The sequence below is a fragment of the Camelina sativa genome, chromosome 19 (assembly GCF_030686135.1).
Source record: "Camelina sativa cultivar CO46 ecotype springtype chromosome 19, ASM3068613v1".
Lineage (NCBI taxonomy): Eukaryota > Viridiplantae > Streptophyta > Magnoliopsida > Brassicales > Brassicaceae > Camelina > Camelina sativa.
The window spans coordinates 20,839,377-20,983,555 of record NC_141898.1 but is presented as its reverse complement, the minus strand read 5'-3'; positions in this window follow the sequence as shown (position 1 = coordinate 20,983,555).

Here is a 144,179-nt window from a genome sequence, read left to right as displayed (position 1 = left end):
AGTTTGGGTTGAATTTGGAGTGTTTAGACACTACTTATACCCATTTTGTACCGAAACAGGCTAAAACCGAGAAAACATTGATTCTAAGCAGTAAACAGCTTTGTTACTGTTTCTATGGTCATAATGTGTGACAATCCAAAGCATTTGACTAATTGTAAGAGTTCAGGATGAATTTAGAGTGTTTAGACACCACTTAAACTCGTTTTATCCCGAAACAGGCTTAAACCGAGAAAACAGGCTAAAACCGAGAGAAAACATTGATTCGAAGCAGTAAACAGCTATGTTACGCTTAGGGAAAAAATATGTAACAATCCAACATTTGACTAATGATAAGTGTTCGGGTTGAATTTGGAGTGTTTAGACACTACGTATACCCATTTTGTCCCGAAACAGGCTAAAACCGAGAAAACATTGATTCTAAGCAGTAAACAGCTTTGTTACTGTTTCTAGGGTCGGAATGTGTGACAATCCAATGCATTTGACTAATTGTAAGAGTTCGGGATGAATTTTGAGTATTTAGACACCACTTAAACTCGTTTTATCCCGAAACAGGCTTAAACCAAAAAAACAGGCTAAAATCGAGAGAAAACATTGATTCGAAGCAGTAAACAGCTATGTTACTCTTTCTAGGGAAAAAATATGTAACAATCCAACATTTGACTAATTATAAGAGTTCGGGTTGAATTTGGAGTGTTTAGACACTACATATACCCATTTTGTCCCGAAACAGACTAAAACCGAGAAAACATTGATTCTAAGCAGTAAACAGCTTTGTTACTGTTTCTATGGTCTTAATGTGTGAAAATCCAATGCATTTGACTAATTGTAAGAGTTAGGGATGAATTTGGAGTATTTAGACAACACTTAAACCAGTTTTATCCCAAAACATGCTTAAACAGAGAAAACAGGCTAAAACCGAGACAAAACATTGATTGGAAACAGTAAACAGATATGTTACTCTATCTAGGGTCAAAATATGTAACAATCCAATGCATTTGACTAATTATAAGAGTTCGGGTTGAATTTGGAGTGTTTAGACACCATTTATACCCATTTTGTCCCGAAACAGGCTTAAACCGAGAAAACAGGCTAAAACCGAGAGAAAACATTGATTCGAAGCAGTAAACAGCTATTTTAATCTTTCTAGGGACAAAATATGTAACAATCCAACATTTGACTAATTATAAGAGTTCGGGTTGAATTTGGAGTGTTTAGCCACCTTTTATACCCATTTTGTCCCGAAACAGGCTTAAACCGAGAAAACATTGATTCGAAGCAGTAAACAGCCTTGTTACTGTTTCTAGGGTAAGAATGTGAGAAAATCCAATGCATTTGACTAATTGTAAGAGTTCAGGATGAATTTGGAGTGTTTAGACACCACTTAAACTCGTTTTATCCCGAAACAGGCTTAAACCGAGAAAACAGGCTACAACCGAGAGAAACCATTGATTCGAAGCAGTAAACAGATATGTTACTCTTTCTAGAGAAAAAATATGTAACAATCCAACATTTGACTAATTATAAGAGTTCGGGTTGTATTTGGAGTGTTTAGACACTACATATACCCATTTTGTCCCGAAACAGGCTAAAACCGAGAAAACATTGATTCTAAGCAGTAAACAGCTTTGTTACTGTTTCTAGGGTCGGAATGTGTGAAAATCCAGTGCATTTGACTAATTGTAAGAGTTCGGGATGAATTTTGAGTATTTAGACGCCACTTAAACTCGTTTTATCCCGAAACAGGCTTAAACCGAGAAAACAGGCTAAAACCGAGAGAAAACATTGATTCGAAGCAGTAAACAGCTATGTTACTCTTAGGGAAAAAATATGTAACAATCCAACATTTGACTAATGATAAGAGTTCGGGTTGAATTTGGAGTGTTTAGACACTACTTATACCCATTTTGTACCGAAACAGGCTAAAACCGAGAAAACATTGATTCTAAGCAGTAAACAGCTTTGTTACTGTTTCTATGGTCATAATGTGTGACAATTTAAAGCATTTGACTAATTGTAAGAGTTCAGGATGAATTCAGAGTGTTTAAACACCACTTAAACTCGTTTTATCCCGAAACAAGCTTAAACCGAGAAAACAGGCTAAAACCGAGAGAAAACATTGATTCGAAGTAGTAAACAGCTATGTTACGCTTAGGAAAAAAATATGTAACAATCCAACATTTGACTAATGATAAGTGTTCGGGTTGAATTTGGAGTGTTTAGACACTACGTATACCCATTTTGTCCCGAAACAGGCTAAAACCGAGAAAACATTGATTCTAAGCAGTAAACAGCTTTGTTACTGTTTCTAGGGTCGGAATGTGTAAAAATCCAATGCATTTGACTAATTGTAAGAGTTCGGGATGAATTTTGAGTGTTTAGACACCACTTAAACTAGTTTATCCCGAAACAGGCTTAAACCGAGAAAACACGCTAAAACCGAGAGAAAACATTGATTCGAAGCAGTAAACAGCTATGTTACTCTTAGGGAAAAAATATGTAACAATCCAACATTTGACTAATGATAAGAGTTCGGGTTGAATTTGGAGTGTTTAGACACTACTTATACCCATTTTGTACCGAAACAGGCTAAAACCGAGAAAACATTGATTCTAAGCAGTAAACAGCTTTGTTACTGTTTCTATGGTCATAATGTGTGACAATTTAAAGCATTTGACTAATTGTAAGAGTTCAGGATGAATTCAGAGTGTTTAAACACCACTTAAACTCGTTTTATCCCGAAACAAGCTTAAACCGAGAAAACAGGCTAAAACCGAGAGAAAACATTGATTCGAAGTAGTAAACAGCTATGTTACGCTTAGGAAAAAAATATGTAACAATCCAACATTTGACTAATGATAAGTGTTCGGGTTGAATTTGGAGTGTTTAGACACTACGTATACCCATTTTGTCCCGAAACAGGCTAAAACCGAGAAAACATTGATTCTAAGCAGTAAACAGCTTTGTTACTGTTTCTAGGGTCGGAATGTGTAAAAATCCAATGCATTTGACTAATTGTAAGAGTTCGGGATGAATTTTGAGTATTTAGACACCACTTAAACCAGTTTTATCCCAAAACATGCTTAAACAGAGAAAACAGGCTAAAACCGAGACAAAACATTGATTGGAAACAGTAAACAGATATGTTACTCTTTCTAGGGTCAAAATATGTAACAATCCAATGCATTTGACTAATTATAAGAGTTCGGGTTGAATTTGGAGTGTTTAGACACCATTTATACCCATTTTGTCCCGAAACAGGCTTAAACCGAGAAAAAAGGCTAAAACCGAGAGAAAACATTGATTCGAAGTAGTAAACAGCTATTTTAATCTTTCTAGGGACAAAATATGTAACAATCAAACATTTGACTAATTATAAGAGTTTGGGTTGAATTTGGAGTGTTTAAACACTACGTATACCCATTTTGTCCCGAAACACGCTAAAACCGAGAAAACATTGATTCTAAGCAGTAAACAGCTTTGTTACTGTTTCTAGGGTCATAATGTCTGAAAATCCAATGTATTTGACTAATTGTAAGAGTTCGGGATGAATTTTGAGTGTTTAGACACCACTTAAACTAGTTTATCCCGAAACAAGCTTAAACCGAGAAAACAGGCTAAAACCGAGAGAAACCATTGATTCGAAGCAGTAAACAGCTATGTTACTCTTTCTAGAGAAAAAATATGTAACAATCCAACATTTGACTAATTATAAGAGGTCGGGTTGAATTTGGAGTGTTTAGACACTACTTATACCCATTTTGTACCGAAACAGGCTAAAACCGAGAAAACATTGATTCTTAGCAGTAAACAGCTTTGTTACTGTTTCTATGGTCATAATGTCTGACAATCCAATGCATTTGACTAATTGTAAGAGTTCAGGATGAATTTAGAGTGTTTAGACACCACTTAAACTCGTTTTATCCCGAAACAGGCTTAAACCGAGAAAACAGGCTAAAACCGAGAGAAAACATTGATTCGAAGCAGTAAACAGCTATGTTACTCTTTCTAGGGACAAAATATCTAACAATCCAACATTTGACTAATTATAAGAGTTCGGGTTGAATTTGGAGTGTTTAGACACTACATATACCCATTTTGTCCCGATACAGGCTAAAACCAAGAAAACATTGATTCTAAGCAGTAAACAGCTTTGTTACTGTTTCTAGGGTCGGAATGTGTGAAAATCCAATGCATTTGACTAATTGTAAGAGTTCGGGATGAATTTTGAGTATTTAGACACCACTTAAACTCGTTTTATCCCGAAACAGGCTTAAACCGAGAAAACAGGCTAAAACCGAGAGAAAACATTGATTCGAAGCAGTAAACAGCTATGTTACTCTTAGGGAAAAAATATGTAACAATCCAACATTTGACTAATGATAAGAGTTCGGGTTGAATTTGGAGTGTTTAGACACTACTTATACCCATTTTGTACCGAAACAGGCTAAAACCGAGAAAACATTGATTCTAAGCAGTAAACAGCTTTGTTACTGTTTCTATGGTCATAATGTGTGACAATTTAAAGCATTTGACTAATTGTAAGAGTTCAGGATGAATTCAGAGTGTTTAAACACCACTTAAACTCGTTTTATCCCGAAACAAGCTTAAACCGAGAAAACAGGCTAAAACCGAGAGAAAACATTGATTCGAAGTAGTAAACAGCTATGTTACGCTTAGGAAAAAAATATGTAACAATCCAACATTTGACTAATGATAAGTGTTCGGGTTGAATTTGGAGTGTTTAGACACTACGTATACCCATTTTGTCCCGAAACAGGCTAAAACCGAGAAAACATTGATTCTAAGCAGTAAACAGCTTTGTTACTGTTTCTAGGGTCGGAATGTGTAAAAATCCAATGCATTTGACTAATTGTAAGAGTTCGGGATGAATTTTGAGTATTTAGACACCACTTAAACCAGTTTTATCCCAAAACATGCTTAAACAGAGAAAACAGGCTAAAACCGAGACAAAACATTGATTGGAAACAGTAAACAGATATGTTACTCTTTCTAGGGTCAAAATATGTAACAATCCAATGCATTTGACTAATTATAAGAGTTCGGGTTGAATTTGGAGTGTTTAGACACCATTTATACCCATTTTGTCCCGAAACAGGCTTAAACCGAGAAAAAAGGCTAAAACCGAGAGAAAACATTGATTCGAAGTAGTAAACAGCTATTTTAATCTTTCTAGGGACAAAATATGTAACAATCCAACATTTGACTAATTATAAGAGTTTGGGTTGAATTTGGAGTGTTTAAACACTACGTATACCCATTTTGTCCCGAAACACGCTAAAACCGAGAAAACATTGATTCTAAGCAGTAAACAGCTTTGTTACTGTTTCTAGGGTCATAATGTCTGAAAATCCAATGTATTTGACTAATTGTAAGAGTTCGGGATGAATTTTGAGTGTTTAGACACCACTTAAACTAGTTTATCCCGAAACAAGCTTAAACCGAGAAAACAGGCTAAAACCGAGAGAAACCATTGATTCGAAGCAGTAAACAGCTATGTTACTCTTTCTAGAGAAAAAATATGTAACAATCCAACATTTGACTAATTATAAGAGGTCGGGTTGAATTTGGAGTGTTTAGACACTACTTATACCCATTTTGTACCGAAACAGGCTAAAACCGAGAAAACATTGATTCTTAGCAGTAAACAGCTTTGTTACTGTTTCTATGGTCATAATGTGTGACAATCCAATGCATTTGACTAATTGTAAGAGTTCAGGATGAATTTAGAGTGTTTAGACACCACTTAAACTCGTTTTATCCCGAAACAGGCTTAAACCGAGAAAACAGGCTAAAACCGAGAGAAAACATTGATTCGAAGCAGTAAACAGCTATGTTACTCTTTCTAGGGACAAAATATCTAACAATCCAACATTTGACTAATTATAAGAGTTCGGGTTGAATTTGGAGTGTTTAGACACTACATATACCCATTTTGTCCCGATACAGGCTAAAACCAAGAAAACATTGATTCTAAGCAGTAAACAGCTTTGTTACTGTTTCTAGGGTCGGAATGTGTGAAAATCCAATGCATTTGACTAATTGTAAGAGTTCGGGATGAATTTTGAGTATTTAGACACCACTTAAACTCGTTTTATCCCGAAACAGGCTTAAACCGAAAAAACAGGCTAAAACCGAGAGAAAACATTGATTCGAAACAGTAAACAGCTATGTTACTCTTTCTAGGGAAAAAATATGTAACAATCCAACATTTGACTAATTATAAGAGTTCAGGTTGAATTTGGAGTGTTTAGACACTACATATACCCATTTTGTCCCGAAACAGGCTAAAACCGAGAAAACATTGATTCGAAGCAGTAAACAGCCTTGTTACTGTTTCTAGGGTAAGAATGTGAGAAAATCCAAAGCATTTGACTAATTGTAAGAGTTCGGGATGAATTTTGAGTGTTTAGACACCACTTAAACTCGTTTTATCCCGAAACAGGCTAAAACCGAGAAAACAGGCTAAAACCGAGAGAAACCATTGATTCGAAGCAGTAAACAGCTATGTTACTCTTTCTAGAGAAAAAATATGTAACAATCCAACATTTGACTAACTATAAGAGTTCGGGTTGAATTTGGAGTGTTTAGACACTACTTATACCCATTTTGTACCGAAACAGGCTAAAACCGAGAAAACATTGATTCTTAGCAGTAAACAGCTTTGTTACTGTTTATATGGTCATAATGTGTGACAATCCAATGCATTTGACTAATTGTAAGAGTTCAGGATGAATTTAGAGTGTTTAGACACCACTTAAACTCGTTTTATCCCGAAACAGGCTTAAACCGAGAAAACAGGCTAAAACCAAGAGAAAACATTGATTCGAAGCAGTAAACAGCTATGTTACTCTTTCTAGGGACAAAATATGTAACAATCCAACATTTGACTAATTATAAGAGTTCGGGTTGAATTTGGAGTGTTTAGACACTACATATACCCATTTTGTCCCGAAACAGGCTAAAACCAAAAAAACATTGATTCTAAGCAGTAAACAGCTTTGTTACTGTTTCTAGGGTCGGAATGTGTGAAAATCCAATGCATTTGACTAATTGTAAGAGTTCGGGATGAATTTTGAGTATTTAGACACCACTTAAACTCGTTTTATCCCGAAACAGGCTTAAACCGAAAAAACAGGCTAAAACCGAGAGAAAACATTGATTCGAAACAGTAAACAGCTATGTTACTCTTTCTAGGGAAAAAATATGTAACAATCCAACATTTGACTAATTATAAGAGTTCGGGTTGAATTTGGAGTGTTTAGCCACCATTTATACCCATTTTGTCCCGAAACAGGCTTAAACCGAGAAAACATTGATTCGAAGCAGTAAACAGCCTTGTTACTGTTTCTAGGGTAAGAATGTGAGAAAATCCAAAGCATTTGACTAATTGTAAGAGTTCGGGATGAATTTTGAGTGTTTAGACACCACTTAAACTCGTTTTATCCCGAAACAGGCTTAAACCGAGAAAACAGGCTAAAACCGAGAGAAACCATTGATTCGAAGCAGTAAACAGCTATGTTACTCTTTCTAGAGAAAAAATATGTAACAATCCAACATTTGACTAACTATAAGAGTTCGGGTTGAATTTGGAGTGTTTAGACACTACTTATACCCATTTTGTACCGAAACAGGCTAAAACCGAGAAAACATTGATTCTTAGCAGTAAACAGCTTTGTTACTGTTTATATGGTCATAATGTGTGAAAATCCAATGCATTTGACTAATTGTAAGAGTTAGGGATGAATTTGGAGTGTATAGACAACACTTAAACCAGTTTTATCCCAAAACATGCTTAAACAGAGAAAACAGGCTAAAACCGAGACAAAACATTGATTGGAAACAGTAAACAGATTTGTTACTCTTTCTAGGATCAAAATATGTAACAATTCAATGCATTGACTAATTATAAGAGTTCGGGTTGAATTTGGAGTGTTTAGACACCATTTATACCCATTTTATCCCAAAACATGCTTACACAGAGAAAACAGGCTAAAACCGAGACAAAACATTGATTGGAAACAGTAAACAGATATGTTACTCTTTCTAGGGTCAAAATATGTAACAATCCAATGCATTTGACTAATTATAAGAGTTCGGGTTGAATTTGGAGTGTTTAGACACCATTTATACCTATTTTGTCCCGAAACAGGCTTAAACCGAAAAAACAGGCTAAAACCGAGAGAAAACATTGATTCGAAACAGTAAACAGCTATGTTACTCTTTCTAGAGAAAAAATATGTAACAATCCAACATTTGACTAATTATAAGAGTTCGGGTTGAATTTGGAGTGTTTAGCCACCATTTATACCCATTTTGTCCCGAAACAGGCTTAAACCGAGAAAACATTGATTCGAAGCAGTAAACAGCCTTGTTACTGTTTCTAGGGTAAGAATGTGAGAAAATCCAAAGCATTTGACTAATTGTAAGAGTTCGGGATGAATTTTGAGTGTTTAGACACCACTTAAACTCGTTTTATCCCGAAACAGGCTTAAACCGAGAAAACAGGCTAAAACCGAGAGAAACCATTGATTCGAAGCAGTAAACAGCTATGTTACTCTTTCTTGAGAAAAAATATGTAACAATCCAACATTTGACTAATTATAAGAGTTCGGGTTGAATTTGGAGTGTTTAGACACTACTTATACCCATTTTGTACCGAAACAGGCTAAAACCGAGAAAACATTGATTCTTAGCAGTAAACAGCTTTGTTACTGTTTATATGGTCATAATGTGTGACAATCCAATGCATTTGACTAATTGTAAGAGTTCAGGATGAATTTAGAGTGTTTAGACACCACTTAAACTCGTTTTATCCCGAAACAGGCTTAAACCGAGAAAACAGGCTAAAACCAAGAGAAAACATTGATTCGAAGCAGTAAACAGCTATGTTACTCTTTCTAGGGACAAAATATGTAACAATCCAACATTTGACTAATTATAAGAGTTCGGGTTGAATTTGGAGTGTTTAGACACTACATATACCCATTTTGTCCCGAAACAGGCTAAAACCAAAAAAACATTGATTCTAAGCAGTAAACAGCTTTGTTACTGTTTCTAGGGTCGGAATGTGTGAAAATCCAATGCATTTGACTAATTGTAAGAGTTCGGGATGAATTTTGAGTATTTAGACACCACTTAAACTCGTTTTATCCCGAAACAGGCTTAAACCGAAAAAACAGGCTAAAACCGAGAGAAAACATTGATTCGAAACAGTAAACAGCTATGTTACTCTTTCTAGGGAAAAAATATGTAACAATCCAACATTTGACTAATTATAAGAGTTCGGGTTGAATTTGGAGTGTTTAGCCACCATTTATACCCATTTTGTCCCGAAACAGGCTTAAACCGAGAAAACATTGATTCGAAGCAGTAAACAGCCTTGTTACTGTTTCTAGGGTAAGAATGTGAGAAAATCCAAAGCATTTGACTAATTGTAAGAGTTCGGGATGAATTTTGAGTGTTTAGACACCACTTAAACTCGTTTTATCCCGAAACAGGCTTAAACCGAGAAAACAGGCTAAAACCGAGAGAAACCATTGATTCGAAGCAGTAAACAGCTATGTTACTCTTTCTAGAGAAAAAATATGTAACAATCCAACATTTGACTAACTATAAGAGTTCGGGTTGAATTTGGAGTGTTTAGACACTACTTATACCCATTTTGTACCGAAACAGGCTAAAACCGAGAAAACATTGATTCTTAGCAGTAAACAGCTTTGTTACTGTTTATATGGTCATAATGTGTGACAATCCAATGCATTTGACTAATTGTAAGAGTTCAGGATGAATTTAGAGTGTTTAGACACCACTTAAACTCGTTTTATCCCGAAACAGGCTTAAACCGAGAAAACAGGCTAAAACCAAGAGAAAACATTGATTCGAAGCAGTAAACAGCTATGTTACTCTTTCTAGGGACAAAATATGTAACAATCCAACATTTGACTAATTATAAGAGTTCGGGTTGAATTTGGAGTGTTTAGACACTACATATACCCATTTTGTCCCGAAACAGGCTAAAACCAAGAAAACATTGATTCTAAGCAGTAAACAGCTTTGTTACTGTTTCTAGGGTCGGAATGTGTGAAAATCCAATGCATTTGACTAATTGTAAGAGTTCGGGATGAATTTTGAGTATTTAGACACCACTTAAACTCGTTTTATCCCGAAACAGGCTTAAACCGAAAAAACAGGCTAAAACCGAGAGAAAACATTGATTCGAAACAGTAAACAGCTATGTTACTCTTTCTAGGGAAAAAATATGTAACAATCCAACATTTGACTAATTATAAGAGTTCAGGTTGAATTTGGAGTGTTTAGACACTACATATACCCATTTTGTCCCGAAACAGGCTAAAACCGAGAAAACATTGATTCTAAGCAGTAAACAGCTTTGTTACTGTTTCTATGGTCATAATGTGTGAAAATCCAATGCATTTGACTAATTGTAAGAGTTAGGGATGAATTTGGAGTGTTTAGACAACACTTAAACCAGTTTTATCCCAAAACATGCTTAAACAGAGAAAACAGGCTAAAACCGAGACAAAACATTGATTGGAAACAGTAAACAGATATGTTACTCTTTCTAGGGTCAAAATATGTAACAATCCAATGCATTTGACTAATTATAAGAGTTCGGGTTGAATTTGGAGTGTTTAGACACCATTTATACCCATTTTGTCCCGAAACAGGCTTAAACCGAGAAAAAAGGCTAAAACCGAGAGAAAACATTGATTCGAAGTAGTAAACAGCTATTTTAATCTTTCTAGGGACAAAATACGTAACAATCCAACATTTGACTAATTATAAGAGTTTGGGTTGAATTTGGAGTGTTTAAACACTACGTATACCCATTTTGTCCCGAAACATGCTAAAACCGAGAAAACATTGATTCTAAGCAGTAAACAGCTTTGTTACTGTTTCTAGGGTCATAATGTCTGAAAATCCAATGTATTTGACTAATTGTAAGAGTTCGGGATGAATTTTGAGTGTTTAGACACCACTTAAACTAGTTTATCCCGAAACAAGCTTAAACCGAGAAAACAGGCTAAAACCGAGAGAAACCATTGATTCGAAGCAGTAAACAGCTATGTTACTCTTTCTAGAGAAAAAATATGTAACAATCCAACATTTGACTAATTATAAGAGTTCGGGTTGAATTTGGAGTGTTTAGACACTACATATACCCATTTTGTCCCGAAACAGGCTAAAACCGAGAAAACATTGATTCTAAGCAGTAAACAGCTTTGTTACTGTTTCTATGGTCATAATGTGTGAAAATCCAATGCATTTGACTAATTGTAAGAGTTAGGGATGAATTTCGAGTGTATAGACAACACGTAAACCAGTTTTATCCCAAAACATGCTTAAACAGAGAAAACAGGCTAAAACCGAGATAAAACATTGATTGGAAACAGTAAACAGATTTGTTACTCTTTCTAGGATCAAAATATGTAACAATCCAATGCATTTGACTAATTATAAGAGTTCGGGTTGAATTTGGAGTGTTTAGACACCATTTATACCCATTTTGTCCCGAAACAGGCTTAAACCGAGAAAACAGGCTAAAACCGAGAGAAAACATTGATTCGAAGCAGTAAACAGCCATTTTAATCTTTGTAGGGACAAAATATGTAACAATCCAACATTTGACTAATTATAAGAGTTCGGGTTGAATTTGGAGTGTTTAGCCACCATTTATACCCATTTTGTCCCGAAACAGGCTTAAACCGAGAAAACATTGATTCGAAGCAGTAGACAGCCTTGTTACTGTTTCTAGGGTAAGAATGTGAGAAAATCCAAAGCATTTGACTAATTGTAAGAGTTCGGGATGAATTTTGAGTGTTTAGACACCACTTAAACTCGTTTTATCCCGAAACAGGCTTAAACCGAGAAAACAGGCTAAAACCGAGAGAAACCATTGATTCGAAGCAGTAAACAGCTATGTTACTCTTTCTAGAGAAAAAATATGTAACAATCCAACATTTGACTAATTATAAGAGTTCGGGTTGAATTTGGAGTGTTTAGACACTACATATACCCATTTTGTCCCGAAACAGGCTAAAACCGAGAAAACATTGATTCTAAGCAGTAAACAGCTTTGTTACTGTTTCTATGGTCATAATGTGTGAAAATCCAATGCATTTGACTAATTGTAAGAGTTAGGGATGAATTTCGAGTGTATAGACAACACGTAAACCAGTTTTATCCCAAAACATGCTTAAACAGAGAAAACAGGCTAAAACCGAGACAAAACATTGATTGGAAACAGTAAACAGATTTGTTACTCTTTCTAGGATCAAAATATGTAACAATCCAATGCATTTGACTAATTATAAGAGTTCGGGTTGAATTTGGAGTGTTTAGACACCATTTATACCCATTTTGTCCCGAAACAGGCTTAAACCGAGAAAACAGGCTAAAACCGAGAGAAAACATTGATTCGAAGCAGTAAACAGCCATTTTAATCTTTCTAGGGACAAAATATGTAACAATCCAACATTTGACTAATTATAAGAGTTCGGGTTGAATTTGGAGTGTTTAGCCACCATTTATACCCATTTTGTCCCGAAACAGGCTTAAACCGAGAAAACATTGATTCGAAGCAGTAGACAGCCTTGTTACTGTTTCTAGGGTAAGAATGTGAGAAAATCCAAAGCATTTGACTAATTGTAAGAGTTCGGGATGAATTTTGAGTGTTTAGACACCACTTAAACTCGTTTTATCCCGAAACAGGCTTAAACCGAGAAAACAGGCTAAAACCGAGAGAAACCATTGATTCGAAGCAGTAAACAGCTATGTTACTCTTTCTAGAGAAAAAATATGTAACAATCCAACATTTGACTAATTATAAGAGTTCGGGTTGAATTTGGAGTGTTTAGACACTACATATACCCATTTTGTCCCGAAACAAGCTAAAACCGAGAAAACATTGATTCTAAGCAGTAAACACCTTTGTTATTGTTTCTAGGGTCAGAATGTGTGAAAATCCAATGTATTTGACTAATTGTAAGACTTCGGGATGAATTTTGAGTGTTTAGACACCACTTAAACTAGTTTATCCCAAAACAAGCTTAAACCGAGAAAACAGGCTAAAACCGAGTGAAAACATTGATTCGAAGCAGTAAACAGCTATGTTACTCTTTCTAGGGACAAAATATGTAACAATCCAACATTTGACTAATTATAAGAGTTCGGGTTGAATTTGGAGTGTTTAGACACTAAATATACCTATTTTGTCCCGAAACAGGCTAAAACCGAGAAAACATTGATTCTAAGCAGTAAACAGCTTTGTTACTGTTTCTATGGTCAGAATGTGTGACAATCCAATGCATTTGACTAATTGTAAGAGTTCGGGATGAATTTTGAGTATTTAAACACCACTTAAACTCGTTTTATCCCGAAACAAGCTTAAACCGAGAAAACAGGCTAAAACCGAGAGAAAACATTGATTCGAAGCAGTAAACAGCTATGTTACTCTTAGGGAAAAAATATGTAACAATCCAACATTTGACTAATTATAAGAGTTCGGGTTGAATTTGGAGTGTTTAGACACTACTTATACCCTTTTTGTACCGAAACAAGCTAAAACCGAGAAAACATTGATTCTAAGCAGTAAACAGCTTTGTTACTGTTTCTATGGTCATAATGTGTGACAATCCAATGCATTTGACTAATTGTAAGAGTTCAGGATGAATTTAGAGTGTTTAGACACCACTTAAACTCGTTTTATCCCGAAACAGGCTTAAACCGAGAAAACAGGCTAAAACCGAGAGAAAACATTGATTCGAAGCAGTAAACAGCTATGTTACGCTTAGGGAAAAAATATGTAACAATCCAACATTTGACTAATTATAAGAGTTCGGGTTGAATTTGGAGTGTTTAGACACTACTTATACCCATTTTGTACCGAAACAGGCTAAAACCGAGAAAACATTGATTCTAAGCAGTAAACAGCTTTGTTTCTGTTTCTATGGTCATAATGTGTGACAATCCAATGCATTTGACTAATTGTAAGAGTTCGGGATGAATGTGGAGTGTTTAGACAAGACTTAAACCAGTTTTATCCCAAAACATGCTTAAACAGAGAAAACAGACTAAAACCGAGACAAAACATTGATTGGAAACAGTAAACAGATATGTTACTCTTTCTAGGGTCAAAATATGTAAAAATCCAATGCATTTGACTCATTATAAGAGTTCGGATTGAATTGGGAGTGTTTAGACATCATTTATACCCATTTTGTCCCGAAACAGGCTTAAACCGAGAAAACAGGCTAAAACCGAGAGAAAACATTGATTCGAAGCAGTAAACAGCTATGTTACTCTTTCTAGGGACAAAATATGTAACAATCCAACATTTGACTAATTATAAGAGTTCGGGTTGAATTTGGAGTGTTTAGACACTACATATACCCATTTTGTCCCGAAACAGGGTAAAACCGAGAAAACATTGATTCTAAGCAGTAAACAGCTTTGTTACTGTTTCTATGGTCATAATGTGTGAAAATCCAATGCATTTGACTAATTGTAAGAGTTAGGGATGAATTTGGAGTGTTTAGACAACACTTAAACCAGTTTTATCCCAAAACATGCTTAAACAGAGAAAACAGGCTAAAACCGAGACAAAACATTGATTGGAAACAGTAAACAGATTTGTTACTCTTTCTAGGGTCAAAATATGTAACAATCCAATGCATTTGACTAATTATAAGAGTTCGGGTTGAATTTGGAGTGTTTAGACACCATTTATACCCATTTTGTCCCGAAACAGGCTTAAACCGAGAAAACAGGCTAAAACCGAGAGAAAACATTGATTCGAAGCAGTAAACAGCCATTTTAATCTTTCTAAGGACAAAATATGTAACAATCCAACATTTGACTAATTATAAGAGTTCGGGTTGAATTTGGAGTGTTTAGCCACCATTTATACCCATTTTGTCCCGAAACAGGCTTAAACCGAGAAAACATTGATTCGAAGCAGTAAACAGCCTTGTTACTGTTTCTAGGGTAAGAATGTGAGAAAATCCAAAGCATTTGACTAATTGTAAGAGTTCGGGATGAATTTGGAGTGTTTAGACACCCCTTAAACTCGTTTTATCCCAAAACAGGCTTAAACCGAGAAAACAGGCTAAAACCGAGAGAAACCATTGATTCGAAGCAGTAAACAGCTATGTTACTCTTTCTAGAGAAAAAATATGTAACAATCCAACTTTTGACTAATTATAAGAGTTCAGGTTGAATTTGGAGTGTTTAGACACTACATATACCCATTTTGTCCCGAAACAGGCTAAAACCGAGAAAACATTGATTCTAAGCAGTAAACAGCTTTGTTACTGTTTTTAGGGTCAGAATGTGTGAAAATCCAATGTATTTGACTAATTGTAAGACTTCAGGATGAATTTTGAGTGTTTAGACACCACTTAAACTAGTTTATCCCGAAACAAGCTTAAACCGAGAAAACAGGCTAAAACCGAGAGAAAACATTGATTCGAAGCAGTAAACAGCTATGTTACTCTTTCTAGGGACAAAATATGTAACAATCCAACATTTGACTAATTATAAGAGTTCGGGTTGAATTTGGAGTGTTTAGACACCACTTTACCCATTTTGTCCCGAAACAGGCTAAAACTGAGAAAACGTTGATTCTAAGCAGTAAACAGCTTTGTTACTGTTTCTATGGTCAGAATGTGTGACAATCCAATGCATTTGACTAATTGTAAGAGTTCGGGATGAATTTTGAGTATTTAAACACCACTTAAACTCGTTTTATCCCGAAACAAGCTTAAACCGAGAAAACAGGCTAAAACCGAGAGAAAACATTGATTCGAAGCAGTAAACAGCTATGTTACTCTTAGGGAAAAAATATGTAACAATCCAACATTTGACTAATTATAAGAGTTCGGGTTGAATTTGGAGTGTTTAGACACTACTTATACCCATTTTGTACCGAAACAGGCTAAAACCGAGAAAACATTGATTCTAAGCAGTAAACAGCTTTGTTACTGTTTCTATGGTCATAATGTGTGATAATCCAATGCATTTGACTAATTGTAAGAGTTCAGGATGAATTTAGAGTGTTTAGACCCCACTTAAACTCGTTTTATCCCGAAACAAGCTTAAACCGAGAAAACAGGCTAAAACCAAGAGAAAACATTGATTCGAAGCAGTAAACAGCTATGTTACTCTTAGGGAAAAAATATGTAACAATCCAACATTTGACTAATTATAAGAGTTCGGGTTGAATTTGGAGTGTTTAGACACTACTTATACCCATTTTGTACCGAAACAGGCTAAAACCGAGAAAACATTGATTCTAAGCAGTAAACAGCTTTGTTACTGTTTCTATGGTCATAATGTGTGACAATCCAATGCATTTGACTAATTGTAAGAGTTCAGGATGAATTTAGAGTGTTTAGACCCCAGTTAAACTCGTTTTATCCCGAAACAGGCTAAAACCGAGAGAAAACATTGATTCGAAGCAGTAAACAGCTATGTTACTCTTTCTAGGGACAAAATATGTAACAATCCAACATTTGACTAATTATAAGAGTTCGGGTTGAATTTGGAGTGTTTAGACACTACATATACCCATTTTGTCCCGAAACAGGGTAAAACCGAGAAAACATTGATTCTAAGCAGTAAACAGCTTTGTTACTGTTTCTATGGTCATAATGTGTGAAAATCTAATGCATTTGACTAATTGTAAGAGTTAGGGATGAATTTGGAGTGTTTAGACAACACTTAAACCAGTTTTATCCCAAAACATGCTTAAACAGAGAAAACAGGCTAAAACCGAGACAAAACATTGATTGGAAACAGTAAACAGATATGTTACTCTTTCTAGGATCAAAATATGTAACAATCCAATGCATTTGACTAATTATAAGAGTTCGGGTTGAATTTGGAGTGTTTAGACACCATTTATACCCATTTTGTCCCGAAACAGGCTTAAACCGAGAAAACAGGCTAAAACCGAGAGAAAACATTGATTCGAAGCAGTAAACAGCCATTTTAATCTTTCTAAGGACAAAATATGTAACAATCCAACATTTGACTAATTATAAGAGTTCGGGTTGAATTTGGAGTGTTTAGCCACCATTTATACCCATTTTGTCCCGAAACAGGCTTAAACCGAGAAAACATTGATTCGAAGCAGTAAACAGCCTTGTTAATGTTTCTAGGGTAAGAATGTGAGAAAATCCAAAGCATTTGACTAATTGTAAGAGTTCGGGATGAATTTTGAGTGTTTAGACACCCCTTAAACTCGTTTTATCCCAAAACAGGCCTAAACCGAGAAAACAGGCTAAAACCGAGAGAAACCATTGATTTGAAGCAGTAAACAGCTATGTTACTCTTTCTAGAGAAAAAATATGTAACAATCCAACTTTTGACTAATTATAAGAGTTCAGGTTGAATTTGGAGTGTTTAGACACTACATATACCCATTTTGTCCCGAAACAGGCTAAAACCGAGAAAACATTGATTCTAAGCAGTAAACAGCTTTGTTACTGTTTCTAGGGTCAGAATGTGTGAAAATCCAATGTATTTGACTAATTGTAAGACTTCAGGATGAATTTTGAGTGTTTAGACACCACTTAAACTAGTTTATCCCGAAACAAGCTTAAACCGAGAAAACAGGCTAAAACCGAGAGAAAACATTGATTCGAAGCAGTAAACAGCTATGTTACTCTTTCTAGGGACAAAATATGTAACAATCCAACATTTGACTAATTATAAGAGTTCGGGTTGAATTTGGAGTGTTTAGACACCACTTTACCCATTTTGTCCCGAAACAGGCTAAAACTGAGAAAACGTTGATTCTAAGCAGTAAACAGCTTTGTTACTGTTTCTATGGTCAGAATGTGTGACAATCCAATGCATTTGACTAATTGTAAGAGTTCGGGATGAATTTTGAGTATTTAAACACCACTTAAACTCGTTTTATCCCGAAACAAGCTTAAACCGAGAAAACAGGCTAAAACCGAGAGAAAACATTGATTCGAAGCAGTAAACAGCTATGTTACTCTTAGGGAAAAAATATGTAACAATCCAACATTTGACTAATTATAATAGTTCGGGTTGAATTTGGAGTGTTTAGACACTACTTATACCCATTTTGTACCGAAACAGGCTAAAACCGAGAAAACATTGATTCTAAGCAGTAAACAGCTTTGTTACTGTTTCTATGGTCATAATGTGTGACAATCCAATGCATTTGACTAATTGTAAGAGTTCAGGATGAATTTAGAGTGTTTAGACCCCAATTAAACTCGTTTTATCCCGAAACAGGCTAAAACCGAGAGAAAACACTGATTCGAAGCAGTAAACAGCTATGTTACGCTTAGGGAAAAAATATGTAACAATCCAACATTTGACTAATTATAAGAGTTCGGGTTGAATTTGGAGTGTTTAGACACTACTTATACCCATTTTGTACCGAAACAGGCTAAAACCAAGAAAACATTGATTCTAAGCAGTAAACAGCTTTGTTACTGTTTCTATGGTCATAATGTGTGACAATCCAATGCATTTGACTAATTGTAAGAGTTCGGGATGAATTTGGAGTGTTTAGACAACACTTAAACCAGTTTTATCCCAAAACATGCTTAAACAGAGAAAACAGACTAAAACCGAGACAAAACATTGATTGGAAACAGTAAACAGATATGTTACTCTTTCTAGGGTCAAAATATGTAACAATCCAATGCATTTGACTAATTATAAGAGTTCGGGTTGAATTTGGAGTGTTTAGACACCATTTATACCCATTTTGTCCCGAAACAGGCTTAAACCGAGAAAACAGGCTAAAACCGAGAGAAAACATTGATTCGAAGCAGTAAACAGCTATGTTACTCTTTCTAGGGACAAAATATGTAACAATCCAACATTTGACTAATTATAAGAGTTCGGGTTGAATTTGGAGTGTTTAGACACTACTTATACCATTTTGTCCTGAAACAGGCTAAAACCGAGAAAACATTGATTCTAAGCAGTAAACAGCTTTGTTACTGTTTCTATGGTCAGAATGTGTGACAATCCAATGCATTTGACTAATTGTAAGAGTTCAGGATGAATTTGGAGTGTTTAGACAACACTTAAACCCGTTTTAACCCAAAACATGCTTAAATCGAGAAAACAAGCTAAAACCGAGAGAAAACATTGATTTGAAGCAGTAAACAGCTATGTTACTCTTTCTAGGGAAAAAATATGTAACAATCCAACATTTGATTTATTATAAGAGTTCGGGTTGAATTTGGTGTGTTTAGACACTACGTATACCCATTTTGTCCCGAAACAGGCTAAAACCGAGAAAACATTGATTCTAAGAAGTAAACAGCTTTGTTACTCTTTCTAGGGTCAAAATATGTAACAATCCAATGCATTTGACTAATTATAAGAGTTCGGATTGAATTTGGAGTGTTTAGACACCATTTATACCCATTTTATCCCGAAACAGGCTTAAACCGAGAGAAAACATTGATTCGAAGCAGTAAACAGCTATGTTACGCTTAGGGAAAAAATATGTAACAATCCAACATTTGACTAATTATAAGAGTTCGGGTTGAATTTGGAGTGTTTAGACACTACTTATACCCATTTTGTACCGAAACAGGCTAAAACCGAGAAAACATTGATTCTAAGCAGTAAACAGCTTTGTTACATTTTCTATGGTCATAATGTGTGACAATCCAATGCATTTGACTAATTGTAAGAGTTCGGGATGAATTTGGAGTGTTTAGACAACACTTAAACCAGTTTTATCCCAAAACATGCTTAAACAGAGAAAACAGACTAAAACCGAGACAAAACATTGATTGGAAACAGTAAACAGATATGTTACTCTTTCTAGGGTCAAAATATGTAACAATCCAATGCATTTGACTAATTATAAGAGTTCGGGTTGAATTTGGAGTGTTTAGACACCATTTATACCCATTTTGTCCCAAAACAGGCTTAAACCGAGAAAACAGGCTAAAACCGAGAGAAAACATTGATTCGAAGCAGTAAACAGCTATGTTACTCTTTCTAGGGACAAAATATGTAACAATCCAACATTTGACTAATTATAAGAGTTCGGGTTGATTTTGGAGTGTTTAGACACTAATTATACCCATTTTGTACCGAAACAGGCTAAAACCGAGAAAACATTGATTCGAAGCAGTAAACAGCTTTGTTACTGTTGCTATGGTCATAATGTGTGACAATCCAATGCATTTGACTAATTGTAAGAGTTCGGGATGAATTTGGAGTGTTTAGACACCACTTAAACTCGTTTTATCCCGAAACAGGCTTAAACCGAGAAAACAGTCTAAAACCGAGAGAAAACATTGATTCGAAGCAGTAAACAGCTATGTTACTCTTAGGGAAAAAATATGTAACAATCCAACATTTGACTAATTATAAGAGTTCGGGTTGAATTTGGAGTGTTTAGACACTACTTATACCCATTTTGTACCGAAACAGGCTAAAACCGAGAAAACATTGATTCTAAGCAGTAAACAGCTTTGTTACTGTTTCTATGGTCATAATGTGTGACAATCCAAAGCATTTGACTAATTGTAAGAGTTCAGGATGAATTTAGAGTGTTTAGACACCACTTAAACTCGTTTTATCCTGAAACAGGCTTAAACCGAGAAAACAGGCTAAAACCAAGAGAAAACATTGATTCGAAGCAGTAAACAGCTATGTTACGCTTAGGGAAAAAATATGTAACAATCCAACATTTGACTAATTATAAGAGTTCGGGTTGAATTTGGAGTGTTTAGACACTACTTATACCCATTTTGTACCGAAACAGGCTAAAACCGAGAAAACATTGATTCTAAGCAGTAAACAGCTTTGTTACTGTTTCTATGGTCATAATGTGTGACAATCCAATGCATTTGACTAATTGTAAGAGTTCGGGATGAATTTGGAGTGTTTAGACAACACTTAAACCAGTTTTATCCCAAAACATGCTTAAACAGAGAAAACAGACTAAAACCGAGACAAAACATTGATTGGAAACAGTAAACAGATATGTTACTCTTTCTAGGGTCAAAATATGTAACAATCCAATGCATTTGACTAATTATAAGAGTTCGGGTTGAATTTGGAGTGTTTAGACACCATTTATACCCATTTTGTCCCGAAACAGGCTTAAACCGAGAAAACAGGCTAAAACCGAGAGAAAACATTGATTCAAAACAGTAAACAGCTATGTTACTCTTTCTAGGGACAAAATATGTAACAATCCAACATTTGACTAATTTTAAGAGTTCGGGTTGAATTTGGAGTGTTTAGACACTACTTATACCATTTTGTCCTGAAACAGGCTAAAACCGAGAAAACATTGATTCGAAGCAGTAAACAGCTATGTTACTCTTTCTAGGGACAAAATATGTAACAATCCAACATTTGACTAATTATAAGAGTTCGGGTTGAATTTGGAGTGTTTAGACACTACTTATACCATTTTGTCCTGAAACAGGCTAAAACCGAGAAAACATTGATTCTAAGCAGTAAACAGCTTTGTTACTGTTTCTATGGTCAGAATGTGTGACAATCCAATGCATTTGACTAATTGTAAGAGTTCAGGATGAATTTGGAGTGTTTAGACAACACTTAAACCCGTTTTAACCCAAAACATGCTTAAATCGAGAAAACAAGCTAAAACCGAGAGAAAACATTGATTTGAAGCAGTAAACAGCTATGTTACTCTTTCTAGGGAAAAAATATGTAACAATCCAACATTTGATTTATTATAAGAGTTCGGGTTGAATTTGGTGTGTTTAGACACTACGTATACCCATTTTGTCCCGAAACAGGCTAAAACCGAGAAAACATTGATTCTAAGAAGTAAACAGCTTTGTTACTCTTTCTAGGGTCAAAATATGTAACAATCCAATGCATTTGACTAATTATAAGAGTTCGGATTGAATTTGGAGTGTTTAGACACCATTTATACCCATTTTATCCCGAAACAGGCTTAAACCGAGAGAAAACATTGATTCGAAGCAGTAAACAGCTATGTTACGCTTAGGGAAAAAATATGTAACAATCCAACATTTGACTAATTATAAGAGTTCGGGTTGAATTTGGAGTGTTTAGACACTACTTATACCCATTTTGTACCGAAACAGGCTAAAACCGAGAAAACATTGATTCTAAGCAGTAAACAGCTTTGTTACTGTTTCTATGGTCATAATGTGTGACAATCCAATGCATTTGACTAATTGTAAGAGTTCGGGATGAATTTGGAGTGTTTAGACAACACTTAAACCAGTTTTATCCCAAAACATGCTTAAACAGAGAAAACAGACTAAAACCGAGACAAAACATTGATTGGAAACAGTAAACAGATATGTTACTCTTTCTAGGGTCAAAATATGTAACAATCCAATGCATTTGACTAATTATAAGAGTTCGGGTTGAATTTGGAGTGTTTAGACACCATTTATACCCATTTTGTCCCAAAACAGGCTTAAACCGAGAAAACAGGCTAAAACCGAGAGAAAACATTGATTCGAAGCAGTAAACAGCTATGTTACTCTTTCTAGGGACAAAATATGTAACAATCCAACATTTGACTAATTATAAGAGTTCGGGTTGATTTTGGAGTGTTTAGACACTAATTATACCCATTTTGTACTGAAACAGGCTAAAACCGAGAAAACATTGATTCGAAGCAGTAAACAGCTTTGTTACTGTTGCTATGGTCATAATGTGTGACAATCCAATGCATTTGACTAATTGTAAGAGTTCGGGATGAATTTGGAGTGTTTAGACACCACTTAAACTCGTTTTATCCCGAAACAGGCTTAAACCGAGAAAACAGTCTAAAACCGAGAGAAAACATTGATTCGAAGCAGTAAACAGCTATGTTACTCTTAGGGAAAAAATATGTAACAATCCAACATTTGACTAATTATAAGAGTTCGGGTTGAATTTGGAGTGTTTAGACACTACTTATACCCATTTTGTACCGAAACAGGCTAAAACCGAGAAAACATTGATTCTAAGCAGTAAACAGCTTTGTTACTGTTTCTATGGTCATAATGTGTGACAATCCAAAGCATTTGACTAATTGTAAGAGTTCAGGATGAATTTAGAGTGTTTAGACACCACTTAAACTCGTTTTATCCTGAAACAGGCTTAAACCGAGAAAACAGGCTAAAACCAAGAGAAAACATTGATTCGAAGCAGTAAACAGCTATGTTACGCTTAGGGAAAAAATATGTAACAATCCAACATTTGACTAATTATAAGAGTTCGGGTTGAATTTGGAGTGTTTAGACACTACTTATACCCATTTTGTACCGAAACAGGCTAAAACCGAGAAAACATTGATTCTAAGCAGTAAACAGCTTTGTTACTGTTTCTATGGTCATAATGTGTGACAATCCAATGCATTTGACTAATTGTAAGAGTTCGGGATGAATTTGGAGTGTTTAGACAACACTTAAACCAATTTTATCCCAAAACATGCTTAAACAGAGAAAACAGACTAAAACCGAGACAAAAAATTGATTGGAAACAGTAAACAGATATGTTACTCTTTCTAGGGTCAAAATATGTAACAATCCAATGCATTTGACTAATTATAAGAGTTCGGATTGAATTTGGAGTGTTTAGACACCATTTATACCCATTTTGTCCCGAAACAGGCTTAAACCGAGAAAACAGGCTAAAACCGAGAGAAAACATTGATTCAAAACAGTAAACAGCTATGTTACTCTTTCTAGGGACAAAATATGTAACAATCCAACATTTGACTAATTTTAAGAGTTCGGGTTGAATTTGGAGTGTTTAGACACTACTTATACCATTTTGTCCTGAAACAGGCTAAAACCGAGAAAACATTGATTCTAAGCAGTAAACAGCTATGTTACTCTTTCTAGGGACAAAATATGTAACAATCCAACATTTGACTAATTTTAAGAGTTCGGGTTGAATTTGGAGTGTTTAGACACTACTTATACCATTTTGTCCTGAAAGAGGCTAAAACCGAGAAAACATTGATTCTAAGCAGTAAACAGCTTTGTTACTGTTTCTAGGGTCAGAATGTCTGAAAATCCAATATATTTGACTAATTGTAAGAGTTCGGTATGGATTTAGAGTGTTTAGACACCACTTAAACTGGTTTATCCCGAAACAGGCTTAAACTGAGAAAACAGGCTAAAACCGAGAAAACAGGCTAAAACCGAGAGAAAACATTGATTCGAAGCAGTAAACAGCTATGTTACGCTTAGGGAAAAAATATGTAACAATCCAACATTTGACTAATTATAAGAGTTCGGGTTGAATTTGGAGTGTTTAGACACTACTTATACCCATTTTGTACCGAAACAGGCTAAAACCGAGAAAACATTGATTCTAAGCAGTAAACAGCTTTGTTACTGTTTCTATGGTGATAATGTGTGACAATCCAAAGCATTTGACTAATTGTAAGAGTTCAGGATGAATTTAGAGTGTTTATACACCACTTAAACTCGTTTTATCCCGAAACAGGCTTAAACTGAGAAAACAGGCTAAAACCGAGAGAAAACATTGATTCGAAGCAGTAAACAGCTATGTTACGCTTAGGGAAAAAATATGTAACAATCCAACATTTAACTAATTATAAGAGTTCGGGTTGAATTTGGAGTGTTTAGACACTACTTATACCCATTTTGTACCGAAACAGGCTAAAACCGAGAAAACATTGATTCTAAGCAGTAAACAGCTTTGTTACTGTTTCTATGGTCATAATGTGTGACAATCCAATGCATTTGACTAATTGTAAGAGTTCGGGATGAATTTGGAGTGTTTAGACAACACTTAAACCAATTTTATCCCAAAACATGCTTAAACAGAGAAAACAGACTAAAACCGAGACAAAACATTGATTGGAAACAGTAAACAGATATGTTACTCTTTCTAGGGTCAAAATATTTAATAATCCAATGCATTTGACTAATTATAAGAGTTCGGATTGAATTTGGAGTGTTTAGACACCATTTATACCCATTTTGTCCCGAAACAGGCTTAAACCGAGAAAACAGGCTAAAACCGAGAGAAAACATTGATTCGAAGCAGTAAACAGCTATGTTACTCTTTCTAGGGACAAAATATGTAACAATCCAACATTTGACTAATTTTAAGAGTTCGGGTTGAATTTGGAGTGTTTAGACACTACTTATACCATTTTGTCCTGAAACAGGCTAAAACCGAGAAAACATTGATTCTAAGCAGTAAACAGCTTTGTTACTGTTTCTAGGGTCAGAATGTCTGAAAATCCAATGTATTTGACTAATTGTAAGAGTTCGGGATGGATTTAGAGTGTTTAGACACCACTTAAACTGGTTTATCCCGAAAGAGGCTTAAACTGAGAAAACAGGCTAAAACCGAGAAAATAGGCTAAAACCGAGAGAAAACATTGATTCGAAGCAGTAAACAGCTATGTTACGCTTAGGGAAAAAATATGTAACAATCCAACATTTGACTAATTATAAGAGTTCGGGTTGAATTTGGAGTGTTTAGACACTACTTATACCCATTTTGTACCGAAACAGGCTAAAACCGAGAAAACATTGATTCTAAGCAGTAAACAGCTTTGTTACTGTTTCTATGGTCATAATGTGTGACAATCCAATGCATTTGACTAATTGTAAGAGTTCGGGATGAATTTGGAGTGTTTAGACACCACTTAAACTCGTTTTATCCCGAAACAGGCTTAAACCGAGAAAACAGGCTAAAACCGAGAGAAAACATTGATTCGAAGCAGTAAACAGCTATGTTACGCTTAGGGAAAAAATATGTAACAATCCAACATTTGACTAATTATAAGAGTTCGGGTTGAATTTGGAGTGTTTAGACACTACTTATACCCATTTTGTACCGAAACAGGCTAAAACCGAGAAAACATTGATTCTAAGCAGTAAACAGCTTTGTTACTGTTTCTATGGTCATAATGTGTGACAATCCAATGCATTTGACTAATTGTAAGAGTTCGGGATGAATTTGGAGTGTTTAGACAACACTTAAACCAGTTTTATCCCAAAACATGCTTAAACAGAGAAAACAGACTAAAACCGAGACAAAACATTGATTGGAAACAGTAAACAGATATGTTACTCTTTCTAGGGTCAAAATATGTAACAATCCAATGCATTTGACTAATTATAAGAGTTCGGGTTGAATTTGGAGTGTTTAGACACCATTTATACCCATTTTGTCCCAAAACAGGCTTAAACCGAGAAAACAGGCTAAAACCGAGAGAAAACATTGATTCGAAGCAGTAAACAGCTATGTTACTCTTTCTAGGGACAAAATATGTAACAATCCAACATTTGACTAATTATAAGAGTTCGGGTTGAATTTGGAGTGTTTAGACACTAATTATACCCATTTTGTACCGAAACAGGCTAAAACCGAGAAAACATTGATTCTAAGCAGTAAACAGCTTTGTTACTGTTTCTATGGTCATAATGTGTGACAATCCAATGCATTTGACTAATTGTAAGAGTTCGGGATGAATTTGGAGTGTTTAGACACCACTTAAACTCGTTTTATCCCGAAACAGGCTTAAACCGAGAAAACAGGCTAAAACCGAGAGAAAACATTGATTCGAAGCAGTAAACAGCTATGTTACGCTTAGGGAAAAAATATGTAACAATCCAACATTTGACTAATTATAAGAGTTCGGGTTGAATTTGGAGTGTTTAGACACTACTTATACCCATTTTGTACCGAAACAGGCTAAAACCGAGAAAACATTGATTCTAAGCAGTAAACAGCTTTGTTACTGTTTCTATGGTCATAATGTGTGACAATCCAATGCATTTGACTAATTGTAAGAGTTCGGGATGAATTTGGAGTGTTTAGACAACACTTAAACCAGTTTTATCCCAAAACATGCTTAAACAGAGAAAACAGACTAAAACCGAGACAAAACATTGATTGGAAACAGTAAACAGATATGTTACTCTTTCTAGGGTCAAAATATGTAACAATCCAATGCATTTGACTAATTATAAGAGTTCGGATTGAATTTGGAGTGTTTAGACACCATTTATACCCATTTTGTCCCGAAACAGGCTTAAACCGAGAAAACAGGCTAAAACCGAGAGAAAACATTGATTCAAAACAGTAAACAGCTATGTTACTCTTTCTAGGGACAAAATATGTAACAATCCAACATTTGACTAATTTTAAGAGTTCGGGTTGAATTTGGAGTGTTTAGACACTACTTATACCATTTTGTCCTGAAACAGGCTAAAACCGAGAAAACATTGATTCTAAGCAGTAAACAGCTATGTTACTCTTTCTAGGGACAAAATATGTAACAATCCAACATTTGACTAATTTTAAGAGTTCGGGTTGAATTTGGAGTGTTTAGACACTACTTATACCATTTTGTCCTGAAAGAGGCTAAAACCGAGAAAACATTGATTCTAAGCAGTAAACAGCTTTGTTACTGTTTCTAGGGTCAGAATGTCTGAAAATCCAATGTATTTGACTAATTGTAAGAGTTCGGTATGGATTTAGAGTGTTTAGACACCACTTAAACTGGTTTATCCCGAAACAGGCTTAAACTGAGAAAACAGGCTAAAACCGAGAAAACAGGCTAAAACCGAGAGAAAACATTGATTCGAAGCAGTAAACAGCTATGTTACGCTTAGGGAAAAAATATGTAACAATCCAACATTTGACTAATTATAAGAGTTCGGGTTGAATTTGGAGTGTTTAGACACTACTTATACCCATTTTGTACCGAAACAGGCTAAAACCGAGAAAACATTGATTCTAAGCAGTAAACAGCTTTGTTACTGTTTCTATGGTGATAATGTGTGACAATCCAAAGCATTTGACTAATTGTAAGAGTTCAGGATGAATTTAGAGTGTTTATACACCACTTAAACTCGTTTTATCCCGAAACAGGCTTAAACTGAGAAAACAGGCTAAAACCGAGAGAAAACATTGATTCGAAGCAGTAAACAGCTATGTTACGCTTAGGGAAAAAATATGTAACAATCCAACATTTAACTAATTATAAGAGTTCGGGTTGAATTTGGAGTGTTTAGACACTACTTATACCCATTTTGTACCGAAACAGGCTAAAACCGAGAAAACATTGATTCTAAGCAGTAAACAGCTTTGTTACTGTTTCTATGGTCATAATGTGTGACAATCCAATGCATTTGACTAATTGTAAGAGTTCGGGATGAATTTGGAGTGTTTAGACAACACTTAAACCAATTTTATCCCAAAACATGCTTAAACAGAGAAAACAGACTAAAACCGAGACAAAACATTGATTGGAAACAGTAAACAGATATGTTACTCTTTCTAGGGTCAAAATATGTAATAATCCAATGCATTTGACTAATTATAAGAGTTCGGATTGAATTTGGAGTGTTTAGACACCATTTATACCCATTTTGTCCCGAAACAGGCTTAAACCGAGAAAACAGGCTAAAACCGAGAGAAAACATTGATTCGAAGCAGTAAACAGCTATGTTACTCTTTCTAGGGACAAAATATGTAACAATCCAACATTTGACTAATTTTAAGAGTTCGGGTTGAATTTGGAGTGTTTAGACACTACTTATACCATTTTGTCCTGAAACAGGCTAAAACCGAGAAAACATTGATTCTAAGCAGTAAACAGCTTTGTTACTGTTTCTAGGGTCAGAATGTCTGAAAATCCAATGTATTTGACTAATTGTAAGAGTTCGGGATGGATTTAGAGTGTTTAGACACCACTTAAACTGGTTTATCCCGAAAGAGGCTTAAACTGAGAAAACAGGCTAAAACCGAGAAAATAGGCTAAAACCGAGAGAAAACATTGATTCGAAGCAGTAAACAGCTATGTTACGCTTAGGGAAAAAATATGTAACAATCCAACATTTGACTAATTATAAGAGTTCGGGTTGAATTTGGAGTGTTTAGACACTACTTATACCCATTTTGTACCGAAACAGGCTAAAACCGAGAAAACATTGATTCTAAGCAGTAAACAGCTTTGTTACTGTTTCTATGGTCATAATGTGTGACAATCCAATGCATTTGACTAATTGTAAGAGTTCGGGATGAATTTGGAGTGTTTAGACACCACTTAAACTCGTTTTATCCCGAAACAGGCTTAAACCGAGAAAACAGGCTAAAACCGAGAGAAAACATTGATTCGAAGCAGTAAACAGCTATGTTACGCTTAGGGAAAAAATATGTAACAATCCAACATTTGACTAATTATAAGAGTTCGGGTTGAATTTGGAGTGTTTAGACACTACTTATACCCATTTTGTACCGAAACAGGCTAAAACCGAGAAAACATTGATTCTAAGCAGTAAACAGCTTTGTTACTGTTTCTATGGTCATAATGTGTGACAATCCAATGCATTTGACTAATTGTAAGAGTTCGGGATGAATTTGGAGTGTTTAGACAACACTTAAACCAGTTTTATCCCAAAACATGCTTAAACAGAGAAAACAGACTAAAACCGAGACAAAACATTGATTGGAAACAGTAAACAGATATGTTACTCTTTCTAGGGTCAAAATATGTAACAATCCAATGCATTTGACTAATTATAAGAGTTCGGGTTGAATTTGGAGTGTTTAGACACCATTTATACCCATTTTGTCCCAAAACAGGCTTAAACCGAGAAAACAGGCTAAAACCGAGAGAAAACATTGATTCGAAGCAGTAAACAGCTATGTTACTCTTTCTAGGGACAAAATATGTAACAATCCAACATTTGACTAATTATAAGAGTTCGGGTTGAATTTGGAGTGTTTAGACACTAATTATACCCATTTTGTACCGAAACAGGCTAAAACCGAGAAAACATTGATTCTAAGCAGTAAACAGCTTTGTTACTGTTTCTATGGTCATAATGTGTGACAATCCAATGCATTTGACTAATTGTAAGAGTTCGGGATGAATTTGGAGTGTTTAGACACCACTTAAACTCGTTTTATCCCGAAACAGGCTTAAACCGAGAAAACAGGCTAAAACCGAGAGAAAACATTGATTCGAAGCAGTAAACAGCTATGTTACGCTTAGGGAAAAAATATGTAACAATCCAACATTTGACTAATTATAAGAGTTCGGGTTGAATTTGGAGTGTTTAGACACTACTTATACCCATTTTGTACCGAAACAGGCTAAAACCGAGAAAACATTGATTCTAAGCAGTAAACAGCTTTGTTACTGTTTCTATGGTCATAATGTGTGACAATCCAATGCATTTGACTAATTGTAAGAGTTCGGGATGAATTTGGAGTGTTTAGACAACACTTAAACCAGTTTTATCCCAAAACATGCTTAAACAGAGAAAACAGACTAAAACCGAGACAAAACATTGATTGGAAACAGTAAACAGATATGTTACTCTTTCTAGGGTCAAAATATGTAACAATCCAATGCATTTGACTAATTATAAGGGTTCGGGTTGAATTTGGAGTGTTTAGACACCATTTATACCCATTTTGTCCCAAAACAGGCTTAAACCGAGAAAACAGGCTAAAACCGAGAGAAAACATTGATTCGAAGCAGTAAACAGCTATGTTACTCTTTCTAGGGACAAAATATGTAACAATCCAACATTTGACTAATTATAAGAGTTCGGGTTGAATTTGGAGTGTTTAGACACTAATTATACCCATTTTGTACCGAAACAGGCTAAAACCGAGAAAACATTGATTCTAAGCAGTAAACAGCTTTGTTACTGTTTCTATGGTCATAATGTGTGACAATCCAATGCATTTGACTAATTGCAAGAGTTCGGGATGAATTTGGAGTGTTTAGACACCACTTAAACTCGTTTTATCCCGAAACAGGCTTAAACCGAGAAAACAGGCTAAAACCGAGAGAAAACATTGATTCGAAGCAGTAAACAGCTATGTTACTCTTAGGGAAAAAATATGTAACAATCCAACATTTGACTAATTATAAGAAATCGGGTTGAATTTGGAGTGTTTAGACACTACTTATACCCATTTTGTACCGAAACAGGCTAAAACCGAGAAAACATTGATTCTAAGCAGTAAACAGCTTTGTTACTGTTTCTATGGTCATAATGTGTGACAATCCAAAGCATTTGACTAATTGTAAGAGTTCAGGATGAATTTAGAGTGTTTAGACACCACTTAAACTCGTTTTATCCCGAAACAGGCTTAAACCGAGAAAACAGGCTAAAACCGAGAGAAAACATTGATTCGAAGCAGTAAAAAGCTATGTTACGCTTAGGGAAAAAATATGTAACAATCCAACATTTGACTAATGATAAGAGTTCAGGTTGAATTTGGAGTGTTTAGACACTACTTATACCCATTTTGTACCGAAACAGGCTAAAACCGAGAAAACATTGATTCTAAGCAGTAAACAGCTTTGTTACTGTTTCTATGGTCATAATGTGTGACAATCCAATGCATTTGACTAATTGTAAGAGTTCGGGATGAATTTGGAGTGTTTAGACAACACTTAAACCAGTTTTATCCCAAAACATGCTTAAACAGAGAAAACAGACTAAAACCGAGACAAAACATTGATTGGAAACAGTAAACAGATATGTTACTCTTTCTAGGGTCAAAATATGTAACAATCCAATGCATTTGACTAATTATAAGAGTTCGGATTGAATTTGGAGTGTTTAGACACCATTTATACCCATTTTGTCCCGAAACAGGCTTAAACCGAGAAAACAGGCTAAAACCGAGAGAAAACATTGATTCGAAGCAGTAAACAGCTATGTTACTCTTTCTAGGGACAAAATATGTAACAATCCAACATTTGACTAATTATAAGAGTACGGGTTGAATTTGGAGTGTTTAGACACTACATATACCCATTTTGTCCCGAAACAGGATAAAACCGATAAAACATTGATTTTATGCAGTAAATAGCTTTGTTACTGTTTCAATGGTCAGAATGTGTGACAATCCAATGCATTTAACTAATTGTAAGAGTTCAGGATGAATTTGGAGTGTTTAGACAACACTTAAACCAGTTTTATCCCAAAACATGCTTAAACAGAGAAAACAGACTAAAACCGAGACAAAACATTGATTGGAAACAGTAAACAGATATGTTACTCTTTCTAGGGTCAAAATATGTAACAATCCAATGCATTTGACTAATTATAAGAGTTCGGATTGAATTTGGAGTATTTAGACACCATTTATACCCATTTTGTCCCGAAACAGGCTTAAACCGAGAAAACAGGCTAAAACCGAGAGAAAACATTGATTCGAAGCAGTAAACAGCTATGTTACTCTTTCTAGGGACAAAATATGTAACAATCCAACATTTGACTAATTTTAAGAGTTCGGGTTGAATTTGGAGTGTTTAGACACTACATATACCCATTTTGTCCCGAAATAGGATAAAACCGATAAAACATTGATTTTATGCAGTAAATAGCTTTGTTACTGTTTCTATGGTCAGAATGTGTGACAATCCAATGCATTTGACTAATTGTAAGAGTTCAGGATGAATTTGGAGTGTTTAGACAACACTTAAACCAGTTTTATCCCAAAACATGCTTAAACAGAGAAAACAGACTAAAACCGAGACAAAACATTGATTGGAAACAGTAAACAGATATGTTACTCTTTCTAGGGTCAAAATATGTAACAATCCAATGCATTTGACTAATTATAAGAGTTCGGATTGAATTTGGAGTATTTAGACACCATTTATACCCATTTTGTCCCGAAACAGGCTTAAACCGAGAAAACAGGCTAAAACCGAGAGAAAACATTGATTCGAAGCAGTAAACAGCTATGTTACTCTTTCTAGGGACAAAATATGTAACAATCCAACATTTGACTAATTTTAAGAGTTCGGGTTGAATTTGGAGTGTTTAGACACTACTTATACCATTTTGTCCTGAAACAGGCTAAAACCGAGAAAACATTGATTCTAAGCAGTAAACAGCTTTGTTACTGTTTCTAGGGTCAGAATGTCTGAAAATCCAATGTATTTGACTAATTGTAAGAGTTCGGGATGGATTTAGAGTGTTTAGACACCACTTAAACTGGTTTATCCCGAAACAGGCTTAAACTGAGAAAACAGGCTAAAACCGAGAAAACAGGCTAAAACCGAGAGAAAACATTGATTCGAAGCAGTAAACAGCTATGTTACGCTTAGGGAAAAAATATGTAACAATCCAACATTTGACTAATTATAAGAGTTCGGGTTGAATTTGGAGTGTTTAGACACTACTTATACCCATTTTGTACCGAAACAAGCTAAAACCGAGAAAACATTGATTCTAAGCAGTAAACAGCTTTGTTACTGTTTCTATGGTCAAAATGTGTGACAATCCAATGCATTTGACTAATTGTAAGAGTTCGGGATGAATTTGGAGTGTTTAGACACCACTTAAACTCGTTTTATCCCGAAACAGGCTTAAACCGAGAAAACAGGCTAAAACCGAGAGAAAACATTGATTCGAAGCAGTAAACAGCTATGTTACGCTTAGGGAAAAAATATGTAACAATCCAACATTTGACTAATTATAAGAGTTCGGGTTGAATTTGGAGTGTTTAGACACTACTTATACCCATTTTGTACCGAAACAGGCTAAAACCGAGAAAACATTGATTCTAAGCAGTAAACAGCTTTGTTACTGTTTCTATGGTCATAATGTGTGATAATCCAATGCATTTGACTAATTGTAAGAGTTCGGGATGAATTTGGAGTGTTTAGACAACACTTAAACCAGTTTTATCCCAAAACATGCTTAAACAGAGAAAACAGACTAAAACCGAGACAAAACATTGATTGGAAACAGTAAACAGATATGTTACTCTTTCTAGGGTCAAAATATGTAACAATCCAATGCATTTGACTAATGATAAGAGTTCGGGTTGAATTTGGAGTGTTTAGACACCATTTATACCCATTTTGTCCCAAAACAGGCTTAAACCGAGAAAACAGGCTAAAACCGAGAGAAAACATTGATTCGAAGCAGTAAACAGCTATGTTACTCTTTCTAGGGACAAAATATGTAACAATCCAACATTTGACTAATTATAAGAGTTCGGGTTGAATTTGGAGTGTTTAGACACTAATTATACCCATTTTGTACCGAAACAGGCTTAAATCGAGAAAACAGGCTAAAACCGAGAGAAAACATTGATTCGAAGCAGTAAACAGCTATGTTACTCTTAGGGAAAAAATATGTAACAATCCAACATTTGACTAATTATAAGAGTTCGGGTTGAATTTGGAGTGTTTAGACACTACTTATACCCATTTTGTACCGAAACAGGCTAAAACCGAGAAAACATTGATTCTAAGCAGTAAACAGCTTTGTTACTGTTTCTATGGTCATAATGTGTGACAATCCAAAGCATTTGACTAATTGTAAGAGTTCAGGATGAATTTAGAGTGTTTAGACACCACTTAAACTCGTTTTATCCCGAAACAGGCTTAAACCGAGAAAACAGGCTAAAACCGAGAGAAAACATTTATTCGAAGCAGTAAAAAGCTATGTTACGCTTAGGGAAAAAATATGTAACAATCCAACATTTGACTAATGATAAGAGTTCAGGTTGAATTTGGAGTGTTTAGACACTACTTATACCCATTTTGTACCGAAACAGGCTAAAACCGAGAAAACATTGATTCTAAGCAGTAAACAGCTTTGTTACTGTTTCTATGGTCATAATGTGTGACAATCCAATGCATTTGACTAATTGTAAGAGTTCGGGATGAATTTGGAGTGTTTAGACAACACTTAAACCAGTTTTATCCCAAAACATGCTTAAACAGAGAAAACAGACTAAAACCGACACAAAACATTGATTGGAAACAGTAAACAGATATGTTACTCTTTCTAGGGTCAAAATATGTAACAATCCAATGCATTTGACTAATTATAAGAGTTCGGATTGAGTTTGGAGTATTTAGACACCATTTATACCCATTTTGTCCCGAAACAGGCTTAAACCGAGAAAACAGGCTAAAACCGAGAGAAAACATTGATTCGAAGCAGTAAACAGCTATGTTACTCTTTCTAGGGACAAAATATGTAACAATCCAACATTTGACTAATTTTAAGAGTTCGGGTTGAATTTGGAGTGTTTAGACACTACTTATACCATTTTGTCCTGAAACAGGCTAAAACCGAGAAAACATTGATTCTAAGCAGTAAACAGCTTTGTTACTGTTTCTAGGGTCAGAATGTCTGAAAATCCAATGTATTTGACTAATTGTAAGAGTTCGGGATGGATTTAGAGTGTTTAGACACCACTTAAACTGGTTTATCCCGAAACAGGCTTAAACTGAGAAAACAGGCTAAAACCGAGAAAACAGGCTAAAACCGAGAGAAAACATTGATTCGAAGCAGTAAACAGCTATGTTACGCTTAGGGAAAAAATATGTAACAATCCAACATTTGACTAATTATAAGAGTTCGGGTTGAATTTGGAGTGTTTAGACACTACTTATACCCATTTTGTACCGAAACAAGCTAAAACCGAGAAAACATTGATTCTAAGCAGTAAACAGCTTTGTTACTGTTTCTATGGTCATAATGTGTGACAATCCAATGCATTTGACTAATTGTAAGAGTTCGGGATGAATTTGGAGTGTTTAGACACCACTTAAACTCGTTTTATCCCGAAACAGGCTTAAACCGAGAAAACAGGCTAAAACCGAGAGAAAACATTGATTCGAAGCAGTAAACAGCTATGTTACGCTTAGGGAAAAAATATGTAACAATCCAACATTTGACTAATTATAAGAGTTCGGGTTGAATTTGGAGTGTTTAGACACTACTTATACCCATTTTGTACCGAAACAGGCTAAAACCGAGAAAACATTGATTCTAAGCAGTAAACAGCTTTGTTACTGTTTCTATGGTCATAATGTGTGATAATCCAATGCATTTGACTAATTGTAAGAGTTCGGGATGAATTTGGAGTGTTTAGACAACACTTAAACCAGTTTTATCCCAAAACATGCTTAAACAGAGAAAACAGACTAAAACCGAGACAAAACATTGATTGGAAACAGTAAACAGATATGTTACTCTTTCTAGGGTCAAAATATGTAACAATCCAATGCATTTGACTAATGATAAGAGTTCGGGTTGAATTTGGAGTGTTTAGACACCATTTATACCCATTTTGTCCCAAAACAGGCTTAAACCGAGAAAACAGGCTAAAACCGAGAGAAAACATTGATTCGAAGCAGTAAACAGCTATGTTACTCTTTCTAGGGACAAAATATGTAACAATCCAACATTTGACTAATTATAAGAGTTCGGGTTGAATTTGGAGTGTTTAGACACTAATTATACCCATTTTGTACCGAAACAGGCTTAAACCGAGAAAACAGGCTAAAACCGAGAGAAAACATTGATTCGAAGCAGTAAACAGCTATGTTACTCTTAGGGAAAAAATATGTAACAATCCAACATTTGACTAATTATAAGAGTTCGGGTTGAATTTGGAGTGTTTAGACACTACTTATACCCATTTTGTACCGAAACAGGCTAAAACCGAGAAAACATTGATTCTAAGCAGTAAACAGCTTTGTTACTGTTTCTATGGTCATAATGTGTGACAATCCAAAGCATTTGACTAATTGTAAGAGTTCAGGATGAATTTAGAGTGTTTAGACACCACTTAAACTCGTTTTATCCCGAAACAGGCTTAAACCGAGAAAACAGGCTAAAACCGAGAGAAAACATTTATTCGAAGCAGTAAAAAGCTATGTTACGCTTAGGGAAAAAATATGTAACAATCCAACATTTGACTAATGATAAGAGTTCAGGTTGAATTTGGAGTGTTTAGACACTACTTATACCCATTTTGTACCGAAACAGGCTAAAACCGAGAAAACATTGATTCTAAGCAGTAAACAGCTTTGTTACTGTTTCTATGGTCATAATGTGTGACAATCCAATGCATTTGACTAATTGTAAGAGTTCGGGATGAATTTGGAGTGTTTAGACAACACTTAAACCAGTTTTATCCCAAAACATGCTTAAACAGAGAAAACAGACTAAAACCGACACAAAACATTGATTGGAAACAGTAAACAGATATGTTACTCTTTCTAGGGTCAAAATATGTAACAATCCAATGCATTTGACTAATTATAAGAGTTCGGATTGAATTTGGAGTGTTTAGACACCATTTATACCCATTTTGTCCCGAAACAGGCTTAAACCGAGAAAACATGCTATAACCGAGAGAAAACATTGATTCGAAGCAGTAAACAGCTATGTTACTCTTTCTAGGGACAAAATATGTAACAATCGAACATTTGACTAATTATAAGAGTACGGGTTGAATTTGGAGTGTTTAGACACTACATATACCCATTTTGTCCCGAAACAGGATAAAACCGATAAAACATTGATTTTATGCAGTAAATAGCTTTGTTACTGTTTCTATGGTCAGAATGTGTGACAATCCAATGCATTTGACTAATTGTAAGAGTTCAGGATGAATTTGGAGTGTTTAGACAACACTTAAACCCGTTCTATCCCAAAACATGCTTAAACCGAGAAAACAGGCTAAAACCGAGAGAAAACATTGATTCGAAGCAGTAAACAGCTATGTTACTCTTTCTAGGGAAAAAATATGTAACAATCCAACATTTGACTAATTATAAGAGTTCGTGTTGAATTTGGAGTGTTTAGACACTACATATACCCATTTTGTCCCGAAAAAGGCTAAAACCGAGAAAACATTGATTCTAAGCAGTAAACCGCTTTCTTACTGTTTCTATGGTTGGAATGTGTGAAAATCCAATGCATTTGACTAATTGTAAGAGTTCGGGATAAATTTTGAGTGTTTATACACCATTTAAACTCGTTTTATCCCGAAACAGGCTTAAACCGAGAAAACAGGCTAAAACCGAGAGAAAACATTGATTCGAAGCAGTAAACAGCTATGTTACGCTTAGGGAAAAAATATGTAACAATCCAACATTTGACTAATTATAAGAGTTCGGGTTGAATTTGGAGTGTTTAGACACTACTTATACCCATTTTGTACCGAAACAGGCTAAAACCGAGAAAACATTGATTCTAAGCAGTAAACAGCTTTGTTACTGTTTCTATGGTCATAATGTGTGACAATCCAATGCATTTGACTAATTGTAAGAGTTCGGGATGAATTTGGAGTGTTTAGACAACACTTAAACCAGTTTTATCCCAAAACATGCTTAAACAGAGAAAACAGACTAAAACCGAGACAAAACATTGATTGGAAACAGTAAACAGATATGTTACTCTTTCTAGGGTCAAAATATGTAACAATCCAATGCATTTGACTAATTATAAGAGTTCGGGTTGAATTCGGAGTGTTTAGACACCATTTATACCCATTTTGTCTCGAGACAGGCTTAAACCGAGAAAACAGGCTAAAACCGAGAGAAAACATTGATTCGAAGCAGTAAACAGCTATGTTACTCTTTCTAGGGACAAAATATGTAACAATCCAACATTTGACTAATTATAAGAGTTCGGGTTAAATTTGGAGTGTTTAGACACTACTTATACCCATTTTGTACCGAAACAGGCTAAAACCGAGAAAACATTGATTCTAAGCAGTAAACAGCTTTGTTACTGTTTCTATGGTCATAATGTGTGACAATCCAATGCATTTGACTAATTGTAAGAGTTCGGGATGAATTTGGAGTGTTTAGACACCACTTAAACTCGTTTTATCCCGAAACAGGCTTAAACCGAGAAAACAGGCTAAAACCGAGAGAAAACATTGATTCGAAGCAGTAAACAGCTATGTTACTCTTAGGGAAAAAATATGTAACAATCCAACATTTGACTAATTATAAGAGTTCGGGTTGAATTTGGAGTGTTTAGACACTACTTATACCCATTTTGTACCGAAACAGGCTAAAACCGAGAAAACATTGATTCTAAGCAGTAAACAGCTTTGTTACTGTTTCTATGGTCATAATGTGTGACAATCCAAAGCATTTGACTAATTGTAAGAGTTCAGGATGAATTTAGAGTGTTTAGACACCACTTAAACTCGTTTTATCCCGAAACAGGCTTAAACCGAGAAAACAGGCTAAAACCGAGAGAAAACATTGATTCGAAGCAGTAAACAGCTATGTTACGCTTAGGGAAAAAATATGTAACAATCCAACATTTGACTAATTATAAGAGTTCGGGTTGAATTTGGAGTGTTTAGACACTACTTATACCCATTTTGTACCGAAACAGGCTAAAACCGAGAAAACATTGATTCTAAGCAGTAAACAACTTTGTTACTGTTTCTATGGTCATAATGTGTGACAATCCAATGCATTTGACTAATTGTAAGAGTTCGGGATGAATTTGGAGTGTTTAGACAACACTTAAACCAATTTTATCCCAAAACATGCTTAAACAGAGAAAACAGACTAAAACCGAGACAAAACATTGATTGGAAACAGTAAACAGATATGTTACTCTTTCTAGGGTCAAAATATGTAACAATCCAATGCATTTGACTAATTATAAGAGTTCGGATTGAATTTGGAGTGTTTAGACACCATTTATACCCATTTTGTCCCGAAACAGGCTTAAACCGAGAAAACAGGCTAAAACCGAGAGAAAACATTGATTCGAAGCAGTAAACAGCTATGTTACTCTTTCTAGGGACAAAATATGTAACAATCCAACATTTGACTAATTTTAAGAGTTCGGGTTGAATTTGGAGTGTTTAGACACTACTTATACCATTTTGTCCTGAAACAGGCTAAAACCGAGAAAACATTGATTCTAAGCAGTAAACAGCTTTGTTACTGTTTCTAGGGTCAGAATGTCTGAAAATCCAATGTATTTGACTAATTGTAAGAGTTCGGGATGGATTTAGAGTGTTTAGACACCACTTAAACTGGTTTATCCCGAAACAGGCTTAAACTGAGAAAACAGGCTAAAACCGAGAAAACAGGCTAAAACCGAGAGAAAACATTGATTCGAAGCAGTAAACAGCTATGTTACGCTTAGGGAAAAAATATGTAACAATCCAACATTTGACTAATTATAAGAGTTCGGGTTGAATTTGGAGTGTTTAGACACTACTTATACCCATTTTGTACCGAAACAGGCTAAAACCAAGAAAACATTGATTCTAAGCAGTAAACAGCTTTGTTACTGTTTCTATGGTCATAATGTGTGACAATCCAATGCATTTGACTAATTGTAAGAGTTCGGGATGAATTTGGAGTGTTTAGACACCACTTAAACTCGTTTTATCCCGAAACAGGCTTAAACCGAGAAAACAGGCTAAAACCGAGAGAAAACATTGATTCGAAGCAGTAAACAGCTATGTTACTCTTAGGGAAAAAATATGTAACAATCCAACATTTGACTAATTATAAGAGTTCGGGTTGAATTTGGAGTGTTTAGACACTACTTATACCCATTTTGTACCGAAACAGGCTAAAACCGAGAAAACATTGATTCTAAGCAGTAAACAGCTTTGTTACTGTTTCTATGGTCATAATGTGTGACAATCCAAAGCATTTGACTAATTGTAAGAGTTCAGGATGAATTTAGAGTGTTTAGACACCACTTAAACTCGTTTTATCCCGAAACAGGCTTAAACCGAGAAAACAGGCTAAAACCGAGAGAAAACATTGATTCGAAGCAGTAAACAGCTATGTTACGCTTAGGGAAAAAATATGTAACAATCCAACATTTGACTAATTATAAGAGTTCGGGTTGAATTTGGAGTGTTTAGACACTACTTATACCCATTTTGTACCGAAACAGGCTAAAACCGAGAAAACATTGATTCTAAGCAGTAAACAACTTTGTTACTGTTTCTATGGTCATAATGTGTGACAATCCAATGCATTTGACTAATTGTAAGAGTTCGGGATGAATTTGGAGTGTTTAGACAACACTTAAACCAATTTTATCCCAAAACATGCTTAAACAGAGAAAACAGACTAAAACCGAGACAAAACATTGATTGGAAACAGTAAACAGATATGTTACTCTTTCTAGGGTCAAAATATGTAACAATCCAATGCATTTGACTAATTATAAGAGTTCGGATTGAATTTGGAGTGTTTAGACACCATTTATACCCATTTTGTCCCGAAACAGGCTTAAACCGAGAAAACAGGCTAAAACCGAGAGAAAACATTGATTCGAAGCAGTAAACAGCTATGTTACTCTTTATAGGGACAAAATATGTAACAATCCAACATTTGACTAATTTTAAGAGTTCGGGTTGAATTTGGAGTGTTTAGACACTACTTATACCATTTTGTCCTGAAACAGGCTAAAACCGAGAAAACATTGATTCTAAGCAGTAAACAGCTTTGTTACTGTTTCTAGGGTCAGAATGTCTGAAAATCCAATGTATTTGACTAATTGTAAGAGTTCGGGATGGATTTAGAGTGTTTAGACACCACTTAAACTGGTTTATCCCGAAACAGGCTTAAACTGAGAAAACAGGCTAAAACCGAGAAAACAGGCTAAAACCGAGAGAAAACATTGATTCGAAGCAGTAAACAGCTATGTTACGCTTAGGGAAAAAATATGTAACAATCCAACATTTGACTAATTATAAGAGTTCGGGTTGAATTTGGAGTGTTTAGACACTACTTATACCCATTTTGTACCGAAACAGGCTAAAACCAAGAAAACATTGATTCTAAGCAGTAAACAGCTTTGTTACTGTTTCTATGGTCATAATGTGTGACAATCCAATGCATTTGACTAATTGTAAGAGTTCGGGATGAATTTGGAGTGTTTAGACACCACTTAAACTCGTTTTATCCCGAAACAGGCTTAAACCGAGAAAACAGGCTAAAACCGAGAGAAAACATTGATTCGAAGCAGTAAACAGCTAGGTTACTCTAAGGGAAAAAATATGTAACAATCCAACATTTGACTAATTATAAGAGTTCGGGTTGAATTTGGAGTGTTTAGACACTACTTATACCCATTTTGTACCGAAACAGGCTAAAACCGAGAAAACATTGATTCTAAGCAGTAAACAGCTTTGTTACTGTTTCTATGGTCATAATGTGTGACAATCCAATGCATTTGACTAATTGTAAGAGTTCGGGCTGAATTTGGAGTGTTTAGACACCACTTAAACTCGTTTTATCCCGAAACAGGCTTAAACCGAGAAAACAGGCTAAAACCGAGAGAAAACATTGATTCGAAGCAGTAAACAGCTATGTTACTCTAAGGGAAAAAATATGTAACAATCCAACATTTGACTAATTATAAGAGTTCGGGTTGAATTTGGAGTGTTTAGACACTACTTATACCCATTTTGTACCGAAACAGGCTAAAACCGAGAAAACATTGATTCTAAGCAGTAAACAGCTTTGTTACTGTTTCTATGGTCATAATGTGTGACAATCCAATGCATTTGACTAATTGTAAGAGTTCGGGATGAATTTGGAGTGTTTAGACAACACTTAAACCAATTTTATCCCAAAACATGCTTAAACAGAGAAAACAGACTAAAACCGAGACAAAACATTGATTGGAAACAGTAAACAGATATGTTACTCTTTCTAGGGTCAAAATATGTAACAATCCAATGCATTTGACTAATTATAAGAGTTCGGATTGAATTTGGAGTGTTTAGACACCATTTATACCCATTTTGTCCCGAAACAGGCTTAAACCGAGAAAACAGGCTAAAACCGAGAGAAAACATTGATTCGAAGCAGTAAACAGCTATGTTACTCTTTCTAGGGACAAAATATGTAACAATCCAACATTTGACTAATTTTAAGAGTTCGGGTTGAATTTGGACTGTTTAGACACTACTTATACCATTTTGTCATGAAACAGGCTAAAACCGAGAAAACATTGATTCTAAGCAGTAAACAGCTATGTTACTCTTTCTAGGGACAAAATATGTAACAATCCAACATTTGACTAATTTTAAGAGTTCGGGTTGAATTTGGAGTGTTTAGACACTACTTATACCATTTTGTCCTGAAACTGGCTAAAACCGAGAAAACATTGATTCTAAGCAGTACACAGCTTTGTTACTGTTTCTAGGGTCAGAATGTCTGAAAATCCAATGTATTTGACTAATTGTAAGAGTTCGGGATGGATTTAGAGTGTTTAGACACCACTTAAACTGGTTTATCCCGAAACAGGCTTAAACTGAGAAAAAAGGCTAAAACCGAGAAAACAGGCTAAAACCGAGAGAAAACATTGATTCGAAGCAGTAAACAGCTATGTTACGCTTAGGGAAAAAATATGTAACAATCCAACATTTGACTAATTATAAGAGTTCGGGTTGAATTTGGAGTGTTTAGACACTACTTATACCCATTTTGTACCGAAACAGGCTAAAACCGAGAAAACATTGATTCTAAGCAGTAAACAGCTTTGTTACTGTTTCTATGGTCATAATGTGTGACAATCCAATGCATTTGACTAATTGTAAGAGTTCGGGATGAATTTGGAGTGTTTAGACAACACTTAAACCAGTTTTATCCCAAAACATGCTTAAACAGAGAAAACAGACTAAAACCGAGACAAAACATTGATTGGAAACAGTAAACTGATATGTTACTCTTTCTAGGGTCAAAATATGTAACAATCCAATGCATTTGACTAATTATAAGAGTTCGGATTGAATTTGGAGTGTTTAGACACCATTTATACCCATTTTGTCCCGAAACAGGCTTAAACCGAGAAAACAGGCTAAAACCGAGAGAAAACATTGATTGGAAGCAGTAAACAGCTATGTTACTCTTTCTAGGGACAAAATATGTAACAATCCAACATTTGACTAATTATAAGAGTTCGGGTTGAATTTGGAGTGTTTAGACACTACTTATACCATTTTGTCCTGAAACAGGCTAAAACCGAGAAAACATTGATTCTAAGCAGTAAACAGCTTTGTTACTGTTTCTAGGGTCAGAATGTCTGAAAATCCAATGTATTTGACTAATTGTAAGAGTTCGGGATGGATTTAGAGTGTTTAGACTCCACTTAAACTGGTTTATCCCGAAACAGGCTTAAACCGAGAAAACAGGCTAAAACCGAGAAAACAGGCTTAAACCGAGAAAACAGGCTCAAACCGAGAGAAAACATTGATTCGAAGCAGTAAACAGCTATGCTACTCTTTCTAGGGAAAAAATACGTAACAATCCAACATTTGACTAATTATAAGAGTTCGGGTTGAATTTGGAGTGTTTAGACACTACATATACCCATTTTGTCCCGAAACAGGATAAAACCGATAAAACATTGATTTTAAGCAGTAAATAGCTTTGTTACTGTTTCTATAGTCAGAATGTGTGACAATCCAATGCATTTGACTAATTGTAAGAGTTCAGGATGAATTTGGAGTGTTTAGACAACACTTAAACCCGTTTTATCCTAAAACATGCTTAAACCTAGAAAACAGGCTAAAACCGAGAGAAAACATTGATTCGAAGCAGTAAACAGCTATGTTACTCTTTCTAGAGAAAAAATATGTAACAATCCAACATTTGACTAATTATAAGACTTCGTGTTGAATTTGGAGTGTTTAGACACTACATATACCCATTTTGTCCCGAAAAAGGCTAAAACCGAGAAAACATTGATTCTAAGCAGTAAACAGCTTTGTTACTATTTCTAGGGTCGGAATGTGTGAAAATCCAATGCATTTGACTAATTGTAAGAGTTCGGGATGAATTTTGAGTATTTAGACACCACTTAAACTCGTTTTATCCCGAAACAGGCTTAAACCGAGAAAACAGGCTAAAACCGAGAGAAAACATTGATTCGAAGCAGTAAACAGCTATGTTACTCTTTCTAGGGAAAAATATGTAACAATCCAACATTTGACTAATTATAAGAGTTCGGGTTGAATTTGGAGTGTTTAGACACTACAAATACCCATTTTGTCCCGAAACAGGCTAAAACCGAGAAAACATTGATTCTAAGCAGTAAACAGCGTTGTTACTGTTTCTATGGTCATAATGTGTGAAAATCCAATGCATTTGACTAATTGTAAGAGTTCAGGATGAATTTAGAGTGTTTAGACACCACTTAAACTCGTTTTATCCCGAAACAGGCTTAAACCGAGAAAACAGGCTAAAACCGAGAGAAAACATTGATTCGAAGCAGTAAACAGCTATGTTACGCTTAGGGAAAAAATATGTAACAATCCAACATTTGACTAATTATAAGAGTTCGGGTTGAATTTGGAGTGTTTAGACACTACTTATACCCATTTTGTACCGAAACAGGCTAAAACCGAGAAAACATTGATTCAAAGCAGTAAACAGCTTTGTTACTGTTTCTATGGTCATAATGTGTGACAATCCAATGCATTTGACTAATTGTAAGAGTTCGGGATGAATTTGGAGTGTTTAGACAACACTTAAACTCGTTTTATCCCAAAACATGCTTAAACAGAGAAAACAAACTAAACCCGAGACAAAACATTGATTGGAAACAGTAAACAGCTATGTTACTCTTTCTAGGGTCAAAATATGTAACAATCCAATGCATTTGACTAATTATAAGAGTTCGGGTTGAATTTGGAGTGTTTAGACACCATTTATACCCATTTTGTCCCGAAACCGGCTTAAACCGAGAAAACAGGCTAAAACCGAGAGAAAACATTGATTCGAAGCAGTAAACAGCTATGTTACTCTTTCTAGGGACAAAATATGTAACAATCCAACATTTGACTAATTATAAGAGTTCGGGTTGAATTTGGAGTGTTTAGACACTACTTATACCATTTTGTCCTGAAACAGGCTAAAACCGAGAAAACATTGATTCTAAGCAGTAAACAGCTTTGTTACTGTTTCAAGGGTCAGAATGTCTGAAAATACAATGTATTTGACTAACTGTAAGAGTTCAGGATGGATTTAGAGTGTTTAGACACCACTTAAACTGGTTCATCCCGAAACAGGCTTAAACCGAGAAAACAGGCTAAAACCGAGAGAAAACATTGATTCGTAGCAGTAAACAGCTATGCTACGCTTTCTAGGGAAAAAATATGTAACAATCCAACATTTGACTAATTATAAGAGTTCGGGTTGAATTTGGAGTGTTTAGACACTACATATACCCATTTTGTCCCGAAACAGGATAAAACCGATAAAACATTGATTCTAAGCAGTAAATAGCTTTGTTACTGTTTCTATGGTCAGAATGTGTGACAATCCAATGCATTTGACTAATTGTAAGAGTTCAGGATGAATTTGGAGTGTTTAGACAACACTTAAACCCGTTTTATCCCAAAACATGCTTAAACCGAGAAAACAGGCTAAGACCGAGAGAAAACATTGATTCGAAGCAGTAAACAGCTATGTTACTCTTTCTAGGGAAAAAATACGTAACAATCCAACATTTGACTAATTATAAGAGTTCGTGTTGAATTTGGAGTGTTTAGACACTACATATACCCATTTTGTCCCGAAACAGGCTAAAACCGAGAAAACATTGATTCTAAGCAGTAAACAGCTTTTTTACTGTTTCTAGGGTCGGAATGTGTGAAAATCCAATGCATTTGACTAATTGTAAGAGTTCGGGATGAATTTTGAGTATTTAGACACCACTTAAACTCGTTTTATCCCGAAACAGGCCTAAGCCGAGAAAACAGGCTAAAACCTAGAGAAAACATTGATTCGAAGCAGTAAACAGCTATGTTACTCTTTCTAGGGAAAAAATATGTAACAATCCAACATTTGACTAATTATAAGAGTTCGGGTTGAATTTGGAGTGTTTAGACACTACATATACCCATTTTGTCCCGAAACAGGATAAAACCGATAAAACATTGATTCTAAGTAGTAAATAGCTTTGTGACTGTTTCTATGGTCAGAATGTGTGACAATCCAATGCATTTGACTAATTATAAGAGTTCGGGATGAATTTGGAGTGTTTAGACAACACTTAAACCAGTTTTATCCCAAAACATGCTTAAACAGAGAAAACAGGCTAAAACCGAGACAAAACATTGATTGGAAACAGTAAACAGATATGTTACTCTTTCTAGGGTCAAAATATGTAACAATCCAATGCATTTGACTAATTATAAGAGTTCGGGTTGAATTTGGAGTGTTTAGACACCATTTATACCCATTTTGTCCCGAAACAGGCTTAAACCGAGAAAACAGGCTAAAACCGAGAGAAAACATTGATTCGAAGCAGTAAACAGCTATGTTACTCTTTCTAGGGACAAAATATGTAACAATCCAACATTTGACTAATTATAAGAGTTCGGGTTGAATTTGGAGTGTGTAGACACTACTTATACCATTTTGTCCTGAAATAGGCTAAAACCGAGAAAACATTGATTCTAAGCAGTAAACAGCTTTGTTACTGTTTCAAGGGTCAGAATGTCTGAAAATACAATGTATTTGACTAATTGTAAGAGTTCGGGATGGATTTAGAGTGTTTAGACACCACTTAAACTGGTTCATCCCGAAACAGGCTTAAACCGAGAAAACAGGCTAAAACCGAGAGAAAACATTGATTCGTAGCAGTAAACAGCTATGCTACTCTTTCTAGGGAAAAAATATGTAACAATCCAACATTTGACTAATTATAAGAGTTCGGGTTGAATTTGGAGTGTTTAGACACTACATATACCCATTTTGTCCCGAAACAGGATAAAACCGATAAAACATTGATTCTAAGCAGTAAATAGCTTTGTGACTGTTTCTATGGTCAGAATGTGTGACAATCCAATGCATTTGACTAATTGTAAGAGTTCAGGATGAATTTGGAGTGTTTAGACAACACTTCAACCCGTTTTATCCCAAAACATGCTTAAACCGAGAAAACATGCTAAAACCGAGAGAAAACATTGATTCGAAGCAGTAAACAGCTATGTTACTCTTTCTAGGGAAAAAATACGTAACAATCCAACATTTGACTAATTATAAGAGTTCGTGTTGAATTTGGAGTGTTTAGACACTACATATACCCATTTTGTCCCGAAACAGGCTAAAACCGAAAAAACATTGATTCTAAGCAGTAAACAGCTTTGTTACTGTTTCTAGGGTCGGAATATGTGAAAATCCAATGCATTTGACTAATTGTAAGAGTTCGGGATGAATTTTGAGTATTTAGACACCACTTAAACTCGTTTTATCCCGAAACAGGCTTAAACCGAGAAAACAGGCTAAAACCGAGAGAAAACATTGATTCGAAGCAGTAAACAGCTATGTTACTCTTTCTAGGGAAAAAATATGTAACAATCCAACATTTGACTAATTATAAGAGTTCGGGTTGAATTTGGAGTGTTTAGACACTACATATACCCATTTTGTCCGGAAACAGGCTAAGACCGAGAAAACATTGATTCTAAGCAGTAAACAGCTTTGTTACTGTTTCTATGGTCATAATGTGTGACAATCCAATGCATTTGACTAATTGTAAGAGTTCGGGATGAATTTGGAGTGTTTAGACAACACTTAAACCAGTTTTATCCCAAAACATGCTTAAACAGAGAAAACAGGCTAAAACCGAGACAAAACATTGATTGGAAACAGTAAACAGATATGTTACTCTTTCTAGGGTCAAAATATGTAACAATCCAATGCATTTGACTAATTATAAGAGTTCGGGTTGAATTTGGAGTGTTTAGACACCATTTATACCCATTTTGTCCCGAAACAGGCTTAAACCGAGAAAACAGGCTAAAACCGAGAGAAAACATTGATTCGAAGCAGTAAACAGCTATGTTACTCTTTCTAGGGACAAAATATGTAACAATCCAACATTTGACTAATTATAAGAGTTCGGGTTGAATTTGGAGTGTTTAGACACTACTTATACCATTTTGTCCTGAAACAGGCTAAAACCGAGAAAACATTGATTCTAAGCAGTAAACAGCTTTGTTACTGTTTCAAGGGTCAGAATGTCTGAAAATACAATGTATTTGACTAATTGTAAGAGTTCGGGATGGATTTAGAGTGTTTAGACACCACTTAAACTGGTTTATCCCGAAACAGGCATAAACCGAGAAAACAGGCTAAAACCGAGAGAAAACATTAATTCGTAGCAGTAAACAGCTATGCTACTCTTTCTAGGGAAAAAATATGTAACAATCCAACATTTGACTAATTATAAGAGTTCGGGTTGAATTTGGAGTGTTTAGACACTACATATACCCATTTTGTCCCGAAACAGGATAAAACCGATAAAACATTGATTCTAAGCAGTAAATAGCTTTGTTACTGTTTCTATGGTCAGAATGTGTGACAATCCAATGCATTTGACTAATTGTAAGAGTTCAGGATGAATTTGGAGTGTTTAGACAACACTTAAACCCGTTTTATCCCAAAACATGCTTAAACCGAGAAAACAGGCTAAGACCGAGAGAAAACATTGATTCGAAGCAGTAAACAGCTATGTTACTCTTTCTAGGGAAAAAATACGTAACAATCCAACATTTGACTAATTATAAGAGTTCGTGTTGAATTTGGAGTGTTTAGACACTACATATACCCATTTTGTCCCGAAACAGGCTAAAACCGAGAAAACATTGATTCTAAGCAGTAAACAGCTTTTTTACTGTTTCTAGGGTCGGAATGTGTGAAAATCCAATGCATTTGACTAATTGTAAGAGTTCGGGATGAATTTTGAGTATTTAGACACCACTTAAACTCGTTTTATCCCGAAACAGGCCTAAGCCGAGAAAACAGGCTAAAACCTAGAGAAAACATTGATTCGAAGCAGTAAACAGCTATGTTACTCTTTCTAGGGAAAAAATATGTAACAATCCAACATTTGACTAATTATAAGAGTTCGGGTTGAATTTGGAGTGTTTAGACACTACATATACCCATTTTGTCCCGAAACAGGATAAAACCGATAAAACATTGATTCTAAGTAGTAAATAGCTTTGTGACTGTTTCTATGGTCAGAATGTGTGACAATCCAATGCATTTGACTAATTATAAGAGTTCGGGATGAATTTGGAGTGTTTAGACAACACTTAAACCAGTTTTATCCCAAAACATGCTTAAACAGAGAAAACAGGCTAAAACCGAGACAAAACATTGATTGGAAACAGTAAACAGATATGTTACTCTTTCTAGGGTCAAAATATGTAACAATCCAATGCATTTGACTAATTATAAGAGTTCGGGTTGAATTTGGAGTGTTTAGACACCATTTATACCCATTTTGTCCCGAAACAGGCTTAAACCGAGAAAACAGGCTAAAACCGAGAGAAAACATTGATTCGAAGCAGTAAACAGCTATGTTACTCTTTCTAGGGACAAAATATGTAACAATCCAACATTTGACTAATTATAAGAGTTCGGATTGAATTTGGAGTGTTTAGACACTACTTATACCATTTTGTCCTGAAACAGGCTAAAACCGAGAAAACATTGATTCTAAGCAGTAAACAGCTTTGTTACTGTTTCAAGGGTCAGAATGTCTGAAAATACAATGTATTTGACTAATTGTAAGAGTTCGGGATGGATTTAGAGTGTTTAGACACCACTTAAACTGGTTTATCCCGAAACAGGCTTAAACCGAGAAAACAGGCTAAAACCGAGAGAAAACATTAATTCGTAGCAGTAAACAGCTATGCTACTCTTTCTAAGGAAAAAATATGTAACAATCCAACATTTGACTAATTATAAGAGTTCGGGTTGAATTTGGAGTGTTTAGACACTACATATACCCATTTTGTCCCGAAACAGATAAAACCGATAAAACATTGATTCTAAGCAGTAAATAGCTTTGTTACTGTTTCTATGGTCAGAATGTGTGACAATCCAATGCATTTGACTAATTGTAAGAGTTCAGGATGAATTTGGAGTGTTTAGACAACACGTAAACCCGTTTTATCCCAAAACATGCTTAAACCGAGAAAACAGGCTAAGACCGAGAGAAAACATTGATTCGAAGCAGTAAACAGCTATGTTACTCTTTCTAGGGAAAAAATACGTAACAATCCAACATTTGACTAATTATAAGAGTTCGTGTTGAATTTGGAGTGTTTAGACACTACATATACCCATTTTGTCCCGAAACAGGCTAAAACCGAGAAAACATTGATTCTAAGCAGTAAACAGCTTTGTTACTGTTTATAGGGTCGGAATGTGTGAAAATCCAATGCATTTGACTAATTGTAAGAGTTCGGGATGAATTTTGAGTATTTAGACACCACTTAAACTCGTTTTATCCCGAAACAGGCTTAAACCGAGAAAACAGGCTAAAACCGAGAGAAAACATTGATTCGAAGCAGTAAACAGCTATGTTACTCTTTCTAGGGAAAAAATATGTAACAATCCAACATTTGACTAATTATAAGAGTTCGGGTTGAATTTGGAGTGTTTAGACACTACATATACCCATTTTGTCCCGAAACAGGCTAAGACCGAGAAAACATTGATTCTAAGCAGTAAACAGCTTTGTTACTGTTTCTATGGTCATAATGTGTGAAAATCGAATGCATTTGTTTAATTGTAAGAGTTCGGGATGAATTTGGAGTGTTTAGACACCACTTAAACTAGTTTATCCCGAAACAAGCCTAAACCGAGAAAACAGGCTAAAACCGAGAGAAAACATTGATTCGAAGCAGTAAACAGCTATGTTACTCTTTCTAGGGAAAAAATATGTAACAATCCAATGCATTTGACTAATTATAAGAGTTCGGGTTGAATTTGGAGTGTTCAGACACCATTTATACCCATTTTGTCCCGAAACAGGCTTAAACCTAGAAAACAGGCTAAAACCGAGAGAAAACATTGATTCGAAGCAGTAAACAGCTATTTTAATCTTTCTAGGGACAAAATATGTAACAATCCAACATTTGACTAATTATAAGAGTTCGGGTTGAATTTGGAGTGTTTAGCCACCATTTATACCCATTTTGTCCCGAAACAGGCTTAAACCGAGAAAACATTGATTCGAAGCAGTAAAAAGCCTTGTTACTGTTTCTAGGGTAATAATGTGAGAAAATCCAAAGCATTTGACTAATTGTAAGAGTTCGGGATGAATTTTGAGTGTTTAGACAACACTTAAACCAGTTTTATCCCAAAACATGCTTAAACAGAGAAAACAGGCTAAAACCGAGACAAAACATTGATTGGAAACAGTAAACAGATATGTTACTCTTTCTAGGGTCAAAATATGTAACAATCCAATGCATTTGACTAATTATAAGAGTTCGGGTTGAATTTGGAGTGTTTAGACACCATTTATACCCATTTTGTCCCGAAACAGGCTTAAACCGAGAAAACAGGCTAAAACCGAGAGAAAACATTAATTCGAAGCAGTAAACAGCTATTTTAATCTTTCTACGGACAAAATATGTAACAATCCAACATTTGACTAATTATAAGAGTTCGGGTTGAATTTGGAGTGTTTAGCCACCATTTATACCCATTTTGTCCCGAAACAGGCTTAAACCGAGAAAACATTGATTCGAAGCAGTAAAAAGCCTTGTTACTGTTTCTAGGGTAATAATGTGAGAAAATCCAAAGCATTTGACTAATTGTAAGAGTTTGGGATGAATTTTGAGTGTTTAGACACCACTTAAACTCGTTTTATCCCGAAGGAGGCTTAAACCAAGAAAACAGGCTAAAACCGCGAGAAACCAATGATTCGAAGCAGTAAACAGCTATGTTACTCTTTCTAGAGAAACAATATGTAACAATCCAACATTTGACTAATTATAAGAGTTCGGGTTGAATTTGGAGTGTTTAGACACTACATATACCCATTTTGTCCCGAAACAGGCTAAAACCGAGAAAACATTGATTCTAAGCAGTAAACAGCTTTGTTACTGTTTATAGGGTCGGAATGTGTGAAAATCCAATGCATTTGACTAATTGTAAGAGTTCGGGATGAATTTTGAGTATTTAGACACCACTTAAACTCGTTTTATCCCGAAACAGGCTTAAACCGAGAAAACAGGCTAAAACCGAGAGAAAACATTGATTCGAAGCAGTAAACAGCTATGTTACTCTTTCTAGGGAAAAAATATGTAACAATCCAACATTTGACTAATTATAAGAGTTCGGGTTGAATTTGGAGTGTTTAGACACTACATATACCCATTTTGTCCCGAAACAGGCTAAGACCGAGAAAACATTGATTCTAAGCAGTAAACAGCTTTGTTACTGTTTCTATGGTCATAATGTGTGAAAATCGAATGCATTTGTTTAATTGTAAGAGTTCGGGATGAATTTTGAGTGTTTAGACACCACTTAAACTAGTTTATCCCGAAACAAGCCTAAACCGAGAAAACAGGCTAAAACCGAGAGAAAACATTGATTCGAAGCAGTAAACAGCTATGTTACTCTTTCTAGGGAAAAAATATGTAACAATCCAATGCATTTGACTAATTATAAGAGTTCGGGTTGAATTTGGAGTGTTTAGACACCATTTATACCCATTTTGTCCCGAAACAGGCTTAAACCTAGAAAACAGGCTAAAACCGAGAGAAAACATTGATTCGAAGCAGTAAACAGCTATTTTAATCTTTCTAGGGACAAAATATGTAACAATCCAACATTTGACTAATTATAAGAGTTCGGGTTGAATTTGGAGTGTTTAGCCACCATTTATACCAATTTTGTCCCGAAACAGGCTTAAACCGAGAAAACATTGATTCGAAGCAGTAAAAAGCCTTGTTACTGTTTCTAGGGTAATAATGTGAGAAAATCCAAAGCATTTGACTAATTGTAAGAGTTCGGGATGAATTTTGAGTGTTTAGACAACACTTAAACCAGTTTTATCCCAAAACATGCTTAAACAGAGAAAACAGGCTAAAACCGAGACAAAACATTGATTGGAAACAGTAAACAGATATGTTACTCTTTCTAGGGTCAAAATATGTAACAATCCAATGCATTTGACTAATTATAAGAGTTCGGGTTGAATTTGGAGTGTTTAGACACCATTTATACCCATTTTGTCCCGAAACAGGCTTAAACCGAGAAAACAGGCTAAAACCGAGAGAAAACATTAATTCGAAGCAGTAAACAGCTATTTTAATCTTTCTACGGACAAAATATGTAACAATCCAACATTTGACTAATTATAAGAGTTCGGGTTGAATTTGGAGTGTTTAGCCACCATTTATACCCATTTTGTCCCGAAACAGGCTTAAACCGAGAAAACATTGATTCGAAGCAGTAAAAAGCCTTGTTACTGTTTCTAGGGTAATAATGTGAGAAAATCCAAAGCATTTGACTAATTGTAAGAGTTTGGGATGAATTTTGAGTGTTTAGACACCACTTAAACTCGTTTTATCCCGAAGGAGGCTTAAACCAAGAAAACAGGCTAAAACCGCGAGAAACCAATGATTCGAAGCAGTAAACAGCTATGTTACTCTTTCTAGAGAAAAAATATGTAACAATCCAACATTTGACTAATTATAAGAGTTCGGGTTGGATTTGGAGTGTTTAGACACTACATATACCCATTTTGTCCCGAAACAGGCTAAAACCGAGAAAACATTGATTCTAAGCAGTAAACAGCTTTATTACTGTTTCTATGGTCATAATGTGTGAAAATCCAAAGCATTTGACTAATTGTAAGAGTTCGGGATGAATTTTGAGTGTTTAGACACCACTTAAACTCGTTTTATCCCGAAACAGGCTTAAACCAAGAAAACAGGCTAAAACCGAGAGAAACCATTGATTCGAAGCAGTAAACAGCTATGTTACTCTTTCTAGGGTCAAAATATGTAACAATCCAATGCATTTGAGTAATTATAAGAGTTCGGGTTGAATTTGGAGTGTTTAGACACCATTGTTACCCATTTTGTCTCGAAACAGGCTAAAACCGAGAAAATGTTGATTCTAAGCAGAGTAAACAGCCTTGTTACTGTTTCTAGGGTAACAATGTGTGAAAGTCCAAAGCATTTGACTAATTGTAAGAGTTCGGGATGAATTTTGAGTGTTTACACACCACTTAAACTCGTTTTATCCCGAAACAGGCTTAAACCGAGAAAACAGGCTAAAACCGAGAGAAAACATTGATTCGAAGCAGTAAACAGCTATGTTACTCTTTCTAGGGACAAAATATGTAACAATCCAACATTTGTCTAATTATAAAAGTTCTGGTTGAATTTGGAGTGTTTAGACACTACTTATACCCATTTTGTCCCGAAATAGGCTAAAACCGAGAAAACATTGATTCTAAACAGTAAACAGCTTTGTTATTGTTTCTATGGTCAGAATGTCTGAAAATCCATTGCATTTCACTAATTGTAAGAGTTCAGGATGAATTTGGAGTGTTTAGACAACACTTAAACCAGTTTTATCCCAAAACATGCTTAAACAGAGAAAACAGACTAAACCCGAGACAAAACATTGATTGGAAACAGTAAACAGATATGATACTCTTTCTAGGGTCAAAAAATGTAACAATCCAATGCATTTGACTAATTATAAGAGTCCGGGTTGAATTTGGAGTGTTTAGACACTATTTATACCCATTTTGTCCTGAAACAGGCTTAAACCGAGAAAACAGGCTAAAACCGAGAGAAAACATTGATTCGAAGCAGTAAACAGCTATGTTACTCTTTCTAGGGACAAAATATGTAACAATCCAACATTTGACTAATTATAAGAGTTCGGGTTGAATTTGGAGTGTTTAGACACTACTTATACCATTTTGTCCTAGAACAGGCTAAAACCGAGAAAACATTGATTCTAAGCAGTAAACAGCTTTGTTACTGTTTCAAGGGTCAGAATGTCTGAAAATACAATGTATTTGACTAATTGTAAGAGTTCGGGATGGATTTAGAGTGTTTAGACACCACTTAAACTGGTTTATCCCGAAACAGGCTTAAACCGAGAAAACAGGCTAAAACCGAGAGAAAACATTGATTCGTAGCAGTAAACAGCTATGCTACTCTTTCTAGGGAAAAAATATGTAACAATCACCAATTTGACTAATAATAAGAGTTCGGGTTGAATTTGGAGTGTTTAGACACTACATGTACCCATTTTGTCCCGAAACAGGATAAAACCGATAAAACATTGATTCTAAGCAGTAAATAGCTTTGTTACTGTTTCTATGGTCAGAATGTGTGACAATCCAATGCATTTGACTAATTGTAAGAGTTCAGGATGAATTTGGAGTGTTTAGACAACACTTAAACCCGTTTTATCCCAAAACATGCTTAAACCGAGAAAACAGGCTAAAACCGAGAGAAAACATTGATTCGAAGCAGTAAACAGCTATGTTACTCTTTCTAGGGAAAAAATATGTAACAATCCAACATTTGACTAATTATAAGAGTTGGGGTTGAATTTGGAGTGTTTAGACACTACATATACCCATTTTGTCCCGAAACAGGCTAAAACCGAGAAAACATTGATTCTAAGCAGTAAACAGCTTTGTTACTGTTTCTATGGTCATAATGTGTCAAAATCCAAAGCATTTGACTAATTGGAAGAGTTCGGGATGAATTTTGAGTGTTTAGACACCACTTAAACTCGTTTTATCCCGAAACAGGCTTAAACCAAGAAAAAAGGCTAAAACCGAAAGAAACCATTGATTCGAAGCAGTAAACAGCTATGTTACTCTTTCTAGGGTCAAAATATGTAACAATCCAATGCATTTGAGTAATTATAAGAGTTCGGGTTGAATTTGGAGTGTTTAGACACCATTGTTATCCATTTTGTCTCGAAACAGGCTAAAACCGAGAAAACATTGATTCTAAGCAGTAAACAGCTTTGTTACTGTTTCTAGGGTCAGAATGTGTGAAAATCCAATGTATTTGACTAATTGTAAGAGTTCGGGATGAATTTTGAGTGTTTAGACACCACTTAAACTAGTTTATCCCGAAACAGGCTTAAACCGAGAAAACAGGCTAAAACCAAGAGAAAACATTGATTCGAAGCAGTAAACAGCTATGTTACTCTTTCTAGGGACAAAATATGTAACAATCCAACATTTGACTAATTATAAGAGTTCGGGTTGAATATGGAGTGTTTAGACACTACTTATACCCATTTTGTCCCGAAACAGGCTAAAACCGAGAAAACATTGATTCTAAACAGTAAACAGCTTTGTTATTGTTTCTATGGTCAGAATGTGTGAAAATCCAATGCATTTGACTAATTGTAAGAGTTCAGGATGAATTTGGAGTGTTTAGACAACACTTAAACCCGTTTTATCCCAAAACATGCTTAAACCGAGAAAACAGGCTAAAACCAAGAGAAAACATTGTTTGGAAGCAGTAAACAGATTTGTTACTCTTTCTAGGGTCAAAATATGTAACAATCCAATGCATTTGACTAATTATAAGAGTTCGGGTTGAATTTGGAGTGTTTAGACACTACTTAGACCCATTTTGTCCCGAAACAGGCTAAAACCGAGAAAACTTTGATTCTAAGCAGTAAACAGATTTGTTACTGTTTCTAGGGTCAGAATGTGTGAAAATCCAATGCATTTGACTAATTATAAGAGTTCGGGTTGAATTTTGAGTGTTTAGACACCACTTAAACTCGTTTTATCCCGAAACAGGCTTAAACCGAGAAAACAGGCTAAAACCGAGAGAAACCATTGATTCGAAGCAGTAAACAGCTATGTTACTCTATCTAGAGAAAAAATATGTAGCAATCCAACATTTGACTAATTATAAGAGTTCGGGTTGAATTTGGAGTGTTTACACACTACATATACCCATTTTGTCCCGAAACAGGCTAAAACCGAGAAAACATTGATTCTAAACAGTAAACAGCTTTGTTATTGTTTCTATGGTCAGAATGTGTGAAAATCCAATGCATTTGACTAATTGTAAGAGTTCAGGATGAATTTGGAGTGTTTAGACAACACTTAAACCCGTTTTATCCCAAAACATGCTTAAACCCAGAAAACAGGCTAAAACCGAGAGAAAACATTGATTGGAAGCAGTAAAAAGATTTGTTACTCTTTCTAGGGTCAAAATATGTAACAATCCAATGCATTTGACTAATTATAAGAGTTCGGGTTGAATTTGGAGTGTTTAAATACTACTTATACCCATTTTGTCCTGAAACAGGCTAAAACCGAGAAAACTTTGATTCTAAGCAGTAAACAGATTTGTTACTGTTTCTAGGGTCAGAATGTGTGAAAATCCAATGCATTTGACTAATTGTAAGAGTTCGGGAAGAATTTTGAGTGTTTAGACACCACTTAAACTCGTTTTATCCCGAAACAGGCTTAAACCGAGAAAACAGGCTAAAACCGAGAGAAACCACTGATTCGAAGCAGTAAACAGCTATGTTACTCTTTCTAGAGAAAAAATATGTAACAATCCAATATTTGACTAATTATAAGAGTTCGGGTTGAATTTGGAGTGTTTAGACACTACATATACCCATTTTGTCCCGAAACAGGCTAAAGCCGAGAAAACAGTGATTCTAAGCTTTGTTACTGTTTCTAGGGTCAGAATGTGTGAAAATCCAATGTATTTGACTAATTGTAAGAGTTCGGGATGAATTTTGAGTGTTTAGACACCACTTAAACTAGTTTATCCCGAAACAAGCTTATACCGAGAAAACAGGCTAAAACCGAGAGAAAACATTGATTCGAAGCAGTAAACAGCTATGTTACTCTTTGTAGGGAAAAAATATGTAACAATCCAACATTTGACTAATTATAAGAGTTCGGGTTGAATTTGGAGTGTTTAGACACTACTTATACCCATTTTGTCCCGAAACAGGCTAAAACCAAGAAAACTTTGATTCTAAGCAGTAAACAGCTTTGTTACTGTTTCTATAGTCAGAATGTGTTACAATCCAATGCATTTGACTAATTGTAAGAGTTCAGGATGAATTTGGAGTGTTTAGACAACACTTAAACCCGTTTTATCCCAAAACATGCTTAAACCGAGAAAACGGGCTAAAACCGAGAGAAAACATTGATTGGAAGCAGTAAACAGATATGTTACTCTTTCTAGGGTAAAAATATGTAACAATCCAATGCATTTGACTAATTATAAGAGTTCGGGTTGAATTTGGAGTGTTTAGACACCATTGTTACCCATTTTGTCTCGAAACAGGCTATAACCGAGAAAATGTTGATTCTAAGCAGAGTAAACAGCCTTGTTACTGTTTCTAGGGTAACAATATGTGAAAATCCTAAGCATTTGACTAATTGTAAGAGTTCGGGATGAATTTTGAGTGTTTACACACCAGTTAAACTCGTTTTATCCTGAAACAGGCTTAAACCGAGAAAACAGGCTAAAACCGAGAGAAACCATTGATTCGAAGCAGTAAACAGCTATGTTACTCTTTCTAGAGAAAAAATATGTAACAATCCAACATTTGACTAATTATAAGAGTTCGGGTTGAATTTGGAGTGTTTATACACTACATATACCCATTTTGTCCCGAAACAGGCTAAAACCGAGAAAACATTGATTCTAAGCAGTAAACAGCTTTGTTACTGTTTCTAGGGTCAGAATGTGTGAAAATCCAATGTATTTGACTAATTGTAAGAGTTCGGGATGAATTTTGAGTGTTTAGACACCACTTAAACTCGTTTTATCCCGAAACAGGCTTAAACCAAGAAAAAAGGCTAAAACCGAAAGAAACCATTGATTCGAAGCAGTAAACAGCTATGTTACTCTTTCTAGGGTCAAAATATGTAACAATCCAATGCATTTGAGTAATTATAAGAGTTCGGGTTGAATTTGGAGTGTTTAGACACCATTGTTATCCATTTTGTCTCGAAACAGGCTAAAACCGAGAAAACATTGATTCTAAGCAGTAAACAGCTTTGTTACTGTTTCTAGGGTCAGAATGTGTGAAAATCCAATGTATTTGACTAATTGTAAGAGTTCGGGATGAATTTTGAGTGTTTAGACACCACTTAAACTAGTTTATCCCGAAACAGGCTTAAACCGAGAAAACAGGCTAAAACCAAGAGAAAACATTGATTCGAAGCAGTAAACAGCTATGTTACTCTTTCTAGGGACAAAATATGTAACAATCCAACATTTGACTAATTATAAGAGTTCGGGTTGAATATGGAGTGTTTAGACACTACTTATACCCATTTTGTCCCGAAACAGGCTAAAACCGAGAAAACATTGATTCTAAACAGTAAACAGCTTTGTTATTGTTTCTATGGTCAGAATGTGTGAAAATCCAATGCATTTGACTAATTGTAAGAGTTCAGGATGAATTTGGAGTGTTTAGACAACACTTAAACCCGTTTTATCCCAAAACATGCTTAAACCGAGAAAACAGGCTAAAACCAAGAGAAAACATTGTTTGGAAGCAGTAAACAGATTTGTTACTCTTTCTAGGGTCAAAATATGTAACAATCCAATGCATTTGACTAATTATAAGAGTTCGGGTTGAATTTGGAGTGTTTAGACACTACTTAGACCCATTTTGTCCCGAAACAGGCTAAAACCGAGAAAACTTTGATTCTAAGCAGTAAACAGATTTGTTACTGTTTCTAGGGTCAGAATGTGTGAAAATCCAATGCATTTGACTAATTATAAGAGTTCGGGTTGAATTTTGAGTGTTTAGACACCACTTAAACTCGTTTTATCCCGAAACAGGCTTAAACCGAGAAAACAGGCTAAAACCGAGAGAAACCATTGATTCGAAGCAGTAAACAGCTATGTTACTCTATCTAGAGAAAAAATATGTAGCAATCCAACATTTGACTAATTATAAGAGTTCGGGTTGAATTTGGAGTGTTTACACACTACATATACCCATTTTGTCCCGAAACAGGCTAAAACCGAGAAAACATTGATTCTAAACAGTAAACAGCTTTGTTATTGTTTCTATGGTCAGAATGTGTGAAAATCCAATGCATTTGACTAATTGTAAGAGTTCAGGATGAATTTGGAGTGTTTAGACAACACTTAAACCCGTTTTATCCCAAAACATGCTTAAACCGAGAAAACAGGCTAAAACCGAGAGAAAACATTGATTGGAAGCAGTAAAAAGATTTGTTACTCTTTCTAGGGTCAAAATATGTAACAATCCAATGCATTTGACTAATTATAAGAGTTCGGGTTGAATTTGGAGTGTTTAAATACTACTTATACCCATTTTGTCCTGAAACAGGCTAAAACCGAGAAAACTTTGATTCTAAGCAGTAAACAGATTTGTTACTGTTTCTAGGGTCAGAATGTGTGAAAATCCAATGCATTTGACTAATTGTAAGAGTTCGGGAAGAATTTTGAGTGTTTAGACACCACTTAAACTCGTTTTATCCCGAAACAGGCTTAAACCGAGAAAACAGGCTAAAACCGAGAGAAACCACTGATTCGAAGCAGTAAACAGCTATGTTACTCTTTCTAGAGAAAAAATATGTAACAATCCAATATTTGACTAATTATAAGAGTTCGGGTTGAATTTGGAGTGTTTAGACACTACATATACCCATTTTGTCCCGAAACAGGCTAAAGCCGAGAAAACAGTGATTCTAAGCTTTGTTACTGTTTCTAGGGTCAGAATGTGTGAAAATCCAATGTATTTGACTAATTGTAAGAGTTCGGGATGAATTTTGAGTGTTTAGACACCACTTAAACTAGTTTATCCCGAAACAAGCTTATACCGAGAAAACAGGCTAAAACCGAGAGAAAACATTGATTCGAAGCAGTAAACAGCTATGTTACTCTTTGTAGGGAAAAAATATGTAACAATCCAACATTTGACTAATTATAAGAGTTCGGGTTGAATTTGGAGTGTTTAGACACTACTTATACCCATTTTGTCCCGAAACAGGCTAAAACCAAGAAAACTTTGATTCTAAGCAGTAAACAGCTTTGTTACTGTTTCTATGGTCAGAATGTGTTACAATCCAATGCATTTGACTAATTGTAAGAGTTCAGGATGAATTTGGAGTGTTTAGACAACACTTAAACCCGTTTTATCCCAAAACATGCTTAAACCGAGAAAACAGGCTAAAACCGAGAGAAAACATTGATTGGAAGCAGTAAACAGATATGTTACTCTTTCTAGGGTCAAAATATGTAACAATCCAATGCATTTGACTAATTATAAGAGTTCGGGTTGAATTTGGAGTGTTTAGACACCATTGTTACCCATTTTGTCTCGAAACAGGCTATAACCGAGAAAATGTTGATTCTAAGCAGAGTAAACAGCCTTGTTACTGTTTCTAGGGTAACAATATGTGAAAATCCTAAGCATTTGACTAATTGTAAGAGTTCGGGATGAATTTTGAGTGTTTACACACCAGTTAAACTCGTTTTATCCTGAAACAGGCTTAAACCGAGAAAACAGGCTAAAACCGAGAGAAACCATTGATTCGAAGCAGTAAACAGCTATGTTACTCTTTCTAGAGAAAAAATATGTAACAATCCAACATTTGACTAATTATAAGAGTTCGGGTTGAATTTGGAGTGTTTATACACTACATATACCCATTTTGTCCCGAAACAGGCTAAAACCGAGAAAACATTGATTCTAAGCAGTAAACAGCTTTGTTACTGTTTCTAGGGTCAGAGTGTGTGAAAATCCAATGCATTTGACTAATTGTAAGAGTTCGGGATGAATTTGGAGTGTTTAGACAACACTTAAACCAGTTTTATCCCAAAACATGCTTAAACAGAGAAATCAGGCTAAAACCGAGACAAAACATTGATTGGAAACAGTAAACAGATATGTTACTCTTTCTAGGGTCAAAATATGTAACAATCCAATGCATTTGACTAATTATAAGAGTTCGGGTTGAATTTGGCGTGTTTAGACACCATTTATACCCATTTTGTCCCGAAACAGGCTTAAACCGAGAAAACAGGCTAAAACCGAGAGAAAACATTGATTCGAAGCAGTAAACAGCTATGTTACTCTTTGTAGGGAAAAAATATGTAACAATCCAACATTTGACTAATTATAAGAGTTCGGGTTGAATTTGGAGTGTTTAGACACTACTTATACCCATTTTGTCCCGAAACAGGCTAAAACCAAGAAAACTTTGATTCTAAGCAGTAAACAGCTTTGTTACTGTTTCTATGGTCAGAATGTGTTACAATCCAATGCATTTGACTAATTGTAAGAGTTCAGGATGAATTTGGAGTGTTTAGACAACACTTAAACCCGTTTTATCCCAAAACATGCTTAAACCGAGAAAACGGGCTAAAACCGAGAGAAAACATTGATTGGAAGCAGTAAACAGATATGTTACTCTTTCTAGGGTAAAAATATGTAACAATCCAATGCATTTGACTAATTATAAGAGTTCGGGTTGAATTTGGAGTGTTTAGACACCATTGTTACCCATTTTGTCTCGAAACAGGCTATAACCGAGAAAATGTTGATTCTAAGCAGAGTAAACAGCCTTGTTACTGTTTCTAGGGTAACAATATGTGAAAATCCTAAGCATTTGACTAATTGTAAGAGTTCGGGATGAATTTTGAGTGTTTACACACCAGTTAAACTCGTTTTATCCTGAAACAGGCTTAAACCGAGAAAACAGGCTAAAACCGAGAGAAACCATTGATTCGAAGCAGTAAACAGCTATGTTACTCTTTCTAGAGAAAAAATATGTAACAATCCAACATTTGACTAATTATAAGAGTTCGGGTTGAATTTGGAGTGTTTATACACTACATATACCCATTTTGTCCCGAAACAGGCTAAAACCGAGAAAACATTGATTCTAAGCAGTAAACAGCTTTGTTACTGTTTCTAGGGTCAGAATGTGTGAAAATCCAATGTATTTGACTAATTGTAAGAGTTCGGGATGAATTTTGAGTGTTTAGACACCACTTAAACTCGTTTTATCCCGAAACAGGCTTAAACCAAGAAAAAAGGCTAAAACCGAAAGAAACCATTGATTCGAAGCAGTAAACAGCTATGTTACTCTTTCGAGGGTCAAAATATGTAACAATCCAATGCATTTGAGTAATTATAAGAGTTCGGGTTGAATTTGGAGTGTTTAGACACCATTGTTATCCATTTTGTCTCGAAACAGGCTAAAACCGAGAAAACATTGATTCTAAGCAGTAAACAGCTTTGTTACTGTTTCTAGGGTCAGAATGTGTGACAATCCAATGTATTTGACTAATTGTAAGAGTTCGGGATGAATTTTGAGTGTTTAGACACCACTTAAACCCGTTTTATCCCGAAACAGGCTTAAACCGAGAAAACAGGCTAAAACCAAGAGAAAACATTGATTCGAAGCAGTAAACAGCTATGTTACTCTTTCTAGGGACAAAATATGTAACAATCCAACATTTGACTAATTATAAGAGTTCGGGTTGAATTTGGAGTGTTTAGACACCATTGTTACCCATTTTGTCTCGAAACAGGCTATAACCGAGAAAATGTTGATTCTAAGCAGAGTAAACAGCCTTGTTACTGTTTCTAGGGTAACAATATGTGAAAATCCTAAGCATTTGACTAATTGTAAGAGTTCGGGATGAATTTTGAGTGTTTACACACCAGTTAAACTCGTTTTATCCTGAAACAGGCTTAAACCGAGAAAACAGGCTAAAACCGAGAGAAACCATTGATTCGAAGCAGTAAACAGCTATGTTACTCTTTCTAGAGAAAAAATATGTAACAATCCAACATTTGACTAATTATAAGAGTTCGGGTTGAATATGGAGTGTTTAGACACTACTTATACCCATTTTGTCCCGAAACAGGCTAAAACCGAGAAAACATTGATTCTAAACAGTAAACAGCTTTGTTATTGTTTCTATGGTTAGAATGTGTGAAAATCCAATGCATTTGACTAATTGTAAGAGTTCAGGATGAATTTGGAGTGTTTAGACAACACTTAAACCCGTTTTATCCCAAAACATGCTTAAACCGAGAAAACAGGCTAAAACCAAGAGAAAACATTGTTTGGAAGCAGTAAACAGATTTGTTACTCTTTCTAGGGTCAAAATATGTAACAATCCAATGCATTTGACTAATTATAAGAGTTCGGGTTGAATTTGGAGTGTTTAGACACTACTTAGACCCATTTTGTCCCGAAACAGGCTAAAACCGAGAAAACTTTGATTCTAAGCAGTAAACAGATTTGTTACTGTTTCTAGGGTCAGAATGTGTGAAAATCCAATGCATTTGACTAATTATAAGAGTTCGGGTTGAATTTTGAGTGTTTAGACACCACTTAAACTCGTTTTATCCCGAAACAGGCTTAAACCGAGAAAACAGGCTAAAACCGAGAGAAACCATTGATTCGAAGCAGTAAACAGCTATGTTACTCTTTCGAGGGTCAAAATATGTAACAATCCAATGCATTTGAGTAATTATAAGAGTTCGGGTTGAATTTGGAGTGTTTAGACACCATTGTTATCCATTTTGTCTCGAAACAGGCTAAAACCGAGAAAACATTGATTCTAAGCAGTAAACAGCTTTGTTACTGTTTCTAGGGTCAGAATGTGTGAAAATCCAATGTATTTGACTAATTGTAAGAGTTCGGGATGAATTTTGAGTGTTTAGACACCACTTAAACTAGTTTATCCCGAAACAGGCTTAAACCGAGAAAACAGGCTAAAACCAAGAGAAAACATTGATTCGAAGCAGTAAACAGCTATGTTACTCTTTCTAGGGACAAAATATGTAACAATCCAACATTTGACTAATTATAAGAGTTCGGGTTGAATATGGAGTGTTTAGACACTACTTATACCCATTTTGTCCCGAAACAGGCTAAAACCGAGAAAACATTGATTCTAAACAGTAAACAGCTTTGTTATTGTTTCTATGGTTAGAATGTGTGAAAATCCAATGCATTTGACTAATTGTAAGAGTTCAGGATGAATTTGGAGTGTTTAGACAACACTTAAACCCGTTTTATCCCAAAACATGCTTAAACCGAGAAAACAGGCTAAAACCAAGAGAAAACATTGTTTGGAAGCAGTAAACAGATTTGTTACTCTTTCTAGGGTCAAAATATGTAACAATCCAATGCATTTGACTAATTATAAGAGTTCGGGTTGAATTTGGAGTGTTTAGACACTACTTAGACCCATTTTGTCCCGAAACAGGCTAAAACCGAGAAAACTTTGATTCTAAGCAGTAAACAGATTTGTTACTGTTTCTAGGGTCAGAATGTGTGAAAATCCAATGCATTTGACTAATTATAAGAGTTCGGGTTGAATTTTGAGTGTTTAGACACCACTTAAACTCGTTTTATCCCGAAACAGGCTTAAACCGAGAAAACAGGCTAAAACCGAGAGAAACCATTGATTCGAAGCAGTAAACAGCTATGTTACTCTATCTAGAGAAAAAATATGTAGCAATCCAACATTTGACTAATTATAAGAGTTCGGGTTGAATTTGGAGTGTTTACACACTACATATACCCATTTTGTCCCGAAACAGGCTAAAACCGAGAAAACATTGATTCTAAACAGTAAACAGCTTTGTTATTGTTTCTATGGTCAGAATGTGTGAAAATCCAATGCATTTGACTAATTGTAAGAGTTCAGGATGAATTTGGAGTGTTTAGACAACACTTAAACCCGTTTTATCCCAAAACATGCTTAAACCGAGAAAACAGGCTAAAACCGAGAGAAAACATTGATTGGAAGCAGTAAAAAGATTTGTTACTCTTTCTAGGGTCAAAATATGTAACAATCCAATGCATTTGACTAATTATAAGAGTTCGGGTTGAATTTGGAGTGTTTAAATACTACTTATACCCATTTTGTCCTGAAACAGGCTAAAACCGAGAAAACTTTGATTCTAAGCAGTAAACAGATTTGTTACTGTTTCTAGGGTCAGAATGTGTGAAAATCCAATGCATTTGACTAATTGTAAGAGTTCGGGAAGAATTTTGAGTGTTTAGACACCACTTAAACTCGTTTTATCCCGAAACAGGCTTAAACCGAGAAAACAGGCTAAAACCGAGAGAAACCACTGATTCGAAGCAGTAAACAGCTATGTTACTCTTTCTAGAGAAAAAATATGTAACAATCCAATATTTGACTAATTATAAGAGTTCGGGTTGAATTTGGAGTGTTTAGACACTACATATACCCATTTTGTCCCGAAACAGGCTAAAGCCGAGAAAACAGTGATTCTAAGCTTTGTTACTGTTTCTAGGGTCAGAATGTGTGAAAATCCAATGTATTTGACTAATTGTAAGAGTTCGGGATGAATTTTGAGTGTTTAGACACCACTTAAACTAGTTTATCCCGAAACAAGCTTATACCGAGAAAACAGGCTAAAACCGAGAGAAAACATTGATTCGAAGCAGTAAACAGCTATGTTACTCTTTGTAGGGAAAAAATATGTAACAATCCAACATTTGACTAATTATAAGAGTTCGGGTTGAATTTGGAGTGTTTAGACACTACTTATACCCATTTTGTCCCGAAACAGGCTAAAACCAAGAAAACTTTGATTCTAAGCAGTAAACAGCTTTGTTACTGTTTCTATGGTCAGAATGTGTTACAATCCAATGCATTTGACTAATTGTAAGAGTTCAGGATGAATTTGGAGTGTTTAGACAACACTTAAACCCGTTTTATCCCAAAACATGCTTAAACCGAGAAAACAGGCTAAAACCGAGAGAAAACATTGATTGGAAGCAGTAAACAGATATGTTACTCTTTCTAGGGTCAAAATATGTAACAATCCAATGCATTTGACTAATTATAAGAGTTCGGGTTGAATTTGGAGTGTTTAGACACCATTGTTACCCATTTTGTCTCGAAACAGGCTATAACCGAGAAAATGTTGATTCTAAGCAGAGTAAACAGCCTTGTTACTGTTTCTAGGGTAACAATATGTGAAAATCCTAAGCATTTGACTAATTGTAAGAGTTCGGGATGAATTTTGAGTGTTTACACACCAGTTAAACTCGTTTTATCCTGAAACAGGCTTAAACCGAGAAAACAGGCTAAAACCGAGAGAAACCATTGATTCGAAGCAGTAAACAGCTATGTTACTCTTTCTAGAGAAAAAATATGTAACAATCCAACATTTGACTAATTATAAGAGTTCGGGTTGAATTTGGAGTGTTTATACACTACATATACCCATTTTGTCCCGAAACAGGCTAAAACCGAGAAAACATTGATTCTAAGCAGTAAACAGCTTTGTTACTGTTTCTAGGGTCAGAATGTGTGAAAATCCAATGTATTTGACTAATTGTAAGAGTTCGGGATGAATTTTGAGTGTTTAGACACCACTTAAACTAGTTTATCCCGAAACAGGCTTAAACCGAGAAAACAGGCTAAAACCGAGAGAAAACATTGATTCGAAGCAGTAAACAGCTATGTTACTCTTTCTAGGGACAAAATATGTAACAATCCAACATTTGTCTAGTTATAAGAGTTCGGGTTGAATTTGGAGTGTTTAGACACTACATATACCCATTTTGTCCCGAAACAGGCTAAAACCGAGAAAACATTGATTCTAAACAGTAAACAGCTTTGTTATTGTTTCTATGGTCAGAATGTGTGAAAATCCAATCCATTTGACTAATTGTAAGAGTTCAGGATGAATTTGGAGTGTTTAGACAACACTTAAACCCGTTTTATCCCAAAACATGCTTAAACCGAGAAAACAGGCTAAAACCGAGAGAAAACATTGATTGGAAGCAGTAAACAGATATGTTACTCTTTCTAGGGTCAAAATATGTAACAATCCAATGCATTTGACTAATTATAAGAGTTCGGGTTGAATTTGGAGTGTTTAGCCACCATTTATACCCATTTTGTCCTGAAACAGGCTTAAACCAAGAAAACATTGATTCGAACAGTAAACAGCCTTTTACTGTTTCTAGGGTAAGAATGTGAGAAAATCCAAAGCATTTGACTAATTGTAAGAGTTCAGGATGAATTTTGAGTGTTTAGACACCACTTAAACTCGTTTTATCCCGAAACAGGCTTAAACCGAGAAAACAGGCTAAAACCGAGAGAAAACATTGATTCGAAGCAGTAAACAGCTATGTTACGCTTAGGAAAAACATATGTAACAATCCAACATTTGACTAATTGTAAGAGTTCGGGTTGAATTTGGAGTGTTTAGACACTACATATACCCATTTTGTCCCGAAACAGGCTAAAACCGAGAAAACATTGATTCTAAGCCGTAAACAGCTTTGTTACTGTTTCTATGGTCATAATGTTTGATAATCCAATGCATTTGACTAATGGTAAGAGTTCGGGATGAATTTGGAGTGTTTAGACAACATTTAAACCAGTTTTATCCACAAACATGCTTAAACAGAGAAAACACGCTAAAACCGAGACAAAACGTTGATTGGAAACAGTAAACAGATATGTTACTCTTTCTAGGGTCAAAATATGTAACAATCCAATGCATTTGACTAAATATAAGAGTTCGGGTTGAATTTGGAGTGTTTAGACACCATTTATACCCATTTTGTCCCGAAACAGGCTTAAACCGAGAGAACAGGCTAAAACCGAGAGAAAATATTGATTCGAAGCAGTAAACAGCTATTTTAATTTTTCTAGGGACAACATATGTAACAATCCAACATTTGACTAATTATAAGAGTTCGGGTTGAAATTGGAGTGTTTAGCCACCATTTATACACATTTTGTCCCGAAACAGGCTTAAACCAAGAAAACATTGATTCGAAGCAGTAAACAGCCTTGTTACTGTTTCTAGGGTAAGAATGTGAGAAAATCCAAAGCATTTGACTAATTGTAAGAGTTCGGGATGAATTTTGAGTGTATAGACACCACTTAAACTAGTTTATCCCGAAACAAGCTTAAACCGAGAAAACAGGCTAAAACCGAGAGAAAACATTGATTCGAAGCAGTAAACAGCTATGTTACTCTTTCTAGGGACAAAATATGTAACAATCCAACATTTGACTAATTATAAGAGTTCGGGTTGAATTTGGAGTGTTTAGACACTACTTATACCCATTTTGTTCCGAAACAGGCTAAAACCGAGAAAACATTGATTCTAAGCAGTAAACAGCTTTGTTACTGTTTCTATGGTCAGAATGTGTGACAATCCAATGCATTTGACTAATAGTAAGAGTTCGGGATGAATTTGGAGTGTTTAGACAACATTTAAACCCGTTTTATCCCAAAACATGCTTAAACCGAGAAAACAGGCTAAAACCGAGAGAAAACATTGATTGGAAGCAGTAAACAGATATGTTACTCTTTCTAGGGTAAAAATATGTAACAATCCAATGCATTTGACTAATTATAAGAGTTCGGGTTGAATTTGGAGTGTTTAGCCACCATTTATACCCATTTTGTCCTGAAACAGGCTTAAACCGAGAAAACATTGATTCGAAGCAGTAAACAGCCTTGTTACTGTTTCTAGGGTAAGAATGTGAGAAAATCCAAAGCATTTGACTAATTGTAAGAGTTCGGGATGAATTTTGAGTGTTTAGACACCACTTAAACTCGTTTTATCCCGAAACAGGCTTAAACCGAGAAAACAGGCTAAAACCGAGAAAACAGGCTAAAACCGAGAGAAAACATTGATTCGAAGCAGTAAACAGCTATGTTACGCTTAGGAAAAACATATGTAACAATCCAACATTTGACTAATTGTAAGAGTTCGGGTTGAATTTGGAGTGTTTAGACACTACTTATATCCATTTTGTACCGAAACCGGCTAAAACCGAAAAAACATTGATTCTAAGCAGTAAACAGCTTTGTTACTGTTTCTATGGTCATAATGTGTGACAATCCAATGCATTTGACTAATTGTAAGAGTTCGGGATGAATTTAGAGTGTTTAGACAACACTTAAACCAGTTTTATCCCAAAACATGCTTAAACAGAGAAATCAGGCTAAAACCGAGACAAAACATTGATTGGAAACAGTAAACAGATATGTTACTCTTTCTAGGGTCAAAATATGTAACAATCCAATGCATTTGACTAATTATAAGAGTTCGGGTTGAATTTGGCGTGTTTAGACACCATTTATACCCATATTGTCCCGAAACGGGCTTAAACCGAGAAAACAGGCTAAAACCGAGAGAAAACATTGATTCGAAGCAGTAAACAGCTATTTTAGTCTTTCTAGGGACAAAATATGTAACAATCCAACATTTGACTAATTATAAGAGTTCGGGTTGAATTTGGAGTGTTTAGACACTACTTATACCCATTTTGTACCGAAACAGGCTAAAACCGAGAAAACATTGATTCTAAGCAGTAAACAGCTTTGTTACTGTTTCTATGGTCATAATGTGTGACAATCCAATGCATTTGACTAATTGTAAGAGTTCGGGATGAATTTGGAGTGTTTAGACAACACTTAAACCAGTTTTATCCCAAAACATGCTTAAACAGAGAAATCAGGCTAAAACCGAGACAAAACATTGATTGGAAACAGTAAACAGATATGTTACTCTTTCTAGGGTCAAAATATGTAACAATCCAATGCATTTGACTAATTATAAGAGTTCGGGTTGAATTTGGCGTGTTTAGACACCATTTATACCTATTTTGTCCCGAAACAGGCTTAAACCGAGAAAACAGGCTAAAACCGAGAGAAAACATTGATTCGAAGCAGTAAACAGCTATTTTAATCTTTCTAGGGACGAAATATGTAACAATCCAACATTTGACTAATTATAAGAGTTCGGGTTGAATTTGGAGTGTTTTGACACTACTTATACCCATTTTGTCCCGAAACAGGCTAAAACAGAGAAAACATTGATTCTAAGCAGTAAACAGCTTTTTTACTGTTTCTATGGTCAGAATGTGTGACAATCCAATGCTTTTGACTAATTGTAAGAGTTCAGGATGAATTTGGAGTGTTTAGACAACACTTAAACCCGTTTTATCCCAAAACATGCTTAAACCGAGAAAACAGGCTAAAACCGAGAGAAAACATTGATTGGAAGCAGTAAACAGATATGTTACTCTTTCTAGGGTAAAAATATGTAACAATCCAATGCATTTGACTAATTATAAGAGTTCGGGTTGAATTTGGAGTGTTTAGCCACCATTTATACCCATTTTGTCCCGAAACAGGCTTAAACCGAGAAAACATTTATTCGAAGGAGTAAACACCCTTGTTACTGTTTCTAGGGCAAGAATGTGAGAAAATCCAAAGCATTTGACTAATTGTAAGAGTTCGAGATGAATTTTGAGTGTTTAGACACCACTTAAACTCGTTTTATCCCGAAACAGGCTTAAACCAAAAAAACAGGCTAAAACCGAGAGAAAACATTGATTCGAAGCAGTAAACAGCTATGTTACGCTTAGGGAAAACATATGTAACAATACAACATTTGACTAATTATAAGAGTTCGGGTTGAATTTGGAGTGTTTAGACACTACTTATACCCATTTTGTACCGAAACCGGCTAAAACCGAAAAAACATTGATTCTAAGCAGTAAACAGCTTTGTTACTGTTTCTATGGTCATAATGTGTGACAATCCAATGCATTTGACTAATTGTAAGAGTTCGGGATGAATTTGGAGTGTTTAGACAACACTTAAACCAGTTTTATCCCAAAACATGCTTAAACAGAGAAATCAGGCTAAAACCGAGACAAAACATTGATTGGAAACAGTAAACAGATATGTTACTCTTTCTAGGGTCAAAATATGTAACAATACAATGCATTTGACTAATTATAAGAGTTCGGGTTGAATTTGGCGTGTTTAGACACCATTTATACCCATTTTGTCCCGAAACAGGCTTAAACCGAGAAAACAGGCTAAAACCGAGAGAAAACATTGATTCGAAGCAGTAAACAGCTATTTTAATCTTTCTAGGGACAAAATATGTAACAATCCAACATTTGACTAATTATAAGAGTTCGGGTTGAATTTGGAGTGTTTAGACACTACTTATACCCATTTTGTCCCGAAACAGGCTAAAACCGAGAAAACATTGATTCTAAGCAGTAAACAGCTTTTTTACTGTTTCTATGGTCAGATTGTGTGACAATCCAATGCTTTTGACTAATTGTAAGAGTTCAGGATGAATTTGGAGTGTTTAGACAACACTTAAACCCGTTTTATCCCAAAACATGCTTAAACCGAGAAAACAAGCTAAAACCGAGAGAAAACATTGATTGGAAGCAGTAAACAGATATGTTACTCTTTCTAGGGTAAAAATATGTAACAATCCAATGCATTTGACTAATTATAAGAGTTCGGGTTGAATTTGGAGTGTTTAGCCACCATTAATACCCATTTTGTCCCGAAACAGGCTTAAACCGAGAAAACATTGATTTGAAGCAGTAAACAGCCTTGTTACTGTTTCTAGGGTAAGAATGTGAGAAAATCCAAAGCATTTGACTAATTGTAAGAGTTCGGGATGAATTTTGAGTGTTTAGACACCACTTAAACTCGTTTTATCCCGAAACAGGCTTAAACCGAAAAAACAGGCTAAAACCGAGAGAAAACATTGATTCGAAGCAGTAAACAGCTATGTTACGCTTAGGGAAAACATATGTAACAATCCAACATTTGACTAATTATAAGAGTTCGGGTTGAATTTGGAGTGTTTAGACACTACTTATGCCCATTTTGTACCGAAACAGGCTAAAACCGAGAAAACATTGATTCTAAGCAGTAAACAGCTTTGTTACTGTTTCTATGGTCATAATGTGTGACAATCCAATGCATTTGACTAATTGTAAGAGTTCGGGATGAATTTGGAGTGTTTAGACAACACTTAAACCAGTTTTATCCCAAAACATGCTTAAACAGAGAAATCAGGCTAAAACCGAGACAAAACATTGATTGGAAACAGTAAACAGATATGTTACTCTTTCTAGGGTCAAAATATGTAACAATCCAATGCATTTGACTAATTATAAGAGTTCGGGTTGAATTTGGCGTGTTTAGACACCATTTATACCCATTTTGTCCCGAAACAGGCTTAAACCGAGAAAACAGGCTAAAACCGAGAGAAAACATTGATTCGAAGCAGTAAACAGCTATTTTAATCTTTCTAGGGACAAAATATGTAACAATCCAACATTTGACTAATTATAAGAGTTCGGGTTGAATTTGGAGTGTTTAGACACTACTTATACCCATTTTGTCCCGAAACAGGCTAAAACCGAGAAAACATTGATTCTAAGCAGTAAACAGCTTTTTTACTGTTTCTATGGTCAGAATGTGTGACAATCCAATGCTTTTGACTAATTGTAAGAGTTCAGGATGAATTTGAAGTGTTTAGACAACACTTAAACCCGTTTTATCCCAAAAGATGCTTAAACCGAGAAAACAGGCTAAAACCGAGAGAAAACATTGATTGGAAGCAGTAAACAGATATGTTACTCTTTCTAGGGTAAAAATATGTAACAATCCAATGCATTTGACTAATTATAAGAGTTCGGGTTGAATTTGGAGTGTTTAGCCACCATTGATACCCATTTTGTCCCGAAACAGGCTTAAACCGAGAAAACATTTATTCGAAGCAGTAAACAGCCTTGTTACTGTTTTTAGGGTAAGAATGTGAGAAAATCCAAAGCATTTGACTAATTGTAAGAGTTCGGGATGAATTTTGAGTGTTTAGACACCACTTAAACTCGTTTTATCCCGAAACTGTCTTAAACCGAAAAAACAGGCTAAAACGGAGAGAAAACATTGATTCGAAGCAGTAAACAGCTATGTTACGCTTAGGGAAAACATATGTAACAATCCAACATTTGACTAATTATAAGAGTTCGGGTTGAATTTGGAGTGTTTAGACACTACTTATACCCATTTTGTACCGAAACAGGCTAAAACCGAGAAAACATTGATTCTAAGCAGTAAAGAGCTTTGTTACTGTTTCTATGGTCATAATGTGTGACAATCCAATGCATTTGACTAATTGTAAGAGTTCGGGATGAATTTGGAGTGTTTAGACAACACTTAAACCAGTTTTATCCCAAAACATGCTTAAACAGAGAAATCAGGCTAAAACCGAGACAAAACATTGATTGGAAACAGTAAACAGATATGTTACTCTTTCTAGGGTCAAAATATGTAACAATCCAATGCATTTGACTAATTATAAGAGTTCGGGTTGAATTTGGCGTGTTTAGACACCATTTATACCCATTTTGTCCCGAAACAGGCTTAAACCGAGAAAACAGGCTAAAACCGAGAGAAAACATTGATTCGAAGCAGTAAACAGCTATTTTAATCTTTCTAGGGACAAAATATGTAACAATCCAACATTTGACTAATTATAAGAGTTCGGGTTGAATTTGGAGTGTTTAGACACTACTTATACCCATTTTGTCCCGAAACAGGCTAAAACCGAGAAAACATTGATTCTAAGCAGTAAACAGCTTTTTTACTGTTTCTATGGTCAGAATGTGTGATAATCCAATGCTTTTGACTAATTGTAAGAGTTCAGGATGAATTTGGATGTTTAGACAACACTTAAACCCGTTTTATCCCAAAACATGCTTAAACCGAGAAAACAGGCTAAAACCGAGAGAAAACATTGATTGGAAGCAGTAAACAGATATGTTACTCTTTCTAGGGTAAAAATATGTAACAATCCAATGCATTTGACTAATTATAAGAGTTCGGGTTGAATTTGGAGTGTTTAGCCACCATTTATACCCATTTTGTCCCGAAACAGGCTTAAACCGAGAAAACATTTATTCGAAGCAGTAAACAGCCTTGTTACTGTTTCTAGGGTAAGAATGTGAGAAAATCCAAAGCATTTGACTAATTGTAAGAGTTCGGGATGAATTTTGAGTGTTTAGACACCACTTAAACTCGTTTTATCCCGAAACAGTCTTAAACCGAAAAAACAGGCTAAAACCGAGAGAAAAAATTGATTCGAAGCAGTAAACAGCTATGTTACGCTTAGGGAAAACATATGTAACAATCCAACATTTGACTAATTATAAGAGTTCGGGTTGAATTTGGAGTGTTTAGACACTACTTATACCCATTTTGTACCGAAACAGGCTAAAACCGAGAAAACATTGATTCTAAGCAGTAAACAGCTTTGTTACTGTTTCTATGGTCATAATGTGTGACAATCCAATGCATTTGACTAATTGTAAGAGTTCGGGATGAATTTGGAGTGTTTAGACAACACTTAAACCAGTTTTATCCCAAAACATGCTTAAACAGAGAAATCAGGCTAAAACCGAGACAAAACATTGATTGGAAACAGTAAACAGATATGTTACTCTTTCTAGGGTCAAAATATGTAACAATCCAATGCATTTGACTAATTATAAGAGTTCGGGTTGAACTTGGCGTGTTTAGACACCATTTATACCCATTTTGTCCCGAAACAGGCTTAAACCGAGAAAACAGGCTAAAACCGAGAGAAAACATTGATTCGAAGCAGTAAATAGCTATTTTAATCTTTCTAGGGACAAAATATGTAACAATCCAACATTTGACTAATTATAAGAGTTCGGGTTGAATTTGGAGTGTTTAGACACTACTTATACCCATTTTGTCCCGAAACAGGCTAAAACCGAGAAAACATTGATTCTAAGCAGTAAACAGCTTTTTTACTGTTCTATGGTCAGAATGTGTGATAATCCAATGCTTTTGACTAATTGTAAGAGTTCAGGATGAATTTGGATGTTTAGACAACACTTAAACCCGTTTTATCCCAAAACATGCTTAAACCGAGAAAACAGGCTAAAACCGAGAGAAAACATTGATTGGAAGCAGTAAACAGATATGTTACTCTTTCTAGGGTAAAAATATGTAACAATCCAATGCATTTGACTAATTATAAGAGTTCGGGTTGAATTTGGAGTGTTTAGCCACCATTTATACCCATTTTGTCCCGAAACAGGCTTAAACCGAGAAAACATTTATTCGAAGCAGTAAACAGCCTTGTTACTGTTTCTAGGGTAAGAATGTGAGAAAATCCAAAGCATTTGACTAATTGTAAGAGTTCGGGATGAATTTTGAGTGTTTAGACACCACTTAAACTCGTTTTATCCCGAAACAGGCTTAAACCGAAAAAACAGGCTAAAACCGAGAGAAAACATTGATTCGAAGCAGTAAACAGCTATGTTACGCTTAGGGAAAACATATGTAACAATCCAACATTTGACTAATTATAAGAGTTCGGGTTGAATTTGGAGTGTTTAGACACTACTTATACCCATTTTGTACCGAAACAGGCTAAAACCGAGAAAACATTGATTCTAAGCAGTAAACAGCTTTGTTACTGTTTCTATGGTCATAATGTGTGACAATCCAATGCATTTGACTAATTGTAAGAGTTCGGGATGAATTTGGAGTGTTTAGACAACACTTAAACCAGTTTTATCCCAAAACATGCTTAAACAGAGAAATCAGGCTAAAACCGAGACAAAACATTGATTGGAAACAGTAAACAGATATGTTACTCTTTCTAGGGTCAAAATATGTAACAATCCAATGCATTTGACTAATTATAAGAGTTCGGGTTGAATTTGGCGTGTTTAGACACCATTTATACCCATTTTGTCCCGAAATAGGCTTAAACCGAGAAAACAGGCTAAAACCGAGAGAAAACATTGATTCGAAGCAGTAAATAGCTATTTTAATCTTTCTAGGGACAAAATATGTAACAATCCAACATTTGACTAATTATAAGAGTTCGGGTTGAATTTGGAGTGTTTAGACACTACTTATACCCATTTTGTCCCGAAACAGGCTAAAACCGAGAAAACATTGATTCTAAGCAGTAAACAGCTTTTTTACTGTTCTATGGTCAGAATGTGTGATAATCCAATGCTTTTGACTAATTGTAAGAGTTCAGGATGAATTTGGATGTTTAGACAACACTTAAACCCGTTTTATCCCAAAACATGCTTAAACCGAGAAAACAGGCTAAAACCGAGAGAAAACATTGATTGGAAGCAGTAAACAGATATGTTACTCTTTCTAGGGTAAAAATATGTAACAATCCAATGCATTTGACTAATTATAAGAGTTCGGGTTGAATTTGGAGTGTTTAGCCACCATTTATACCCATTTTGTCCCGAAACAGGCTTAAACCGAGAAAACATTTATTCGAAGCAGTAAACAGCCTTGTTACTGTTTCTAGGGTAAGAATGTGAGAAAATCCAAAACATTTGACTAATTGTAAGAGTTCGGGATGAATTTTGAGTGTTTAGACACCACTTAAACTCGTTTTATCCCGAAACAGGCTTAAACCGAAAAAACAGGCTAAAACCGAGAGAAAACATTGATTCGAAGCAGTAAACAGCTATGTTACGCTTAGGGAAAACATATGTAACAATCCAACATTTGACTAATTATAAGAGTTCGGGTTGAATTTGGAGTGTTTAGACACTACTTATACCCATTTTGTACCGAAACAGGCTAAAACCGAGAAAACATTGATTCTAAGCAGTAAACAGCTTTGTTACTGTTTCTATGGTCATAATGTGTGACAATACAATGCATTTGACTAATTGTAAGAGTTCGGGATGAATTTGGAGTGTTTAGACAACACTTAAACCAGTTTTATCCCAAAACATGCTTAAACAGAGAAATCAGGCTAAAACCGAGACAAAACATTGATTGGAAACAGTAAACAGATATGTTACTCTTTCTAGGGTCAAAATATGTAACAATCCAATGCATTTGACTAATTATAAGAGCTCGGGTTGAATTTGGCGTGTTTAGACACCATTTATACCCATTTTGTCCCGAAACAGGCTTAAACCGAGAAAACAGGCTAAAACCGAGAGAAAACATTGATTCGAAGCAGTAAACAGCTATTTTAATCTTTCTAGGGACAAAATATGTAACAATCCAACATTTGACTAATTATAAGAGTTCGGGTTGAATTTGGAGTGTTTAGACACTACTTATACCCATTTTGTCCCGAAACAGGCTAAAACCGAGAAAACATTGATTCTAAGCAGTAAACAGCTTTTTTACTGTTTCTATGGTCAGAATGTGTGACAATCCAATGCTTTTGACTAATTGTAAGAGTTCAGGATGAATTTGGAGTGTTTAGACAACACTTAAACCCGTTTTATCCCAAAACATGCTTAAACCGAGAAAACAGGCTAAAACCGAGAGAAAACATTGATTGGAAGCAGTAAACAGATTTGTTACTCTTTCTAGGGTCAAAATATGTAACAATCCAATGCATTTGACTAATTATAAGAGTTCGGGTTGAATTTGGAGTGTTTAGCCACAATTTATACCCATTTTGTCCTGAAACAGGCTTAAACCGAGAAAACAGGCTAAAACCGAGAGAAAATATTGATTCGAAGCAGTAAACAGCTATTTTAATTTTTCTAGGGACAACATATGTAACAATCCAACATTTGACTAATTATAAGAGTTCGGGTTGAAATTGGAGTGTTTAGCCACCATTTATACCCATTTTGTCCCGAAACAGACTTAAACCAAGAAAACATTGATTCGAAGCAGTAAACAGCCTTGTTACTGTTTCTAGGGTAATAATGTGAGAAAATCCAAAGCATTTGACTAATTGTTAGAGTTTGGGATGAATTTTGAGTGTTTAGACACCACTTAAACTCGTTTTATCCCGAAACAGGCTTAAACCGAGAAAACAGGCTAAAACCGAGAGAAAACATTGATTCGAAGCAGTAAACAGCTATGTTACTCTTTCTAGAGAAAAAATATGTAACAATCCAACATTTGACTAATTATAAGAGTTCGGGTTGAATTTGGAGTGTTTAGACACTACATATACCCATTTTGTCCCGAAACAGGCTAAAACCGAGAAAACATTGATTCTAAGCAGTAAACAGCTTTGTTACTGTTTCTAGGGTCAGAATGTGTGAAAATCCAATGTATTTGACTAATTGTAAGAGTTCAGGATGAATTTTGAGTGTCTAGACACCACTTAAATTAGTTTATCCCGAAACAGGCTTAAACCGAGAAAACAGGCTAAAACCGAGAGAAAACATTGATTCGAAGCAGTAAACAGCTATGTTACTGTTTCTAGGGACAAAATATGTAACAATCCAACATTTGACTAATTATAAGAGTTCGGGTTGAATTTGGAGTGTTTAGACACTACTTATACCCATTTTGTCGCGAAACAGGCTAAAACCAAGAAAACATTGATTCTAAGCAGTAAACAGCTTTGTTACTGTTTCTATGGTCAGAATGTGTGACAATCCAATGCATTTGACTAATAGTAAGAGTTCAGGATGAATTTGGAGTGTTTAGCCAACACTTAAACCCGTTTTATCCCAAAACATGCTTAAACCGAGAAAACAGGCTAAAACCGAGAGAAAACATTGATTGGAAGCAGTAAACAGATATGTTACTCTTTCTAGGGTCAAAATATGTAACAACCCAATGCATTTGACTAATTATAAGAGTTCGGGTTGAATTTGGAGTGTTTAGACACTACATATACCCATTTTGTCCCGAAACAGGCTAATACCGAGAAAACATTGATTCTAAGCAGTAAACAGCTTTGTTACTGTTTCTATGGTCATAATGTGTGACAATACAATGCATTTGACTAATTGTAAGAGTTCGGGATGAATTTGGAGTGTTTAGACAACACTTAAACCAGTTTTATCCCAAAACATGCTTAAACAGAGAAATCAGGCTAAAACCGAGACAAAACATTGATTGGAAACAGTAAACAGATATGTTACTCTTTCTAGGGTCAAAATATGTAACAATCCAATGCATTTGACTAATTATAAGAGCTCGGGTTGAATTTGGCGTGTTTAGACACCATTTATACCCATTTTGTCCCGAAATAGGCTTAAACCGAGAAAACAGGCTAAAACCGAGAGAAAACATTGATTCGAAGCAGTAAACAGCTATTTTAATCTTTCTAGGGACAAAATTTGTAACAATCCAACATTTGACTAATTATAAGAGTTCGGGTTGAATTTGGAGTGTTTAGACACTACTTATACCCATTTTGTCCCCAAACAGGCTAAAACCGAGAAAACATTGATTCTAAGCAGTAAACAGCTTTTTTACTGTTTCTATGGTCAGAATGTGTGACAATCCAATGCTTTTGACTAATTGTAAGAGTTCAGGATGAATTTGGAGTGTTTAGACAACACTTAAACCCGTTTTATCCCAAAACATGCTTAAACCGAGAAAACAGGCTAAAACCGAGAAAACAGGCTAAAACCGAGAGAAAACATTGATTGGAAGCAGTAAACAGATATGTTACTCTTTCTAGGGTAAAAATATGTAACAATCCAATGCATTTGACTAATTATAAGAGTTCGGGTTGAATTTGGAGTGTTTAGCCACAATTTATACCCATTTTGTCCCGAAACAGGCTTAAACCGAGAAAACATTGATTCGAAGCAGTAAACAGCCTTGTTACTGTTTCAAGGGTAATAATGTGAGAAAATCCAAAGCATTTGACTAATTGTTAGAGTTTGGGATGAATTTTGAGTGTTTAGACACCACTTAAACTCGTTTTATCCCGAAACAGGCTTAAACCGAGAAAACAGGCTAAAACCGAGAGAAAACATTGATTCGAAGCAGTAAACAGCTATGTTACTCTTTCTAGAGAAAAAATATATAACAATCCAACATTTGACTAATTATAAGAGTTCGGGTTGAATTTGGAGTGTTTAGACACTACATATACCCATTTTGTCCCGAAACAGGCTAAAACGGAGAAAACATTGATTCTAAGAAGTAAACAGCTTTGTTACTGTTTCTAGGGTCAGAATGTGTGAAAATCCAATGTATTTGACTAATTGTAAGAGTTCAGGATGAATTTTGAGTGTCTAGACACCACTTAAACTCGTTTTATCCCGAAACAGGCTTAAACCGAGAAAACAGGCTAAAACCGAGAGAAAACATTGATTCGAAGCAGTAAACAGCTATGTTACTGTTTCTAGGGACAAAATATGTAACAATCCAACATTTGACTAATTATAAGAGTTCGGGTTGAATTTGGAGTGTTTAGACACTACTTATACCCATTTTGTCGCGAAACAGGTAAAACCAAGAAAACATTGATTCTAAGCAGTAAACAGCTTTGTTACTGTTTCTATGGTCAGAATGTGTGACAATCCAATGCATTTGACTAATCGTAAGAGTTCAGGATGAATTTGGAGTGTTTAGACAACATTTAAACCCGTTTTATCCCAAAACATGCTTAAACCGAGAAAACAGGCTAAAACCGAGAGAAAACATTGATTGGAAGCAGTAAACAGATATGTTACTCTTTCTAGGGTCAAAATATGTAACAATCCAATGCATTTGACTAATTATAAGAGCTCGGGTTGAATTTGGCGTGTTTAGACACCATTTATACCCATTTTGTCACGAAATAGGCTTAAACCGAGAAAACAGGCTAAAACCGAGAGAAAACATTGATTCGAAGCAGTAAACAGCTATTTTAATCTTTCTAGGGACAAAATTTGTAACAATCCAACATTTGACTAATTATAAGAGTTCGGGTTGAATTTGGAGTGTTTAGACACTACTTATACCCATTTTGTCCCCAAACAGGCTAAAACCGAGAAAACATTGATTCTAAGCAGTAAACAGCTTTTTTACTGTTTCTATGGTCAGAATGTGTGACAATCCAATGCTTTTGACTAATTGTAAGAGTTCAGGATGAATTTGGAGTGTTTAGACAACACTTAAACCCGTTTTATCCCAAAACATGCTTAAACCGAGAAAACAGGCTAAAACCGAGAAAACAGGCTAAAACCGAGAGAAAACATTGATTGGAAGCAGTAAACAGATATGTTACTCTTTCTAGGGTAAAAATATGTAACAATCCAATGCATTTGACTAATTATAAGAGTTCGGGTTGAATTTGGAGTGTTTAGCCACAATTTATACCCATTTTGTCCCGAAACAGGCTTAAACCGAGAAAACATTGATTCGAAGCAGTAAACAGCCTTGTTACTGTTTCAAGGGTAATAATGTGAGAAAATCCAAAGCATTTGACTAATTGTTAGAGTTTGGGATGAATTTTGAGTGTTTAGACACCACTTAAACTCGTTTTATCCCGAAACAGGCTTAAACCGAGAAAACAGGCTAAAACCGAGAGAAAACATTGATTCGAAGCAGTAAACAGCTATGTTACTCTTTCTAGAGAAAAAATATATAACAATCCAACATTTGACTAATTATAAGAGTTCGGGTTGAATTTGGAGTGTTTAGACACTACATATACCCATTTTGTCCCGAAACAGGCTAAAACGGAGAAAACATTGATTCTAAGAAGTAAACAGCTTTGTTACTGTTTCTAGGGTCAGAATGTGTGAAAATCCAATGTATTTGACTAATTGTAAGAGTTCAGGATGAATTTTGAGTGTCTAGACACCACTTAAACTCGTTTTATCCCGAAACAGGCTTAAACCGAGAAAACAGGCTAAAACCGAGAGAAAACATTGATTCGAAGCAGTAAACAGCTATGTTACTGTTTCTAGGGACAAAATATGTAACAATCCAACATTTGACTAATTATAAGAGTTCGGGTTGAATTTGGAGTGTTTAGACACTACTTATACCCATTTTGTCGCGAAACAGGCTAAAACCAAGAAAACATTGATTCTAAGCAGTAAACAGCTTTGTTACTGTTTCTATGGTCAGAATGTGTGACAATCCAATGCATTTGACTAATAGTAAGAGTTCAGGATGAATTTGGAGTGTTTAGCCAACACTTAAACCCGTTTTATCCCAAAACATGCTTAAACCGAGAAAACAGGCTAAAACCGAGAGAAAACATTGATTGGAAGCAGTAAACAGATATGTTACTCTTTCTAGGGTCAAAATATGTAACAACCCAATGCATTTGACTAATTATAAGAGTTCGGGTTGAATTTGGAGTGTTTAGACACTACATATACCCATTTTGTCCCGAAACAGGCTAATACCGAGAAAACATTGATTCTAAGCAGTAAACAGCTTTGTTACTGTTTCTATGGTCATAATGTGTGACAATACAATGCATTTGACTAATTGTAAGAGTTCGGGATGAATTTGGAGTGTTTAGACAACACTTAAACCAGTTTTATCCCAAAACATGCTTAAACAGAGAAATCAGGCTAAAACCGAGACAAAACATTGATTGGAAACAGTAAACAGATATGTTACTCTTTCTAGGGTCAAAATATGTAACAATCCAATGCATTTGACTAATTATAAGAGCTCGGGTTGAATTTGGCGTGTTTAGACACCATTTATACCCATTTTGTCCCGAAATAGGCTTAAACCGAGAAAACAGGCTAAAACCGAGAGAAAACATTGATTCGAAGCAGTAAACAGCTATTTTAATCTTTCTAGGGACAAAATTTGTAACAATCCAACATTTGACTAATTATAAGAGTTCGGGTTGAATTTGGAGTGTTTAGACACTACTTATACCCATTTTGTCCCCAAACAGGCTAAAACCGAGAAAACATTGATTCTAAGCAGTAAACAGCTTTTTTACTGTTTCTATGGTCAGAATGTGTGACAATCCAATGCTTTTGACTAATTGTAAGAGTTCAGGATGAATTTGGAGTGTTTAGACAACACTTAAACCCGTTTTATCCCAAAACATGCTTAAACCGAGAAAACAGGCTAAAACCGAGAAAACAGGCTAAAACCGAGAGAAAACATTGATTGGAAGCAGTAAACAGATATGTTACTCTTTCTAGGGTAAAAATATGTAACAATCCAATGCATTTGACTAATTATAAGAGTTCGGGTTGAATTTGGAGTGTTTAGCCACAATTTATACCCATTTTGTCCCGAAACAGGCTTAAACCGAGAAAACATTGATTCGAAGCAGTAAACAGCCTTGTTACTGTTTCAAGGGTAATAATGTGAGAAAATCCAAAGCATTTGACTAATTGTTAGAGTTTGGGATGAATTTTGAGTGTTTAGACACCACTTAAACTCGTTTTATCCCGAAAGAGGCTTAAACCGAGAAAACAGGCTAAAACCGAGAGAAAACATTGATTCGAAGCAGTAAACAGCTATGTTACTCTTTCTAGAGAAAAAATATATAACAATCCAACATTTGACTAATTATAAGAGTTCGGGTTGAATTTGGAGTGTTTAGACACTACATATACCCATTTTGTCTCGAAACAGGCTAAAACGGAGAAAACATTGATTCTAAGAAGTAAACAGCTTTGTTACTGTTTCTAGGGTCAGAATGTGTGAAAATCCAATGTATTTGACTAATTGTAAGAGTTCAGGATGAATTTTGAGTGTCTAGACACCACTTAAACTAGTTTATCCCGAAACAGGCTTAAACCGAGAAAACAGGCTAAAACCGAGAGAAAACATTGATTCGAAGCAGTAAACAGCTATGTTACTGTTTCTAGGGACAAAATATGTAACAATCCAACATTTGACTAATTATAAGAGTTCGGGTTGAATTTGGAGTGTTTAGACACTACTTATACCCATTTTGTCGCGAAACAGGCTAAAACCAAGAAAACATTGATTCTAAGCAGTAAACAGCTTTGTTACTGTTTCTATGGTCAGAATGTGTGACAATCCAATGCATTTGACTAATAGTAAGAGTTCAGGATGAATTTGGAGTGTTTAGCCAACACTTAAACCCGTTTTATCCCAAAACATGCTTAAACCGAGAAAACAGGCTAAAACCGAGAGAAAACATTGATTGGAAGCAGTAAACAGATATGTTACTCTTTCTAGGGTCAAAATATGTAACAACCCAATGCATTTGACTAATTATAAGAGTTCGGGTTGAATTTGGAGTGTTTAGACACTACATATACCCATTTTGTCCCGAAACAGGCTAATACCGAGAAAACATTGATTCTAAGCAGTAAACAGCTTTGTTACTGTTTCTAGGGTCGGAATGTGTGAAAATCCAATGCATTTGACTAATTGTAAGAGTTTGGGATGAATTTTGAGTATTTAGACACCACTTAAACTCGTTTTATCCCGAAACAGGCTTAAACCGAGAAAACAGGCTAAAACCGAGAGAAAACATTGATTCGAAGCAGTAAACAGCTATGTTACTCTTTCTAGGGAAAAAATATGTAACAATCCAACATTTGACAAATTATAAGAGTTCGGGTTGAATTTGGAGTGTTTAGACACTACATATACCCATTTTGTCCCGAAACAGGCTAAAACCGAGAAAACATTGATTCTAAGCAGTAAACAGCTTTGTTACTGTTTCTATGGACATAATGTGTGATAATCCAATGCATTTGACTAATGGTAAGAGTTCGGGATGAATTTGGAGTGTTTAGACAACACTTAAACCAGTTTTATCCCAAAACATGCTTAAACAGAGAAAACACGCTCAAACCGAGACAAAACATTGATTGGAAACAGTAAACAGATATGGTACTCTTTCTAGGGTCAAAATATGTAACAATCCAATGCATTTGACTAAATATAAGAGTTCGGGTTGAAATTGGAGTGTTTAGCCACCATTTATACCCATTTTGTCCCGAAACAGGCTTAAGCCAAGAAAACATTGATTTGAAGCAGTAAACAGCCTTGTTACTGTTTCTAGGGTAAGAATGTGAGAAAATCCAAAGCTTTTGACTAATTGTAAGAGTTCAGGATGAATTTGGAGTGTTTAGATAACACTTAAACCCGTTTTATCCCAAAACATGCTTAAACCGAGAAAACAGGCTAAAACCGAGAGAAAACATTGATTGGAAGCAGTAAACAGATATGTTACTCTTTCTAGGGTAAAAATATGTAACAATCCAATGCATTTGACTAATTATAAGAGTTCGGGTTGAATTTGGAGTGTTTAGCCACAATTTATACCCATTTTGTCCCGAAACAGGCTTAAACCGAGAAAACATTGATTCGAAGCAGTAAACAGCCTTGTTACTGTTTCAAGGGTAATAATGTGAGAAAATCCAAAGCATTTGACTAATTGTTAGAGTTTGGGATGAATTTTGAGTGTTTAGACACCACTTAAACTCGTTTTATCCCGAAACAGGCTTAAACCGAGAAAACAGGCTAAAACCGAGAGAAAACATTGATTCGAAGCAGTAAACAGCTATGTTACTCTTTCTAGAGAAAAAATATATAACAATCCAACATTTGACTAATTATAAGAGTTCGGGTTGAATTTGGAGTGTTTAGACACTACATATACCCATTTTGTCCCGAAACAGGCTAAAACGGAGAAAACATTGATTCTAAGAAGTAAACAGCTTTGTTACTGTTTCTAGGGTCAGAATGTGTGAAAATCCAATGTATTTGACTAATTGTAAGAGTTTGGGATGAATTTTGAGTATTTAGACACCACTTAAACTCGTTTTATCCCGAAACAGGCTTAAACCGAGAAAACAGGCTAAAACCGAGAGAAAACATTGATTCGAAGCAGTAAACAGCTATGTTACTCTTTCTAGGGAAAAAATATGTAACAATCCAACATTTGACAAATTATAAGAGTTCGGGTTGAATTTGGAGTGTTTAGACACTACATATACCCATTTTGTCCCGAAACAGGCTAAAACCGAGAAAACATTGATTCTAAGCAGTAAACAGCTTTGTTACTGTTTCTATGGACATAATGTGTGATAATCCAATGCATTTGACTAATGGTAAGAGTTCGGGATGAATTTGGAGTGTTTAGACAACACTTAAACCAGTTTTATCCCAAAACATGCTTAAACAGAGAAAACACGCTCAAACCGAGACAAAACATTGATTGGAAACAGTAAACAGATATGGTACTCTTTCTAGGGTCAAAATATGTAACAATCCAATGCATTTGACTAAATATAAGAGTTCGGGTTGAAATTGGAGTGTTTAGCCACCATTTATACCCATTTTGTCCCGAAACAGGCTTAAGCCAAGAAAACATTGATTTGAAGCAGTAAACAGCCTTGTTACTGTTTCTAGGGTAAGAATGTGAGAAAATCCAAAGCTTTTGACTAATTGTAAGAGTTCAGGATGAATTTGGAGTGTTTAGATAACACTTAAACCCGTTTTATCCCAAAACATGCTTAAACCGAGAAAACAGGCTAAAACCGAGAGAAAACATTGATTGGAAGCAGTAAACAGATATGTTACTCTTTCTAGGGTAAAAATATGTAACAATCCAATGCATTTGACTAATTATAAGAGTTCGGGTTGAATTTGGAGTGTTTAGCCACAATTTATACCCATTTTGTCCCGAAACAGGCTTAAACCGAGAAAACATTGATTCGAAGCAGTAAACAGCCTTGTTACTGTTTCAAGGGTAATAATGTGAGAAAATCCAAAGCATTTGACTAATTGTTAGAGTTTGGGATGAATTTTGAGTGTTTAGACACCACTTAAACTCGTTTTATCCCGAAACAGGCTTAAACCGAGAAAACAGGCTAAAACCGAGAGAAAACATTGATTCGAAGCAGTAAACAGCTATGTTACTCTTTCTAGAGAAAAAATATATAACAATCCAACATTTGACTAATTATAAGAGTTCGGGTTGAATTTGGAGTGTTTAGACACTACATATACCCATTTTGTCCCGAAACAGGCTAAAACGGAGAAAACATTGATTCTAAGAAGTAAACAGCTTTGTTACTGTTTCTAGGGTCAGAATGTGTGAAAATCCAATGTATTTGACTAATTGTAAGAGTTCAGGATGAATTTTGAGTGTCTAGACACCACTTAAACTCGTTTTATCCCGAAACAGGCTTAAACCGAGAAAACAGGCTAAAACCGAGAGAAAACATTGATTCGAAGCAGTAAACAGCTATGTTACTGTTTCTAGGGACAAAATATGTAACAATCCAACATTTGACTAATTATAAGAGTTCGGGTTGAATTTGGAGTGTTTAGACACTACTTATACCCATTTTGTCGCGAAACAGGCTAAAACCAAGAAAACATTGATTCTAAGCAGTAAACAGCTTTGTTACTGTTTCTATGGTCAGAATGTGTGACAATCCAATGCATTTGACTAATAGTAAGAGTTCAGGATGAATTTGGAGTGTTTAGCCAACACTTAAACCCGTTTTATCCCAAAACATGCTTAAACCGAGAAAACAGGCTAAAACCGAGAGAAAACATTGATTGGAAGCAGTAAACAGATATGTTACTCTTTCTAGGGTCAAAATATGTAACAACCCAATGCATTTGACTAATTATAAGAGTTCGGGTTGAATTTGGAGTGTTTAGACACTACATATACCCATTTTGTCCCGAAACAGGCTAATACCGAGAAAACATTGATTCTAAGCAGTAAACAGCTTTGTTACTGTTTCTAGGGTCGGAATGTGTGAAAATCCAATGCATTTGACTAATTGTAAGAGTTTGGGATGAATTTTGAGTATTTAGACACCACTTAAACTCGTTTTATCCCGAAACAGGCTTAAACCGAGAAAACAGGCTAAAACCGAGAGAAAACATTGATTCGAAGCAGTAAACAGCTATGTTACTCTTTCTAGGGAAAAAATATGTAACAATCCAACATTTGACAAATTATAAGAGTTCGGGTTGAATTTGGAGTGTTTAGACACTACATATACCCATTTTGTCCCGAAACAGGCTAAAACCGAGAAAACATTGATTCTAAGCAGTAAACAGCTTTGTTACTGTTTCTATGGACATAATGTGTGATAATCCAATGCATTTGACTAATGGTAAGAGTTCGGGATGAATTTGGAGTGTTTAGACAACACTTAAACCAGTTTTATCCCAAAACATGCTTAAACAGAGAAAACACGCTCAAACCGAGACAAAACATTGATTGGAAACAGTAAACAGATATGGTACTCTTTCTAGGGTCAAAATATGTAACAATCCAATGCATTTGACTAAATATAAGAGTTCGGGTTGAAATTGGAGTGTTTAGCCACCATTTATACCCATTTTGTCCCGAAACAGGCTTAAGCCAAGAAAACATTGATTTGAAGCAGTAAACAGCCTTGTTACTGTTTCTAGGGTAAGAATGTGAGAAAATCCAAAGCTTTTGACTAATTGTAAGAGTTCAGGATGAATTTGGAGTGTTTAGATAACACTTAAACCCGTTTTATCCCAAAACATGCTTAAACCGAGAAAACAGGCTAAAACCGAGAGAAAACATTGATTGGAAGCAGTAAACAGATATGTTACTCTTTCTAGGGTAAAAATATGTAACAATCCAATGCATTTGACTAATTATAAGAGTTCGGGTTGAATTTGGAGTGTTTAGCCACAATTTATACCCATTTTGTCCCGAAACAGGCTTAAACCGAGAAAACATTGATTCGAAGCAGTAAACAGCCTTGTTACTGTTTCAAGGGTAATAATGTGAGAAAATCCAAAGCATTTGACTAATTGTTAGAGTTTGGGATGAATTTTGAGTGTTTAGACACCACTTAAACTCGTTTTATCCCGAAAGAGGCTTAAACCGAGAAAACAGGCTAAAACCGAGAGAAAACATTGATTCGAAGCAGTAAACAGCTATGTTACTCTTTCTAGAGAAAAAATATATAACAATCCAACATTTGACTAATTATAAGAGTTCGGGTTGAATTTGGAGTGTTTAGACACTACATATACCCATTTTGTCTCGAAACAGGCTAAAACGGAGAAAACATTGATTCTAAGAAGTAAACAGCTTTGTTACTGTTTCTAGGGTCAGAATGTGTGAAAATCCAATGTATTTGACTAATTGTAAGAGTTCAGGATGAATTTTGAGTGTCTAGACACCACTTAAACTAGTTTATCCCGAAACAGGCTTAAACCGAGAAAACAGGCTAAAACCGAGAGAAAACATTGATTCGAAGCAGTAAACAGCTATGTTACTGTTTCTAGGGACAAAATATGTAACAATCCAACATTTGACTAATTATAAGAGTTCGGGTTGAATTTGGAGTGTTTAGACACTACTTATACCCATTTTGTCGCGAAACAGGCTAAAACCAAGAAAACATTGATTCTAAGCAGTAAACAGCTTTGTTACTGTTTCTATGGTCAGAATGTGTGACAATCCAATGCATTTGACTAATAGTAAGAGTTCAGGATGAATTTGGAGTGTTTAGCCAACACTTAAACCCGTTTTATCCCAAAACATGCTTAAACCGAGAAAACAGGCTAAAACCGAGAGAAAACATTGATTGGAAGCAGTAAACAGATATGTTACTCTTTCTAGGGTCAAAATATGTAACAACCCAATGCATTTGACTAATTATAAGAGTTCGGGTTGAATTTGGAGTGTTTAGACACTACATATACCCATTTTGTCCCGAAACAGGCTAATACCGAGAAAACATTGATTCTAAGCAGTAAACAGCTTTGTTACTGTTTCTAGGGTCGGAATGTGTGAAAATCCAATGCATTTGACTAATTGTAAGAGTTTGGGATGAATTTTGAGTATTTAGACACCACTTAAACTCGTTTTATCCCGAAACAGGCTTAAACCGAGAAAACAGGCTAAAACCGAGAGAAAACATTGATTCGAAGCAGTAAACAGCTATGTTACTCTTTCTAGGGAAAAAATATGTAACAATCCAACATTTGACAAATTATAAGAGTTCGGGTTGAATTTGGAGTGTTTAGACACTACATATACCCATTTTGTCCCGAAACAGGCTAAAACCGAGAAAACATTGATTCTAAGCAGTAAACAGCTTTGTTACTGTTTCTATGGACATAATGTGTGATAATCCAATGCATTTGACTAATGGTAAGAGTTCGGGATGAATTTGGAGTGTTTAGACAACACTTAAACCAGTTTTATCCCAAAACATGCTTAAACAGAGAAAACACGCTCAAACCGAGACAAAACATTGATTGGAAACAGTAAACAGATATGGTACTCTTTCTAGGGTCAAAATATGTAACAATCCAATGCATTTGACTAAATATAAGAGTTCGGGTTGAAATTGGAGTGTTTAGCCACCATTTATACCCATTTTGTCCCGAAACAGGCTTAAGCCAAGAAAACATTGATTTGAAGCAGTAAACAGCCTTGTTACTGTTTCTAGGGTAAGAATGTGAGAAAATCCAAAGCTTTTGACTAATTGTAAGAGTTCAGGATGAATTTGGAGTGTTTAGATAACACTTAAACCCGTTTTATCCCAAAACATGCTTAAACCGAGAAAACAGGCTAAAACCGAGAGAAAACATTGATTGGAAGCAGTAAACAGATATGTTACTCTTTCTAGGGTAAAAATATGTAACAATCCAATGCATTTGACTAATTATAAGAGTTCGGGTTGAATTTGGAGTGTTTAGCCACCATTTATACCCATTTTGTCCCGAAACAGGCTTAAACCGAGAAAACATTTATTCGAAGCAGTAAACAGCCTTGTTACTGTTTCTAGGGTAATAATGTGAGAAAATCCAAAGCATTTGACTAATTGTAAGAGTTCGGGATGAATTTTGAGTGTTTAGACACCACTTAAACTCGTTTTATCCCGAAACAGGCTTAAACCGAAAAAACAGGCTAAAACCGAGAGAAAACATTGATTCGAAGCAGTAAACAGCTATGTTACGCTTAGGGAAAACATATGTAACAATCCAACATTTGACTAATTATAAGAGTTCGGGTTGAATTTGGAGTGTTTAGACACTACTTATACCCATTTTGTACCGAAACAGGCTAAAACCGAGAAAACATTGATTCTAAGCAGTAAACAGCTTTGTTACTGTTTCTATGGTCATAATGTGTGACAATACAATGCATTTGACTAATTGTAAGAGTTCGGGATGAATTTGGAGTGTTTAGACAACACTTAAACCAGTTTTATCCCAAAACATGCTTAAACAGAGAAATCAGGCTAAAACCGAGACAAAACATTGATTGGAAACAGTAAACAGATATGTTACTCTTTCTAGGGTCAAAATATGTAACAATCCAATGCATTTGACTAATTATAAGAGCTCGGGTTGAATTTGGCGTGTTTAGACACCATTTATACCCATTTTGTCCCGAAACAGGCTTAAACCGAGAAAACAGGCTAAAACCGAGAGAAAACATTGATTCGAAGCAGTAAACAGCTATTTTAATCTTTCTAGGGACAAAATATGTAACAATCCAACATTTGACTAATTATAAGAGTTCGGGTTGAATTTGGAGTGTTTAGACACTACTTATACCCATTTTGTCCCGAAACAGGCTAAAACCGAGAAAACATTGATTCTAAGCAGTAAACAGCTTTTTTACTGTTTCTATGGTCAGAATGTGTGACAATCCAATGCTTTTGACTAATTGTAAGAGTTCAGGATGAATTTGGAGTGTTTAGAGAACACTTAAACCCGTTTTATCCCAAAACATGCTTAAACCGAGAAAACAGGCTAAAACCGAGAGAAAACATTGATTGGAAGCAGTAAACAGATTTGTTACTCTTTCTAGGGTCAAAATATGTAACAATCCAATGCATTTGACTAATTATAAGAGTTCGGGTTGAATTTGGAGTGTTTAGCCACAATTTATACCCATTTTGTCCTGAAACAGGCTTAAACCGAGAAAACAGGCTAAAACCGAGAGAAAATATTGATTCGAAGCAGTAAACAGCTATTTTAATTTTTCTAGGGACAACATATGTAACAATCCAACATTTGACTAATTATAAGAGTTCGGGTTGAAATTGGAGTGTTTAGCCACCATTTATACCCATTTTGTCCCGAAACAGACTTAAACCAAGAAAACATTGATTCGAAGCAGTAAACAGCCTTGTTACTGTTTCTAGGGTAATAATGTGAGAAAATCCAAAGCATTTGACTAATTGTTAGAGTTTGGGATGAATTTTGAGTGTTTAGACACCACTTAAACTCGTTTTATCCCGAAACAGGCTTAAACCGAGAAAACAGGCTAAAACCGAGAGAAAACATTGATTCGAAGCAGTAAACAGCTATGTTACTCTTTCTAGAGAAAAAATATGTAACAATCCAACATTTGACTAATTATAAGAGTTCGGGTTGAATTTGGAGTGTTTAGACACTACATATACCCATTTTGTCCCGAAACAGGCTAAAACGGAGAAAACATTGATTCTAAGAAGTAAACAGCTTTGTTACTGTTTCTAGGGTCAGAATGTGTGAAAATCTAATGTATTTGACTAATTGTAAGAGTTCAGGATGAATTTTGAGTGTCTAGACACCACTTAAACTAGTTTATCCCGAAACAGGCTTAAACCGAGAAAACAGGCTAAAATCGAGAGAAAACATTGACTCGAAGCAGTAAACAGCTATGTTACTGTTTCTAGGGACAAAATATGTAACAATCCAACATTTGACTAATTATAAGAGTTCGGGTTGAATTTGGAGTGTTTAGACACTACTTATACCCATTTTGTCCCGAAACAGGTAAAACCAAGAAAACATTGATTCTAAGCAGTAAACAGCTTTGTTACTGTTTCTATGGTCAGAATGTGTGACAATCCAATGCATTTGACTAATCGTAAGAGTTCAGGATGAATTTGGAGTGTTTAGACAACATTTAAACCCGTTTTATCCCAAAACATGCTTAAACCGAGAAAACAGGCTAAAACCGAGAGAAAACATTGATTGGAAGCAGTAAACAGATATGTTACTCTTTCTAGGGTCAAAATATGTAACAATCCAATGCATTTGACTAATTATAAGAGCTCGGGTTGAATTTGGCGTGTTTAGACACCATTTATACCCATTTTGTCACGAAATAGGCTTAAACCGAGAAAACAGGCTAAAACCGAGAGAAAACATTGATTCGAAGCAGTAAACAGCTATTTTAATCTTTCTAGGGACAAAATTTGTAACAATCCAACATTTGACTAATTATAAGAGTTCGGGTTGAATTTGGAGTGTTTAGACACTACTTATACCCATTTTGTCCCCAAACAGGCTAAAACCGAGAAAACATTGATTCTAAGCAGTAAACAGCTTTTTTACTGTTTCTATGGTCAGAATTGTTGGGATTTATGAGACAAAGCTCACAAGAGAGGGTAGACAAACACTTGGTGAATGAATCCCCCTTTACCCACAACAAACTAACTCATTCTCAAGGGGGAGGAGAGAACATCAACTTGTGATGAACTCCCCATAAACAAGCTAGATAGAACCCAAATACTAGAGAGTAAGCGGATCCTAACTAGGAGAAGCACTAGTTTGAGACTTATCCTTGTTCTAGTATCACAACACTTAGAGTTTGTGTACTTAGGAGAAGGAGGATTAAGAATCAGTAATCTAGGCTAAGTAAAGCAGTAAATAAGAAGACTTTAGGTGAGATTTGGGAAGAGAATAGGCTGCCTTAAGGGCAGCCTCTAACCGATTCCCTAAACTATCTACATTGAAGCTAAGAACAAGAACACAAGGTAAAAGAGGGGAAATCGGATTCTCTTCTTATTGAATAATATTGTAATAATTACATATGAGAGAATTACAGCTTAATATAGAGAAAACAAAGGCATAGAGCCGTTAGGCACACAAGGGATTCAAAGGAGAGATGAAAGGGACAGCTCCTTGTCTTTGGTTGACTCGCTATGCTTCCCAACCAAAGCCACACGTGATTTCCTTCCCTTCCATGCCTTGTGACCGTTAGATCTCCTTCCCTTATGGCCATTGGATCCTTCTTCCCTTCCTTGTGAGATATTTCCTTCTTCTTGGGCTTCTTCTTCTTATAAGGCCTTTGTTCTTCTTATATTGCACTTATGGCCTTGCTGACCACTCTCCTTGCTCTCACGGCCCACATGGCCTTATTGGCCACTCTTATTGTGCTCACGGCCTTACTGGCCGCTCCCACACCACTCATGGCCTTACCGGCCACACTTCTTGTACTAGCAGCCTTACCGGCCACTCTCTTCTTCCTTGTGCAGCTCGGCCTCACCGGCCTCACTCTCTCTTCTCCTTCATATATACTAATAGTACGGACGGGCCTGTACGGACGGGCCTGTACGGACGGGCCTGTACGGACGGGCCTGTACGGACGGGCCTGCTCTTCAATGTGTTCACGGCCTAACTGGCCGCTCTCCGGACATGGGTCCGTTCACGGACACGGTACATGGTACCGGACACGGTACATGGTCGCTCACGGACACGGACATGGCCTTACCGGCCTTTACATGGCCTTTCCGGCCTTTCTTCTCTTCTTCCAAGGTTCGGCCTTACCGGCCTCTCCTCTCTCCTCCTTGGTACATTCTAATACTCCCCCGCACGCTTGATCGGTGGGACACCATGGGGACCAAAGATCAAGGGTGGACTAGTGTCATCTACCTCATTAAAAAAACCTCAACAAAGAAAACCTCTTGGGATAAAACTTTGTTAAGGGAAAAAGAGTATAGACTCCACTATCCATGATGTCCCTTGACCTTGGTTTGCAAAGAACTAGCTCCCTTCTCTTCATGATTTGAACCGCTCCTACTCCTTAGCCCACCTTGCCTTTAGCACATTCCTTATGATCTCCATCCTTGCGCCTTTAGAATTTCTTTGAGGCTCTCATAGTCTCCTTTACCCCTTAAACAAGTGATAAAGAAGAAAAGAATAAGTGTTTGCTATGAGGAATATCAAAGAAAATTTCTAAAAGTGTGACAATTTAAGAGAACATATTAAAGACTAAAGACTAGTAATGAAACTAAGGTAATGAATTTATGAATTAAATTAGAGAAGAGTTTAGAGCACAGCCTTTATGGTGTTTTGATGGATAGGAGGGAGAGAGTTGATCACTGTTGCGGTTTGGAATTCCTCCTTGAGACCGCTCCTACTCTAACCATGGTTTTTAAACCTGGTCAGTTTTATTTGTCAGACTGACACATGCCCACTGAATCGGACATAACTTTCGAACGGCTGCTCGGATTGGTATGATTCCACTTCCACTGGCAAGATGACTCTGTGGTCTCGAACTTTAATGAAGAACGCGGAAGCCGAATCGCAGTGGAAGGGTTTCGTCCGAGTCGATCTTTGAGACGCTTCGGCTGAGCTTTAAGTAAAGACTTTTGCTTGTGGCCGAGCAGAATCTGTGAGGTACGGTCTGAAGTCACTTGATCTCCCCCGTAACCTTTACTTGATGATGGGCTGAAACCTCATCACCTCAGTTGAAGCCTTGTGCATCACCGTTCTTGTGCACATCCAATCAACAGTTGAAACCTTGTGCATCACCTTTCCTAAAGACCATTGTGCACATCCGATCAACAACTTGGCACTAACACACATGCTCTTGGACTGATTCATCACCTTCCACCAGCTTAACAAAGACTTGGTGGCCCTTGGTTCTAACTCCAGGCATTGTGCTGCGCTCTTACATGGCTATCTTGTAGCCTTCAACCTCGCCACTTCTTCTCCTTGAGATAGTGAGCGAGCTCCACACAATCTTCAATGCTGAAACTGAAACCAAAAATCAATGGAACAGATTCTAAACAAGAGATTGTTAGAGATTAGAGTATAGAGAATAATACTGAAAAATAAAATAGAATTTAGAGAATAAGTAAGAGTATAAATAGAGAACAGAGAATCAGTAACCAAGAGTATAGAAAGTGAGAGTATAAGGGAGAGTATTGGCGGTAGTATAAGATGAATGGAGAGTAGAATAGAGAATCTGCTCAAGAGTTCTTATGGACAGAGTTTCACTCTGTTTTCTTGAGTTGAACGAAGCTTTGACAGCCAAGAACATCCAAGAAGACAATCTCTTTTGGTGCTTTAATGGCTGAAACACAATGGACCTTATGGAAAATTAGTTTCTCCAAAGGTTTAACAACAAAACTCCTTGTAGAATCACTTAAACAAGTGTTCTTCAAGAGATTAAGGCTTTAGATCCACGAAGATAACATATAGAAGATGTTTTTCGTGGTCCCAAGCAAAGAAGAAACAACAAAAGCCTTTGGAACAGCCTATTGTCCAACGGTTAAAAGAATGCATCTTTGAACAGCTTTAGTCTAGTTGACCAAGCGGACATGAGATGCGAAAATTAAGATCTCTCTCTTCTTCAAGCTTGAATCTGGACACACCATAGGGCCAGAAACAAAGCTTTCTCAACATTGAGAAGAAGAAGTAGCGATTTAGTAATTAAGCCTTTAAAGGAAATTTAACAAAAGCAAAATCAAACCTTTAGAGGAAAATTAACTAAATCCTAAGAGAGCTAAATCCTAAGAATTTCGTGGCTCATACAAGCACACAAGAACCGTGAATCCTCACCCTGAACAACACAATTTGCTCAATGGTTCATCACTTCCCACACATCCCAAAATAAACAAAGCTATTACCAAATCGGTAAAGCTTAAGGATGGGGCTTGTAAAATCGATTTCTTTCCACACACTTGGTCTACAAATTCTAACAAGACAAGAGACCAAGCTTACTCAACAATGAGCTGCTAGAGAATCGATTTAATCAACAAAAGCAAAATTAAAGCTTTAAAGAAACTAAGCTAAGCGATTTAACACCTAAGCAAAGTCTAAAACTTTAACTAAGCTAACTCCTAAGAAAACGACTTTGAGAATGAGTTTAAATCACCAAGAACAGAACCTGCTCTGATACCATGTTGGGATTTATGAGACAAAGCTCACAAGAGAGGGTAGACAAACACTTGGTGAATGAATCCCCCTTTACCCACAACAAACTAACTCATTCTCAAGGGGGAGGAGAGAACATCAACTTGTGATGAACTCCCCATAAACAAGCTAGATAGAACCCAAATACTAGAGAGTAAGCGGATCCTAACTAGGAGAAGCACTAGTTTGAGACTTATCCTTGTTCTAGTATCACAACACTTAGAGTTTGTGTACTTAGGAGAAGGAGGATTAAGAATCAGTAATCTAGGCTAAGTAAAGCAGTAAATAAGAAGACTTTAGGTGAGATTTGGGAAGAGAATAGGCTGCCTTAAGGGCAGCCTCTAACCGATTCCCTAAACTATCTACATTGAAGCTAAGAACAAGAACACAAGGTAAAAGAGGGGAAATCGGATTCTCTTCTTATTGAATAATATTGTAATAATTACATATGAGAGAATTACAGCTTAATATAGAGAAAACAAAGGCATAGAGCCGTTAGGCACACAAGGGATTCAAAGGAGAGATGAAAGGGACAGCTCCTTGTCTTTGGTTGACTCGCTATGCTTCCCAACCAAAGCCACACGTGATTTCCTTCCCTTCCATGCCTTGTGACCGTTAGATCTCCTTCCCTTATGGCCATTGGATCCTTCTTCCCTTCCTTGTGAGATATTTCCTTCTTCTTGGGCTTCTTCTTCTTATAAGGCCTTTGTTCTTCTTATATTGCACTTATGGCCTTGCTGACCACTCTCCTTGCTCTCACGGCCCACATGGCCTTATTGGCCACTCTTATTGTGCTCACGGCCTTACTGGCCGCTCCCACACCACTCATGGCCTTACCGGCCACACTTCTTGTACTAGCAGCCTTACCGGCCACTCTCTTCTTCCTTGTGCAGCTCGGCCTCACCGGCCTCACTCTCTCTTCTCCTTCATATATACTAATAGTACGGACGGGCCTGTACGGACGGGCCTGTACGGACGGGCCTGTACGGACGGGCCTGTACGGACGGGCCTGTACGGACGGGCCTGCTCTTCAATGTGTTCACGGCCTAACTGGCCGCTCTCCGGACATGGGTCCGTTCACGGACACGGTACATGGTACCGGACACGGTACATGGTCGCTCACGGACACGGACATGGCCTTACCGGCCTTTACATGGCCTTTCCGGCCTTTCTTCTCTTCTTCCAAGGTTCGGCCTTACCGGCCTCTCCTCTCTCCTCCTTGGTACATTCTAATAAGAATGTGTGACAATCCAATGCTTTTGACTAATTGTAAGAGTTCAGGATGAATTTGGAGTGTTTAGACAACACTTAAACCCGTTTTATCCCAAAACATGCTTAAACCGAGAAAACAGGCTAAAACCGAGAAAACAGGCTAAAACCGAGAGAAAACATTGATTGGAAGCAGTAAACAGATATGTTACTCTTTCTAGGGTAAAAATATGTAACAATCCAATGCATTTGACTAATTATAAGAGTTCGGGTTGAATTTGGAGTGTTTAGCCACAATTTATACCCATTTTGTCCCGAAACAGGCTTAAACCGAGAAAACATTGATTCGAAGCAGTAAACAGCCTTGTTACTGTTTCAAGGGTAATAATGTGAGAAAATCCAAAGCATTTGACTAATTGTTAGAGTTTGGGATGAATTTTGAGTGTTTAGACACCACTTAAACTCGTTTTATCCCGAAACAGGCTTAAACCGAGAAAACAGGCTAAAACCGAGAGAAAACATTGATTGGAAGCAGTAAACAGATATGTTACTCTTTCTAGGGTCAAAATATGTAACAACCCAATGCATTTGACTAATTATAAGAGTTCGGGTTGAATTTGGAGTGTTTAGACACTACATATACCCATTTTGTCCCGAAACAGGCTAATACCGAGAAAACATTGATTCTAAGCAGTAAACAGCTTTGTTACTGTTTCTAGGGTCGGAATGTGTGAAAATCCAATGCATTTGACTAATTGTAAGAGTTTGGGATGAATTTTGAGTATTTAGACACCACTTAAACTCGTTTTATCCCGAAACAGGCTTAAACCGAGAAAACAGGCTAAAACCGAGAGAAAACATTGATTCGAAGCAGTAAACAGCTATGTTACTGTTTCTAGGGACAAAATATGTAACAATCCAACATTTGACTAATTATAAGAGTTCGGGTTGAATTTGGAGTGTTTAGACACTACTTATACCCATTTTGTCGCGAAACAGGCTAAAACCAAGAAAACATTGATTCTAAGCAGTAAACAGCTTTGTTACTGTTTCTATGGTCAGAATGTGTGACAATCCAATGCATTTGACTAATAGTAAGAGTTCAGGATGAATTTGGAGTGTTTAGCCAACACTTAAACCCGTTTTATCCCAAAACATGCTTAAACCGAGAAAACAGGCTAAAACCGAGAGAAAACATTGATTGGAAGCAGTAAACAGATATGTTACTCTTTCTAGGGTCAAAATATGTAACAACCCAATGCATTTGACTAATTATAAGAGTTCGGGTTGAATTTGGAGTGTTTAGACACTACATATACCCATTTTGTCCCGAAACAGGCTAATACCGAGAAAACATTGATTCTAAGCAGTAAACAGCTTTGTTACTGTTTCTATGGTCATAATGTGTGACAATACAATGCATTTGACTAATTGTAAGAGTTCGGGATGAATTTGGAGTGTTTAGACAACACTTAAACCAGTTTTATCCCAAAACATGCTTAAACAGAGAAATCAGGCTAAAACCGAGACAAAACATTGATTGGAAACAGTAAACAGATATGTTACTCTTTCTAGGGTCAAAATATGTAACAATCCAATGCATTTGACTAATTATAAGAGCTCGGGTTGAATTTGGCGTGTTTAGACACCATTTATACCCATTTTGTCCCGAAATAGGCTTAAACCGAGAAAACAGGCTAAAACCGAGAGAAAACATTGATTCGAAGCAGTAAACAGCTATTTTAATCTTTCTAGGGACAAAATTTGTAACAATCCAACATTTGACTAATTATAAGAGTTCGGGTTGAATTTGGAGTGTTTAGACACTACTTATACCCATTTTGTCCCCAAACAGGCTAAAACCGAGAAAACATTGATTCTAAGCAGTAAACAGCTTTTTTACTGTTTCTATGGTCAGAATGTGTGACAATCCAATGCTTTTGACTAATTGTAAGAGTTCAGGATGAATTTGGAGTGTTTAGACAACACTTAAACCCGTTTTATCCCAAAACATGCTTAAACCGAGAAAACAGGCTAAAACCGAGAAAACAGGCTAAAACCGAGAGAAAACATTGATTGGAAGCAGTAAACAGATATGTTACTCTTTCTAGGGTAAAAATATGTAACAATCCAATGCATTTGACTAATTATAAGAGTTCGGGTTGAATTTGGAGTGTTTAGCCACAATTTATACCCATTTTGTCCCGAAACGGGCTTAAACCGAGAAAACATTGATTCGAAGCAGTAAACAGCCTTGTTACTGTTTCAAGGGTAATAATGTGAGAAAATCCAAAGCATTTGACTAATTGTTAGAGTTTGGGATGAATTTTGAGTGTTTAGACACCACTTAAACTCGTTTTATCCCGAAAGAGGCTTAAACCGAGAAAACAGGCTAAAACCGAGAGAAAACATTGATTCGAAGCAGTAAACAGCTATGTTACTCTTTCTAGAGAAAAAATATATAACAATCCAACATTTGACTAATTATAAGAGTTCGGGTTGAATTTGGAGTGTTTAGACACTACATATACCCATTTTGTCTCGAAACAGGCTAAAACGGAGAAAACATTGATTCTAAGAAGTAAACAGCTTTGTTACTGTTTCTAGGGTCAGAATGTGTGAAAATCAAATGTATTTGACTAATTGTAAGAGTTCAGGATGAATTTTGAGTGTCTAGACACCACTTAAACTAGTTTATCCCGAAACAGGCTTAAACCGAGAAAACAGGCTAAAACCGAGAGAAAACATTGATTCGAAGCAGTAAGCAGCTATGTTACTGTTTCTAGGGACAAAATATGTAACAATCCAACATTTGACTAATTATAAGAGTTCGGGTTGAATTTGGAGTGTTTAGACACTACTTATACCCATTTTGTCGCGAAACAGGCTAAAACCAAGAAAACATTGATTCTAAGCAGTAAACAGCTTTGTTACTGTTTCTATGGTCAGAATGTGTGACAATCCAATGCATTTGACTAATAGTAAGAGTTCAGGATGAATTTGGAGTGTTTAGCCAACACTTAAACCCGTTTTATCCCAAAACATGCTTAAACCGAGAAAACAGGCTAAAACCGAGAGAAAACATTGATTGGAAGCAGTAAACAGATATGTTACTCTTTCTAGGGTCAAAATATGTAACAACCCAATGCATTTGACTAATTATAAGAGTTCGGGTTGAATTTGGAGTGTTTAGACACTACATATACCCATTTTGTCCCGAAACAGGCTAATACCGAGAAAACATTGATTCTAAGCAGTAAACAGCTTTGTTACTGTTTCTAGGGTCGGAATGTGTGAAAATCCAATGCATTTGACTAATTGTAAGAGTTTGGGATGAATTTTGAGTATTTAGACACCACTTAAACTCGTTTTATCCCGAAACAGGCTTAAACCGAGAAAACAGGCTAAAACCGAGAGAAAACATTGATTCGAAGCAGTAAACAGCTATGTTACTCTTTCTAGGGAAAAAATATGTAACAATCCAACATTTGACAAATTATAAGAGTTCGGGTTGAATTTGGAGTGTTTAGACACTACATATACCCATTTTGTCCCGAAACAGGCTAAAACCGAGAAAACATTGATTCTAAGCAGTAAACAGCTTTGTTACTGTTTCTATGGACATAATGTGTGATAATCCAATGCATTTGACTAATGGTAAGAGTTCGGGATGAATTTGGAGTGTTTAGACAACACTTAAACCAGTTTTATCCCAAAACATGCTTAAACAGAGAAAACACGCTCAAACCGAGACAAAACATTGATTGGAAACAGTAAACAGATATGGTACTCTTTCTAGGGTCAAAATATGTAACAATCCAATGCATTTGACTAAATATAAGAGTTCGGGTTGAAATTGGAGTGTTTAGCCACCATTTATACCCATTTTGTCCCGAAACAGGCTTAAGCCAAGAAAACATTGATTTGAAGCAGTAAACAGCCTTGTTACTGTTTCTAGGGTAAGAATGTGAGAAAATCCAAAGCTTTTGACTAATTGTAAGAGTTCAGGATGAATTTGGAGTGTTTAGATAACACTTAAACCCGTTTTATCCCAAAACATGCTTAAACCGAGAAAACAGGCTAAAACCGAGAGAAAACATTGATTGGAAGCAGTAAACAGATATGTTACTCTTTCTAGGGTAAAAATATGTAACAATCCAATGCATTTGACTAATTATAAGAGTTCGGGTTGAATTTGGAGTGTTTAGCCACCATTTATACCCATTTTGTCCCGAAACAGGCTTAAACCGAGAAAACATTTATTCGAAGCAGTAAACAGCCTTGTTACTGTTTCTAGGGTAAGAATGTGAGAAAATCCAAAGCATTTGACTAATTGTAAGAGTTCGGGATGAATTTTGAGTGTTTAGACACCACTTAAACTCGTTTTATCCCGAAACAGGCTTAAACCGAAAAAACAGGCTAAAACCGAGAGAAAACATTGATTCGAAGCAGTAAACAGCTATGTTACGCTTAGGGAAAACATATGTAACAATCCAACATTTGACTAATTATAAGAGTTCGGGTTGAATTTGGAGTGTTTAGACACTACTTATACCCATTTTGTACCGAAACAGGCTAAAACCGAGAAAACATTGATTCTAAGCAGTAAACAGCTTTGTTACTGTTTCTATGGTCATAATGTGTGACAATACAATGCATTTGACTAATTGTAAGAGTTCGGGATGAATTTGGAGTGTTTAGACAACACTTAAACCAGTTTTATCCCAAAACATGCTTAAACAGAGAAATCAGGCTAAAACCGAGACAAAACATTGATTGGAAACAGTAAACAGATATGTTACTCTTTCTAGGGTCAAAATATGTAACAATCCAATGCATTTGACTAATTATAAGAGCTCGGGTTGAATTTGGCGTGTTTAGACACCATTTATACCCATTTTGTCCCGAAACAGGCTTAAACCGAGAAAACAGGCTAAAACCGAGAGAAAACATTGATTCGAAGCAGTAAACAGCTATTTTAATCTTTCTAGGGACAAAATATGTAACAATCCAACATTTGACTAATTATAAGAGTTCGGGTTGAATTTGGAGTGTTTAGACACTACTTATACCCATTTTGTCCCGAAACAGGCTAAAACCGAGAAAACATTGATTCTAAGCAGTAAACAGCTTTTTTACTGTTTCTATGGTCAGAATGTGTGACAATCCAATGCTTTTGACTAATTGTAAGAGTTCAGGATGAATTTGGAGTGTTTAGAGAACACTTAAACCCGTTTTATCCCAAAACATGCTTAAACCGAGAAAACAGGCTAAAACCGAGAGAAAACATTGATTGGAAGCAGTAAACAGATTTGTTACTCTTTCTAGGGTCAAAATATGTAACAATCCAATGCATTTGACTAATTATAAGAGTTCGGGTTGAATTTGGAGTGTTTAGCCACAATTTATACCCATTTTGTCCTGAAACAGGCTTAAACCGAGAAAACAGGCTAAAACCGAGAGAAAATATTGATTCGAAGCAGTAAACAGCTATTTTAATTTTTCTAGGGACAACATATGTAACAATCCAACATTTGACTAATTATAAGAGTTCGGGTTGAAATTGGAGTGTTTAGCCACCATTTATACCCATTTTGTCCCGAAACAGACTTAAACCAAGAAAACATTGATTCGAAGCAGTAAACAGCCTTGTTACTGTTTCTAGGGTAATAATGTGAGAAAATCCAAAGCATTTGACTAATTGTTAGAGTTTGGGATGAATTTTGAGTGTTTAGACACCACTTAAACTCGTTTTATCCCGAAACAGGCTTAAACCGAGAAAACAGGCTAAAACCGAGAGAAAACATTGATTCGAAGCAGTAAACAGCTATGTTACTCTTTCTAGAGAAAAAAATATGTAACAATCCAACATTTGACTAATTATAAGAGTTCGGGTTGAATTTGGAGTGTTTAGACACTACATATACCCATTTTGTCCCGAAACAGGCTAAAACGGAGAAAACATTGATTCTAAGAAGTAAACAGCTTTGTTACTGTTTCTAGGGTCAGAATGTGTGAAAATCTAATGTATTTGACTAATTGTAAGAGTTCAGGATGAATTTTGAGTGTCTAGACACCACTTAAACTAGTTTATCCCGAAACAGGCTTAAACCGAGAAAACAGGCTAAAACCGAGAGAAAACATTGATTCGAAGCAGTAAACAGCTATGTTACTGTTTCTAGGGACAAAATATGTAACAATCCAACATTTGACTAATTATAAGAGTTCGGGTTGAATTTGGAGTGTTTAGACACTACTTATACCCATTTTGTCGCGAAACAGGCTAAAACCAAGAAAACATTGATTCTAAGCAGTAAACAGCTTTGTTACTGTTTCTATGGTCAGAATGTGTGACAATCCAATGCATTTGACTAATAGTAAGAGTTCAGGATGAATTTGGAGTGTTTAGCCAACACTTAAACCCGTTTTATCCCAAAACATGCTTAAACCGAGAAAACAGGCTAAAACCGAGAGAAAACATTGATTGGAAGCAGTAAACAGATATGTTACTCTTTCTAGGGTCAAAATATGTAACAACCCAATGCATTTGACTAATTATAAGAGTTCGGGTTGAATTTGGAGTGTTTAGACACTACATATACCCATTTTGTCCCGAAACAGGCTAATACCGAGAAAACATTGATTCTAAGCAGTAAACAGCTTTGTTACTGTTTCTAGGGTCGGAATGTGTGAAAATCCAATGCATTTGACTAATTGTAAGAGTTTGGGATGAATTTTGAGTATTTAGACACCACTTAAACTCGTTTTATCCCGAAACAGGCTTAAACCGAGAAAACAGGCTAAAACCGAGAGAAAACATTGATTCGAAGCAGTAAACAGCTATGTTACTCTTTCTAGGGAAAAAATATGTAACAATCCAACATTTGACAAATTATAAGAGTTCGGGTTGAATTTGGAGTGTTTAGACACTACATATACCCATTTTGTCGCGAAACAGGCTAAAACCAAGAAAACATTGATTCTAAGCAGTAAACAGCTTTGTTACTGTTTCTATGGTCAGAATGTGTGACAATCCAATGCATTTGACTAATAGTAAGAGTTCTGGATGAATTTGGAGTGTTTAGCCAACACTTAAACCCGTTTTATCCCAAAACATGCTTAAACCGAGAAAACAGGCTAAAACCGAGAGAAAACGTTGATTGGAAGCAGTAAACAGATATGTTACTCTTTCTAGGGTCAAAATATGTAACAACCCAATGCATTTGACTAATTATAAGAGTTCGGGTTGAATTTGGAGTGTTTAGACACTACATATACCCATTTTGTCCCGAAACAGGCTAATACCGAGAAAACATTGATTCTAAGCAGTAAACAGCTTTGTTACTGTTTCTAGGGTCGGAATGTGTGAAAATCCAATGCATTTGACTAATTGTAAGAGTTTGGGATGAATTTTGAGTATTTAGACACCACTTAAACTCGTTTTATCCCGAAACAGGCTTAAACCGAGAAAACAGGCTAAAACCGAGAGAAAACATTGATTCGAAGCAGTAAACAGCTATGTTACTCTTTCTAGGGAAAAAATATGTAACAATCCAACATTTGACAAATTATAAGAGTTCGGGTTGAATTTGGAGTGTTTAGACACTACATATACCCATTTTGTCCCGAAACAGGCTAAAACCGAGAAAACATTGATTCTAAGCAGTAAACAGCTTTGTTACTGTTTCTATGGACATAATGTGTGATAATCCAATGCATTTGACTAATGGTAAGAGTTCGGGATGAATTTGGAGTGTTTAGACTACACTTAAACCAGTTTTATCCCAAAACATGCTTAAACAGAGAAAACACGCTCAAACCGAGACAAAACATTGATTGGAAACAGTAAACAGATATGGTACTCTTTCTAGGGTCAAAATATGTAACAATCCAATGCATTTGACTAAATATAAGAGTTCGGCTTGAAATTGGAGTGTTTAGCCATCATTTATACCCATTTTGTCCCGAAACAGGCTTAAGCCAAGAAAACATTGATTTGAAGCAGTAAACAGCCTTGTTACTGTTTCTAGGGTAAGAATGTGAGAAAATCCAAAGCTTTTGACTAATTGTAAGAGTTCAGGATGAATTTGGAGTGTTTAGATAACACTTAAACCCGTTTTATCCCAAAACATGCTTAAACCGAGAAAACAGGCTAAAACCGAGAGAAAACATTGATTGGAAGCAGTAAACAGATATGTTACTCTTTCTAGGGTAAAAATATGTAACAATCCAATGCATTTGACTAATTATAAGAGTTCGGGTTGAATTTGGAGTGTTTAGCCACCATTTATACCCATTTTGTCCCGAAACAGGCTTAAACCGAGAAAACATTTATTCGAAGCAGTAAACAGCCTTGTTACTGTTTCTAGGGTAAGAATGTGAGAAAATCCAAAGCATTTGACTAATTGTAAGAGTTCGGGATGAATTTTGAGTGTTTAGACACCACTTAAACTCGTTTTATCCCGAAACAGGCTTAAACCGAAAAAACAGGCTAAAACCGAGAGAAAACATTGATTCGAAGCAGTAAACAGCTATGTTACGCTTAGGGAAAACATATGTAACAATCCAACATTTGACTAATTATAAGAGTTCGGGTAGAATTTGGAGTGTTTAGACACTACTTATACCCATTTTGTACCGAAACAGGCTAAAACCGAGAAAACATTGATTCTAAGCAGTAAACAGCTTTGTTACTGTTTCTATGGTCATAATGTGTGACAATACAATGCATTTGACTAATTGTAAGAGTTCGGGATGAATTTGGAGTGTTTAGACAACACTTAAACCAGTTTTATCCCAAAACATGCTTAAACAGAGAAATCAGGCTAAAACCGAGACAAAACATTGATTGGAAACAGTAAACAGATATGTTACTCTTTCTAGGGTCAAAATATGTAACAATCCAATGCATTTGACTAATTATAAGAGCTCGGGTTGAATTTGGCGTGTTTAGACACCATTTATACCCATTTTGTCCCGAAACAGGCTTAAACCGAGAAAACAGGCTAAAACCGAGAGAAAACATTGATTCGAAGCAGTAAACAGCTATTTTAATCTTTCTAGGGACAAAATATGTAACAATCCAACATTTGACTAATTATAAGAGTTCGGGTTGAATTTGGAGTGTTTAGACACTACTTATACCCATTTTGTCCCGAAACAGGCTAAAACCGAGAAAACATTGATTCTAAGCAGTAAACAGCTTTTTTACTGTTTCTATGGTCAGAATGTGTGATAATCCAATGCTTTTGACTAATTGTAAGAGTTCAGGATGAATTTGGAGTGTTTAGAGAACACTTAAACCCGTTTTATCCCAAAACATGCTTAAACCGAGAAAACAGGCTAAAACCGAGAGAAAACATTGATTGGAAGCAGTAAACAGATTTGTTACTCTTTCTAGGGTCAAAATATGTAACAATCCAATGCATTTGACTAATTATAAGAGTTCGGGTTGAATTTGGAGTGTTTATCCACAATTTATACCCATTTTGTCCTGAAACAGGCTTAAACCGAGAAAACAGGCTAAAACCGAGAGAAAATATTGATTCGAAGCAGTAAACAGCTATTTTAATTTTTCTAGGGACAACATATGTAACAATCCAACATTTGACTAATTATAAGAGTTCGGGTTGAAATTGGAGTGTTTAGCCACCATTTATACCCATTTTGTCCCGAAACAGACTTAAACCAAGAAAACATTGATTCGAAGCAGTAAACAGCCTTGTTACTGTTTCTAGGGTAATAATGTGAGAAAATCCAAAGCATTTGACTAATTGTTAGAGTTTGGGATGAATTTTGAGTGTTTAGACACCACTTAAACTCGTTTTATCCCGAAACAGGCTTAAACCGAGAAAACAGGCTAAAACCGAGAGAAAACATTGATTCGAAGCAGTAAACAGCTATGTTACTCTTTCTAGAGAAAAAATATGTAACAATCCAACATTTGACTAATTATAAGAGTTCGGGTTGAATTTGGAGTGTTTAGACACTACATATACCCATTTTGTCCCGAAACAGGCTAAAACCGAGAAAACATTGATTCTAAGCAGTAAACAGCTTTGTTACTGTTTCTAGGGTCAGAATGTGTGAAAATCCAATGTATTTGACTAATTGTAAGAGTTCAGGATGAATTTTGAGTGTCTAGACACCACTTAAATTAGTTTATCCCGAAACAGGCTTAAACCGAGAAAACAGGCTAAAACCGAGAGAAAACATTGATTCGAAGCAGTAAACAGCTATGTTACTGTTTCTAGGGACAAAATATGTAACAATCCAACATTTGACTAATTATAAGAGTTCGGGTTGAATTTGGAGTGTTTAGACACTACTTATACCCATTTTGTCGCGAAACAGGCTAAAACCAAGAAAACATTGATTCTAAGCAGTAAACAGCTTTGTTACTGTTTCTATGGTCAGAATGTGTGACAATCCAATGCATTTGACTAATAGTAAGAGTTCAGGATGAATTTGGAGTGTTTAGCCAACACTTAAACCCGTTTTATCCCAAAACATGCTTAAACCGAGAAAACAGGCTAAAACCGAGAGAAAACATTGATTGGAAGCAGTAAACAGATATGTTACTCTTTCTAGGGTCAAAATATGTAACAACCCAATGCATTTGACTAATTATAAGAGTTCGGGTTGAATTTGGAGTGTTTAGACACTACATATACCCATTTTGTCCCGAAACAGGCTAATACCGAGAAAACATTGATTCTAAGCAGTAAACAGCTTTGTTACTGTTTCTATGGTCATAATGTGTGACAATACAATGCATTTGACTAATTGTAAGAGTTCGGGATGAATTTGGAGTGTTTAGACAACACTTAAACCAGTTTTATCCCAAAACATGCTTAAACAGAGAAATCAGGCTAAAACCGAGACAAAACATTGATTGGAAACAGTAAACAGATATGTTACTCTTTCTAGGGTCAAAATATGTAACAATCCAATGCATTTGACTAATTATAAGAGCTCGGGTTGAATTTGGCGTGTTTAGACACCATTTATACCCATTTTGTCCCGAAATAGGCTTAAACAGAGAAAACAGGCTAAAACCGAGAGAAAACATTGATTCGAAGCAGTAAACAGCTATTTTAATCTTTCTAGGGACAAAATTTGTAACAATCCAACATTTGACTAATTATAAGAGTTCGGGTTGAATTTGGAGTGTTTAGACACTACTTATACCCATTTTGTCCCCAAACAGGCTAAAACCGAGAAAACATTGATTCTAAGCAGTAAACAGCTTTTTTACTGTTTCTATGGTCAGAATGTGTGACAATCCAATGCTTTTGACTAATTGTAAGAGTTCAGGATGAATTTGGAGTGTTTAGACAACACTTAAACCCGTTTTATCCCAAAACATGCTTAAACCGAGAAAACAGGCTAAAACCGAGAAAACAGGCTAAAACCGAGAGAAAACATTGATTGGAAGCAGTAAACAGATATGTTACTCTTTCTAGGGTAAAAATATGTAACAATCCAATGCATTTGACTAATTATAAGAGTTCGGGTTGAATTTGGAGTGTTTAGCCACAATTTATACCCATTTTGTCCCGAAACAGGCTTAAACCGAGAAAACATTGATTCGAAGCAGTAAACAGCCTTGTTACTGTTTCAAGGGTAATAATGTGAGAAAATCCAAAGCATTTGACTAATTGTTAGAGTTTGGGATGAATTTTGAGTGTTTAGACACCACTTAAACTCGTTTTATCCCGAAACAGGCTTAAACCGAGAAAACAGGCTAAAACCGAGAGAAAACATTGATTCGAAGCAGTAAACAGCTATGTTACTCTTTCTAGAGAAAAAATATATAACAATCCAACATTTGACTAATTATAAGAGTTCGGGTTGAATTTGGAGTGTTTAGACACTACATATACCCATTTTGTCCCGAAACAGGCTAAAACAGAGAAAACATTGATTCTAAGAAGTAAACAGCTTTGTTACTGTTTCTAGGGTCAGAATGTGTGAAAATCCAATGTATTTGACTAATGGTAAGAGTTCAGGATGAATTTTGAGTGTCTAGACACCACTTAAACTAGTTTATCCCGAAACAGGCTTAAACCGAGAAAACAGGCTAAAACCGAGAGAAAACATTGATTCGAAGCAGTAAACAGCTATGTTACTGTTTCTAGGGACAAAATATGTAACAATCCAACATTTGACTAATTATAAGAGTTCGGGTTGAATTTGGAGTGTTTAGACACTACTTATACCCATTTTGTCGCGAAACAGGCTAAAACCAAGAAAACATTGATTCTAAGCAGTAAACAGCTTTGTTACTGTTTCTATGGTCAGAATGTGTGACAATCCAATGCATTTGACTAATAGTAAGAGTTCAGGATGAATTTGGAGTGTTTAGCCAACACTTAAACCCGTTTTATCCCAAAACATGCTTAAACCGAGAAAACAGGCTAAAACCGAGAGAAAACATTGATTGGAAGCAGTAAACAGATATGTTACTCTTTCTAGGGTCAAAATATGTAACAACCCAATGCATTTGACTAATTATAAGAGTTCGGGTTGAATTTGGAGTGTTTAGACACTACATATACCCATTTTGTCCCGAAACAGGCTAATACCGAGAAAACATTGATTCTAAGCAGTAAACAGCTTTGTTACTGTTTCTAGGGTCGGAATGTGTGAAAATCCAATGCATTTGACTAATTGTAAGAGTTTGGGATGAATTTTGAGTATTTAGACACCACTTAAACTCGTTTTATCCCGAAACAGGCTTAAACCGAGAAAACAGGCTAAAACCGAGAGAAAACATTGATTCGAAGCAGTAAACAGCTATGTTACTCTTTCTAGGGAAAAAATATGTAACAATCCAACATTTGACAAATTATAAGAGTTCGGGTTGAATTTGGAGTGTTTAGACACTACATATACCCATTTTGTCCCGAAACAGGCTAAAACCGAGAAAACATTGATTCTAAGCAGTAAACAGCTTTGTTACTGTTTCTATGGACATAATGTGTGATAATCCAATGCATTTGACTAATGGTAAGAGTTCGGGATGAATTTGGAGTGTTTAGACAACACTTAAACCAGTTTTATCCCAAAACATGCTTAAACAGAGAAAACACGCTCAAACCGAGACAAAACATTGATTGGAAACAGTAAACAGATATGGTACTCTTTCTAGGGTCAAAATATGTAACAATCCAATGCATTTGACTAAATATAAGAGTTCGGGTTGAAATTGGAGTGTTTAGCCACCATTTATACCCATTTTGTCCCGAAACAGGCTTAAGCCAAGAAAACATTGATTTGAAGCAGTAAACAGCCTTGTTACTGTTTCTAGGGTAAGAATGTGAGAAAATCCAAAGCTTTTGACTAATTGTAAGAGTTCAGGATGAATTTGGAGTGTTTAGATAACACTTAAACCCGTTTTATCCCAAAACATGCTTAAACCGAGAAAACAGGCTAAAACCGAGAGAAAACATTGATTGGAAGCAGTAAACAGATATGTTACTCTTTCTAGGGTAAAAATATTAACAATCCAATGCATTTGACTAATTATAAGAGTTCGGGTTGAATTTGGAGTGTTTAGCCACCATTTATACCCATTTTGTCCCGAAACAGGCTTAAACCGAGAAAACATTGATTCGAAGCAGTAAACAGCCTTGTTACTGTTTCTAGGGTAATAATGTGAGAAAATCCAAAGCATTTGACTAATTGTAAGAGTTCGGATGAATTTTGAGTGTTTAGACACCACTTAAACTCGTTTTATCCCGAAACAGGCTTAAACCGAGAAAACAGGCTAAAACCGAGAGAAAACATTGATTCGAAGCAGTAAACAGCTATGTTACTCTTTCTAGAGAAAAAATATGTAACAATCCAACATTTGACTAATTATAAGAGTTCGGGTTGAATTTGGAGTGTTTAGACACTACATATACCCATTTTGTCCCGAAATAGGCTAAAACCGAGAAAACATTGATTCTAAGCAGTAAACAGCTTTGTTACTGTTTCTAGGGTCAGAATGTGTGAAAATCCAATGTATTTGACTAATTGTAAGAGTTCAGGATGAATTTTGAGTGTTTAGACAACACTTAAACCAGTTTTATCCCAAAACATGCTTAAACAGAGAAATCAGGCTAAAACCGAGACAAAACATTGATTGGAAACAGTAAACAGATATGTTACTCTTTCTAGGGTCAAAATATGTAACAATCCAATGCATTTGACTAATTATAAGAGCTCGGGTTGAATTCGGCGTGTTTAGACACCATTTATACCCATTTTGTCCCGAAACAGGCTTAAACCGAGAAAACAGGCTAAAACCGAGAGAAAACATTGATTCGAAGCAGTAAACAGCTATTTTAATCTTTCTAGGGACAAAATATGTAACAATCCAACATTTGACTAATTATAAGAGTTCGGGTTGAATTTGGAGTGTTTAGACACTACTTATACCCATTTTGTCCCGAAACAGGCTAAAACCGAGAAAACATTGATTCTAAGCAGTAAACAGCTTTTTTACTGTTTCTATGGTCAGAATGTGTGACAATCCAATGCTTTTGACTAATTGTAAGAGTTCAGGATGAGTTTGGAGTGTTTAGAGAACACTTAAACCCGTTTTATCCCAAAACATGCTTAAACCGAGAAAACAGGCTAAAACCGAGAGAAAACATTGATTGGAAGCAGTAAACAGATTTGTTACTCTTTCTAGGGTCAAAATATGTAACAATCCAATGCATTTGACTAATTATAAGAGTTCGGGTTGAATTTGGAGTGTTTAGCCACAATTTATACCCATTTTGTCCTGAAACAGGCTTAAACCGAGAAAACAGGCTAAAACCGAGAGAAAATATTGATTCGAAGCAGTAAACAGCTATTTTAATTTTTCTAGGGACAACATATGTAACAATCCAACATTTGACTAATTATAAGAGTTCGGGTTGAAATTGGAGTGTTTAGCCACCATTTATACCCATTTTGTCCCGAAACAGACTTAAACCAAGAAAACATTGATTCGAAGCAGTAAACAGCCTTGTTACTGTTTCTAGGGTAATAATGTGAGAAAATCCAAAGCATTTGACTAATTGTTAGAGTTTGGGATGAATTTTGAGTGTTTAGACACCACTTAAACTCGTTTTATCCCGAAACAGGCTTAAACCGAGAAAACAGGCTAAAACCGAGAGAAAACATTGATTCGAAGCAGTAAACAGCTATGTTACTCTTTCTAGAGAAAAAATATGTAACAATCCAACATTTGACTAATTATAAGAGTTCGGGTTGAATTTGGAGTGTTTAGACACTACATATACCCATTTTGTCCCGAAACAGGCTAAAACCGAGAAAACATTGATTCTAAGCAGTAAACAGCTTTGTTACTGTTTCTAGGGTCAGAATGTGTGAAAATCCAATGTATTTGACTAATTTTAAGAGTTCAGGATGAATTTTGAGTGTCTAGACACCACTTAAATTAGTTTATCCCGAAACAGGCTTAAACCTAGAAAACAGGCTAAAACCGAGAGAAAACATTGATTCGAAGCAGTAAACAGCTATGTTACTGTTTCTAGGGACAAAATATGTAACAATCCAACATTTGACTAATTATAAGAGTTCGGGTTGAATTTGGAGTGTTTAGACGCTACTTATACCCATTTTGTCGCGAAACAGGCTAAAACCAAGAAAACATTGATTCTAAGCAGTAAACAGCTTTGTTACTGTTTCTATGGTCAGAATGTGTGACAATCCAATGCATTTGACTAATAGTAAGAGTTCAGGATGAATTTGGAGTGTTTAGCCAACACTTAAACCCGTTTTATCCCAAAACATGCTTAAACCGAGAAAACAGGCTAAAACCGAGAGAAAACATTGATTGGAAGCAGTAAACAGATATGTTACTCTTTCTAGGGTCAAAATATGTAACAATCCAACATTTGACTAATTATAAGGGTTCGGGTTGAATTTGGAGTGTTTAGACACTACATATACCCATTTTGTCCCGAAACAGGCTAATACCGAGAAAACATTGATTCTAAGCAGTAAACAGCTTTGTTACTGTTTCTATGGTCATAATGTGTGACAATACAATGCATTTGACTAATTGTAAGAGTTCGGGATGAATTTGGAGTGTTTAGACAACACTTAAACCAGTTTTATCCCAAAACATGCTTAAACAGAGAAATCAGGCTAAAACCGAGACAAAACATTGATTGGAAACAGTAAACAGATATGTTACTCTTTCTAGGGTCAAAATATGTAACAATCCAATGCATTTGACTAATTATAAGAGCTCGGGTTGAATTTGGCGTGTTTAGACACCATTTATACCCATTTTGTCCCGAAATAGGCTTAAACAGAGAAAACAGGCTAAAACCGAGAGAAAACATTGATTCGAAGCAGTAAACAGCTATTTTAATCTTTCTAGAGACAAAATTTGTAACAATCCAACATTTGACTAATTATAAGAGTTCGGGTTGAATTTGGAGTGTTTAGACACTACTTATACCCATTTTGTCCCCAAACAGGGTAAAACCGAGAAAACATTGATTCTAAGCAGTAAACAGCTTTTTTACTGTTTCTATGGTCAGAATGTGTGACAATCCAATGCTTTTGACTAATTGTAAGAGTTCAGGATGAATTTGGAGTATTTAGACAACACTTAAACCCGTTTTATCCCAAAACATGCTTAAACCGAGAAAACAGGCTAAAACCGAGAAAACAGGCTAAAACCGAGAGAAAACATTGATTGGAAGCAGTAAACAGATATGTTACTCTTTCTAGGGTAAAAATATGTAACAATCCAATGCATTTGACTAATTATAAGAGTTCGGGTTGAATTTGGAGTGTTTAGCCACAATTTATACCCATTTTGTCCCGAAACAGGCTTAAACCGAGAAAACATTGATTCGAAGCAGTAAACAGCCTTGTTACTGTTTCAAGGGTAATAATGTGAGAAAATCCAAAGCATTTGACTAATTGTTAGAGTTTGGGATGAATTTTGAGTGTTTAGACACCACTTAAACTCGTTTTATCCCGAAACAGGCTTAAACCGAGAAAACAGGCTAAAACCGAGAGAAAACATTGATTCGAAGCAGTAAACAGCTATGTTACTCTTTCTAGAGAAAAAATATATAACAATCCAACATTTGACTAATTATAAGAGTTCGGGTTGAATTTGGAGTGTTTAGACACTACATATACCCATTTTGTCCCGAAACAGGCTAAAACGGAGAAAACATTGATTCTAAGAAGTAAACAGCTTTGTTACTGTTTCTAGGGTCAGAATGTGTGAAAATCCAATGTATTTGACTAATTGTAAGAGTTCAGGATGAATTTTGAGTGTCTAGACACCACTTAAACTAGTTTATCCCGAAACAGGCTTAAACCGAGAAAACAGGCTAAAACCGAGAGAAAACATTGATTCGAAGCAGTAAACAGCTATGTTACTGTTTCTAGGGACAAAATATGTAACAATCCAACATTTGACTAATTATAAGAGTTCGGGTTGAATTTGGAGTGTTTAGACACTACTTATACCCATTTTGTCGCGAAACAGGCTAAAACCAAGAAAACATTGATTCTAAGCAGTAAACAGCTTTGTTACTGTTTCTATGGTCAGAATGTGTGACAATCCAATGCATTTGACTAATAGTAAGAGTTCAGGATGAATTTGGAGTGTTTAGCCAACACTTAAACCCGTTTTATCCCAAAACATGCTTAAACCGAGAAAACAGGCTAAAACCGAGAGAAAACATTGATTGGAAGCAGTAAACAGATATGTTACTCTTTCTAGGGTCAAAATATGTAACAACCCAATGCATTTGACTAATTATAAGAGTTCGGGTTGAATTTGGAGTGTTTAGACACTACATATACCCATTTTGTCCCGAAACAGGCTAATACCGAGAAAACATTGATTCTAAGCAGTAAACAGCTTTGTTACTGTTTCTAGGGTCGGAATGTGTGAAAATCCAATGCATTTGACTAATTGTAAGAGTTTGGGATGAATTTTGAGTATTTAGACACCACTTAAACTCGTTTTATCCCGAAACAGGCTTAAACCGAGAAAACAGGCTAAAACCGAGAGAAAACATTGATTCGAAGCAGTAAACAGCTATGTTACTCTTTCTAGGGAAAAAATATGTAACAATCCAACATTTGACAAATTATAAGAGTTCGGGTTGAATTTGGAGTGTTTAGACACTACATATACCCATTTTGTCCCGAAACAGGCTAAAACCGAGAAAACATTGATTCTAAGCAGTAAACAGCTTTGTTACTGTTTCTATGGACATAATGTGTGATAATCCAATGCATTTGACTAATGGTAAGAGTTCGGGATGAATTTGGAGTGTTTAGACAACACTTAAACCAGTTTTATCCCAAAACATGCTTAAACAGAGAAAACACGCTCAAACCGAGACAAAACATTGATTGGAAACAGTAAACAGATATGGTACTCTTTCTAGGGTCAAAATATGTAACAATCCAATGCATTTGACTAAATATAAGAGTTCGGGTTGAAATTGGAGTGTTTAGCCACCATTTATACCCATTTTGTCCCGAAACAGGCTTAAGCCAAGAAAACATTGATTTGAAGCAGTAAACAGCCTTGTTACTGTTTCTAGGGTAAGAATGTGAGAAAATCCAAAGCTTTTGACTAATTGTAAGAGTTCAGGATGAATTTGGAGTGTTTAGATAACACTTAAACCCGTTTTATCCCAAAACATGCTTAAACCGAGAAAACAGGCTAAAACCGAGAGAAAACATTGATTGGAAGCAGTAAACAGATATGTTACTCTTTCTAGGGTAAAAATATTAACAATCCAATGCATTTGACTAATTATAAGAGTTCGGGTTGAATTTGGAGTGTTTAGCCACCATTTATACCCATTTTGTCCCGAAACAGGCTTAAACCGAGAAAACATTGATTCGAAGCAGTAAACAGCCTTGTTACTGTTTCTAGGGTAATAATGTGAGAAAATCCAAAGCATTTGACTAATTGTAAGAGTTCGGATGAATTTTGAGTGTTTAGACACCACTTAAACTCGTTTTATCCCGAAACAGGCTTAAACCGAGAAAACAGGCTAAAACCGAGAGAAAACATTGATTCGAAGCAGTAAACAGCTATGTTACTCTTTCTAGAGAAAAAATATGTAACAATCCAACATTTGACTAATTATAAGAGTTCGGGTTGAATTTGGAGTGTTTAGACACTACATATACCCATTTTGTCCCGAAATAGGCTAAAACCGAGAAAACATTGATTCTAAGCAGTAAACAGCTTTGTTACTGTTTCTAGGGTCAGAATGTGTGAAAATCCAATGTATTTGACTAATTGTAAGAGTTCAGGATGAATTTTGAGTGTTTAGACAACACTTAAACCAGTTTTATCCCAAAACATGCTTAAACAGAGAAATCAGGCTAAAACCGAGACAAAACATTGATTGGAAACAGTAAACAGATATGTTACTCTTTCTAGGGTCAAAATATGTAACAATCCAATGCATTTGACTAATTATAAGAGCTCGGGTTGAATTTGGCGTGTTTAGACACCATTTATACCCATTTTGTCCCGAAACAGGCTTAAACCGAGAAAACAGGCTAAAACCGAGAGAAAACATTGATTCGAAGCAGTAAACAGCTATTTTAATCTTTCTAGGGACAAAATATGTAACAATCCAACATTTGACTAATTATAAGAGTTCGGGTTGAATTTGGAGTGTTTAGACACTACTTATACCCATTTTGTCCCGAAACAGGCTAAAACCGAGAAAACATTGATTCTAAGCAGTAAACAGCTTTTTTACTGTTTCTATGGTCAGAATGTGTGACAATCCAATGCTTTTGACTAATTGTAAGAGTTCAGGATGAATTTGGAGTGTTTAGAGAACACTTAAACCCGTTTTATCCCAAAACATGCTTAAACCGAGAAAACAGGCTAAAACCGAGAGAAAACATTGATTGGAAGCAGTAAACAGATTTGTTACTCTTTCTAGGGTCAAAATATGTAACAATCCAATGCATTTGACTAATTATAAGAGTTCGGGTTGAATTTGGAGTGTTTAGCCACAATTTATACCCATTTTGTCCTGAAACAGGCTTAAACCGAGAAAACAGGCTAAAACCGAGAGAAAATATTGATTCGAAGCAGTAAACAGCTATTTTAATTTTTCTAGGGACAACATATGTAACAATCCAACATTTGACTAATTATAAGAGTTCGGGTTGAAATTGGAGTGTTTAGCCACCATTTATACCCATTTTGTCCCGAAACAGACTTAAACCAAGAAAACATTGATTCGAAGCAGTAAACAGCCTTGTTACTGTTTCTAGGGTAATAATGTGAGAAAATCCAAAGCATTTGACTAATTGTTAGAGTTTGGGATGAATTTTGAGTGTTTAGACACCACTTAAACTCGTTTTATCCCGAAACAGGCTTAAACCGAGAAAACAGGCTAAAACCGAGAGAAAACATTGATTCGAAGCAGTAAACAGCTATGTTACTCTTTCTAGAGAAAAAATATGTAACAATCCAACATTTGACTAATTATAAGAGTTCGGGTTGAATTTGGAGTGTTTAGACACTACATATACCCATTTTGTCCCGAAACAGGCTAAAACCGAGAAAACATTGATTCTAAGCAGTAAACAGCTTTGTTACTGTTTCTAGGGTCAGAATGTGTGAAAATCCAATGTATTTGACTAATTGTAAGAGTTCAGGATGAATTTTGAGTGTCTAGACACCACTTAAATTAGTTTATCCCGAAACAGGCTTAAACCTAGAAAACAGGCTAAAACCGAGAGAAAACATTGATTCGAAGCAGTAAACAGCTATGTTACTGTTTCTAGGGACAAAATATGTAACAATCCAACATTTGACTAATTATAAGAATTCGGGTTGAATTTGGAGTGTTTAGACACTACTTATACCCATTTTGTCGCGAAACAGGCTAAAACCAAGAAAACATTGATTCTAAGCAGTAAACAGCTTTGTTACTGTTTCTATGGTCAGAATGTGTGACAATCCAATGCATTTGACTAATAGTAAGAGTTCAGGATGAATTTGGAGTGTTTAGCCAACACTTAAACCCGTTTTATCCCAAAACATGCTTAAACCGAGAAAACAGGCTAAAACCGAGAGAAAACATTGATTGGAAGCAGTAAACAGATATGTTACTCTTTCTAGGGTCAAAATATGTAACAACCCAATGCATTTGACTAATTATAAGGGTTCGGGTTGAATTTGGAGTGTTTAGACACTACATATACCCATTTTGTCCCGAAACAGGCTAATACCGAGAAAACATTGATTCTAAGCAGTAAACAGCTTTGTTACTGTTTCTATGGTCATAATGTGTGACAATACAATGCATTTGACTAATTGTAAGAGTTCGGGATGAATTTGGAGTGTTTAGACAACACTTAAACCAGTTTTATCCCAAAACATGCTTAAACAGAGAAATCAGGCTAAAACCGAGACAAAACATTGATTGGAAACAGTAAACAGATATGTTACTCTTTCTAGGGTCAAAATATGTAACAATCCAATGCATTTGACTAATTATAAGAGCTCGGGTTGAATTTGGCGTGTTTAGACACCATTTATACCCATTTTGTCCCGAAATAGGCTTAAACAGAGAAAACAGGCTAAAACCGAGAGAAAACATTGATTCGAAGCAGTAAACAGCTATTTTAATCTTTCTAGGGACAAAATTTGTAACAATCCAACATTTGACTAATTATAAGAGTTCGGGTTGAATTTGGAGTGTTTAGACACTACTTATACCCATTTTGTCCCCAAACAGGCTAAAACCGAGAAAACATTGATTCTAAGCAGTAAACAGCTTTTTTACTGTTTCTATGGTCAGAATGTGTGACAATCCAATGCTTTTGACTAATTGTAAGAGTTCAGGATGAATTTGGAGTGTTTAGAGAACACTTAAACCCGTTTTATCCCAAAACATGCTTAAACCGAGAAAACAGGCTAAAACCGAGAGAAAACATTGATTGGAAGCAGTAAACAGATTTGTTACTCTTTCTAGGGTCAAAATATGTAACAATCCAATGCATTTGACTAATTATAAGAGTTCGGGTTGAATTTGGAGTGTTTAGCCACAATTTATACCCATTTTGTCCTGAAACAGGCTTAAACCGAGAAAACAGGCTAAAACCGAGAGAAAATATTGATTCGAAGCAGTAAACAGCTATTTTAATTTTTCTAGGGACAACATATGTAACAATCCAACATTTGACTAATTATAAGAGTTCGGGTTGAAATTGGAGTGTTTAGCCACCATTTATACCCATTTTGTCCCGAAACAGACTTAAACCAAGAAAACATTGATTCGAAGCAGTAAACAGCCTTGTTACTGTTTCTAGGGTAATAATGTGAGAAAATCCAAAGCATTTGACTAATTGTTAGAGTTTGGGATGAATTTTGAGTGTTTAGACACCACTTAAACTCGTTTTATCCCGAAACAGGCTTAAACCGAGAAAACAGGCTAAAACCGAGAGAAAACATTGATTCGAAGCAGTAAACAGCTATGTTACTCTTTCTAGAGAAAAAATATGTAACAATCCAACATTTGACTAATTATAAGAGTTCGGGTTGAATTTGGAGTGTTTAGACACTACATATACCCATTTTGTCCCGAAACAGGCTAAAACCGAGAAAACATTGATTCTAAGCAGTAAACAGCTTTGTTACTGTTTCTAGGGTCAGAATGTGTGAAAATCCAATGTATTTGACTAATTGTAAGAGTTCAGGATGAATTTTGAGTGTCTAGACACCACTTAAATTAGTTTATCCCGAAACAGGCTTAAACCTAGAAAACAGGCTAAAACCGAGAGAAAACATTGATTCGAAGCAGTAAACAGCTATGTTACTGTTTCTAGGGACAAAATATGTAACAATCCAACATTTGACTAATTATAAGAGTTCGGGTTGAATTTGGAGTGTTTAGACACTACTTATACCCATTTTGTCGCGAAACAGGCTAAAACCAAGAAAACATTGATTCTAAGCAGTAAACAGCTTTGTTACTGTTTCTATGGTCAGAATGTGTGACAATCCAATGCATTTGACTAATAGTAAGAGTTCAGGATGAATTTGGAGTGTTTAGCCAACACTTAAACCCGTTTTATCCCAAAACATGCTTAAACCGAGAAAACAGGCTAAAACCGAGAGAAAACATTGATTGGAAGCAGTAAACAGATATGTTACTCTTTCTAGGGTCAAAATATGTAACAACCCAATGCATTTGACTAATTATAAGGGTTCGGGTTGAATTTGGAGTGTTTAGACACTACATATACCCATTTTGTCCCGAAACAGGCTAATACCGAGAAAACATTGATTCTAAGCAGTAAACAGCTTTGTTACTGTTTCTATGGTCATAATGTGTGACAATACAATGCATTTGACTAATTGTAAGAGTTCGGGATGAATTTGGAGTGTTTAGACAACACTTAAACCAGTTTTATCCCAAAACATGCTTAAACAGAGAAATCAGGCTAAAACCGAGACAAAACATTGATTGGAAACAGTAAACAGATATGTTACTCTTTCTAGGGTCAAAATATGTAACAATCCAATGCATTTGACTAATTATAAGAGCTCGGGTTGAATTTGGCGTGTTTAGACACCATTTATACCCATTTTGTCCCGAAATAGGCTTAAACAGAGAAAACAGGCTAAAACCGAGAGAAAACATTGATTCGAAGCAGTAAACAGCTATTTTAATCTTTCTAGGGACAAAATTTGTAACAATCCAACATTTGACTAATTATAAGAGTTCGGGTTGAATTTGGAGTGTTTAGACACTACTTATACCCATTTTGTCCCCAAACAGGCTAAAACCGAGAAAACATTGATTCTAAGCAGTAAACAGCTTTTTTACTGTTTCTATGGTCAGAATGTGTGACAATCCAATGCTTTTGACTAATTGTAAGAGTTCAGGATGAATTTGGAGTGTTTAGACAACACTTAAACCCGTTTTATCCCAAAACATGCTTAAACCGAGAAAACAGGCTAAAACCGAGAAAACAGGCTAAAACCGAGAGAAAACATTGATTGGAAGCAGTAAACAGATATGTTACTCTTTCTAGGGTAAAAATATGTAACAATCCAATGCATTTGACTAATTATAAGAGTTCGGGTTGAATTTGGAGTGTTTAGCCACAATTTATACCCATTTTGTCCCGAAACAGGCTTAAACCGAGAAAACATTGATTCGAAGCAGTAAACAGCCTTGTTACTGTTTCAAGGGTAATAATGTGAGAAAATCCAAAGCATTTGACTAATTGTTAGAGTTTGGGATGAATTTTGAGTGTTTAGACACCACTTAAACTCGTTTTATCCCGAAACAGGCTTAAACCGAGAAAACAGGCTAAAACCGAGAGAAAACATTGATTCGAAGCAGTAAACAGCTATGTTACTCTTTCTAGAGAAAAAATATATAACAATCCAACATTTGACTAAGTATAAGAGTTCGGGTTGAATTTGGAGTGTTTAGACACTACATATACCCATTTTGTCCCGAAACAGGCTAAAACGGAGAAAACATTGATTCTAAGAAGTAAACAGCTTTGTTACTGTTTCTAGGGTCAGAATGTGTGAAAATCCAATGTATTTGACTAATTGTAAGAGTTCAGGATGAATTTTGAGTGTCTAGACACCACTTAAACTAGTTTATCCCGAAACAGGCTTAAACCGAGAAAACAGGCTAAAACCGAGAGAAAACATTGATTCGAAGCAGTAAACAGCTATGTTACTGTTTCTAGGGACAAAACCGAGAAAACAGGCTAAAACCGAGAGAAAACATTGATTCGAAGCAGTAAACAGCTATGTTACTGTTTCTAGGGACAAAATATGTAACAATCCAACATTTGACTAATTATAAGAGTTCGGGTTGAATTTGGAGTGTGTAGACACTACTTATACCCATTTTGTCGCGAAACAGGCTAAAACCAAGAAAACATTGATTCTAAGCAGTAAACAGCTTTGTTACTGTTTCTATGGTCAGAATGTGTGACAATCCAATGCATTTGACTAATAGTAAGAGTTCAGGATGAATTTGGAGTGTTTAGCCAACACTTAAACCCGTTTTATCCCAAAACATGCTTAAACCGAGAAAACAGGCTAAAACCGAGAGAAAACATTGATTGGAAGCAGTAAACAGATATGTTACTCTTTCTAGGGTCAAAATATGTAACAACCCAATGCATTTGACTAATTATAAGAGTTCGGGTTGAATTTGGAGTGTTTAGACACTACATATACCCATTTTGTCCCGAAACAGGCTAATACCGAGAAAACATTGATTCTAAGCAGTAAACAGCTTTGTTACTGTTTCTAGGGTCGGAATGTGTGAAAATCCAATGCATTTGACTAATTGTAAGAGTTTGGGATGAATTTTGAGTATTTAGACACCACTTAAACTCGTTTTATCCCGAAACAGGCTTAAACCGAGAAAACAGGCTAAAACCGAGAGAAAACATTGATTCGAAGCAGTAAACAGCTATGTTACTCTTTCTAGGGAAAAAATATGTAACAATCCAACATTTGACAAATTATAAGAGTTCGGGTTGAACTTGGAGTGTTTAGACACTACATATACCCATTTTGTCCCGAAACAGGCTAAAACCGAGAAAACATTGATTCTAAGCAGTAAACAGCTTTGTTACTGTTTCTATGGACATAATGTGTGATAATCCAATGCATTTGACTAATGGTAAGAGTTCGGGATGAATTTGGAGTGTTTAGACAACACTTAAACCAGTTTTATCCCAAAACATGCTTAAACAGAGAAAACACGCTCAAACCGAGACAAAACATTGATTGGAAACAGTAAACAGATATGGTACTCTTTCTAGGGTCAAAATATGTAACAATCCAATGCATTTGACTAAATATAAGAGTTCGGCTTGAAATTGGAGTGTTTAGCCACCATTTATACCCATTTTGTCCCGAAACAGGCTTAAGCCAAGAAAACATTGATTTGAAGCAGTAAACAGCCTTGTTACTGTTTCTAGGGTAAGAATGTGAGAAAATCCAAAGCTTTTGACTAATTGTAAGAGTTCAGGATGAATTTGGAGTGTTTAGATAACACTTAAACCCGTTTTATCCCAAAACATGCTTAAACCGAGAAAACAGGCTAAAACCGAGAGAAAACATTGATTGGAAGCAGTAAACAGATATGTTACTCTTTCTAGGGTAAAAATATTAACAATCCAATGCATTTGACTAATTATAAGAGTTCGGGTTGAATTTGGAGTGTTTAGCCACCATTTATACCCATTTTGTCCCGAAACAGGCTTAAACCGAGAAAACATTGATTCGAAGCAGTAAACAGCCTTGTTACTGTTTCTAGGGTAATAATGTGAGAAAATCCAAAGCATTTGACTAATTGTAAGAGTTCGGATGAATTTTGAGTGTTTAGACACCACTTAAACTCGTTTTATCCCGAAACAGGCTTAAACCGAGAAAACAGGCTAAAACCGAGAGAAAACATTGATTCGAAGCAGTAAACAGCTATGTTACTCTTTCTAGAGAAAAAATATGTAATAATCCAACATTTGACTAATTATAAGAGTTCGGGTTGAATTTGGAGTGTTTAGACACTACATATACCCATTTTGTCCCGAAATAGGCTAAAACCGAGAAAACATTGATTCTAAGCAGTAAACAGCTTTGTTACTGTTTCTAGGGTCAGAATGTGTGAAAATCCAATGTATTTGACTAATTGTAAGAGTTCAGGATGAATTTTGAGTGTTTAGACACCACTTAAACTAGTTTATCCCGAAACAGGCTTAAACCGAGAAAACAGGCTAAAACCGAGAGAAAACATTGATTCGAAGCAGTAAACAGCTATGTTACTGTTTCTAGGGACAAAATATGTAACAATCCAACATTTGACTAATTATAAGAGTTCGGGTTGAATTTGGAGTGTTTAGACACTACTTATACCCATTTTGTCGCGAAACAGGCTAAAACCAAGAAAACATTGATTCTAAGCAGTAAACAGCTTTATTACTGTTTCTATAGTCAGAATGTGTGACAATCCAATGCATTTGACTAATAGTAAGAGTTCAGGATGAATTTGGAGTGTTTAGCCAACACTTAAACCCTTTTTATCCCAAAACATGCTTAAACCGAGAAAACAGGCTAAAACCGAGAGAAAACATTGATTGGAAGCAGTAAACAGATATGTTACTCTTTCTAGGGTCAAAATATGTAACAACCCAATGCATTTGACTAATTATAAGAGTTCGGGTTGAATTTGGAGTGTTTAGACACTACATATACCCATTTTGTCCCGAAACAGGCTAAAACCGAGAAAACATTGATTCTAAGCAGTAAACAGCTTTGTTACTGTTTCTAGGGTCAGAATGTGTGACAATCCAATGCATTTGACTAATAGTAAGAGTTCAGGATGAATTTGGAGTATTTAGCCAACACTTAAACCCGTTTTATCCCAAAACATGCTTAAACCGAGAAAATAGGCTAAAACCGAGAGAAAACATTGATTGGAAGCAGTAAACAGATATGTTACTCTTTCTAGGGTAAAAATATTAACAATCCAATGCATTTGACTAATTATAAGAGTTCGGGTTGAATTTGGAGTGTTTAGCCACCATTTATACCCATTTTGTCCCGAAACAGGCTTAAACCGAGAAAACATTGATTCTAAGCAGTAAACAGCTTTGTTACTGTTTCTAGGGTCGGAATGTGTGAAAATCCAATGCATTTGACTAATTGTAAGAGTTTGGGATGAATTTTGAGTATTTAGACACCACTTAAACTCGTTTTATCCCGAAACAAGCTTAAACCGAGAAAACAGGCTAAAACCAAGAGAAAACATTGATTCGAAGCAGTAAACAGCTATGTTACTCTTTCTAGGGAAAAAATATGTAACAATCCAACAGTTGACAAATTATAAGAGTTCGGGTTGAATTTGGAGTGTTTAGACACTACATATACCCATTTTGTCCCGAAACAGGCTAAAACCGAGAAAACATTGATTCTAAGCAGTAAACAGCTTTGTTACTGTTTCTATGGACATAATGTGTGATAATCCAATGCATTTGACTAATGGTAAGAGTTCGGGATGAATTTGGAGTGTTTAGACAACACTTAAACCAGTTTTATCCCAAAACATGCTTAAACAGAGAAAACACGCTCAAACCGAGACAAAACATTGATTGGAAACAGTAAACAGATATGTTACTCTTTCTAGGGTCAAAATATGTAACAATCCAATGCATTTGACTAAATATAAGAGTTCGGGTTGAAATTGGAGTGTTTAGCCACCATTTATACCCATTTTGTCCCGAAACAGGCTTAAACCAAGAAAACATTGATTCGAAGCAGTAAACAGCCTTGTTACTGTTTCTAGGGTAAGAATGTGAGAAAATCCAAAGCTTTTGACTAATTGTAAGAGTTCAGGATGAATTTGGAGTGTTTAGATAACACGTAAACCCGTTTTATCCCAAAACATGCTTAAACCGAGAAAACAGGCTAAAACCGAGAGAAAACATTGATTGGAAGCAGTAAACAGATATGTTACTCTTTCTAGGGTAAAAATATTAACAATCCAATGCATTTGACTAATTATAAGAGTTCGGGTTGAATTTGGAGTGTTTAGCCACCATTTATACCCATTTTGTCCCGAAACAGGCTTAAACCGAGAAAACATTGATTCGAAGCAGTAAACAGCCTTGTTACTGTTTCTAGGGTAATAATGTGAGAAAATCCAAAGCATTTGACTAACTGTAAGAGTTCGGATGAATTTTGAGTGTTTAGACACCACTTAAACTCGTTTTATCCCGAAACAGGCTTAAACCAAGAAAACAGGCTAAAACCGAGAGAAAACATTGATTCGAAGCAGTAAACAGCTATGTTACTCTTTCTAGAGAAAAAATATGTAACAATCCAATATTTGACTAATTATAAGAGTTCGGGTTGAATTTGGAGTGTTTAGACACTACATATACCCATTTTGTCCCGAAACAGGCTAAAACAGAGAAAACATTGATTCTAAGCAGTAAACAGCTTTGTTACTGTTTCTAGGGTCAGAATGTGTGAAAATCCAATGTATTTGACTAATTAAAAGAGTTCAGGATGAATTTTGAGTGTTTAGACACCACTTAAACTAGTTTATCCCGAAACAGGCTTAAACCGAGAAAACAGGCTAAAACCGAGAGAAAACATTGATTCGAAGCCGTAAACAGCTATGTTACTGTTTCTAGGGACAAAATATGTAACAATCCAACATTTGACTAATTATAAGAGTTCGGGTTGAATTTGGAGTGTTTAGACACTACTTATACCCATTTTGTCGCGAAACAGGCTAAAACCAAGAAAACATTGATTCTAAGCAGTAAACAGCTTTGTTACTGTTTCTATGGTCAGAATGTGTGACAATCCAATGCATTTGACTAATAGTAAGAGTTCAGGATGAATTTGGAGTGTTTAGCCAACACTTAAACCCGTTTTATCCCAAAACATGCTTAAACCGAGAAAACAGGCTAAAACCGAGAGAAAACATTGATTGGAAGCAGTAAACAGATATGTTACTCTTTCTAGGGTAAAAATATTAACAATCCAATGCATTTGACTAATTATAAGAGTTCGGGTTGAATTTGGAGTGTTTAGCCACCATTTATACCCATTTTGTCCCGAAACAGGCTTAAACCGAGAAAACATTGATTCTAAGCAGTAAACAGCTTTGTTACTGTTTCTAGGGTCGGAATGTGTGAAAATCCAATGCATTTGACTAATTGTAAGAGTTTGGGATGAATTTTGAGTATTTAGACACCACTTAAACTCGTTTTATCCCGAAACAAGCTTAAACCGAGAAAACAGGCTAAAACCGAGAGAAAACATTGATTCGAAGCAGTAAACAGCTATGTTACTCTTTCTAGGGAAAAAATATGTAACAATCCAACAGTTGACAAATTATAAGAGTTCGGGTTGAATTTGGAGTGTTTAGACACTACATATACCCATTTTGTCCTGAAACAGGCTAAAACCGAGAAAACATTGATTCTAAGCAGTAAACAGCTTTGTTACTGTTTCTATGGACATAATGTGTGATAATCCAATGCATTTGACTAATGGTAAGAGTTCGGGATGAATTTGGAGTGTTTAGACAACACTTAAACCAGTTTTATCCCAAAACATGCTTAAACAGAGAAAACACGCTCAAACCGAGACAAAACATTGATTGGAAACAGTAAACAGATATGTTACTATTTCTAGGGTCAAAATATGTAACAATCCAATGCATTTGACTAAATATAAGAGTTCGGGTTGAAATTGGAGTGTTTAGCCACCATTTATACCCATTTTGTCCCGAAACAGGCTTAAGCCAAGAAAACATTGATTCGAAGCAGTAAACAGCCTTGTTACTGTTTCTAGGGTAAGAATGTGAGAAAATCCAAAGCTTTTGACTAATTGTAAGAGTTCAGGATGAATTTGGAGTGTTTAGATAACACTTAAACCCGTTTTATCCCAAAACATGCTTAAACCGAGAAAACAGGCTAAAACCGAGAGAAAACATTGATTGGAAGCAGTAAACAGATATGTTACTCTTTCTAGGGTAAAAATATTAACAATCCAATGCATTTGACTAATTATAAGAGTTCGGGTTGAATTTGGAGTGTTTAGCCACCATTGATACCCATTTTGTCCCGAAACAGGCTTAAACCGAGAAAACATTTATTCGAAGCAGTAAACAGCCTTGTTACTGTTTTTAGGGTAAGAATGTGAGAAAATCCAAAGCATTTGACTAATTGTAAGAGTTCGGGATGAATTTTGAGTGTTTAGACACCACTTAAACTCGTTTTATCCCGAAACAGGCTTAAACCGAGAAAACAGGCTAAAACCGAGAGAAAACATTGATTCGAAGCAGTAAACAGCTATGTTACTCTTTCTAGAGAAAAAATATGTAACAATCCAACATTTGACTAATTATAAGAGTTCGGGTTGAATTTGGAGTGTTTAGACACTACATATACCCATTTTGTCCCGAAACAGGCTAAAACCGAGAAAACATTGATTCTAAGCAGTAAACAGCTTTGTTACTGTTTCTAGGGTCAGAATGTGTGAAAATCCAATGTATTTGACTAGTTGTAAGAGTTCAGGATGAATTTTGAGTGTTTAGACACCACTTAAACTAGTTTATCCCGAAACAGGCTTAAACCGAGAAAACAGGCTAAAACCGAGAGAAAACATTGATTCGAAGCAGTAAACAGCTATGTTACTGTTTCTAGGGACAAAATATGTAACAATCCAACATTTGACTAATTATAAGAGTTCAGGTTGAATTTGGAGTGTTTAGACACTACTTATACCCATTTTGTCGCGAAACAGGCTAAAACCAAGAAAACATTGATTCTAAGCAGTAAACAGCTTTGTTACTGTTTCTATGGTCAGAATGTGTGACAATCCAATGCATTTGACTAATAGTAAGAGTTCAGGATGAATTTGGAGTGTTTAGCCAACACTTAAACCCGTTTTATCCCAAAACATGCTTAAACCGAGAAAACAGGCTAAAACCGAGAGAAAACATTGATTGGAAGCAGTAAACAGCTTTTTTACTGTTTCTATGGTCAGAATGTGTGACAATCCAATGCTTTTGACTAATTGTAAGAGTTCAGGATGAATTTGGAGTGTTTAGACATCACTTAAACTAGTTTATCCCGAAACAGGCTTAAACCGAGAAAACAGGCTAAAACCGAGAGAAAACATTGATTCGAAGCAGTAAACAGCTATGTTACTGTTTCTAGGGACAAAATATGTAACAATCCAACATTTGACTAATTATAAGAGTTCAGGTTGAATTTGGAGTGTTTAGACACTACTTATACCCATTTTGTCGCGAAACAGGCTAAAACCAAGAAAACATTGATTCTAAGCAGTAAACAGCTTTGTTACTGTTTCTAGGGTCAGAATGTGTGAAAATCCAATGTATTTGACTAATTGTAAGAGTTCAGGATGAATTTTGAGTGTTTAGACACCACTTAAACTAGTTTATCCCGAAACAGGCTTAAACCGAGAAAACAGGCTAAAACCGAGAGAAAACATTGATTCGAAGCAGTAAACAGCTATGTTACTGTTTCTAGGGACAAAATATGTAACAATCCAACATTTGACTAATTATAAGAGTTCGGGTTGAATTTGGAGTGTTTAGACACTACTTATACCCATTTTGTCGCGAAACAGGCTAAAACCAAGAAAACATTGATTCTAAGCAGTAAACAGCTTTGTTACTGTGTCTATGGTCAGAATGTGTGACAATCCAATGCATTTGACTAATAGTAAGAGTTCAGGATGAATTTGGAGTGTTTAGACAACACTTAAACCCGTTTTATCCCAAAACATGCTTAAACCGAGAAAACAGGCTAAAACCGAGAGAAAACATTGATTGGAAGCAGTAAACAGATATGTTACTCTTTCTAGGGTAAAAATATTAACAATCCAATGCATTTGACTAATTATAAGAGTTCGGGTTGAATTTGGAGTGTTTAGCCACCATTTATACCCATTTTGTCCCGAAACAGGCTTAAACCGAGAAAACATTGATTCGAAGCAGTAAACAGCCTTGTTACTGTTTCTAGGGTAATAATGTGAGAAAATCCAAAGCATTTGACTAATTGTAAGAGTTCGGATGAATTTTGAGTGTTTAGACACCACTTAAACTCGTTTTATCCCGAAACAGGCTGAAACCGAGAAAACAGGCTAAAACCGAGAGAAAACATTGATTCGAAGCAGTAAACAGCTATGTTACTCTTTCTAGAGAAAAAATATGTAACAATCCAACATTTGACTAATTATAAGAGTTCGGGTTGAATTTGGAGTGTTTAGACACTACATATACCCATTTTGTCCCGAAACAGGCTAAAACCGAGAAAACATTGATTCTAAGCAGTAAACAGCTTTGTTACTGTTTCTAGGGTCAGAATGTGTGAAAATCCAATGTATTTGACTAATTGTAAGAGTTCAGGATGAATTTTGAGTGTTTACACACCACTTAAACTAGTTTATCCCGAAACAGGCTTAAACAAAGAAAACAGGCTAAAACCGAGAGAAAACATTGATTGGAAGCAGTAAACAGCTTTTTTACTGTTTCTATGGTCAGAATGTGTGACAATCCAATGCTTTTGACTAATTGTAAGAGTTCAGGATGAATTTGGAGTGTTTAGACAACACTTAAACCCGTTTTATCCCAAAACATGCTTAAACCGAGAAAACAGGCTAAAACCGAGAGAAAACATTGATTGGAAGCAGTAAACAGATATGTTACTCTTTATAGGGTAAAAATATGTAACAATCCAATGCATTTGACTAATTATAAGAGTTCGGGTTGAATTTGGAGTGTTTAGCCACCATTAATACCCATTTTGTCCCGAAACAGGCTTAAACCGAGAAAACATTGATTTGAAGCAGTAAACAGCCTTGTTACTGTTTCTAGGGTAAGAATGTGAGAAAATCCAAAGCATTTGACTAATTGTAAGAGTTCGGGATGAATTTTGAGTGTTTAGACACCACTTAAACTCGTTTTATCCCGAAACAAGCTTAAACCGAAAAAACAGGCTAAAACCAAGAGAAAACATTGATTCGAAGCACTAAACAGCTATGTTACGCTTAGGGAAAACATATGTAACAATCCAACATTTGACTAATTATAAGAGTTCGGGTTGAATTTGGAGTGTTTAGACACTACTTATACCCATTTTGTACCGAAACAGGCTAAAACCGAGAAAACATTGATTCTAAGCAGTAAACAGCTTTGTTACTGTTTCTATGGTCATAATGTGTGACAATCCAATGCATTTGACTAATTTTAAGAGTTCGGGATGAATTTGGAGTGTTTAGACAACACTTAAACCAGTTTTATCCCAAAACATGCTTAAACAGAGAAATCAGGCTAAAACCGAGACAAAACATTGATTGGAAACAGTAAACAGATATGTTACTCTTTCTAGGGTCAAAATATGTAACAATCCAATGCATTTGACTAATTATAAGAGTTCGGTTGAATTTGGCGTGTTTAGACACCATTTATGCCCATTTTGTCCCGAAAGAGGCTTAAACCGAGAAAACAGGCTAAAACCGAGAGAAAACATTGATTCGAAGCAGTAAACAGCTATTTTAATCTTTCTAGGGACAAAATATGTAACAATCCAACATTTGACTAATTATAAGAGTTCGGGTTGAATTTGGAGTGTTTAGACACTACTTATACCCATTTTGTCCCGAAACAGGCTAAAACCGAGAAAACATTGATTCTAAGCAGTAAACAGCTTTTTTACTGTTTCTATGGTCAGAATGTGTGACAATCCAATGCTTTTGACTAATTGTAAGAGTTGAGGATGAATTTGGAGTGTTTAGACAACACTTAAACCCGTTTTATCCCAAAACATGCTTAAACCGAGAAAACAGGCTAAAACCGAGAGAAAACATTGATTGGAAGCAGTAAACAGATATGTTACTCTTTCTAGGGTAAAAATATGTAACAATCCAATGCATTTGACTAATTATAAGAGTTCGGGTTGAATTTGGAGTGTTTAGCTACCATTTATACCCATTTTGTCCCGAAACAGGCTTAAACCGAGAAAACATTTATTCGAAGCAGTAAACAGCCTTGTTACTGTTTCTAGGGTAAGAATGTGAGAAAATCCAAAGCATTTGACTAATTGTAAGAGTTCGGGATGAATTTTGAGTGTTTAGACACCACTTAAACTCGTTTTATCCCGAAACAAGCTTAAACCGAAAAAACAGGCTAAAACCGAGAGAAAACATTGATTCGAAGCACTAAACAGCTATGTTACGCTTAGGGAAAACATATGTAACAATCCAACATTTGACTAATTATAAGAGTTCGGGTTGAATTTGGAGTGTTTAGACACTACTTATACCCATTTTGTACCGAAACAGGCTAAAACCGAGAAAACATTGATTCTAAGCAGTAAACAGCTTTGTTACTGTTTCTATGGTCATAATGTGTGACAATCCAATGCATTTGACTAATTTTAAGAGTTCGGGATGAATTTGGAGTGTTTAGACAACACTTAAACCAGTTTTATCCCAAAACATGCTTAAACAGAGAAATCAGGCTAAAACCGAGACAAAACATTGATTGGAAACAGTAAACAGATATGTTACTCTTTCTAGGGTCAAAATATGTAACAATCCAATGCATTTGACTAATTATAAGAGTTCGGTTGAATTTGGCGTGTTTAGACACCATTTATGCCCATTTTGTCCCGAAAGAGGCTTAAACCGAGAAAACAGGCTAAAACCGAGAGAAAACATTGATTCGAAGCAGTAAACAGCTATTTTAATCTTTCTAGGGACAAAATATGTAACAATCCAACATTTGACTAATTATAAGAGTTCGGGTTGAATTTGGAGTGTTTAGACACTACTTATACCCATTTTGTCCCGAAACAGGCTAAAACCGAGAAAACATTGATTCTAAGCAGTAAACAGCTTTTTTACTGTTTCTATGGTCAGAATGTGTGACAATCCAATGCTTTTGACTAATTGTAAGAGTTGAGGATGAATTTGGAGTGTTTAGACAACACTTAAACCCGTTTTATCCCAAAACATGCTTAAACCGAGAAAACAGGCTAAAACCGAGAGAAAACATTGATTGGAAGCAGTAAACAGATATGTTACTCTTTCTAGGGTAAAAATATGTAACAATCCAATGCATTTGACTAATTATAAGAGTTCGGGTTGAATTTGGAGTGTTTAGCTACCATTTATACCCATTTTGTCCCGAAACAGGCTTAAACCGAGAAAACATTTATTCGAAGCAGTAAACAGCCTTGTTACTGTTTCTAGGGTAAGAATGTGAGAAAATCCAAAGCATTTGACTAATTGTAAGAGTTCGGGATGAATTTTGAGTGTTTAGACACCACTTAAACTCGTTTTATCCCGAAACAAGCTTAAACCGAAAAAACAGGCTAAAACCGAGAGAAAACATTGATTCGAAGCACTAAACAGCTATGTTACGCTTAGGGAAAACATATGTAACAATCCAACATTTGACTAATTATAAGAGTTCGGGTTGAATTTGGAGTGTTTAGACACTACTTATACCCATTTTGTACCGAAACAGGCTAAAACCGAGAAAACATTGATTCTAAGCAGTAAACAGCTTTGTTACTGTTTCTATGGTCATAATGTGTGACAATCCAATGCATTTGACTAATTTTAAGAGTTCGGGATGAATTTGGAGTGTTTAGACAACACTTAAACCAGTTTTATCCCAAAACATGCTTAAACAGAGAAATCAGGCTAAAACCGAGACAAAACATTGATTGGAAACAGTAAACAGATATGTTACTCTTTCTAGGGTCAAAATATGTAACAATCCAATGCATTTGACTAATTATAAGAGTTCGGGTTGAATTTGGCGTGTTTAGACACCATTTATACCCATTTTGTCCCGAAAGAGGCTTAAACCGAGAAAACAGGCTAAAACCGAGAGAAAACATTGATTCGAAGCAGTAAACAGCTATTTTAATCTTTCTAGGGACAAAATATGTAACAATCCAACATTTGACTAATTATAAGAGTTCGGGTTCAATTTGGAGTGTTTAGACACTACTTATACCCATTTTGTCCCGAAACAGGCTAAAACCGAGAAAACATTGATTCTAAGCAGTAAACAGCTTTTTTACTGTTTCTATGGTCAGAATGTGTGACAATCCAATGCTTTTGACTAATTGTAAGAGTTCAGGATGAATTTGGAGTGTTTAGACAACACTTAAACCCGTTTTATCCCAAAACAATGTTAAACCGAGAAAACAGGCTAAAACCGAGAGAAAACATTGATTGGAAGCAGTAAACAGATATGTTACTCTTTCTAGGGTAAAAATATGTAACAATCCAATGCATTTGACTAATTATAAGAGTTCGGGTTGAATTTGGAGTGTTTAGCCACCATTTATACCCATTTTGTCCCGAAACAGGCTTAAACCGAGAAAACATTTATTCGAAGCAGTAAACAGCCTTGTTACTGTTTCTAGGGTAAGAATGTGAGAAAATCCAAAGCATTTGACTAATTGTAAGAGTTCGGGATGAATTTTGAGTGTTTAGACACCACTTAAACTCGTTTTATCCCGAAACAGGCTTAAACCGAAAAAACAGGCTAAAACCGAGAGAAAACATATATTCGAAGCAGTAAACAGCTATGTTACTTTTTCTAGAGAAAAAATATGTAACAATCCAACATTCGACTAATTATAAGAGTTCGGGTTGAATTTGGAGTGTTTAGACACTACATATACCCATTTTGTCCCGAAACAGGCTAAAACCGAGAAAACATTGATTCTAAGCAGTAAACAGCTTTGTTACTGTTTCTAGGGTCAGAATGTGTGAAAATCCAATGTATTTGACTAATTGTAAGAGTTCAGGATGAATTTTGAGTGTTTAGACACCACTTAAACTAGTTTATCCCGAAACAGGCTTAAACCGAGAAAACAGGCTAAAACCGAGAGAAAACATTGATTCGAAGCAGTAAACAGCTATGTTACTGTTTCTAGGGACAAAATATGTAACAATCCAACATTTGACTAATTATAAGAGTTCGGGTTGAATTTGGAGTGTTTAGACACTACTTATACCCATTTTGTCGCGAAACAGGCTAAAACCGAGAAAACATTGATTCGAAGCAGTAAACAGCTTTGTTACTGTTTTGATGGTCAGAATGTGTGACAATCCAATGCATTTGACTAATTGTAAGAGTTCAGGATGAATTTGGAGTGTTTAACCAACACTTAAACCCGTTTTATCCCAAAACATGCTTAAACCGAGAAAACAGGCTAAAACCGAGAGAAAACATTGATTGGAAGCAGTAAACAGATATGTTACTCTTTCTAGGGTCAAAATATGTAACAATCCAATGCATTTGACTAATTATAAGAGTTCGGGTTGAATTTGGAGTGTTTAGACACTACATATACCCATTTTGTCCCGAAACAGGCTAAAACCGAGAAAACATTGATTCTAAGCAGTAAACAGCTTTGTTACTGTTTCTAGGGTCAGAATGTGTGAAAATCCAATGCATTTGACTAATTGTAAGAGTTTGGGATGAATTTTGAGTATTTAGACACCACTTAAACTCGTTTTATCCCGAAACAGGCTTAAACCGAGAAAACAGGCTAAAACCGAGAGAAAACATTGATTCGAAGCAGTAAACAGCTATGTTACTCTTTCTAGGCAAAAAAATATGTAACAATCCAACATTTGACAAATTATAAGAGTTCGGGTTGAATTTGCAGTGTTTAGACACTACATATACCCATTTTGTCCCGAAACAGGCTAAAACCGAGAAAACATTGATTCTAAGCAGTAAACAGCTTTGTTACTGTTTCTATGGTCATAATGTGTGATAATCCAATGCATTTGACTAATGGTAAGAGTTCGGGATGAATTTGGACTGTTTAGACAACCTTTAAACCAGTTTTATCCCAAAACATGCTTAAACAGAGAAAACACGCTCAAACCGAGACAAAACATTGATTGGAAACAGTAAACAGATATGTTACTCTTTCTAGGGTCAAAATATGTAAGAATCCAATGCATTTGACTAAATATAAGAGTTCGGGTTGAATTTGGAGTGTTTAGACACCATTTATACCCATTTTGTCCCGAAACAGGCTTAAACCAAGAAAACAGGCTGATACCGAGAGAAAACATTGATTCGAAGCAGTAAACAGCTATTTTAATTTTTCTAGGGACAAAATATGTAACAATCCAACATTTGACTAATTATAAGAGTTCGGGTTGAAATTGGAGTGTTTAGCCACCATTTATACCCAATTTGTCCCGAAACAGGCTTAAACCAAGAAAACATTGATTCTAAGCAGTAAACAGCTTTGTTACTGTTTCTAGAGTCAGAATGTGTGAAAATCCAATGTATTTGACTAATTGTAAGAGTTCGGGATGAATTTTGAGTATTTAGACACCACTTAAACTCGTTTTATCCCGAAACAGGCTTAAACCGAGAAAACAGGCTAAAACCGAGAGAAAACATTGATTCGAAGCAGTAAACAGCTATGTTACTCTTTCTAGGCAAAAAATATGTAACAATCCAACATTTGACTAATTATAAGAGTTCGGGTTGAATTTGCAGTGTTTAGACACTACATATACCCATTTTGTCCCGAAACAGGCTAAAACCGAGAAAACATTGATTCTAAGCAGTAAACAGCTTTGTTACTGTTTCTATGGTCATAATGTGTGATAATCCAATGCATTTGACTAATGGTAAGAGTTCGGGATGAATTTGGAGTGTTTAGACAACCTTTAAACCAGTTTTATCCCAAAACATGCTTAAACAGAGAAAACACGCTCAAACCGAGACAAAACATTGATTGGAAACAGTAAACAGATATGTTACTCTTTCTAGGGTCAAAATATGTAACAATCCAATGCATTTGACTAAATATAAGAGTTCGGGTTGAATTTGGAGTGTTTAGACACCATTTATACCCATTTTGTCCCGAAACAGGCTTAAACCAAGAAAACAGGCTGATACCGAGAGAAAACATTGATTCGAAGCAGTAAACAGCTATTTTAATTTTTCTAGGGACAAAATATGTAACAATCCAACATTTGACTAATTATAAGAGTTCGGGTTGAAATTGGAGTGTTTAGCCACCATTTATACCCAATTTGTCCCGAAACAGGCTTAAACCAAGAAAATATTGATTCTAAGCAGTAAACAGCTTTGTTACTGTTTCTAGAGTCAGAATGTGTGAAAATCCAATGTATTTGACTAATTGTAAGAGTTCGGGATGAATTTTGAGTATTTAGACACCACTTAAACTCGTTTTATCCCGAAACAGGCTTAAACCGAGAAAACAGGCTAAAACCGAGAGAAAACATTGATTCGAAGCAGTAAACAGCTATGTTACTCTTGCTAGGGAAAAAATATGTAACAATCCAACATTTGACTAATTATAAGAGTTCGGGTTGAATTTGGAGTGTTTAGACACTACATATACCCATTTTGTCCCGAAACAGGCTAAAACCGAGAAAACATTGATTCTAAGTAGTAAACAGCTTTGTTACTGTTTCTATGGTCATAATGTGTGATAATCCAATGCATTTGACTAATTGTAAGAGTTCGAGATGAATTTGGAGTGTTTAGACAACACTTAAACCAGTTTTATCCCAAAACATGCTTAAACAGAGAAAACACGCTCAAACCGAGACAAAACATTGATTGGAAACAGTAAACAGATATGTTACTCTTTCTAGGGTCAAAATATGTAACAATCCAATGCATTTGACTAAATATAAGCGTTCGGATTGAAATTGGAGTGTTTAGCCACCATTTATACCCATTTTGTCCCAAAACAGGCTTAAAGCGAGAAAACATTGATTCGAAGCAGTAAACAGCCTTGTTACTGTTTCTAGGGTAAGAATGTGAGAAAATCAAAAGCATTTGACTAATTGTAAGAGTTCGGGATGAATTTTGAGTGTTTAGACACCACTTAAACTCGTTTTATCCCGAAACAGGCTTAAACCGAGAAAACAGGCTAAAACCGAGAGAAAACATTGATTCGAAGCAGTAAACAGCCTTGTTAATATTTCTAGGGTAAGAATGTGAGAAAATCCAAAGCTTTTGACTAATTGTAAGAGTTCAGGATGAATTTGGAGTGTTTAGACAACACTTAAACCCGTTTTATCCCAAAACATGCTTAAACCGAGAAAACAGGCTAAAACTGAGAGAAAACATTGATTGGAAGCAGTAAACAGATATGTTACTCTTTCTAGGGTAAAAAGTGTAACAATCCAATGCATTTGACTAATTATAAGAGTTCAGGTTGAATTTGGAGTGTTTAGCCACCATTTATACCCATTTTGTCTCGAAACAGGCTTAAACCGAGAAAACATTGATTCGAAGCAGTAAACAGCCTTGTTACTGTTTCTAGGGTAAGAATGTGAGAAAATCAAAAGCATTTGACTAATTGTAAGAGTTCGGGATGAATTTTGAGTGTTTAGACACCACTTAAACTCGTTTTATCCCGAAACAGGCTTAAACCGAGAAAACAGGCTAAAACCGAGAGAAAACATTGATTCGAAGCAGTAAACAGCTATGTTACTCTTTCTAGAGAAAAATATGTAACAATCCAACATTTGACTAATTATAAGAGTTCGGGTTGAATTTGGAGTGTTTAGACACTACATATACCCATTTTGTCCCGAAACAGGCTAAAACCGAGAAAACATTGATTCTAAGCAGTAAACAGCTTTGTTACTGTTTCTAGAGTCAGAATGTGTGAAAATCCAATGTATTTAACTAATTGTAAGAGTTTGGGATGAATTTTGAGTATTTAGACACCACTTAAACTCGTTTTATCCCGAAACAGGCTTAAACCGAACAAAGAGGCTAAAACCGAGAGAAAACATTGATTCGAAGCAGTAAACAGCTATGTTGCTGTTTCTAGGGACAAAATATGTAACAATCCAACATTTGACTAATTATAAGAGTTCGGGTTAAATTTGGAGTGTTTAGACACTACTTATACCCATTTTGTCGCGAAACAGGCTAAAACCGAGAAAACATTGATTCTAAGCAGTAAACAGCTTTGTTACTGTTTCTATGGTCAGAATGTGTGACAATCCAATGCATTTGACTAATTGTAAGAGTTCAGGATGAATTTGGAGTGTTTAGACAACACTTAAACCCGTTTTATCCCAAAACATGCTTAAACCGAGAAAACAGGCTAAAACCGAGAGAAAACATTGATTGGAAGCAGTAAACAGATATGTTACTCTTTCTAGGGTCAAAATATGTAACAATCCAATGCATTTGACTAATTATAAGAGTTAGGATTGAATTTGGAGTGTTTAGACACTACATATACCCATTTTGTCCCGAAACAGGCTAAAACCGAGAAAACATTGATTCTAAGCAGTAAACAGCTTTGTTACTGTTTCTAGGGTCGGAATGTGTGAAAATCCAATGCATTTGACTAATTGTAAGAGTTTGGGATGAATTTTGAGTATTTAGACACCACTTAAACTCGTTTTATCCCGAAACAGGCTTAAACCGAGAAAACAGGCTAAAACCGAGAGAAAACATTGATTCGAAGCAGTAAACAGCTATGTTACTCTTTCTAGGCAAAAAATATGTAACAATCCAACATTTGACAAATTATAAGAGTTCGGGTTGAATTTGCAGTGTTTAGACACTACATATACCCATTTTGTCCCGAAACAGGCTAAAACCGAGAAAACATTGATTCTAAGCAGTAAACAGCTTTGTTACTGTTTCTAGAGTCAGAATGTGTGAAAATCCAATGTATTTGACTAATTGTAAGAGTTCGGGATGAATTTGGAGTATTTAGACACCACTTAAACTCGTTTTATCCCGAAACAGGCTTAAACCGAGAAAACAGGCTAAAACCGAGAGAAAACATTGATTCGAAGCAGTAAACAGCTATGTTACTCTTTCTAGGCAAAAAATATGTAACAATCCAACATTTGACAAATTATAAGTGTTCGGGTTGAATTTGCAGTGTTTAGACACTACATATACCCATTTTGTCCCGAAACAGGCTAAAACCGAGAAAACATTGATTCTAAGCAGTAAACAGCTTTGTTACTGTTTCTATGGTCATAATGTGTGATAATCCAATGCATTTGACTAATGGTAAGAGTTCGGGATGAATTTGGAGTGTTTAGACAACCTTTAAACCAGTTTTATCCCAAAACATGCTTAAACAGAGAAAACACGCTCAAACCGAGACAAAACATTGATTGGAAACAGTAAACAGATATGTTACTCTTTCTAGGGTCAAAATATGTAACAATCCAATGCATTTGACTAAATATAAGAGTTCGGGTTGAATTTGGAGTGTTTAGACACCATTTATACCCATTTTGTCCCGAAACAGGCTTAAACCAAGAAAACAGGCTGATACCGAGAGAAAACATTGATTCGAAGCAGTAAACAGCTATTTTAATTTTTCTAGGGACAAAATATGTAACAATCCAACATTTGACTAATTATAAGAGTTCGGGTTGAAATTGGAGTGTTTAGCCACCATTTATACCCAATTTGTCCCGAAACAGGCTTAAACCAAGAAAACATTGATTCTAAGCAGTAAACAGCTTTGTTACTGTTTCTAGAGTCAGAATGTGTGAAAATCCAATGTATTTGACTAATTGTAAGAGTTCGGGATGAATTTTGAGTATTTAGACACCACTTAAACTCGTTTTATCCCGAAACAGGCTTAAACCGAGAAAACAGGCTAAAACCGAGAGAAAACATTGATTCGAAGCAGTAAACAGCTATGTTACTCTTGCTAGGGAAAAAATATGTAACAATCCAACATTTGACTAATTATAAGAGTTCGGGTTGAATTTGGAGTGTTTAGACACTACATATACCCATTTTGTCCCGAAACAGGCTAAAACCGAGAAAACATTGATTCTAAGTAGTAAACAGCTTTGTTACTGTTTCTATGGTCATAATGTGTGATAATCCAATGCATTTGACTAATTGTAAGAGTTCGAGATGAATTTGGAGTGTTTAGACAACACTTAAACCAGTTTTATCCCAAAACATGCTTAAACAGAGAAAACACGCTCAAACCGAGACAAAACATTGATTGGAAACAGTAAACAGATATGTTACTCTTTCTAGGGTCAAAATATGTAACAATCCAATGCATTTGACTAAATATAAGCGTTCGGATTGAAATTGGAGTGTTTAGCCACCATTTATACCCATTTTGTCCCAAAACAGGCTTAAACCGAGAAAACATTGATTCGAAGCAGTAAACAGCCTTGTTACTGTTTCTAGGGTAAGAATGTGAGAAAATCAAAAGCATTTGACTAATTGTAAGAGTTCGGGATGAATTTTGAGTGTTTAGACACCACTTAAACTCGTTTTATCCCGAAACAGGCTTAAACCGAGAAAACAGGCTAAAACCGAGAGAAAACATTGATTCGAAGCAGTAAACAGCCTTGTTAATATTTCTAGGGTAAGAATGTGAGAAAATCCAAAGCTTTTGACTAATTGTAAGAGTTCAGGATGAATTTGGAGTGTTTAGACAACACTTAAACCCGTTTTATCCCAAAACATGCTTAAACCGAGAAAACAGGCTAAAACTGAGAGAAAACATTGATTGGAAGCAGTAAACAGATATGTTACTCTTTCTAGGGTAAAAAGTGTAACAATCCAATGCATTTGACTAATTATAAGAGTTCAGGTTGAATTTGGAGTGTTTAGCCACCATTTATACCCATTTTGTCTCGAAACAGGCTTAAACCGAGAAAACATTGATTCGAAGCAGTAAACAGCCTTGTTACTGTTTCTAGGGTAAGAATGTGAGAAAATCAAAAGCATTTGACTAATTGTAAGAGTTCGGGATGAATTTTGAGTGTTTAGACACCACTTAAACTCGTTTTATCCCGAAACAGGCTTAAACCGAGAAAACAGGCTAAAACCGAGAGAAAACATTGATTCGAAGCAGTAAACAGCTATGTTACTCTTTCTAGAGAAAAATATGTAACAATCCAACATTTGACTAATTATAAGAGTTCGGGTTGAATTTGGAGTGTTTAGACACTACATATACCCATTTTGTCCCGAAACAGGCTAAAACCGAGAAAACATTGATTCTAAGCAGTAAACAGCTTTGTTACTGTTTCTAGAGTCAGAATGTGTGAAAATCCAATGTATTTAACTAATTGTAAGAGTTCGGGATGAATTTTGAGTATTTAGACACCACTTAAACTCGTTTTATCCCGAAACAGGCTTAAACCGAAAAAAGAGGCTAAAACCGAGAGAAAACATTGATTCGAAGCAGTAAACAGCTATGTTGCTGTTTCTAGGGACAAAATATGTAACAATCCAACATTTGACTGATTATAAGAGTTCGGGTTAAATTTGGAGTGT